The sequence below is a fragment of the Dipodomys merriami genome, unplaced genomic scaffold, assembly GCF_024711535.1.
Source record: "Dipodomys merriami isolate MVZ:Mamm:240054 unplaced genomic scaffold, mDipMer1.0.p SCAF_3, whole genome shotgun sequence".
Taxonomy (NCBI): domain Eukaryota; kingdom Metazoa; phylum Chordata; class Mammalia; order Rodentia; family Heteromyidae; genus Dipodomys; species Dipodomys merriami.
The window spans coordinates 104,487,819-104,631,997 of record NW_027204492.1 but is presented as its reverse complement, the minus strand read 5'-3'; the positions used below and the strand labels follow the sequence as shown (position 1 = coordinate 104,631,997).

Sequence of the window (144,179 nt, the reverse complement as noted above, 5' to 3'; positions counted from 1 at the left end):
GGCATTATGACTCTATTTTACTTATCTGTAATAAATATCATTAAAACTATGCTCATATCTCTTCTCCGATGGTATTCAAGCTCATCTTTAATTTCAAAAAAAAGCCAAAACCCATTTTGAACTGAGTTATTAGGAGAAATGTTTTATTACATCAACTCTAGAAGAAACGGGATTGTTGCTGCACTTAAGTCTGTTCTCTAAGACAAAAATTTTTACTGAATAGGGACACAATTCCTGTACATGATAAACACCAGATAACTGGATACCTGTATAGGGTACCAAAAATTAACAATACTATTTTGATTTCTTCCTATTCTGTTGTTTGAAAATTTTCACTCAGCTTAAAGGTTGTGTGTGTTGGAACGCATGCTCTATAATTCAGTGTTCTAATTGTATGAAATCATTGTCTTAGAATTACACTAAATTTCTCACAGATCTAAAATGATTTATTTTTATTAACATATGATGTAGGCAATTAAACATGTTTATTAAACATAATTGTAAGTATCACCATAATAATTATTTACATAATAAATTATGGGAGAAAATATATGTCCTTGACCTGAGAGTTCATCTGTCTTTAAGAATGTATTCTGAAAAATGATATGATGGGCTTCATTAATGATGATTTTTGAACTCTAGGTCATTCTTCACATTAGCTGCTCAAAAAAAGGGGAAAAAATTTGGTGAATGAGGCATGGCCTCTGATTTGGTTTATATAAAATTATTTAGATAATTTTAAATATATGTGAAATAAGACATGTATAAAAATGAATATAAAAATTTGGAAAAATTAGTTTATATATTTAGTGAGGATAAATTTATGTCATTAATGTTTAAAATGAGATTCAAGGAAGTAATTATTCAGGACTTTTTTTTGAACCCAAGAATTTAGTGTGCAGGATTATTTTTATTTATAAAAGTGCTTTGAAAATGAAATACATTCTTTATCCTTAGGAAGACAATGTTAAGTGAAGGTTGATAAAGGAGTAACTGATGGCCATGTGCCATAGCTCACACCTGGAATTCTAGCTGCTCAGGAGGTTGAGATTTGAGGATCCCAATTTATCTCCAATAAACCAACTAAAACCTATAGTGGACCTGTGGCTCAAGTGGTAGAGTGCTAGCCTTCAGTGAAGAGCTAAGGGACAGTGACTAGGCCCTGAATTCTAGCCCCAGGAATGGCTTATGTGTGTGCATGCACACATGCACATGCACACACACGAGTGTATGCACACACACACGCACACACACACACAACTTGATCTTTGTGAATAAAATTAAACAACAAACTACAAAAATTAATATGTAGTCTGTGGTATTCACCAGAGCATAAGCTGATAAATAATTTAATATTATGACCAATAATAATTCATGGAGTAAATGTATAAATCATCTATACAAAATTAATATTATCTAAATATGATATACATTTACATGTCAAATTAAATCTTGCCTGCTTATCTAGTTCCCACATTATACTTACAATTATCATCGCAGTAAACCCTCAGACATGTTAATTATCTACATAACAACATGAAAAATAAAACACGGACTCAAATCTGTTGTTCTGTTTAGTAACAGGATTAATTTTGTTAATCCTAATGTTAAGGGGTATCCCAGTCTTTTTCTTCACTATTCCCATGTGTTACTCTCAAAACTGTACCCTTAGACAAAGAGGAAAGGACACATGCTGTTGGCTAAGGCACTGTGATTAGTCTTATTTTCCTACAAATACTTTCAAATAGTTTGTAATTGAAATGGATGACAGAAGGTCATAAATTAAGTGATTTATTTTCCAGGCTAACAGAATCATTCAAACAAAGGCTTTGTGCCAGGCACTGGTGACTTATGCCTATAATCCTAGCTACTCAGGAGGCTGAGAAAACTAAAATATACTACTAAATCAGCATACACTCAAACTCCCAAGGTCTTCTATAGAAGCCATAAAAAAGTGAACTGCTTCTGTTGATGACCTGCCTATAAGTACAAAGGAAAATTATCCCAATTGGCACCAGAGACTGACTTAAGAAGTATAAAAACAAAAATCCAGATAATGGTTTGAAGCCAGAGTAAGCAGGAAAGTCCACGAGACTCTTACCTCTAGTTAACCACCAAGAAAAGCCAGAAGTAGAGCTGTGGCTCAAGCGGTAGAGTACTAGCAAGCCTTGCATGAAAAAGCTAAGGACAGAACCCAAGCCCTGAATTCAAGCCCTGTATTAGCAATAAATAAATAAATAAATAAATACACACACACACACACACACACACACACACACACACACACACACACACACACACACACACAAATTTCTAGTACAGAAACACCCCAACCCAGGACCTAAATTCAAGCCCTGGGACTAACACTAAGTAAATGAATGAATGAATGAATGAATGAATGAAGACACTATTTCTAATACAGAAGAGCCTTAGTACTAGCACAAACACCACAAAAATAAATAAATAAATAAAAATACTTGGCAATATGTTACACAGAAAATACAACTCTGATTTCAGAAACAAGGTTTTCTATATCCCAACAGATATTTTAAATAAAAATAATAAAAATATGTGAAAGAGAAAAATAATTACTGGACCTTTAGGATCACAAATATTTTTACACCTTTTATTTGTGCCAGTCCTGGGCCTTGAGCTCAGGGCCTGGGAGTTATTCTGAGCTTTTGCACTCAAGGGTAGCACTCTACCACTTGAGTCACAGACTCACTTCTAGATGTTTTGGTGGTAAATTGGAGATAGGTGTCACATAGATTGTCCTGCCCTGGATGGCTTTGAACTATGATCCTCAGATTTCAGCCTCCTGAGTAGCTAAGATTACAGGTATGAGTCAATAGTGTCTGGCTTTTTGTTTTGTTTTGTTTTACACTTCTTGAGTCAAACTCTGGTTGCCTGGTAGCCTGCACCAATTGGGATACTTTTCCTTTAAGCATGTAGGTGGATCATCAATGGAAACAATTCACTTGTTTATAACTTTTTCAGAAGACCTTAGGAGTCTGGGTACAGGCTGCTTTTGTGTTATGACAGTGTTGTTAACAAACTCATCTTATTTTTTAAATATTCATCATATTTTTAAATACATTATTTCTTGTAAAAATACTGTACAGAGGGGTTACAGTTACATGAGTAAGGTAATGAGTACATTTCCTATCGATCATTGTCATCTTTTTTGTCTGCATTTTTTTCCTTTATAAGATTTCTTTACCTCCTCCACCTCAGCAAAACTTTATGGTTTTTCTCCCCATGCCTGAAATCCCATTTACTGCTCAAGACACTGTAGTAATCAGTTTGAGCAGCCATGTTCAATATCTATAGCAATCTAGCTTTAATTTTTGTCTTTTTTGTTTTTGGTGGGTCGTGGGGCTAGAACTCTGGGCCTGAGGGCTGTCCCTAAGCTCCTCAGCTCAAGGTGAGTGCACTACCACTTGAGATACAGCACTACTTCCGGTTTTCTGGTGGTTAATTGGAGATCAGAATCTCATGGATGTTTCTGACTGGGCTGGCTTTGAACTGCGATCCTCAGATCTTAGCCTCCTGACTAGCTAGGATTACAGGCGTGAGCCAGCAGCGCCCAGCATAATCTAGCTTTTCTGAGACTCAGAAGCAGTGTTATATTTCTCCTTTATTTAATCTAAACTTGTAATAAGTTTTCTATACTATTGCAATTGCAAATAATTTTCTTAATATCGATATTACTATGATGAAAAAAGTCTTGGCTATAAGCAGAATATTAGCTCTGCCTACTTCTCCATCATTATAAAGAGATTCCCCTGAATGTAATTTGAACACTAGTTCTGGGTATATAAACAAAAGTATAGGCCTAATATTTAAGATCTGAGAGTATAATTTAAATACTCATCATTAATTCCTTTATAAACCAATTTTTCTATAAACTAGAGAAAGTTGTACTAATTTTTCTTTGAAGAATTAACAACTGTTTAATTGCTTTCCAGTATTACCCTGCCCGCTCTTTCTCAAAGAAGGAGAGAAGTATGTGTGTGTGTGCATATGTGTGTATTAGTGAGACAGAGAGTGAAGCATAACAAAAATATTCTGTAATTCTGCTTTCTATTGTGTTAGTCACAAGCTGCATAGGTTCACTAAACTCCTGATACGAACTACTGCAATTGAGGAGCTTGTGTTTAAATTTAATTCATTTAATTAACACACACACACACACACACACACACACACACACACACACACATATAGTCACATGTGGTTATCAGACTGAACAACACAGATGTTAGGATTGAAGATAGTTTACCGGGTTCTTTATTCTGTTACTTTGTTCCTTCATCTAAGACAAAAATTGAAAATATGAAAAACTACATGCATTAAAGATACTTGCTAATATTTGGTTGATGATGTTAGGTAGAGTTTCTATAAAACAACTGAATGTTATCACTGTTTGCCATACATAATAGAGCTGATTACTAGTTATAAAAGTTTTCTACTGTTGCTGTAACAAATTACTAAGATTTTAGTCTCCTAAACAGATTAATTCTCCTATAGTTTTGGAGGTCAGAAATCTGAAATCAGATTCACTTCTTTTGGAGGCCCTAGGGGGAAATCCATTTGTTTTCTTTTCTAGCTACAAAGGACCACAACAACTGTGAAATCATCACCCTTTCCTCATCTTCAAAATGAGCAATCATGTCTCTTCTCAGGTCTTCTGTTTCTACCTTCATATTTCATCCGTCTAATTCTGATTTTCCCCTGCTTTGCTCTTTTTTTTTAAATTTTATTTTATTTTATTTGTGAACATACTGTACAGAGGAGTTACAATTACATGGGCAGGATAATGCATTTTTTAAATTTTATTTTATTTTATTTGTGAACATACAGTACAGAGGGGTTACAGTTACATGAGTAAGGTAATGAGTACATTTCCTATTGAGCAGTTACCCCCTCCTTTGTTTTTCCCCTACTATCACTTTCTTCCCCACCTCCCCAAAGTTTGCTTTCAACATATTGTCTTGTACATCTCATTATATTAAGTAAAGTAAGTCAGAAAACCAAAGAAAATAGGTCCCATGGTTTCCCTTATTTGCAATAACTAGTATATGTCTAGGATAATCTTACCAGACGAGCAGAAAAGGTCAAAAGCTATGTACATATGACCATATAAGATGATGCAAAGTGAAATGAACTCCAAGATAGGGACAGAAGAAGGTTTTTTCCTTTGTCACTGTTGTTTTAATATACTATGTGGTTTTTTTTGGTTCTTTTGTATGTTCTTCCCCCATGGTGTAACCCTGGTTGTCACTGTATTTGATTCTAGTGCCCTGCTTCACTCTTTTAAGGATGCTTTTGGTTCAACTCAGACCAGAATGATTCAGGATCATTTCTTTATCTCCAGATCCTTCTTCAGACTTTTTAAAAAAATTATGCAATGTAACATATTCATGGGTTCTTGGTATTAAGGACCATGTTTTAGGAAACCTTTGGGACCATTATTCAGTCTACCATATGGTATAATAAATGTTACTTGGAACTGACCGATAATGCATTTTGAAAGATGTTTTGTTCCAGTGTTGCTCATGGCTTAAATTTATTGCATAGGGATAAATATCCTATTTCTCTCTTTATATGTGTAAGACTGTTCTTTGGGTTTCTGCGCTGGCACTAGGACTTCTTGTAGAGCAGGAAAACTCAGACTTGAGTATATTATCTGGGTACAAACTTCATTGACAAGAACCTATTTCTACCAATGTGGAGTAATATCTCCATGAATAAATGATAAATGTTCTCATATTTTATTGCAGGAATAGACTAGTAGATGTCTCTTCCATGACACCTTGACATGTGCTTAAAGGTTTCTGAGTTTTTGCCATATGTGTGTGTGTGTGTGTGTGTGTGTGTGTGTGTGTGTGTGTGTGTGTGTGTGTGTGTGTGTGTGTGTATCACTATCAGTATGTGACAAACATTTTGCTTCCATCTATAATGTGGTCTAGTGTACATAATGTCAGTGGAGAAAGTTAAAACAGAAGGAGAGAGGAATGGATAGCTATGCTAGATATTATTAAGTTCTATATGTTAAGTGCTATTTAAAAGATGAACCACTTAGTTGCACAATGTAGTTCAAATATGTACAGGATCTGGGGGAATACAGACAGCAACATCTGAACTCTTCACTTCTAAACTTTGACATCTCTTCCTTCACTGATCATGTCACAAGACTGAGTTAGAGGCAGAATGTATTTCCAGTGACCCTATATTTATACAATCTTAATGTAGTTTACCCCATTTAACAGCATAACAGACTGTTTAGCTATACATTTTTGTGTGCTGGTCCTGGTGCTTGAACTCAGGGCCTAAGCTTTTTTTACTCAAGCCTAGTGATCTACCACTTGAACAAAAGCTCCATTTCTGACTTTTTTTGTCAGTCATGGGTCTTGAACTCTAGGCCTGGGCGCTGTCCCTCAGCTCTTCAGCCCAAGGCTAGCACTCTATCAGTTGAGCCACAGTACCACTAGTTTTCTGGTGGTTAATTGGAGATAAGAGTCTCAGGATTTCCTTCCCAGGCTGGCTTTGAACCACGATCTTCAGATCTTAGCCTCCTACGTAGCTAGGATTACAGGCGTGAGCCATTGGCGCCTGGCCACTTCTGGCTTTTATTGGTGGTTCATTGGAGAGAATAGTCTTGTAGACTTTACTGTCCCAGCTGGCTTCAAACCATGATCCTCTGATCTCAGCCTCCTGAATAGCTACTGTAGTGAGCCAGTGGCAACTGGCAAGCTATACTTTCTAAGTAGACCTAATGTACTGCCTCTCTTTCCCTTCATCATCATTTTCTATGCATCATTAAATAGAATTTTTCTCACTACCATTTCCCTAGTAAAGTTAAACATTCTTGCACTTAGAAGCTTCTAATTCCTGCAATTAGAAGTTTCTAACCAGTAGTAGGGTTTGAACTGAGGCCTTCACACTTGCTGGATAGGTGCTCTATTGCTTGAACTGCAACTCTAACTCTTTTTGCTATAGTTTTTTTGAGGCAGGGATTCACATTTTTCTTGGGATAGACTGGGCCATGGTCTTCTTTTTTTGCATTTATTGCTGTTGGCACATGCCACCAAGCTCAGCTTTTTCTGTTGGGATGGGGTCTCATGAACATTTTATTCAGGATGCCCTAGAATCACAATCCTGCTGATCTCAGGCTCCTGAGTTGCAAGGATTTACATGTGTGAGTGACCATACTCAGTTTCTCTAATAGTTTACTAGGCCTTGTTTATTAGAGATTTGCTTTGTTTCACTCTGTCAGAAGAAACAATAGCATAATGACTTAAGCATTTAAGGATCAAGAATTCGGTACAAGTCTGTATGACTTAATAAGGTACATTTATTCTATGATTCAGTTATACGATTTGTCAAATTAAGATGAAATCAAATGGCTTGTGATAATGTAAATAAAGATTATAAAATCTTTATCAGGTAGATATGGATAGTACTGATTTCAACATAACAAAGTCTATACATAACAAGTCTAAGGTTAACATCACTATGGATGGTGAAAAATTGAGAGTGTTTTCTCTAAAACCGCAAATAATACAAGGAGGGCAAATTTTTTTTTTTACCACTTCTATTCAACAATATTATAGGACATCATAAAATGAGCAATCAGACAAGAAAAACCAGTGAGTCATCCAAGTTATGAAAGAAGAAGAAAATCTGCTTGTCTCCAGATGCCAAAATATTTTTAACAGAAATCTCTAAAGTCTTCAACAAACCTTTAAAATCAATTAGATAATTATTAGCATGTCAATAGCTATGTGGAGAAAGATGTTTACTCCATTAAAAGAGAAAAGGTTAATATAAATACCAAAAATTATAAAAAGTTATTCTTGTTTACTAGCCAAAGAAGCACATTCTTATATCACACCTTTGATTTGAATTATCGCATAGAATATGTATATTTGGTGCATGTGGGGTGTGTGTGCATGTGTGCATACATTTGTGTGTGTTTGTGTGTGTATGTGTGTGTGTGTGTGTGTGTGTGTGTGTGTATGTATGTGTGTGCGTATGTATCTTGTATTTGAGAAGAAATGGCTGGATTCAATTTGGCAATATGATTCCAAATACTGAAACAGGAAGGTCATTGAAAAACATTCAAGAGTATTATGTTTCGAAAATCTTCACTGAAGCGTTTAACATCTAATGTAAAAGATGTTTATCCTATTATCCATTCATTTAACAAATATCTCTTAAAGATGATCAATATAAAAATGATTTTCCTGGGCCCTACTTCAAAATATCTCATGGAACATTTTTTGTGAGACAGATGTCTATAATTTCCAACTTGGCCTTGAATTACTGGGCTCAACCAGTTTTCTCATCTTAGAATTAGGACTACAGTTGCCTACCACCACATTTGGAATGGAAATTATTATTATTTTTTTAATGCCAGTTTTAGAGCTTGAACTCAGGGTCTGTGTGCTGTCCCTGAGCTTTTGTGCACAAAGGTAGCATTCTACCATTTGAGTCACATAGACTCACTTTCAGATGTTTTGGTGGTTAATTGGAGATAAGAGTCTCATGGACTTTCCTACCTGGATTGTCTTCAAATCATGATCTTGATTTCTCAGTCTCCTAAGTAGCTAGGATTACAAGCATGAGCCACCAGCACCTGGCTGGAAATTATCTTTCAAAACAGAAGACAAATAACGAAAATGATAATTATGAAAAGTCTATGAAAATAAAAAAGAGGATAAGGTAGTAAGCAGAAAGAAGAAGCAGAGTTCACTAAAATGACAATCCAGAGCCCCAATATAATGGGCACATTATGGAGAGAATGAAGAGAGAATCATTTTCTAGGAGAGCAGTTAGCAAGGGCAAATGGGAAATGAAACTGGAATGTTTGGATAACAGAAGAAAAGGTATAAAAACTAGTCTGAGCATAGTGAGAAGAAGAGGAGATGGAGAAAATAGATATGCAGGGAGATTTCTAAACTTTTCAAAGTAATTTGTATTTTATACTAAGCCCAATGAGAATCACTGAAGAATCTTAAGCAGGGAAATCATAATATCTATTAGAAAAATCACATGTGAGTAATGAGAGTATAAAGAAACTAGCTAGGAGGCCAATTAGATGAGATATGTTGATTTTCACAGTAGTTATTTTTCTATTGATTTAATCATGAAGTTTATTGTACTACAGATTCTAATTTCATAGAGTCGAGTCAGGGCTTGAGATTTTCCATTTTTAATAAGCACTCAGGTGATAAGGATAATACTGTCCATAAATGCTACCCTTTGAGGACCAAGGTTCAAGTCTAGATGATACCTTTAACATCAGGAAGAATAACATTTGTATTCACATTTGGAGGTATGGTCAGTAGATAACATTGAGCAATTAAACATAGGGTGTAAGAGAAAGAAATGAATCAGTTAGGACAAGTGGAGTTGTTTATAATGCACTCAAGAATCCAATGTATATCCCATAAAATTAAGAAGAGCAAGGGAAGTAGTAGATAGGGGAGGAATGAGTGAGAGGGTTGAAAGTTGTCACTGATAAATATATATTGTATTCATAAATTGTTTTGTTAAATGGCAACTCATTTCAAGTACTTAAATATATATTTAATTACATATATATGTAATTATATGTATATATATTATTATATGTATATATATATATATATATATATATATATATATATATATATATATATATATATAAACAGCTGGGTGTTGGTGGCTCACACCTATAATTCTAGCTACACAGGAGTCTGAGATCTGAGCACTGAGGTCCAAAGTCAGGCCAGACATGGACCCTTATCTCCATGGACTCTTATCTCCAATTAATCACCGGGATGCCAAAGTGAATCTGTAGTTCAAGCTGTAGAGTGCTAGCCTTGAACAAAATTATCTGAGACAACACCCAGGTCCTGGGTTCAAGCCTAAGGACCAGCACAAAATAAAAAAATATACAAGTTGTAAAGTCCATTTTCAACATAGTATCTTGTGCATCTCACTGTTACAATGGGTCAACCGGTATCCCTATTTGAACATTTTGTTTTTTTCCTTTCCCTCCAGGGAGGGAGGAGTTGGGGAGGTAGGGAAGGAAGGGATGGTAGGGGAAAACCAAAGGAGGAGGTAACAATGCTCTATAGGAAATGTACTCATTACCTTACTCATGTAACTGTAACCCCTCTGTACACTATTTTTACAATAAAAATATTTTTAAAAAAGAAAAAAAGTATAGAAGAGGAAAAAAAAGAAGAGGAAAGAGGAGGGGCAGGGAGAGGGAAACTGAGGGAGGAGGTGAGAAGAAAACTGAATTGTTCTCATATTGAAGACAACATTACCAAATGCTTCAGTCAATTGTTTTTTCCATATTTACTCCAAAAACAGATGGTTAAGGGACATCACAATATCTATGAGCTGGTGATTCAATAAATTTCATCATATTGAAAAGATTAAAAAAATGAAAAATACAAACAACCTAATTATTCAATGATAGGCTGGTAATAGTTGACAGAATCTGAAAAAAAATCTGAAAATCTGAATCTAAAATAATATTTGTACCTTAGAAGAGATATTCATATGATCTTAACTTTAAAAACAAATATAAAAAATGATACACATATATGTTACACTTATTTTAAAGTTGGTATATATATTGAAAGCTGATATATGTATATATTAGTATGTGTATATATGTATATGAACTTTTTTCCAAATAAGAATTTTTCCAAATTTTATAAAAATCAACATCAATTATTTATATAAACAAAAATACTCATTCTTCCTATTCTTTAAATATTTGAAGCATATAACATCATGGCATCACCTGCATCAAATGTTCAATGTGCAGTGATGGGACATATGTGTCCCTTATATTCGCTTCTGGTTATTGATTGATTTTCTCTCTTATGATTTTAAACAATGTAGAATTAAAGAAAAAAATCATTTCTTACTTTAAAAATATCATTCATATTGGCTATCTAAATTAGCTTTTCAACAGGTTTTCATGTATTATACCTTAAAGGTTTGATTTCATGGTGTATTTGTTAACTAAGGTTTAATATTTGCTTCACAGGAAATTTACTCTTTGGTTCAGGCCTCATCTTATAACAGTGTTATTGTTTTTGTTTTTTTCCACATAAACTCTTCATTTTATTTTTTTCTGATTTATTTATTTTTAATTATTTATTTTTAAATACTATTTTTATTGTAAAAATACTGTACAGAGGGATTACAGTTACATGAACAAGGTAATGAGTACATTTCCTATCAAGCATTGTTACCTCCTCCTTTGTTTTTCCCCTACCATCCCTTCCCTCCCACCTCCACAACTACACTTCCCCCATCCTCTCCCCCCCTAAATTGTAAAGTTCCTTTTTCAACATAGTGTCTTGTATATCTCATTGTTAACAATGGGTCAACCTGTATCCCTATTTAAGCATTTTGTTTTTTCCCTTCCCCTCCCCAAGCTAGAGAAGTGTATATACAAGATGCAGGGCACCAACATCAAACACAGTGAAAACAGGAGTTATACTGTGGGGGAGGAACATACAAAGAAACAAAAAAAAATCACATGGTACATTATAAATAAGTTAGGAACAATAGCAAGAAAGAAAAAAACCACTTGTTCTATCATTATATCCCAGAATCCTGTTAGATGCACCAATAGTCCAAGTTCAGGTGTTTGGGAGGTGCTGTTTGGCTGAGCAAGAGAAGTTCTTGGGGGCATGTGGAATGTCGGGTGTGACTCTGGCAGGTGGCTTGCAGTAGGGGTGAGAATGTGTGGGAGTGTTTGGCATGGCAGTATGGGGGGACATCTTTGTGCCCCTGCAGAGCCAGCAGGAGTAAGGAAACATGATTATGCTAATAAGAGGAAGCTTGATCCCACTGCTGTCAGGATGTGATAAGGAAATAATGGATTTAGGTCTAAACCTTTGCTTTTCAAACAACCTTTCAATCTGCACACATTAGAAGACAATAGCAGACCTATTTCTTGCATTGGATAGGTTTAAAAACCTACACAAAATTTAAGATCTATTCATAAGTACTAATTTGATAACTAAAGGAAAAATAATAAAAATTAGGATAAACAACTCATTAACTTCTGGGATCTAGACTTATCACTGATTTTGCTTATAATCAAATCTTATAAATGTATAAGATAGGTGTCCACTCTTCCCCTTCTCTATAAAATGCTGTTCTACACATAATATTAGATAATAGCAAAAACAAACTTGGTACTTCCTATGCATTATTTTCAATTATATATTTAATTGGTTTCATCTTTGAGCAGAGTAATAAAATATGAAAGCCCTCAGCAGACCATATACAACATGAACAAAGGGAAGAATCCTATTCCAAAGCCAAAATAATTGACTTGAACTGGTCAAATGTGAGTTTTAATTCCCATCACATAAGATTCTCAGATACCAGAATATCATCTTTATAAATGTGAGTAAAAATAATTACTCATTTATGTATATCTATATTATGAATATGTGCATATATTATATATGCATGCATCTGTATTAATGTATTTTCCATTATATCACATATGCATTCCTGTGATAAGTATGAGAGAATGAGAACCAAAAGTATTCATGTTCTATGAAATAATAAAATGTTTTTGAATATGGAAACCATAATTAAAAGTTATGGGGACTGGTAAAACAGCCATTTTATATAGTTACTCCATCTGAATTTATATTTAAGGATTTTTTTCCTATATTCTCAGCTTTCATTGATTTCCTGAACAGTATGTAATAAGAGGAAAATTAGGTTGAAGTAATAGTATGTCAGAAGTAGAAGGGGGAGTAGGGACTACTGGAAAAAAAAACAAAAAACAAAACTCTGATCTCCCTAAGAAGAAAATATGAACTTCCATGTATAGTCAACTACTGGTTTCTTGAATAATTATCTTAGGGACTTAAGTATAGTAGGTTTAAACATTGAAAGAAAGAAGAGAGAGAAGGTAGAGGGGGACATATAATGTTTTTGCACGATAACATGACACTGACATATCCACAGGCCCCAAACACTCTTGTAATATCTTTGGCACATGCTCTATAAACGGTCTACTCTACAGAACAAGCAACTTAATTAAAATGTTACAGCAATTCTCTTTTGTTTGGTTATAAAAGTCAGTGGAATTGGAGTTTTGTGGGTTCTTTCAAGCAAGGTTAGCTTCTAAAGAATTAAATAAAACTTGTACTACTATGAGAGTTTCCCAAAGAAGGCAAGCTTTCATTCTTGAATATGGAATTGCAATGTAATAAAAACTGTATATACAATGCTGATAATTTCATATAGATGGGGATACTGGTTGTTGTTCATGTTTTTATTAATAAATGTAAGATTTCTACAAAATTCCCTGGATCATCAAAGTCTACTTTCGGTATTTACTTACTAGACTTATTACTTGGCCTAGTCAGTAAATGATTAACTGCAGTTTATTTTTTTTAGCTATAGCATCAGATAGACTGTGTTACTCACTTTGTCTTCTCAGCAGTTGTGTGGATTATGGAGATGAGCTGTAGCTCCAGCAGAAAATGCATCATTTATATATGTCAGTTGGATGGCATCATGTGCCTGCTCCTGACTGTTTTTTCAGATGCTGTGAGATTTATGACCATCATAAAACCTTTTCCCCCATATAGATCATGTTGGTAGAATACATTCACCGTTTCTGGACTTCACCCTTTAAGAAACCAGCCAGAATCAAAACAGGTTTTCTTTTGGCAATTTTTCTCCCATTCACCTAAAAATTTGTCCTAATATCAAAGTCACTAATTATTCAGACTAAATAGAAAAATCTATTGGACTATTTTTCTAGTTCTAACATGTTTTCTTTGTGGAAAAACATATGCATTTTTATATAAATCGATTGAAGTGTCTAAGATATTAATTTGGTTAGCCTGGTAGATCTAAAGCACAATGCATGCCCACACAGAATTAGTTTTATTAATGTACTTCTTATTATCTGGTATGTATTTGTATGTAGAGATAGTGTCTTCTTTCTCAGCAATGTAAATTATGAGTATCACGTAATTAAATATTTTAGTGAATGGAGGCCACCCCTAAGAAATAAGTAAGATTAGCAAGTTAAAACTATTTATGAAGTAGACAATTTTTTTAAAAAAAGAGAAACTTATTTCTCAATTTATTGTGTCTATGTCCTTCCTTCTTTGGCAAAGTCTCCTCATTTTATAAATAGTACTATCAACAAGAAAATCCTAAACAAACATATGTACTACATCCTATTTATTATGTGTAATTAAAGGACAGCATGATCAACCTGAGTGAGAATGGGTATCAGTTTTATAAAAGAGGTAATGCTTAAGTTGGGGTTTTCTGAATATCTTTCTCCTTTCCATCTGGAATATTTTCTATCAGTAAAAAACTGGGAGAGAATGAGGCAGGGGGTGACACTGTTCAAAAGGAAATGTACTCATTACCTGAATCATGTAACTATAACTCCTCAGTATATCACCTTTAAAATAAAATTTTAAAAATCAGCAAAATCAAAATACTAAAAACATTAGTAGTAGAGCCTGTAGAATAAAAAAAACACACAAGTATGTGTGAATCACTCTGACAGGTTAACAGAGGTACTTCCTCTATATTGTTTATTTGTCTAGATACACAAGCATACAGCAAGTACATGAACAGAAAAATGCCAGGCAATAAAATTTGCTTGTGAAGGTGAATATTCTATGAATAAATACTGGTGTTTCATTCATTTTTATTTTTTCTTTCTTACAACATTCTTGTAGTTTAAAAACTCTGTCTCTGCTACTTTGTTCTTTTTAATAAAATCCTAATTGACAACTCTTCATACTAAATCTTAAAATTAGTATACAAAACAGGATTGACTTACACTTATATAGTCATCTCATAAACAAGTACTAAAGGCTTAGGGAATGATATAAGAGTATACAAAAGATTTAGATGGAATATGATTCAACTCTAAGAAAAACAAAATTTAATAATGAAGAAAATGTCCTGACATGAACTGCTTTCTTAGTCATTTACCTCTCTTGCCTAAATATTTAATTAATCAAAAATTTGAATCATGATCTACTTGGGGAATGCCAATGTTTGCTTCATTGTTCCTGCATTGTATTTGACCAAGCTTATGCAATCAACTAAATTACATAATAGGGAGGCTTTTTACCCTGATAGAACATGAAAAAGTATCTGTTCACAACTTCAAGAAACTTCTGAGATTAAAAAATTATAGATATGTTCAAACACAATCATATAAAAGGAGAAATGAGATATATAGAAAAATGAGATTATAGTCCTACCTCACTTTGGACTTGTTATATTGGATTAGTAATATGTACCTGGGTAATTTTAATGAAAAATTTCTTAGCTAATTGACTAATATTTTTAAAAAGTATATCTTTATGTAACAAAGATTTTTAACACCTCATTTCTATGAATGTTTACTTTGGTGTTGCTTGTCTTTTAGTTATTTAAAAATTGTTTAGGTTTACTTCTAATAGAAAATTTTAAATGTTCTATAATGAAATTATTTAAAATGTTTTTGAGGTATATGGAAAGGATTCTGCATATTCTTTTATATCCTAAATTAAATGAGAAGTTCCCATTCTGAGTTTTCAATGTATAGTGTAATGGAACTGACTAAACCTTAGGAAAATTAACCTTCCATTTAAATGCCTGTCTTCATTACATAGGACAGGAAGCTAGATATGTGTGTGCTTTCATACTTGTGATACTCTCTCATCAGAAAGTGTCAAAATAACTGCAAAGAAAACTGTTTTGTCAAAATCAATTTTGAACAACGCTTTATTTAATGAACAGTTTTTATGGAACATAGAAATTTCTGGCACTTCCTTTTTTTGTTGCCAATGAGTTTTATTAATCATGGAGCAGCTAGGTTTCAGGACCAACTACCTGTCCATTAGAATTGACTTCTGGAATTTCACCAGATTTTACTTGTAAAATTTTCTGCAATACAGAATATATTTCGCTTAGAATGTAATATATTGAACTTGAAATCTCCAGGGTGAAATAGTCATTTTAATTAATACAGGTTGCTGATGGAATATATTTTGTATCATCTAATACTAATTAGAACAAAGTGTCACCTTCCCATCATTCTAGTACAAAGTTTCTAATTCCTTATTACATATTCAGTAGATGGACATCAGGAATGATGTGACCTTAAATCACAAGATTGAGCAGATCTACAAAAGCTACTCAAATTCAGAACAAATAATAGTCTTAAAGGCACTATTACAGTCTTCCCAGTCCACATGGTTGATTTTCAATTTTGTTGAGGAAGGCTATTTTGTGGTAATTCTGGTTCTTGCAGTGCTGCTATTTCTTTTCTTTTTTGTTGTTGTTGTTGTTGGTCATGGGGCCTGAACTCTGAGTCTGGGAGCTGTCCCTCAGCACTTCAGCTCAAGGCTAGAGCTCTACCACTTGAGCCACAGTGCCACTTCTAGCTTTTTTCTTCTGTTTGGATGTGGTGCTGAGGAATCGAACCCAGGGCCTCATGCATGCGAGGCAGGCACTCTACCACTGAGCCAACTTCGCAGCGCCCCCAATGCTACTATTTCTTACATTATTAACTTCTACTTTCTGTGTTGTAACTTTCATTAATATGCATTTAACTTTTCTGACTCACCCTGGAATGAGAAAGATGATTTGCAGATAAACTCTTGAACAGAAGATTCTATTTCCTGAAGAATTAAAAACTGCATTACCTTACTTATGCCTGAACCAACATTTATAAACTAAAATTGTCTTAAATAATTTTAATCTTGTAATTATTTAAATAATTCTAATCTCATAGTTGTAATTATTTTAAATAATTTTAGTTTGTAAATGTTAGTACTTCAAAGTAGAAAAAAAGAGAATTAGAGATCTATTGAAGAGATTATGACAAATTTTAAATCTGTCAATCCCATTCTTAAAACACAGCATTAAGAAAAAAATATTTAGAGGAATTTCCATTTCTAGTGGTATAATAGACTAGATACCATGAACAACTGAGAACAACAAGAGTATCTAAAGAAAATACATGATCATTGAATACATTCTTGAACTAGCAAGATTAAAAAAAGAGTCCAACTTCTAAACAAAGTGAAAGTGGTAAAATTGGAAGATGAGCTTTATTTCTGTTGAATTATTAGGTTTAGGAGACAAGAGAAAAAGCCATGTCCAAGAAAGAATATCTAATGAGAAAGCTACATACATCTTCAGTACAATGTTAAATAAGCAATAAGTTTGTAGCACACAAGAGGATAAAGAGCTTGACTTTGATGCTTAAAATTTATGATAAACAATAACATATATACAAAGAACAGAACCTGGAATTTAGTAAAAGGAAATAAGCAATCACTTGGAAAATTCCTGAATCAATACAAACAGGGTCACAATGGGTCCACCTGTATCCCTATTTAAACGATTTGTTTTTGCCCTTCCCCTCCACAAATTATACCAACATCAGATACAATGAGATGTACAAGTCGTTATGTCGAAAAACGAACTTTACAACTTTGGCGTGGGGAGGGGGGAGATGGAAGGGATGGTAAGGGGAAACAAAGGAGGAGGCTACAATGCTTGATAAGAAATGTACTCATTACCTTGCCCATGTAATTGTAACCCCTCTGTACTATATTTTCACAATAAAAAAAATACAAACAGGGTAGAAAGAAAAAGATTTTTTTCTTTTTTTTGTCGGTCTTGGGGCATGAGCCTGGGCACCTGGGTCTGGGCGCTGTCCTTCGGCTCTTCAGCTCAAGGCTAGTGAGCCACAGTGCCACTTCCGGCTTTTTTCTGCTTCTGTGGTGCTGAGGAATTGAACCCAGGGCCTCATGCATGCAAAGCAATCACTCTACCACTGAGCCAACTTCTCAGCCCAGGAAAAGGTTTTTTTTTTTAAAGCAGGGGAGTAAAACCACATCGCAGTATTATTTGCCATAGCTAAGATTTGGAACCAACCCAGATGCCCCTCAGTAGATGATTGAATCAAGAAAATGTGGGCTATATATTTATTATATATAATATATACTATATAATTTGTGTTATTATATATTATATATTATATAAATATACCTAATATAATATAGCATAGTAATATAATATTTAATATATTAATATAATATATATATGAATTCTATGCTTCCATCAGAAAAGATGATACCACCCCATTTGTAAGGAAATGGGAAGACTTGGAAAAAATCATATTAAGTGAAGTAAGGCAGACCCAAAGAAACATAGGTCCCATGGTTTTCCTCATTTGTAATAATTAGTATCTGTCTAGGATAATCCTACCAGATGAGCAGAGTAGCTCAGTAGCTATATACATATGACCATATAAGATGATGCTAAGTGAAATGAAATCCAAGACATGGACACATGTTTGTTGTTGTTTTTAATGTACTATGTGATTTCTTGTTTCTTTTGTGTTTTCCCCCCTATGGTTTATCCCCTGTTGTCATTGTATCCGATTTGGGTACCCTGGGTACTGTCTATACCTTTATCTGAATTAGGGAAGGGAAGGGGAACAACAAAATGGTGAGACAAAGGACAAAGGGGGAACCAGTAAAATAAACAAGATAATATGTTGGAAATGATCTGTACAACAGGGAAGGGGTAACAAGTTCGACAAGAAATGTATTTACTACCTTATGTATGTAACTGTAACGTCTCTGTAAATCACCTTGACAATAAAAAATTTTTTTTAAATCTAAATACAAAAAAGAGTAGAAATAAATTTAAAATGAGTCAATAAGTATAACAAATATATGGTCAATTTTTTTTAATTAGGAGTAAAAGATCTTCAGTACTGAATTGACCATATCTAGTTATATGTTGTGTATGTGTGTATGAATGGGTCCTTGAAACAATAAGATAGAGAAGCTTGAAAATTAAAGGGTAGAATCACACATTATAGTCAATTGCGAACCAAAAGTAACCTCAGTAACTAATAACAAAATAGAATCAGTGACAAAAAAGTTATAATGATAGAGGTTTCAGTTTACCAAGAACACTACAAATTCTGGACATTTGTGTATATAACACATGGTTTCAAGACAACTCTAACAGAAATTTACAGACATTACAGAGGACACTGACAATTACACTTTTCTCAGTATATGATAGGTTTTGATCATAAAAATAAGAATATAGGTGTATTACAATCTCAGTCTACGAATTGGACATAGGGCAATATAATAAAAATGTATTCTAAGTTGTTTTCAAGAATACATTGAATATTTAAGGAAACTAATTATGCGCTAGGTGATGAAACCATGTTTCAATAGATTTTAAGAAATTGCATAATGCAAATTGTATTACTTAGCCTCAATCCATTATTATGAATACATATATCAAATATTGATGAAAATTCTATTTTAAATTTACAAGTATAAATGAAATAATGTTAATAAAATAAAATATATAAATATTGAAAAATTAAATTATACTTGGAAACAATCTATGGATCAAATAAAAATAATAAAATTATGAGGAAATAGCTACCCTTGGAACTTGAACTCAAGGACTGGGCACTGTCCTTGAGGTTTTTTTGTTTGTTTGTTTTTTCCTGAAGGACCATGTTCTACCACTTGAGCCACAGCTCTATTTCTGGATTTTGGGTGGTTAATTGGAATAAGAGTCTCAAGGGTGAACCAATTGAGCAGTGATACTCACTAGACAATATGTTGGAAATTAACTGTACAACTTGCGGGGGGAGAAAATGAGGGAGGGGGTGACACTGTTTATAAAGAAATATAATCATTACCTGACTTGTGCAACCCCTCTGTATATCACCTTTACGATAATTTTTTTTTTAAGAGTCTGAAGGGCTTTCCTGCCTAGGCTGGCTAGCTTCAAACTGGGATCCTCAGATTTTAGCTTCCTGTGTAGTTAAGTTTACAGGCATGAACCACCAGTGCCCACCCAGAAATGAAATTTAATAATACAGATCAGAATTTTATGATTATAAAATAGTTTTTAGATGCAACCTTAAATGACTATGTTAGCAAAAAGACAAACTAAATATTAATGTCCTGCCCGTCCAACAGAAATTAAGAAACAATAGCATACTTATCTTTCAAATACTAGAACTAAGTGATTAATAAAGAGTACTGTCTACTCAGGGGGTGGCAATCCAGAGAATTATGGTTTGAGGCCAATCTGGATAAAATCAGTGAGACACCCTATCTCAATCAACAAGGACCCATAATCCTAGCTACATGGAGGACACAAGTCTGACTATGGTCCTGGACAAAAGCATGAATCCCTACCTGAAAAATAGCTAATGTAAAAAAGAGCTGAAAATGTAATTCAAGTGGGAGAGTGTTTGTTTAGCAAGCACCAAGGCATGAGTTCGAATTCTGGGAGATCAGAGGGGAGGGGAAGGTTGGTGAAGAGGAGAGAGAAGGGAAGGGGAATGAAGGGGAGGGCTGGGAAGGGGAGGGGTTCTCAGAGGGGAGGGGAGGGGAGGAGAGAAAAGGACAGAAAAGAACAAAAAGAATGAATAAAATAGAAAAATAAAAAATAATAGAAATATAAATTACATGTATCTTAAAGATTATGAGAAAATATATTTGTGAGTTCTATATTAAATATTTGAAACATTGCTTGTTAATGATAAATTTTAGAAATTTGTTGAATTTAAGGAAGCAAATTCATTATTAGTGGAGAACTTGATAATGAATTTGAAGTGAGATAAAAACTTGTTTCCACAAATTAAACACTAGACCTCCATTGCTCCTGAGGTTGACTTTTCCAAGTATTTAATTATCACTTTCTTTAACATTTATTCTAAATAATCAAAATTAATTATAAATTTTGATATTGGTAACAGTTTTTTAAACATGCAGGGAGAAATTGAGGGAAAAATACAGGTTGTAAAAAAGGGCAAAATATTAAGTCAATTGGCTAATAAATTTCAAGGGATTTTATGCATATAAGTTGTAAGAGTTAACTGATTACTTTTTACTTACTTTGTGAATTTATTTTTCTATAGAAGAGAAATTACAGTTTCACTTGTTTAAAGGTCATGAATAGATTGAGTAACTTACCTTCTCTTAAACATGTAATTGAGCATTAAGAACTATACTTAAGATCTAGTCTTTTAACCTTAAGTTTTGTACACTACACCATATTTCTTTTTTTTCTTTTTTTCTTTTTCTTTTTTGTCAGTCGTGGGGCTTGAACTCTGGGCCTGGGTGCTGTCCCTGCCCTCTTCAGCTCAAGGTGAGCACTCTACTGCTTGAGGCACAGCACCACTTCCTACACCATATTTCTTATGCTAACTAGGGTGTAAATCTGTGGCATAAAAGTGCATCAAGCTCAATGCTTTAATATTTTAAGTTATTTTGTAATATTGGAGGTTTTTTCCCTCATGAAATACATTAGAAAGCAATTTAAACCAATACATACCATAAAAATTGTCCCCACACTGACACAGCAGTTTACGAAACAGAGTAATTCTTTTTTCTTATCTACTCAGCATTCAGCATGCTAAACTTTGAGAAGCTTGAAAAGAAATTCACTGCCTTTGGATGAGAACCAGCAGAGGTTCCCAAACACACTGCCCTCTGCTCTGTGCATCCTTTCTCTTGTACCAGCCTCTGATTAGGTATGCACAGCATTCAGACCCCCTCAGTGAGTTGATCCATTAAAAGACATCTTGTTGTTAAATATTTCATTGTTACGAGCTCACACTTAAATCTAAAGAGCAATTTGTGAAAAAATGAAGTATTTAATGCTTTTATAGCTCATAAAACAAGGAAATTACTTTTAAGAGAACCACAACATCACAGAGTCACTCACTACCTTTTTGTACTTCCCCATTTCCTGTATATTTCCCTCCTCTGTTTTGGTTCATGCAACTACAATACATCATTCTGAACAATGGGAAATTATACATTCAAAACCACAAGCCAACTAAAGGTACTGGATGATTAAAGACCCAAGATCTTGCTGCTTATTTCTTTCATTCCTTTACAAAATGGCTTATTTCTAAGTTTGCAATAGGTGTCCTAACTCTTAACACTAACATTGAAAATTGGAAAATGGATTCTGCTTCCAGTCACAGCAATTGGCAAGCATTCTCACTGGCATTGCAGAACCATTTTCTCACACAATGTACCTGCACTTAAAAAATAAAGGAGGCAAGATCATCCTTCATGAGAAAGCAAGAAATGGAGTGCCATAATAAGACAGTAGCAGAGCCAAGGGATGCTGAGAGGGGAGACATGCCAGTTTTGCCATCTTTGCTTTGCTACTGGCTTAGATGCCTGCCCTAAAGCAACTTTTCTCCTCTATAAACAACACCCTTACCCTAGGCTCCTCAAACTGTGCAGCTGTGCTGGCAACTAACTGGCTTTTTATCACATTGACTCCAGGCTGAACATATTAAGTTAACTCATTAGCTTTCTACACAGATAGTTGCTTGGCTGAACATATTAAGTTAAATCATTGGTTCTTTCTACACAGATAGTTGAGCTTCATGTGTATTGAGATAATAGGCACTAAGGAAATGTAGTTGAGTAACCCTTAATCTAATACTGAGCAATAAATATTTTTACCATTTATTACAACAAATGACAAAAGAGGGGTTGGGAGGGTGGCTCAGTGGTACAGTGCTTGCCTTGCATGCATGAGGCCCTGGGTTCGATTCCTCAGCACCACATAAGCAGAAAAAGCCAAAAGTGGCGCTGTGGCTCAAGTGGTAGAGCACTAGCCTTGAGCTGAAGAGCTAAGGGACAGTACCCAGGCCCAGAGTTCAGGCCCCATGACCAACAAAAAAAAAAAGATAAAAAATTTTAATTTCCATACTCTAATTTTTAAAACATTTATTTTTGTGATGAAGATTTTCAAGTTCTAAGGTAGCCTTATCCTGTGTTATATGGGGGTTTTTTGGAGTGTGTGTGTGTGTGTGTGTGTGTGTGTGTGTGTGTGTGTGTGTGTGTGTGTGTGTGTGTGTGTATGTGTGTGCCAAACCTGCTGCTTACATTTAGGGATATTTTCCTTTAGCATTTTTTGCTCACTCTAGAACTTAAACCACAGCTCTATTTCTGCCTTTTTGGTGGTTAATTGGAAATAAGAATTTCATGGACATTCCTACCTAGTTTGGCTTCAAACTCAACCTCTTGAGTAGCCAGGGTTACAGGCGTGAGCCATCAGAGACTGGAATGTTGTTGTTGTTGTTAATTTGTAGTTTTAATTGACATTACACTCAAATGATTGCAAACTGAAAGCTAAAAGGTGAGTCATGCTCAGTACCTGAAGCCACATTTCAATTCATCTTTAGACATTTTTATGCTGCAAGATCCAGTAGTGGCAATATATTTTCTGAAAATTTGAAGTGTTCTTGAAGTATAATTGTATCTAAATATGCTCAGATTCATCCTTCTTTGCTCTTCCCAAATCTAAAACATTGTGTCCTATTACTCCAAGATTTCCACATCCATATCATTAACTCTGTGGCTGAGAATTACAACTAGAGATACAATTCACATAATTCTCAATACTTCTTTGTAATAATTGCAACTTATTATTGCAGACTGACATTTATCCAAAACTAAGACCTTTTTATTATTGTTATCATGAGGTTGGAAAAGGAAACAATTCTTTTTCTGGGTCTATATTTTAGTGTGCAAACCAGAGTAGTTTATTCACAATTATTTCCAAATTGCTATTTAGGTTGAAGTAGTTTTGAAATAGTGGTGTTTTAAATAATCTTAAAAAATTTATTAATTATAAATAAATCAAATTTTAGGCTGAATTTCTTCATAAACAATATTTTATATAATTCACTTGGCAATTACCAAGGTACAAAGAACCTTTGTTAAGTAGCTGATGTAAATGTTGCCTATTTTAATTAGTATGATTAAGTTAAATTTTAATGTTAAAATATTGTTCATATCTCCATTATGCTTATATTCTTCAGCTTTATAAAATAATAATAATTAATATACTAAAGAAAGGAAGTTTAATAGTCAAAACATCTTGAGAAAGAAGAATAAAGCTATGTCACACTCCTTGACTCTCTCTCTCTCTCTCTCTCTCTCTCTCTCTCTCTCTCTCTCTCTCTCTCTCTATATATATATATATATATATATATATATATATATATATTACAAAGCTATAGTAATTAAATTATTAAGGTTCTGGTATAGAGACCAATACACCAGAAGGGAAAGTCTAGAAACAAAACCATGCATCAAACTATATATCAACCTAACTTTCAACAAGGCAAGAAAGAACCCACAATTGGAAAGCAATAGTCTTTTTTAGCAGCATAATATTTGGCTATATAAAGCATAAGATCCTATCATTTGCAACAACATAGGTGAATCTGGTGAATATAATGTTAAGTGAGACAAATCAGGCCCAGAAAGGCAAATACTGCACAATCTTACTCAGAAGTAGACTCTATCAACATTTATGTCATAGCAGTTAAAGTAGAATAGTAGTTACCAGAGAAAGGAGAGGACAGGAGAAAAGTCAAGCAACAGAATTAAGTTCTAGTGTTTTTTTATCAGAAATAAAAATGAATATAATTAACAGCCCATTATGTTTCTCAATATAGTTAGAAGTAAAAAATATCAGTGAACTTGCCATGAAGAAATGAAAAAAGTTTATAGAGCCAGATATAGTAATTATCCTGCTGCTGATCTCTACTCAACCAAACTACCACCCTGAACCTCATAAATATGTACAAATATTACGTGTCAGAAAAGGATTCAACTCACAAAAATTAAAACTAGGACCACCATATGAAACAATTTAGATGAACCTAGAGAATATTATACTGAGTGAAATAATCCAATAATACATTTTTGGACATATAGCCTAATATCCAAAAGCAAAGTATATAATACTGACAGCCACTAGTGTCTGGGGAGGGGAGGAAATGAGAGATTGATATTCAATATGTATACAGTTTTAATTATCCAAGATGAAAAAGTTCTAGAGATCTAGGCATAGTATCAGTTTTATAGTAGACAATACTGTACACATAAAAATTATTAAGAAAACAAATCTCACTCAGTCCCAGTAACTCATGCCTGTAATCCTGAGATCTAAGGCTTGTGGTACAAAGACAAAATGGGCAGGAAAGTCTCTGAGACTCTTATCTACAATTAACTACCTAAAAGCTGAAAATGGAGTAGTGGTTCAAAGCGGTAGAGCATTACCTCAAGAATAAGAGGTCAGGGACAGTGCCCAGGCCCTGAGTTCTAACCCCAGGACTAACTATGTACATATGATCATATAAAATGATGCTTACCAAAGTGAACTCCAAGAATAGAAACAAGGTGGGTTTTTTTATTATACTGTTTGCTGTTATTTTTATTTCCTTCAGTTTATTCCCTTTTGTCACTGGTTTTGATTTCTGTACCCGTAGTCTTGTATATAAGTTTATCTGATGTGGGGAGGAGAAGGGGATAAAGGGTAAACCAATTCAGTAGTGATACTCACAAGACACTATGCTGGCAATGAACTACACAACATGGTTGGGTGGGGGGAAACTGGGAGAAAATGAAGGAGGAGGTGAAACTCTTCAAAAAGAAATGTACATTTTTACAATAAAAAATGTATTTTTAAAAAAGAAATTTACTCATTACTGACTTATATAACTGTAACACCTCTGTACATCATCTTTACAATAAAATTTAAATTTAAAAAAAGCAAAACTCATGTTGTATCTTCTTAGTATATTATGAAACGATCTTTTATGGAATTCAGGATCAGAATATCAAAATTTTGTCTGGAATACTAAAATAAGAATTAATTAATTGTATGCAGTGAAAAAATTATTTCAAGTACTGTTTGCTTAAAAACTAGCAATGGTCATCAAAATACCACTTCATAGATTATAAGAATACCTCATAAGATGTGCTTTGATTTTGAAAAGGTAGTATTCTAAATAATCCATTTATAATTATTTATTTATACTACTACTAATTTTACTGTCATTGTATTTAAAATGTATGAAGATAAGAGGATATCTGGTTGCTTGCATAGACAATTTTGAGATTCAAAAGGGAGCTTATAAATTCATAAGCTAATGCAAACACATGTACAGAATGTTAAACATTATGTCTCCTATTCACATTGAATTCTCATTTTGAAATTAAAATATCTCTTGAGAACTGAGCTCAGTGGGACAAATAATTCTCAACTATCATTCTGAAATGCCAGAAAAAGCTGAGTTGGAATAATACATAGATTGAGATTGTACTGAAGCACTTTAATATACCCGCAAAAAGGTAAGACAGTTATGTATCTCATAAAACTTCAAGATGACTAAATCTCATCACCATGGGTATTTTCCTCTATAGTAAAAACACACACACACACAGTTGTTGGCAAGGTGCATGAAAATTTAAAAATGCATAGATTTACTCTTATGGCAAAAATAGAGTTTGTAATTTAAACAATATCTGCATCTAGGGCTGTACTTTATTTCTCTCTCTTCTGTACTTATCACTAAATATATACAAACAGACAAAAAAAAAGTCCTTCTACTTCATTTAGCATGGTAATAAAGAAGGAAAGAGATTTCCTAACAAGAAAATGTATTAAAGCTATAAAACCTTTTTGCAAAAAAAGAGGAAGACCATGGGATTAATTGTGCATGGTATAATTTATAATCCATTATACTTGGTTACAATTTAAAACGCATTAGAACAGACTGTGCTGAGAGGAAGCTGAATGGATGTAGTTTCTGATATACAAAATTATAAAAAATCATAACATGATATGAATATCTTATACAAGAAAAGAAAGAAAATATGCTATGGTGATTATACATATACATATCTCAGAAAAAAATATATCCTCTGAGCTTATGAGACTTTCAAAGATTGAAATAACACTCTAGTTATTTGCATATTGGGGAAAATAAGGTTTGTCTATTGAGGCTAACCAGAAAAGTTTGATAGCTTGAATCATTTAAAGCAATTATCAAAAGATGAATTATTTATTCAAGAACAGTCAGAGGTCAAATGTGTCATAATTTCAAAGAGGGAAGGGAAAGCTGGTTAGGGAGAGATTATAAGGAATCCTTTTGTGTTGAACAGAAATCCAATACATAGTCCATGATTTCATAAGAGTAATTAATGAAAAAAATTGCTGCAGATCATGTTTTATAAAAATATAATCTCAGGGGCTGGGAAGGTGGCTTAGTGATAGAATGCTTGCCTTGCATGCATGAGGCCCTGGGTTCAATTCCTCACCACCACATAGGCAGAAAAAGCTGGAAGTGGCGCTGTGGCTCAAGTGGTAGAGCACTAGCCTTGAGCTGAAGAGCTGAAGGACAGTGCCCAGGCCCAGAGTTCAGGCCCCAGGACTGAAAAAAAAATCTCAACAGAGTGTTTTGTGAGTATCATTGTTGCAATGGGTCATCCTGTGTCCTTGTTTCAGCATTTTGTTACCTTTTCCCTTCCCCAAATTAGATAAATATATATACAAGTTGCAGGGTACCAAAATCAAATACAGTAACAACAGGGGATATACCATAGGGGGAAGAACATACAAAGAAACAAACAAAATCACGTAGTACATTAAAAACAACTCTCTCTCTCTCTCTCTCTCTCTCTCTCTCTCTCTCTCTCTCTCTCTCTCTCTCTCTCTCTCTCTCTCTCTCTCTCTCTCTCTCTCTCTCTCTCTCTCTCTCTCTCTCTCTCTCTCTCTCTCTCTCTCTCTCTCTCTCTCTCTCTCTCTCTCTCTCTCTCTCTCTCTCTCTCTCTCTCTCTCTCTCTCTCTGGGCTGGGAAGGTGGCTCAGTGATAGAGTGCTTGCCTTGCATGCATGAGGCCCTGGGCTCGATTCCTCAGCACCACATAAGCAAACAGAGAAAAGCCTGAAGTGGCACTGTGGCTCAAGAGGTAGAGCACTGGCCTTGAGGCGAAGAGCTGAGGGACAGACCAGGCCCAGAGTTCAGGCCCCATGACCAGACCCCCCCCAAAAAAAGAAAAACCTCTTATGTCCATATCTTGGGGTTCATTTCACTTCGCATCATCTTATATGGTCAAATGTACATAGCTTTTGAGGTTTTCTGCTCATCTGATAAGATTATCCAAGACATATACTAATTATTGTAAATAATGGAAACCATGGGATCTATATTTCTTTGGGTCTGGCTTACTTCACTTATAAGACACTATGTTGGAAATGAACTTTACAACTTGTATTTTTTTTCTTTTTTTAAATTTTAATTTTATTGTCAAGGTGATGTACAGAGGGGTTACAGTTAAATAAGTACGATAGCGAGTACATTTCTTGTCAAACTTGTTACGCTCTCCCTCATTTTTCTCCTTCTTTCCCTCCCTTCTTCTCCCCCCAGTTGTACAGATCTTTCCCAACATAGTGTCTTGGTGGTGTCGCTGTTGCTTTGGTCCCCCCTTTGTCCTTTGTCTCACCATTCTGTTGTTCCCTTCCCTTCCCTAATTCAGATAAACATACATATACTACCAAAATCAAATACAGTGATAGTGATAAGAGGGGATAAAGCATAGGGGGAGAACACAAAAGAAAGAAGAAATCACTTGGTACATTAAAAACAACAATGAACTTTACAACTTGTATGGGGAGAAGAGTGGGGGAGGTGGGGGAGGGAAGTGATAGTAGGAGAAAAACAAAGGAGGAGGCAACAATGCTCAATAGGAAATGTACTCATTACCTTACTCATGTAACTGTAACCCCTCTGTATAGCATCTTTACATTAAAATAAAATTTAAAAAATAATTTGAAAAAATTTTGAAAAGAAAATATAAACAGAAAACTGAGTTTTCTTACTGAATTTTCTTCCCAGAGAAGTTACAGATTTAACTTTGCATGCTATTCAGAGATTTGCTTTTGTCTTCATAATAAAATTTGCAATAAAAATATATATAATCTCAGCTATTCAGGAGGCAGGGATCAGGAAGATCATGGTTTAAGGCCCACCTGGGCAAAAAGCTAATGTGACCATGTCCCAACCAACAAATTGAGTGGTATGAATCTTATTTTAGCTATTCAAGTAAGAGGACTGTGGTTTGAAGCTATCTATGGGCAAAAAACAGGAGACTCTAACTAGAGAATTTCTTTCTGAAGCAATTTCCCCAGGCTAAAATATATGAACCCCTTTCTTTCTTTCTTTTTTTTCTTTCTTTCTTTCTTTCCTTCCTTCCTTCCTTCCTTCCTTCCTTCCTTTCCTTCTTTCTTTCTTTCTTTTGTTGGCCGTGGAGCTTGAACTCTGGGCCTGGGTACTGTCCATGAGCTCTTCAGCTCAAGGCAAGCACTCTACCACTTGAGCCACAGCACCACTTCCCATTTTATGGTGGTTCATTGGAGATAAGAGTCTCATGGGCTTTCCTGCCCAGGCTGGCTTTGAATCACGATCCTCAGATCTCATTTCTGAAACATAGCTAAAACAATAAAGGACGGAAGGGATGAGTCAAATGGGATATGCCTCGCCAAGTAGAAGACCCTAAATTCAAATTGCAGTAGTGTTCTCTCCCATTCACAAATGATACGAACTTTAGGTGAGATATGAAACACACACACATATAGAGAGAGAGAGAGTTTACTGGCTATCACAGATTGTGACAATCTCTATCCTTTCTAGTTCTGTTCTACCAAAATCTTAGACTCTACTATTCTATGCAAGGTTTGTAGAACTCCAATCTAGAGTTCGTGCTTTGTCACTCACTCCTGAGCTAATCATGCCTAAATGTGCAAGAACCCTACATTCAGAAATAAATTAAACCTGGGATTAATTTTATTATTAAAACTAGTATCTGGAATGCTAGCTTGATTTTAAGACAAATCACCCTCACCAATCTCTTGTTCAAATGGTGAGCTTACCTTTTGGTTCATTTAGTAAGACTTTGTCATAATTTTGTATCAGGGGCAGTTTGCTCACTTGCCTGTGATTTTGGGACAGATGTTAAAAAAAATCCTAGACAGGAAATTGGTTCCTGCTTTCTGATATTCACTGCCTGGAGTACAGCTTAATTTGGTAAGGATCCTCGGAGATACAATGCTATCCATTATGCACTTCAGTAAAAGCGCAGCTCAGCAGGAAAGTGCCTTGGAAAGTGGCACTGAGTCTATTACCTAATGCTTCAATCCTTTGATCTTCTGATCAGCCCTGAATCTAGACTACTATTACTATATTCTCATTCAATGGAGATATATATTACACTAGGCAGTGTGTTAGGAACTAGCAACTCAACCTAAAAATGTGCTCTTATTCTAAAGGAATTTCTCAGACTAGTCATATTAATTCCAATCAATCAAGTTTACTTTTCCTTTCCCCGTGATTTAGCAATTCAGAAGACATTTAAATGAAACCTAAGTCAATATGATTAATTCCCCACTTGTATCTTTGGTTGGGAATTTTTTTTTGGAATTCTTATGTCTTGGATCACACAATATTAAATTACTCTTACTTTTAGTATGGATTGTGGCATTGGTCCTTGGAAGTACATTTTCTATCTGGTTTCCAGTAATGGGATTCACAGTGCTTTCCACAGTTGCCTAACCTTTGGGGCTCTCTTAGTATCCCTAAGAACAAGCAATTATATCCTCCCATCAGCCCAGTGTCAGCACTTTCCTCTTAAAGCAAAATGGCTTCCTTGTCTCAGTTATCTTGAAGATATGTCCAGGAGTGGAAATTTTAAGATTTTGTTTACATCATGACTTTCCAGAATTTTATTATGATGCATGGGGGGGGAGAGGTATGTCTGATTTTTGTGATGCATTGGGGTTACTGGATCCATCAGCTTACGTTTCTACAATCTGTGAATGTTTTCGTATTATCTCCTTAAGGTTTTTCTTTTTTCATCATGAACTCCTCTTTTGCCTGGGAGTCCAACTGCATCAATAGGAAAAAGATTGACTTTTCACATTTGGAATGTCTTTCAAGAAACAAACACATAAATAAGTCTTTGGAAACTTCAGTGAAGAATTTAAAATTAAAGAGCTGATGTTGGGCTGGGAAGGTGGCTCAGTGGTAGAGCGCTTGCCTTACATGCATGAGGCCCTGGGTTCGATTCCTCAGCCCCGCATAAGCAAAAAAGAAAAAAGCTGGAAGTGGTGCTGTGGCTCAAGTGGTAGAGCGCTAGCCTTGAGCTGAAGAGCTGAGGGACAGTGCCCAGGCCAGAGTTCAGGCCCCACGACTAGACCCCCACCCTGCAAAAAAAGAGCTGATGTCAAAATAGATAAGGTCAGCAAGGGATCAATTCTTGGCTGAGAACAAAGCCATTGGTTACAATTACATTTAGTGTTCAAGAAATATTACGAAATATACTTAATCAAGTTTTATGAATGGGAGATTGTATATTCATAGAAATTCTGTATCAAAATTTATTCTTATATAAAATTTTTCTAGAAATGTATAATTTTACATTCCCTTAAAAATTCATCTAATAAGAAGCAATGGGTAAATCATAATAATCTTAAGAAAGACAAAAAAAGCTTAAGTGAAAAGAGCATATATATTTAGTTTTCTATGTGTTAAATTGAGTGATTTGAAGTTAGGACTATTTTCAGACACAGTTTATTCTTTACTCCCAGTGGGAAAGGAAACACTTTTTAATCAAAAAGGAGTATACACAAGATGTTTCTACCACATATTAAATATCCTATTGTTTAATTGTTGACTTAGATCTAAAGAAAAACCTATTTGGCAAGTTGATAAAAGTGTAATAATATCCTTTTTTATGCTAGTCCTAAGGCTTGAACTTAGTGCCTAGGCACTGTCCCCAAACTTTCATGGTCAAGCTTAGTGCTCTACCACTTTGAGCCATAGCTCTACTTCTGTTTTTTTGGTGATTAATTGCAGACAAAAGTTTCACAGACTTTCTTTCTCAGGCTGGCTTTGAACTGCAATCCTCAAATCTCTGAGTAGCCAGTATTACAGGCATGAGTCACCAGCGCCCAGCTTGAGATTTGGCATTTTTACAAGTGACAATTGAGCCACCAGTGCCCAGTTATCCATATATATATATATATATATATATATTTATTTATATATATGTACATATACATATGGATATATATATACATATATAGGATACATATATAGCTTATATATATGTTATATTATATATATATATATAACTTGCCTATCTTTTATTTCTCTACTAAAGTAGATTCTTAATACAATATAATATAGTTTTATTATTTTCTTTAGGTAATCGTACAAAGGGATTTCAATCCAATGAATCACTTTGTAAATACAATTCATCTTGGTCAATGTTACCCTTTCCATCATTCTCCCCATTGTAGTATATTTGGGGGTTGGAGAGGACTTGCAAAACTTATCTCTGGTGTTTGCTTATGAAAAAGAAAGATAACTCTTCTACCCCCTGGCAAATAAAGAAAAAAAATTCAAGGACCTTAATTTTTAATCTTGCCTAGGAATTATCTAAATCTTGGGAGGTTCCATGAGAAAAGGCTTTGTGTACTGCTAAAGTGGGAGTCTTGAAACCATTTGTGAGAATAAGAAGTGCTTTTCTATTGGAAAAAAAAAAACAGTGGAAAGGACCTTGAGTCATGCTGAAGTAAGTCAAAATTCCTATGGTAAAGTTCAAAATAGAGAAGTTATACTGGTGTGAACTAAGTTGACATGTTACATTACTAATATTAATACACATATACAGATAGCATATACATATATATGTAAAAATGAACATAACATGGTTATATTATTAATACTAGGGTAATATAGCCCAAGGAAATATAGGTTTCATGATTTCCCTCATTTGTAATGACTAGAAAATATCTATGATATTCTTAGCAGGGGATCACAATACACAATAGCCCAATCACTAAGTGCATAGGACCATATATAATGAAGCATATCAAAATGAACTCCAAGAGTTGGAAACAAGAGGTTATTATTATGCCCTGTATGCAGTTATGTCCTTTTGTTCTTTCTGTTTTAATGCTGTACCCTTTGTCTTGTACATAAGCTTGTCTGATCCAAGGAAGGGAAAGGGAATCACAGAAACAGCTGAACAAAGGATGAATTAATGCAACAATGAAACTCATTACCTTACTTATGTAACTGTAACCTCCCGTTTATCACCTTTACAATAAAAAATTAAAAAAAAGAATTAGCGAATACAGTTAGCACAAAGCCAAAAAGCCGCAAATTCTCTGGCTGAAAGAACTCATGTTTATATTTTACAAGTGTTCTGCTTATATTATTTAAAAGTATTTTTAAAGGATACTTTTAGCTTCCCTTGGTGTTTGAGAGATTTGTGTGCTAAAGAAAACTAGAAATGAATTAACAAAAACAAGAGAGGAATTATTGACTATCTCTCGATTCCTGGGGAAAAGTTCCAATAAATGAAACCAAGGCTAAAGGGGAAAAGTTGTTAGGAACTCCAGACTTAGGAAACAGTTATCTGTCCTTTCATTCTATAATTATTCTTTTACTTCTAGTTTTCATTTTGATAAGCAATTAAAGAATAAAATTATAATGATGAATGCAGTGTTTTAATGTCCAAGAAATGTAAATAAAATGAATGAAAAACAAAATAAATTTTGTAATGAAATTGGCTATGATGAGAACAGGAAACAACACTGAATACATTTATCTCCTTGCATGTTTCAATGCTGTCTTTGCGATAAAATTACTCACATTTAAATATTCTCTGCTGTCTTATATTTTTAAAAGATTACTTTCAAAGTGACTCCTAGAGAGTTGGATCTATGTATACAATTTATCATTTATAGATCTTCCTCTTTCACTTGAATTAGAATAAGAACTCCTAGTGAGTTTTTCCTCATGAAGCCAGGATCTTAAAGACAAATCAAAATGCTACATTAGGTTCAACAGGTTCATGAAAACTGGTATTATAGAGAACAAGTATTTTTACAAGTCTTGAAATGGCATTATCTTACCAAAAGATGGAGCAGCAATTGAAGTGAAAGTCTTTTTTTTTAAGGAGGAAACAAATAAAGTAATTATTAAATAAGTTGTATGCTAAAATGATGTAGAATTTCATAAAAAATGAAATAATAAATGTGCTAAAATAGCTCGGATTCTGGGATAGCACTAATCACAAAGGAGAATTCTTTCATGTTATCACTGCAGCAGAATGATACTTTTAAAATAATTTTGTTTCCATGATTTTTCAAAGCTACGAGGAAACAAAGACCTCTTTCTCTCCAGAAAGTTTAAAACCACAAGAAAGCGGGAGAGAAGTGAGAACGGCGTCTTCTCCTTCCAAGGAAAGGTGAGTAAATTCTTACAATCAATCGGCTTATAATTTTTTGCCAATTTTTAAAAAATTACAAAGACTTTAATATTGATGGACAAATCCACTAATATCTGTATGATTTGTATAATTGTTTAAATGAAAATAAATGCTAAAAACATAAAGAATTTAATATAGATTAACAAATATTTTTGAGGTACTCATGCACATGCAGCGTGAGCCATTCATCAGCACTTTGGTTCATATTGATGTGATGAATTTCAAAGGTTTAGAAGTTATAGCAATGGGAAATGTTTTTAGTATTTAATTTCAATGCTCTTAAATTCACCTTCTCTGTCATCCAATCAGTATATTTGTAATAGCTGGAAATTAAATGATTGTGTGAACTTTTATTTAAAACAAAATCTCAATCTTCATGTTCAGATCCAAATTTGAATAATAAAAATGACTAAGAAAGCTCTTATTCAACTTAAAATACTGAACTTAAGGAACTCAATATCTAGTAATGCTATAGTATATGACATCAATACTTAGTTAATGCCAGGCTTATTTTCTAAGATGTTTATCTACCTAGATTTTAGCTACAGTGAAAAGATTTTTAAAGCTTCTCAGCATTTGAAATCAATATCTTACTATAAAGAAAATCTTCTCAGGCCATCACTCACATCTTTCACAACCAATTTCATTAAAATTTTTATTATTTGTTTTTTCTATTGCTTAACTTAGGAAGTTTAATTCACCATGAAGCTACATCTTAAAGATGGTACATTGATTATTATCAGAAACACTTACTGCTAAATGTAATGAGAAATATAGCAGAAAATTCTAGTATGAGAATTCAGAAAACAATTCTAAAATTTTGAGAAGAAAAACTACAAGATAAGCCAGGTGGTGGTTCATGCCTGTAACCCTAACTACTCAAGAGGCTGAGATCTGAGGCTTGAAGTTCAAAGCCGGCTGGGGAAAGAAAGTCCCTGAGACTCTTATCTCCAATGAAATACACACACACACACACACACACACACAGAGAGAGAGAGAGAGAGAGAGAGAGAGAGAGAGAGAGAGAGAGAGAGAGAGAGAGAGAGAGAGAGAGAGAGAGAGAGAGAGAGAGAGAGAGAGAGAGAGAGAGAGAGAGAGAGAGAGAGAGCCAGAAGTAGAGCTCTAGCTCAACTACTAAAATACTAGCTACTAGCTTTGAGTGAAAAAAAAAAAAACTCAAGGAGAAGCTCCAATGCTATAAGTTCAAGACCCAGGATCACTAGAGAGAGAGAAAGAGAGAGGGGGGAGGGAGAAAAGGAAGGAAGGAAGGAAGGAAGGAAGGAAGGAGGGAGGGAGGGAGGGAAAGAAGGAAGGAGGGTAGGAAGAAAGGAAGGAAGGAAGAAAGGAAGGAAAGAAGGAAGGAAGGAAGGAAGGAAGGAAGGAAGGAAGGAAGGAAGGAAGGTGAGAGAAAGAAAAGGAAAGAAAGAAAAAAGAAAGACAGAAAGACAGAAAGAAAGAGAAAGAAGGAAGGAAAGAAGGAAGGAAGGAAAGAAAGGGAGAAAGAAGGAAGGAAAGAGGGAAAGAAAGAAGGAAAGAAGGAAGGAAGGAAGGAAGGAAAGAAAGAAGGAAGGAAGGAAGCAAGGAAGGAAGGAAAGAAAGAAAGAAGGAAAGAGAGAGAAAGAAAGAGGGAAGGAAGATAGAAAGAAAGAGAAAGAGAAAGAGGGAAGGAAAGAAAAAAGAAGGAAGGAAGGAAGGTAGGAAGGAAAGAAGGAAGGAAGGAAGGAAAGAAAGAAGGAAGGAAGGAAAGAAAGAAACAAAAGAAAGAAAGAAGGAAGGAGGGAGGGAGGGAGGCAAGGAAGGAAGGTAGGAAGGAAGGAAGGAAGGAAAGAAAGAAAGAAAGAAAGAAAGAAAGAAAGAAAGAAAGAAAGAAGGAGTGAGGGAGGGAGGCAAGGAAGGAAGGTAGGAAGGAAGGAAGGAAGGAAAGAAGGAAAGGTAGGAAAGAAAGAATGAAGGAAGGAAAGAAAGAAGGAAAGAAGGAAGGAAAGAAGGAAGGAAGGAAGGAAAGAAACAAAAAAAGAAAGAAGGAAGGAAGGAGGGAGGGAGGCAAAGAAGGAAGGTAGGAAGAAAGGAAGGAAGGAAGGAAAGAAAGAAAGAAAGAAAGAAGGAAGGAAGGAAGGAAGGGAGGGAGGGAGGGAGGAGGGAGGGAGGGAGACAAGGAAGGAAGGTAGGAAGGAAGAAAAGAAAGAAGGAAGGAAAGAAGGAAGGAAGGAAGGAAGAAAAGACAGAAGAAAGGAAAGAAAGAAAGAAGAAAGGAAGGAAGGAAGAAAGAAGGGAGGAAGGAAAGAAGGAAGGAAAAAAAGAAGGAAGGAGGATGGAAAGAAAGAAAGAGAATGAAGGAAAGAAAAAAGGAAGGAAGGAAAGAAAGAAGGAAGGAGGGAGGGAGGCAAGGAAGGAAGGTAGGAAGGAAGGAAGGAAGGTAGGAAGGAAGGAAGAAAGGAAGGAAGGAAAGAAAGAAAGAAAGAAAAAGAAAGAAGGAAGGAAAGAAAGAAAGAGAAAGGAGGGGGGAGGGAGGGAAGCAAGGAAGGAAGGAAAGAAGGAAGGAAGGAAAGAACGAAGGAATGAAAGAACGAAAGGAAGAAAGAGAAAGAAAGAGGGAGGGAGGGACGCAAGGAAGGAAGGAAAGAAGGAAGGAAGGAAAGAAAGAAGGAAGGAAGGAAAGAAAGAAGGAAGGAAAGAGAGAAAGAAAGAAGGAAGGAAGATAGAAAGAAAGAGAAGAAAGGAAGGAAAGAAGGAAGGAAGGAAAGAAAGAAGAAGGAAGGAGGGAAAGAAACAAAAAAGAAAGAAGGAAGGAAGAAGGGAGGGAGGGAGGGAGGCAAGGAAGGAAGGAAAGAAGGAAGGAAGGTAGGAAGGAAGGAAAGAAGGAAGGTAGGAAGGAAGGAAAGAATGAATGAAAGAATGAAAGAAAGAGAAATAAGGAGGGAAGAAGGAAGGAAGGAAGAAAAGAAAGAAAGAAGGGAGGAAGGAAAGAAAGAAGGAAGGAAGGAAAGAGACAGAAAGAAAGATGAAAGGAAGGAAGATAGAAAGAAAGAAAGAGTAATTGTACTTGCTAAGCTGGCAATATACCACCTGAACCATACATCCCTCCATGTTTTTGCTTTTGTTTTTCTACCAGGGGGCTTGAAGTTAGGGCCTGGACACTGCCCTTGAGCTTTTTTCCTCCACCACTTTGAGCCACAGCACTACTTCTGGTTTTTTGGTGGTTTATTGGAGATAAGAGACTCTCAGACTTTCTTGCCTAAGCTGGCAAACTTTTGACAAACTTTTCTTGTGAGTTGGCCTTGAACTATGATCCTCAAGGTTGCAGCTTCCTGGTGACTATCAGTATAAGCCACCACAGCAGCCGACCTAATTTCATATTTATTAGGACAAATCAATGAGATATACAAGTCGTTATGTGGAAAAACGAACCTTACAACTTTGGTGGGGAGGGGTGGGGGGGAGGATCGGGTGGAGGGAGGGGGGAGTATGGGAAGGGATGGGAAGGGGAAACAAAGGAGGAGGCAACAATGCTTGATAAGAAATGTACTCATTATCTTGCCCATGTAATTGTAACTCCTCTGTACGGTATTCTCACAATAAAAAAAAAAAAGAAGAAAAAGGTATTTTATGTGACTAAAGTCTTTATCTTTCTCCAATCAGTGGAAACTTTGTTCATTCAAGATTAGAAAACATGGCAGTTATTAAAACAGGCAAAACCTATTCTAGTGGAGATCATCACAAAGAAACAACTAAACAAATTATGCATACTATGTGGTAAAAAGTAATATGAACAAGAGCAAAGGTTAGTTTGAGTAATCCAAAGTTACGTTTTCATAGTTCTTGATTGTCAGGATGTATTAATTACAGTGTTTGATATTCATTAACTACCACCCAGATCTATCAATTATATTAGCCTTACCTTAGTCATAGGCCATAATTTGGTGAGAGAAAGGAAGTCAAATGTCATCTGTTTTCCTTAAGATGGCAGTGCCTTGCTTTCTCTGAATTGAAGAAAATTACCTCTTCTTTGAGCCAACACTATCAACTCATGCTGCTAACTATGAAACTATGATTATATCCTGCATCAATATCTCTATACAATTCTCTTTAAATTGCCAGAACTGGGGCTGGGAAGGTGGCTCAGTGGTAGAGTGCTTGTATTGCATGTATGAGGCCCTGGGTTCGATTCCTCAGCACCACATAAGCAAAAAGAAAAAAGTGGCGCTGTGGCTCAAGTGGTAGAGTGCTAGCCTTGAGCTGAAGAGCTGAGGGACAACGCCCAGGCCCAGAGTTCAGGCCCCACGACCGGACTCCCCCCCCAAAAAAAGAAAGAACTAGGATGGCTCACCTACCCTCTTAGCTTCTTCATTATACTATTTATCAGTGGGGGAGAGGAAGATACATTGCAACCTGTAAATCATCTGTACATAAAAATCATGCCCATGTCAGAGACTGACAGTTGGAGAAATGACTCTGTCCTGTATTTTGAAAGGAATGTGGGCTATACATGCATATACATTTAACAAAATTTAATAATTTTATACTTAAAATTTGTACCCTTCATTATTTATCATGTTTTGCCTCAAAAGGAAAACTATTTCCGTATCAACAAAGATACCTATAAAATATTTAGAGGTGAATTGTACAAAACCCTGAAATTTATTTTGCAATGTATCAGTAACTAAAATGTAAATCAAAACTTATATAAGTGAATCATTAATGTATTAAATTATTAATAGTATAAATCTTGCTTTGTGTGTGTATGTGTATGTATATATGTGTCAGTACTAGGGCTCAAACTCAGGGTTTGGGCACTGTTCCTGAGCTTTTTTTTTTTTTTTTTATTGTGAAAATACTGTATAGAGAGGTTACAATTACATGGGCAAGATAATGAGTACATTTCTTTTTTTTTGGTCCAGTCGTGGGCTACTTCCGGCTTTTTTTTTCTTCCCTTTTTGCTTATGTGGTGCTGAGGGATCGAACCCAGGGCCTCATGCATGCAAGGCAAGCGCTCTACCACTGAGCCACCTTCCCAGCCCCAATGAGTATATTTCTTTTTTTGGGGGGGGGGTCTGGTCATGGGGCCTGAACTCTGGGCCTGGGTGCTGTCCCTCAGCTCTTCAGCTCAAGGCTAGCGATCTACCACTTGAGCCACAGCGCCACTTCCGGCTTTTTTCTTTTTGCTTATGTGGTGCTGAGGAATTGAACCCAGAGCCTTAGGCATGCAAGGCAAGCGCTCTACCACTGAGCCACCTTCCCAGCCTCATGAGTATATTTCTTATCAAGCATTGTTGCCTCCTCCTTTGTTTCCCCTTCTCATCCCTTCCCAACCCCTTCCCACCCCCCTACGCAAACCTCCCCCGCCCCCAAAGTTGTAAAGTTTGTTTTTCGACATAACGACTTGTATATCTCATTGTTGCAATGGGTCAACTGAGCTTTTTTTTTTTTTTTTTTTTTTTACTCAAGGCTAGCACTGTACCACTGAGCCACAGCTCCACTTCCAGCATTTTGGTGGTTAATTGGAGAAAAGAATCTCACAGACTTTCCAGCCTGGGCTGGGTTTGAACTGTGATCCTCAGATCTCAGCCTCCTAAGTAGCTAGGATTACAGGTGGGAGTCACCAGTTCCTGGCTCTCTCTCAGTGAACTTTTAACATGGGATAGTCATATCTTATAGAATCCATGCCATAGGATTAAAAATAACCTCCATCTTAGTTTTTACAATATCTAAATGCTACTTTCAATGATTATAGCTCTAATAATACCTATGAGTTTTTCATCAATTGAAAGAAATTTTAACTTATAGTACAGTTAATTCCATACCTCAAATTACTGAGCATATCTACCATTGTTTTGAAGTGACGTAAGTTTTCAAATGGAAATAAGCCAGGACAGAAAGACAAATGACACGTGGCCACATCATCATACGATCTCTAGAAAAGTTCATATCATAAAAGGTTAGAGTAGAATGGTAGTTCCCAGGGGATGGGGTAGCAGTGCTCGGGGAAGATAAGGAGCTAAGTTATAATCACAGAGAAATAAGAAGTTCTGATGCACTTTTTGGATAGTAAGAGGACCACAGGGAAAAAATAAAAATGATACATTTCAAATAGCTAGACGTGTTTTCACCATAAAGAAATGATGCGTGATTGAGGATATACATGTTTAACCTACTGAAAGCATTTTATAAAATATGTATGTATTGAAATATAACACGATACCCTATAAACCTGTATAATTTTTATATATTAGTTATAATAAATTTTTACTAATTTAAATTCGGTTTTTGCAATAGTTAAAAACAGCTTTTTAAATTAGTTTTAATTAAAATAATTTTATAAGATTATGGTTAGTTTAAAATTATTTTCAAAATACTGTTAACTATAATTTCTCCAGTAATCACATATATTACATTTTACATATTTAAAAACACATTTTGATGAAAAAACCATAGCTGCCAAACTATCTCTGAGACACAAAAAATGCTTAAACATTCCTTCATAGATTTTTGTCATGCTTTCCTATCCTTCTGTACATACCATAGCAAATGTACACAGGATGTATGGGATTATTATTTTTTTAATTTTATTTTATTGTAAAGATGCTATACAGAGGGGTTACAGTTACATGAGTAAGATAATGAGCACATTTCTTGTCAAGCATTGTTACCCCCTCCTTTGTTTTTCTCCTACTATTCCTTCCTTCGCCCACCTCCCCCACTCCCCACCCCAAGTTGTAAAGTTCATTTCCAACATAGTGTCTTGTGAGTGTCATTGTTGCAATGGGTCATCTTGTGTCCTTATTTCAGCATATTGTTATTATCCTTCCCCTCCCCAAATTAGCTAAATGTATATACAAGATGCAGGGTACCAAATCAAATGCAGTGACAACAGAGGATAAACCATAGGGGAAAGAACATACAATAGAAACAAAAAAATCACGTCGTTCATTAAAAAGCAAGAAGAAAGACCTCTTGTGTCCATGTCTTGGGGTTCATTTAGCTTAGCATCATTGTACATGGTCACATGTACATAGCTTTTGAGCTTTTCTGCTGATCTGATAAGATTATTATTTCTTTTCCAATACATGGGATTGAATTTAGGGCCTCACACAGGTCAGGTAATGCCACTTGAGCCACACCTTGAGCCCAAGATGTGGGATTTTTATTGAACATTTGCAGCACTTTCAGTGTGGGCTTGGAGACCATCTCAAATGCTTCAGAGCCTAACACCATATTGTTCAAATTCAGTGGAGGTATATATATATATAGTTCTTTTTATTTTGTAATTTTCTTTCTTTTCCATGACATACTTGGGGAAGGGTACAAGCATTAAATCAAACTACTGTTTATCTGAAATTGAAATTTTAACTAGGCATTCTGTGCTTTATCTTACCATCTTCGTCACAGAATAGTTCCCATGGATATCTAAGCAAAAATATATAAACTTCATCAAGTGATATGTAAGTATGAAAGTAAGAGAAACTCGGTCAGCTAAGTGTACAAGCTTATGCTGGTGAGCATTCCGTTAACTTCACAATTACTCCATCATGTGGCTTAGGTGTGGATTGAATTTCTGAGATCTTGTTTATTACATAATGATAAAATTTTCATGTTATTCAATTCATTACTTTTCTTTCTTGAACATCATAAAATCTCAAAAGTGAGCATATTTTCTGCAGTACAGAAGAAAAGCCTTAGGGATTTAGAGTTAAAAACCTGCCTTAATTCACAGAACTCTTAGTTATCAGAAACAGGAATCTAACCTAAATATATCTGGCTTTTGCTATATACAAAAATGCTTCACACGTCAAGTTAGAAAATGTCAGAGTAGAGAACATTATGTTAGATGTGTTAGAGAATTTTGTGTTTAAAAGGAAGGAAATAACAGGGCAGGGTATTTAATTGTGTAATTTCACTAAAACTAAAAGCAATAAAAATAAAATTGGCTCTTTTGTTTCAACATCAAATCAGAATGTATTGACAAAGCAATGTGGTTTTTTTGCCCCTAGCATTTGAAAATGCTATGAGAGATGTGACAGAAACCAACAAGATAAAAAATGTGTACAAGTTTGATTTTAAATTAAATGTGATTAAAATATCAAAAGCCTCAACATAATGGAGAATGAAAAACTTGATTATTTGGCAGGGAAAATAATGACAGAGTAGAAAGCCGGTGTTTATAGTAAGAGAAAAGCAAATAATATACAAAAATAACTAACTTCATAACATGGCATTTAACTAAAGAAAATCACAGTTGAGGGGCTATAGACAATGCCTCCATTGTGCATGGAAAGATAAACTCTGTTACTTATGTCACTGTGGGGGAAAAAAACAAAACTATAAGTGACTTTAAAAGAGCTGAGAATAATCATCCTTGCAACTAGAACGTCAGAGCCTTTGCATTTTATATTACAATAAATACTAGTTTTGCTTAAAAGAAAAACACTTTCAATGATACTAGAGAGATTTTATTTTCCTGGTTTTGAGGCCTGAGCACCGTCTCTGAGCTCTTTTGAGCCACAGCTCCACAGCTTTTTGGTGTTTAATTGGAGATAAGAGTATCATGGACTTTCCTGCCTGAGCTGGCTTCAAATGGTGATCATCAGATCTCAGTTCCTGAGTAGCTAGGATTACAGGCATGAGCCACCGGTGTGCAGCCAGAGGAATATCTCAAACAGATAGTTTGTAAATTTCAATCAATTATTAAAGTATTATCCTTACTATGAAAACATAAATGCCTTTTATATCTTGAATATGAATTGGCATGTATGTGTGGAGGAGTATAGGTGTTGAATTAAATATTTTAAATAAATTAGTAGATGTGTTTTTAATAACGACCCACATCTAGTCCGAAACATATCATTACTTTAGAATATTGAAGAATACTGAATGAATTTTTAGATTTTTAAGAACTGCCTTTTTTTATAACATTTGTAGCATAATTTTTCTTTATGCGAATTCCTATTTGTAGCATGTGTTTTAACTTAACACATATTCATCATTGTATCCCATATAAGTTGAATGAAACCATTAAGGTAGTTCATGAAATGGAGTAAACTATGACTATATATTACATCTGCATTAACAGGTAATTTAAAGATTACATATAATTGATTAAAAGATATGAGTAAACAGAATATAGCCTGTTTTCACGTACAATGCCCTTTTCCCTGAATTTAGAATGGTACCATTTTCATGATTGTTTCTATATTTGTTTTGGTATGTTGATTCTTGATGTATGAAAGTATTTTCTTAAGTGCTAGACTTAGACAGGGCCAAATAAAATATTTAAAATAAAAAACAGCTAATCCCCAACTTAATTGATTTTTGCCCAAGAAGTAAAATAATTTACTTCATCATGATAATATTCCATATGCTTACTACTTAGTGTGTTCTTTCTTAGCTATTGACACATTTAACTAGACTACTGGCACCTCTGACTGGAGCTCAATTTCCCTATATAGAGACATGACAACAACTGGTCTGTGTGGAACTTTAGAGATATATACTGAAAGTCAAAGACAGTTTAATTAAACCTGTGCAAGTTTGACTCCTTTAACAGTCACCAAAAATGTGTGACCCTTTATTTCTGTATTCTGTGACTCAGACTCTGAAATTTGAAATGAATGCAAAAACTCTGAAGACAATATATATTGGAAAGAAATGAAAGGCATTTTCCTGAATTGCTCCTTATTAGGCAAAAAGAAAAAATACTGGGATGTGGCTACAGAAAAAGCTTCAAAGTATATTGTGTGCTCATGATTGAAAAGTGATTCTAGACATGTTTTTGTCCCTTTACTCCTTCTTCTCCTGCCCCTTGACATTTGACCTTTAACTTTATAAACATAGGTCTATGTCAAATATCCCTATATTCAGATAGGTAAAAAACTACCTTTTTGTACTTTAGTAGAATTATTTGGTTAATTTAAATTGGTATAATTTTCTAATTTCTCTCTATGGGTCATGTCTGATTTGTTATTTTTCCAGTGTTTGTTTTTTCAGGGAATTTTGTTACAGCTGAAAATATAATAATCTCCAGATTGTAGTAAAATAAAAAATAGGTAAACATATAAAATCATGTGGTTTATTTTGAGAATTTAATATTTCATTACTAAGAAATATAAATATGTTAAGGTCTCATAAAAATACCGTATACAATTATTTTATTAATTTTTATGGCCAGTGAGCATGATATTATTGATGTTATCCTTCCAACGTGTGAGGAATTTTAGGGATAGTTTTAGGTAAAAGTTTTGAGTCAGAATACTTGGAGCTGGAAAAAAAATTTACTATGTTATTCAGGTGTGACTCTAACACCTTTAAATCCCAAGGCCTGACTCACATTATTGAATCACTATTCCAATAGCATAAAGACATTCAATATTTAAAACATTAATATTTTATTTTTCCCTCCCAGCTAACATATTTCCTGGACCACTGAGCATCATAAAGTCATGCTGAGGGTGGGGAAGTGTAGGTATATTTTTTGGTCACTTATTACTAGTTAATTCTTTTTATGGCTCAAATAGCAAGTGATAGATCCCCATTAAAATGCCTGAAATTTTATAAAACACAACTTGCTATCTGCCAGCCAATTCTGCATATTATTTACTTCATAATATTTTGTCTCTAGAAGAACATATTTTTATTTTCACCAGAGAGATACATAATAATACCTCAACAATTTAGGACATGCCAATAAAATCATTGATAAAATAAGGAGCTTACCATGTAACTTCCTTGCAGTTTTCCATTAATTTAATAAAATATACTCAAAAGCATTTTACTTATAAGTTCCTAATAAAGTACATAAAACATGCTTTTTTGGTAAAAGTTATTATCGTTACTAACATTTTTGTGTTGTTACTGGGGCTTAAACTCATGGACTCACACTCTGGCCAATCTTTTTTCACTCACAACTTGCCCACTACCACTTGGACCACATCTCACTTCTTGCTTTTTGTGTTTAATTGGAGAAAAGTATCTCAGTTTCAAGATTTGTCTGCCTGGCTGGCTCCAAGCCTTGATCCTCAGATCTTAGCCTCCTGAGCAGCTAGGTTAAGAGGTGTGTGGAATCCATGACTGATCAACATTGGTAATTATTACAGCAAAACTAAGAGCTGAACTTAGGACGATACAGTTGTTAAGTAAGCGCTCTACCCCTTGAGCCATGCGTGATTCTAGTACTTTTGTTTTTAATTTGTTTTTCATATAAAGTCTCAAACTTTTGCCCAGTTCAGCCTTGGACCATGATCTTCCTATCCCTGTTTCCTGAGTATCTAAGGTTACAGATATGCACCAGCCAAAATACAGATTGTAAATACTATAGTTTGAGGTTGCTACTATCTTTGGTGTATTTGCTTTTAAAAAATCCATACTTTTTGATGGAAGCATAGAATTCAATTGTATATGAATATCACACTTTATTGATCCATTCATCTACTGAGAGGCATTTGGGTTGGTGCCATATCTTAGCTATGGTAAATAATGCTGCCAACATTATAGTTGTGCTGGTAGCTTTCATGTGGCCTTGTTTGTATTTGTTTGGGTAAATACCCAGGAGTGGGATTGCTGGATCATAGAGTAGTTCTATGTTTCATCTTTTGAAGAACCTCCCTATTGCTTTCCAGAGTGGTTGAACTGGTTTACATTCCCATCAGCAGTGTAGTATCCTTCCCTTTTGGCAACATTCACACCACATCTACTAATATTTGTTTTTTTTTGATTATAGCCATTTTAACTGGGGTGAGGTGGAATCTCAATGTTGTTTTGATTTGCATTTCTATTATTGCCAGAGATATTGAACATTTTCTTCATGTGTCTATTGGCTATTCTTATTTCATCTTCAAAGAAGTCTCTTTTAATTCTTTAGCCCACTTATTAATGAAATGGTTGTTTCTTGGAGGATTTTTATTGGGGGGTTTAATTTCTTGAGCTCTAGGTATATTTTTGATGTGAGGCCCTTGTTTGTTGCATAGCTAGTGATCTTCTCACAATCTGTGGGCTTTCTATTTATGACCTTTGCCACGCAGAAGCTCTGCAGTTTCCTGCAATTCCATTTATCCAGCCTTTCTTTGATTTGTTAGATTTCTGGATCTTTATTTAGGAAGTTTCAACCTGTGCCAAGGATCCCTAGTATATTCCTATCTGTTCCTGAAATATTTTCAGGGTATCTACTCTTACCTTTAGAGGTCTTTGATCCATTTGGAGTTGTTTCTAGTACAGGGTGATGAGAAACTTGGGAAAAAAAATCATATTAAGTGAAGTAAGCCAGACCCAAAGAAACATAGGCTCCATGATTTCCCTCATTTATAATGATTACTATATGTCTAGGATAGTCCTAGCAAAGGATCATAACAGCTCAATAGCCAAGTACATATAACCATATAAAATGACGCCAATTGAAATGAACTCCAAGATATGGAAACAAGAGTTTTTTTGTTTTGTTTTTAATGTACTGTGTGAAGTTATTTCTTTTCTCTTTATTTGTTTTACTTTTGTTTATCCCCTGTTGTCACTGTCTTTTATTTTAGTCCACCATGTCTTGTATCTGTGTTTATCTGATTTGGGGAAGGGAAGAAGAATCACAAAACTGTGAGACAAAGAATAAAGGAGGAACCAATGCAACAGTGATACTCACAAGATTCTATGTTGGAAATGAACTTTACATTGGGGTGGGGGAAAGCGAGGGGGAGGGAAAATAGGAGAAAAACGAAGGAGAGGGTAACAATGTTCAACAAGAAATGTACTCATTACCTTACTTATATAACTGTAACCGATCTGTACTTCAATTTTACAATAAAATTAAACAAAAGAAAAAAATTCCATAATAATTTCCCTAAAAGTAGCATTAAAACTTTATCATAGCATGTATAAATGCTTGAAGGATTAGAATTACATGCTTGGAGAAAGAATACCAATTTATGAGAATTTTGAAGGATAAGAGTTCGTAAGAAGTGTGATGGCATGGAGAATAAGAGCTTCTTTCCAAAGATGTCCAAGTTAAAATCCCCAGAATCTGTCAATATGCTATTACATGGCACGAGGGAACTGAAGTTTCAGATGGCATTAAGGATCTTAACCAGATGATCCTTAGATAAAGAGACTATTGTGTATAATTCATGTAGCTGCAATGTAATGCAAGAGTCATTAGAAAGGAAGAGGGTAGCAGAAGAGGAGAGTCGGAGAAGGAAATGTGCCTATATGAAAAGGTATTAAAGTAACTCAGCACTAATGCTTTTGAATATAGAGAAACAGACCATGGGCTAAGAAATGCAAGTTGCATCTAAAAGGTGGAAAAGGCTGGAAGCAGGTTCTCCCCTAGAGCCTCTAAAGAAACACAGCCCTCCTGACACCCTGACTTTAAGCCAATGAAACCTGTGTTAATCTAATTACCCATACAACCATAACATACTAAATTTGTTATTTTTAAACCACAGAATTCTTTAAAAACATACCATAATTTTGCTTTCTGTTAGTCACTGAACTGTAAATATTTTTTAAACCCTCACTTTTAAAGTTATGGGCAAAGAACATACCTTAGTACTTGAACAAATTTGATACTTCTATAAGTGATAGCTGGGCAAAAGCAATAGAAATTCCATGGATTAGGAGAAGATCTTCACTGGCCACACAACAGACAAGGGCCTCATTTCTAAAATGTACTTAGAATTCAAAAAATTAAACCCCCAGTAAAAGATCCCCAAAGAACCAACATTGAGATTCCACCTCACTCCAGTTAGAATGGCTATAATCAAGAACTCTAATAACAACAGATGCTGGAGGGGATGTGGCAAAAAGGGAACCCTACTGCATTGTTGGTGGGAGTGTAAACTTGCTCAATCACTCTGGAAAGCAGTATGGAGGTTCCTCAAAAGACCAAACGTAGAGCTCCCCTATGACCCAGTAATCCCACTTCTGGACATTTACCCAAATGATCACAAACAAGGCCATACTAAAGCTACCAGCACAATGATGTTTATCACAGCATTATTCAACATAGATAAGATATGGAACCAACCCAGATGCCCCTCAGTAGATGAATGAATCAAGAAAATGTGGCATATATATATATATATATATATATATATATATATATATATATATATGAATTCTATGTCTCCCCCTTTGTTAGGAAATGGAAAGACTTGGGAAAAATTATATTAAATGAAGTAAGCCAGACCCAAAGAAACATAGGCCCTATGGTTTCCCTTATTTGCAATAACTAGTATATGTCTAGGATAATCTTACCAGACAAGCAGAAAAGGTCAAAAGCTATGTACTTATGAACATATAAGATGATGCGAAGCAAAATGAACCCCAAGATAGGGACACAAGAAGTTTTTTTCTTTGTCACTGTTATTTTTAATGTACTATGTGATTTTTCTGTTCTTTTGTGTGTTCTTTCCCCATGGTATAACCCCCGTTTTCACTGTATTTGATTCCAGTGCCCTGCATCTTGTATATACATTTCTAATTTGGGGAGGAGAAGGGAAATAACAAAATGCTGAAACAAGAATAGAGGTTGAACAATTGTAACAATGATATGTACAAGACACTATGTTGAAAACAAACTTTACAACTTGAGGGGGGAGTTGGGGAGGAATGGGAGGGTAGGGGAGAAACAAAGAAGGGGGTAACAATGCTCAATAGGAAATGTACTCATTACCTTACTCATGTAACTGTAACTCCTTTGTACAGTATCTTTATAATAAAAATATTAAAAATAAGTGATAGCTGCTAGAATAGGCCATTAATGTTTGAAATGAGAGTATATTATATTCTACAGGTATTTAAAAGCATCACTCTGGGCATCAGCAGTTCACATCTGAAATCCTAGCTACTCAGCAGGCAGAGATTTGAGGATTTCATTTTAAAGCCAGCCTGGGCATGAAAGCCTATAAGACCTTTATTTTAAGGTAATCATCAAAATGCCACAAGTGGAGATGTAGTTTAAGTGGTAGAGTGCTAGCTTTGAGCAAAAAAGCTCAGGGACAGTGCTCAGGCCCTGAGTTCAAGGCCTAGAAGCAGAATGCAGTGCTCCCAGAGCAGAGCATTTGCACACGTGCGGGTGCATGCACACACATATACGTGCACACACAGCCTCAATCGTTTCTATTTTAACAAAAAGAGTAAGTTGAATAAATTATGCATGCACAATTCATAAGTTAGCCTTTGGAGAACAAAGAATGAAAATGAATCCAAATAGATGAAATTTCATAAAGCTATTCTTAGAAGAAGGTATGTATGCATTCACCCTTATTGAGTATATATCTACCATGAATTTATATCTACCATGAATTAAATTTAAGGAGAAATCAGCCAGGTTTTTAACAAAGTTTTAATAACATGACTGGGATAATACGATGGACCTATCAAACCATTCGTATAAACTCACTGAATGCACAGAAGCAAAACATTAGCATCTGGGAGCCAAAAAGGCATAGGAGATAATCTCTGAAATCTGTAGGCAATAAAGCAATTTATTTATGAAGACCCATTTAATACCTGCCTTTTACTCCTTGCTATATAGTTCTAATGAGAGCGAAGACTGGATGTAGTGAGCACATCACTGCATCACTGCAACCAAGCACAGATGACCTGCCAACTTAATGGAAAGACTCTCATCTCAGTGTAAATTGTTAACAGATTGTAAAATACATGTGTCCCTATGTGAATTAAAAACAATTCATTGTAACTTTGAGGATGTCATTGGCAAACATCATATTATTATTTAAAGTTTTACAAGTACAAAGACTTTGAAAACTAAAGTATCATTTCTGGCTTCTTCTTGGCCCTAAGTACTAGAACAATTTTACCTTTAAATGGGGTTAATCTTTTGGATATAAAAATCAGGTGGAAAGGAAGTTTCTACCATTATATTTTCTTTTAGATATTTTAAAAGTAACAAAATTTAGAAGTAATTTTAAAACATCTGATTATAATGGAAAGTTAACATCTCAGTATGCTGCATCTCAATTGGACTTTATGATTTATTATTGAAAGCAGGAGTATTTTCGAAGATGCAAAGCTTTATTTCAACAATTCCTAATAGGCCTACTTAAAACATGCCCCAGGTAGCAGCAAGATTTATCCCCCATTTTAAAAGCCCTTGAAACCTATTTTTCAAACTGTTTACAAAGATTTAAATTTCTATCACTAGGACATAAAAATATCCAAGACTAAAACTGTAATTTTATAGAAAATTTGTCTTTGCATTCATACATTTATAATTGAAAGACAGCTATAAAATATGTTCAAGCCTGGCCTCCACAGGCAGGAAATCATTACAAAGAAATGCTGTTCAATAAGGTTTCCCAGTGTTCCTTAATTCAATTTCTGTTTTAACCTTTTAAAAATAAAGAACCAACCTTGTTAACCAGGTGTTGTAGTAGGGTTTTAATAGCTTTTAGTTTATTTTCTGTGGGATAAAAATGAAAACTTTGTAATGGTAAAAGGAAGCATGGTGTTCATGCCTTGAGCAGGGGTGGGTAAAAGTTTTCTGTTAAAAAATAAAAATCCTGTAACAAATAGTTTCCTTTTTAACACCACACATACCTGTCACCATTACTCAACTCTGTTTTTGTTTCTGAAATTAGCCAAACACAGTCATGACTGTGTTTTATAAACACTATTTCCAAAAACCAGGAAGCGTGCTGAGCCCTGATTTAAACCACTTTCTTTCTCAAAATATCTCACTACCTTGTAGTCACCTCTTTTTGTGATGACGTGGGATGATACAATACTTTAAGGATGGGTAATGAGAACACAAGCACTGCTATAGCATAACAACTGATGTGATAACCTGGACAAACTACAAAACAACAAATGGCAGACAATGTATAGTGTGTATACTCTGGAAAAAAGATGACTCATGTTTTTTGATGGACAGAGCACAACAGCATGGAAATGGACTGCAGTACTCAAATCAGTATGCAATTTAAAATGTAGAAAATATTTATTTCTAAAATGTTCAATTTAGGAAATCGAGGTATGGCTCAAGTGTAGAAGGCACCAGCCATTAGTGAAAAAGCTAAGCAAGAACAAGGCCCTGAGTTTAGGTCCCATTAGGGGCACAGAAACAAATAGAAAAAAAGAAATTTTAATTTAATATTTGAAGATCACAGTTAACTGAGAATAACTTAAATTGTACAAAAGAAAGGAAAACTGTGGAAACAAGGTACAGCTCTATTCTGTCTGTTAAAAACTTCTATCACAATTTTGAGTACCACCTGAACGCTAGGATAGTTTTATATAGAAGACTGCTCTAGTAGCAATTGCTTTGAGTCCTTTTTGCAAGAAGATAACTTTTTAGTGCATTGACATGTTAACATACGATGAATTTTTACCTATTTATAACAAGTAAAAAGTCAGATGTTTTCCTCCCCAAATTTAGCCTTTCTTATTCAGCATCAAGGAAAAAGTATTTGCAATTATTTTATTGTTTGTCATATCGCAATTGAATATTTATATTATATTCCTTTTTCAACCTTGAAATTGCATGATTTTATTGCTATTGTTTTGCTCAAGATCATACAGATTGCTCTCTTAAATCCTTTACTGTTTCTACTAGTTGTTATTACCTTTGTTTTAGAAGTAATAATCGCCAATTTTTAGGTCCATTCTCTCTTGTTCCTATATGTTACACTGGTTTCTTACATTGCTTAACTCTCCTAAATTTGAAGAATTTCTCATATTTGCATTATATATTTTTTATTTCTCCTTTACATTATATATTTCGCAGCTGTGCAGTTTACAGATGCAGGATTCATTCTGGGAGTTCTTTACTCTTGAAGACACTTGTAGAATTTTTAACAACTTTCATCAATTTTGTTCCCTCTTGTTCTTGACTTCAGCTTTACCTTATTTATATATTTTTTCCTTTTTACACATGTCTAATACAAAATGTCCTCTGCATTTTCAGTCTTTACCATTGTTTCAGCTTATGAGTGTCTTTATAATAAAATATAACTGAGTTTGCTTGTTTTAAATCTATATTTTAAATACACAAATTAGCTTATATATCTTCAAGGTAATAACTTACCTGTTTAAATATATTTTGTCATTCTATTTTTTTCTACTTTACATGATTTCTTTTAATTTGTTTTAGCTTCTTTATTATCATTCATTGTTTTATTCAAATTCTATTTTTATTCCATTTATTTCACTTTATTTTTTTTCTATGTGTCAGTTGTGGGGCTTGACCTCAGGACCTGGGCACAGTCCCTGAACATTTTTGTTCAAGACTAGCTCAATTTCTGCTTAATTGAAGAGTCTTACACACTTCACTGCCCAGGTGAGCTTTGAACCACAATCCTCAGATCTCAGCCTCCTGATTAGCTAGGCATGATCCACCAGCACCCAGCATCACTTTATGTTTTATATGATTTTTAGCTACATTTTAGTGATTATTAAACTTTATATAGTTAAACAGTTTATGAAAGAAAGCAAGTATAAAAAAGCCATTTTAACAAGGGGCTGAAATCTGAGATTATGGTTTAAAGACAGCCAAAGCAGAAAAGACCATGAGACTCTTACTTCCAATAAATTACCAAAAAAGCCTGAAGAGGCACTGTGGTTCAGGTGGTAGAGCATTACCTTTCAGTTAAACAAGCTCAGACAAAGTGCCCAGGCACCTAGTTCAATACCTAGGACTGGCAAAATAAAAATAAAAAATGAAAATACCCAGGATACAACTAGATCACAAATGGAACATTTCAGACATACTTAGGGATTGTTATATCATTTTCCTCTTGGTTTTGTCAGAGATAATGTCTTTACTAACACTGATAATTATCAACTAATTATTTTCTTTACATGTGAACAGATTATATACTACTCAGCTTTTCAGTGTTGCAAAAATACCTGAAAGAAATACTTTAAAAGGAGCAAGACTTTAATTGGGCTCACATTTTAGAGATTGCAAGTACGATTGGGGGGGGGGGGCTGAATGGACAGAGTAAAGGAGGGAAAATGTGGTCAAAATACTTTATATACATGTGTGAAAGTGGAACAATGAGGCTCATTGAGATTGGTTTGGGAAGGAGGAAAGAAGAAGGACAGTGATGTAAGGGGTGTGTCTGATCAAAGTATATTGTATGCTTATATGACATGTCAAAAATAATTAAAATTGATCAATTAAAACTAATAATTAGTATCTATAGATTCTAATTTTTTTTGTCGGTTGTGGGACTTGAACTCTGGGCCTGGGTGCTGTCCCTCAGCTCTTCAGCTCAAGGCTAGCGCTCTACCACTTGAGCCACAGCCCTACTTCCAGCCTTATCTGCTTATGTGGTGCTCAGGAATTGAACCCAGGGCCTCATGCATGACAGGCAAGCACTCTACCACTGAGCCACCTTCCCAGCCCTAGATTCTAACTTTTGGCAAAAGAAATTTTTTCACTAAAATATGTGTAGACACTATGCAGTTTAGTTTATTCATGCAGCTGCATTTCAATCCTCAGCGGGTTGATGCTCACTTACCCAACATTACCTCTGGTTCACTCTTGTAAGGTACTATTTCATGCTGCCATTTTCAAAAGTATCCTGATTTGGCAAATAACTTATATATGGTTATTCTATTAATATTTCATAAGTGTCATTTGTAAGTTCTTTTTTAAGTCTAAAAGACACAGTTCAGAGGAACTGAATATACAATAGTAAGACTGTAACTAAGCAATGCTTCAGAGTCACAAAGAAGAGGATTTTTATCTCCAATTGTTGTCACTTATTAGCTCTATAAATTTGTTCTACTTAAACTTAATTTCTCTGAACCTGTAACATCTGTAAAAGAAGCACAATAAAACATACAATGAAGGGTTGTTTTAAAGGATTAGAGAATAGGTAGTGAATTTAATATAGTATTGCTGAATAATATTGTAAATTTTTGAAATTATTATTGAATTATTGAGTCATTGAAATTATTGAAATTATTAGAAAACAAATATTTATATTTGAATTCTTACAGCAGTACTTCATATAGAGGAAGCACTGAAATATGTTTAATGAACTTATTTCATGATTGTTTTCAAATATAAATTATAAAACAAAATTTGACTTACAGTAATCTTCAGTTTTTATTCATTTTATTTTCTTTTACAATATAATTTTCCTCAAATTTATATGAGCTACTAAGAGATAAAAATAATTGTTATCTGTAATTTCAATTTTCTTTATAAATCCATTCAAAGCCTGTGAGTTTGCCTAATGTTGATGTGGGCAATCAGGGCCGTACCTGCATTCTGTCTAGACCAGTAGTTGTTGTTCTATGCAATGAGTAAGATCATTAGATGGAAATTTCAGGATACTTGCTTTCAGACCATTGACTAAGCTTAAATTCATTGGAGGCTTTCTTCTTACTCTTAGACCAGTAATTATTGATGCGAGTTCAAAAAATTTTGTACTAACCTACAAATGGCCTAGAATAACAAGATTAAAGTATTTGCTGGTTCATTACTCTTACTTTTTACATTTTTAGAGATTCTTTACATTCCTTTATCTCTTTGTTATGGCCAGTGTAGTGCCCTGATGCTTTTTTGATCAAGGCTAGCACTCTACCACTTCAGCTACAGTTCTACTTGCAGCCTTTAGGTAGTTAATTGGAGATAAGTCTCAGGTCCTTTCCTGCCTGTGCTGGCTTTCAAGCATAATCCTTAGATCATGGCCTCCTAAGTAGCTAGTATTACAGGCAAGAGCCACTGGTGCCTGGTGGATGTAAGGTTTTACATGAAGCCACCTTAAGAAACACAAATGAAACATGTCAATAGAAAGTATATAACTATTATGTCTAGCACATAATAGATATGTAAAATACATTTTTGCATAGTGATTAGTAACCATTCAATATGAATTTTCTTTCTTACTATGGATGAGATACTGTAATAAATACTGTAAGAGATATAGTATTTGTCAAATAGGATAATGTTCTAACCTAAGACACATATAACCTAGAAGGGGAGACAAAGTCAACATTTTTAATTCTGTTTAGCATTCATAGATAGGTCCTTTTTCCATATGTAAAATGATATAACACTGTCCAAAATCCTTTGTTGGAGTAGGATGTATCAGTATGCATGTGTTAGTAAATGATAGTGACATTTAAAATATTTATAAGTCATTGTAGAATGACAATGATAAATTTATTACATTTACAAAGATAATATTACAAAATTCTACTTCCTAAAGAAGATAGTGAAAGGAGTTGTGTTGCTCAGCATTTTGCAAATCTCCTTAATATTTGGCTTAATAATTGACAACTAGATTCTCATATTTCCTCTGCATTCAGTCTACTGTTCTATTACAGGCTGAACAACCTCTGGAAAACCCCAATAAACATTTCAAAGAGTGAGTAAAAAGGTGAATAATGTTTTAGTACTAGTATGAAATAGATTTGACCTTGCCACTCACCCACCCTCTCCCAAAAGTGTCTTGGCCATTTTTTCATGGTCCATGAATCACCCTGTGAGAAGTGTTAGATGAAAAGTTATCTTGATATATTTTAGTAGCTAGGCTAGACTACAAAACAAAGCATGAAAACACTGCTACTGATATAAATGAGCATGGTATTCAAGATTACCATGATTGAATACCATGGTTGCTGATTGCTTTGATTTTTTTATTGTGAAAATACCATACAGAGGGGTTACAATTACATGGGCAAAATAATGAGTATGTTTCTTATCAAGCATTGTTGCCTCCTCCTTTGTTTCCCCTTCCTATCCCTTCCCATCTTCCCCCACCTTCCACCTCCCCCAGCCAAAGTTGTAAAGTTTGTTTTTCGACATAACGATTTGTACATCTCATTGTTGCAATGGGTCCACCTGTGTCCCAATTTAAACCATTTGTTTTTTTCCTTCCCCTCCACAAATTATACCAACATCAAATACAGTGAAAGCAGGGGTTATACAGTGGGGGAGGGACATACAAAGCAAAAAAGAAATCATCTTATAAATATGTTAGAAACAATTGCATGAAAACAAAAACATTTGAATACTTATCTTGGGGTTCATTTCACCTAACATCAACTATCTAACCTTTTCTGCTTGTCTCAGACATATACTAGTTATTGCAAATAAGGGAAACCATGGGACCTATGTTTCTTTGGGCCTAGCTTATTTCACTTAATATAATTTTTCCCAAGTCTTTCCAGTTCCTAACAAATGGGGCAGTGTCATTCTTTCTGATGGAGGCTTAGAATTCCATTGTGTATATATACCACATTTTCTTGATCCATTCATGTACTGAGGGGCATCTGGGTTAGTTCCATATCTTAGCTATGGTAAATAATGCTACAATAAACATAGTTGTGCTAGTAGCTTTAGTATGGTCTTATTTGTGATAATTTGGGTAAATGTCCAAATGTGGGATTGCTGGGTTATAGGAGAGCTCTATGTGGAGTCTTTTGAGGATTTTTTTCTATTTAATTTTTTCTTCTTTTTTTTCAGTGGCAGGGCTTGAACTCAGGGCCTAGGCAGGGTCCCTGAGCTTTTCTGCTCAAGACTAGCACTCCACCACTTTGAGCCACAGCTCCATTTTTGGTTTTCTGGTAGTTAGTTGGAGATAAGAGTCTCACAAACTTTCCTTCCTGGCTGGCTTCCAACTGTGATCCTTAGACCTCAGCCTCTTAAGTAGCTAGGATTAGAGGCCTGAGCCAACAGCACCCAGCTTCTATTCAATTTTTTAAAATCAGAATAAAATAAATGAAACTATTCGCTGGTCAGAGACAGGCTAGTAAAATCCAGGTGCAGTGGCTCCTGCTTACAATCACAGCTACTTAGAAAGTAGAGGCAGGAAGATAACAGTTTGATATCAGGCCAAGCAAAAAGTTAGGGAGACTATCTTGCTAACAAGCTAGGTGTGGTGGTACATGCCTATGATTCTAGCTACACAAGAGGTGTACATAAGAGGATCATAGTCTAAGGCTGCTCCGGGGGCAAAAATGACATTGTTTACTTAAAAATAAAGCAAAAAATGTTTGAAGGTATGGCTCAGATGGTAGAGCCCTTCCTTTGCAAGTTCGAAGTTCTGACTTCAAAATTCAGCAACATATCCTCAAAAATAAATGGTTAAAATGAAGAGAGGCCAGTTATTATTAAGTGACAGAATGGTGAGGAACAATTACAAAGGGAAAAAAAACTGGGGCAATGATACCAGCACTGTTTCTTGATAAGAGTGCTAATTCCAAGTCTGCATTCACTTAGTAAAAATTAAACAAGTTATTACATTTATGTCTGTCCCCCTTTACTGTGGCTATGCTATACTTTAGTAGTAAAAAGTTAAAATAAATAAAAGGAAAATATGCATGCATGCTAGTCTCATGGTCCCTACTAATACCTAAAAGAAGTTTCATCTTCTACCAATGAAATAAGATTGATGCATAGTTTAAATGACAGATAAGAAATGTAGAAACACATCTACTGATGTGTTTAAAACTTTATATTTTTAGTATAGCACAAAAAACCTAACTTTCTAAATTGTGACTTAACTATTTGAGTTATGTGTACACTTTCATTTATTTACAAGTTGAGTGTTTCTTATTTTATAACAGTCACTGCTGCATGCTTATGAGGTAAACTGAATTTGTTTACCAGCTCTGTTAAAATGGAATTGTACCCATCTTTTAGTTTCCAGTAATTTCTTTAATTCAATCAATATTTCTACGCTACAAGATTTTTTTCTAAAGGTAGGTTCTTGATTGGCTTAATGATTCATTACACTTCCCTGTTATGAAAGATATTAATTAATAACTCTTATCTGTTTGCATCTATTAGTTCAAATTTTAGTATGACTATAATGTTTCCACATGCTCAGAATGTGCCAAAAATATTTTTAATGTGACAGAAAAATTCCCAGAGGAATGGTTTCCTTTCTTCTTTCTGATTCTCACTTTGTTTGGACAATTTGAAGAAAAGTCTTGACACATCTTCAGGGCACATATAAAGCTGTTAACTCTGAGACAGTCACATTAATATGCTCCCCTGTTGAATATAGAAAATGTGTCATAACTAATAGGGGATTCTTGTGGGTTAGTGAGACTGAATAAGCTTAATATTTTCTCAAATGTACAAAAATTGATCACTTATTTTAGGTGTCAAGACTATCAACACCTACACACAAGGAAGAATGAGTATTTCATGGTCTGAACGAAAGTAAATATTGTTGAAAGTAAAAGCAAATAATTTAATGCAGTAAGAGCAAAATGAACTATGAGTTATATGGCTGGAAAGGAATTTCAGAAAAGAGCAATTTTCTTTTGTTTAAGGCTAGAAAATGCTTTAAATAACAGCAGAAAAGTTATTTGAATAGTTGAGTATTCTTGCCTAGCTGTTCCTTCAATTCATTGTTTATTCTTTGAATAACACTAGAGTCTATCTTAAAATAACAAAAACTATTGTAACTACTTTGATTTTAAAAGTATCTCATTTCACCATATGATCATTATGGGCAAACACTCATACCTTTACACACACACACACACACACACACACACACACACACACACACACACACACACACACACATTTTTACTTTGACATTTAAAACTGTTCCTTCTTGAACTGGAAAGTACACAAAAACCATTGGAAAACACTTTCTTTAAATAACAGATATGCTATAGTCTGAAGCAACAATTAATCACACACTCAAACATAGTTTTTAACCAAAGTATACACATCACTTCATATATACAAACAGTTAAACAGGGGACATCTGGGAACTGAGTTGGGGTAGGGGAGAGAAGATCTAGAGTTCAATTTCACAGAAGCTTTTAAATTACTGAAGTAATTCCAGTAAGTCAATGATCTTCTTCATATTATAGGCAGCTAATTAAAATTACTGTACAACCTGATGTCCTAGTAGTATGAAATTTCACAGGTTAGGATAGCTAAAGTAATGGAGCAAAATTCTTTAATTAAGCCAATTGGTACCAAAGGATTTGCTGTCAAAAGACATGAAACAAGTTAATGACCTAATCTGAAAAGCACACATAGGACATGTTTAGAAACTTCTTGAATTTCTGGATTATACAAGTTGGAAGAAAGCCAAGAGGCTCTACGGTTACAAATACCCCTTTCCATGTTTTTAAGGTGCACTGAACAATTTACTTCTGTAAGTAGCCATTCTTAATGTGTCAATGCTCTGGAATTGTGGTCTTGAATATTTTCTTATCAATCAGAATCCACTGGAGACCTTATTAAATCACAGATGGCTAGAGCCCACCAGATGAGTTTCTAAGCAGTGAGCATATTAATTAGTCTGTTGGCAAATCAGACCACAAATCAGGTGAGTTCTAAAGAAAAAAGGAATCTTTTGGCTCACTATTCTACAAGTTCAAGAATGAGGGCTCATGTTCGGAGATGGATTTTTTGCTACTAGAGCCCAAAAGTGACATAGGAAATTAACTGGTATGAAACAGAGTGTGAAAGTATATGTGTCCTTTCTGGTCTCTCTTCTTATGAAATTCAAACTTTCAACACTAACCAAATTTGATCACAGTGTGGATTTAATCATAGTGGCTCCACTGTAATGACTTTATCTAATTCTAATCACCTGCCAAAGGCTCCACCTTAAATGCCATAATTAATTAAGAGTCCTTCTTCTTAATACTTCACAACGGGGTTCAAATTCTGACTTAAGAAGCCTTAAGGAAAATACTCTAACCATATCCAAACCATAGCAGTGGTTTTCAGGGCAGAGACAGAATTACATCTTTAATAAGTGCCTAGTAAGTGATCCTAATGTTGATTCTGCTCATTTAGAGATCCCCAAAACAAAATTTCCTCCAATGTTTTGCAAAGTTCAATGTGCTTTTGAATCTTCACGTTATCTTATTAAAATGTAAACAAAACAATGGGGAATCTATGACAACGCAAGTTCTTCCCAAGTAAGGTGCTCTGTGACAATTGCTTCCTGGAATACACATTGGTAATAAAGGATCTATATTATCTTATATATATGGATTTGTTTATCATTACCACTCTTTTTCTTTTTCTTTTTCTTTTTCTTTTTTGGTCTGGTTGTGGGGCCTGAACTCTGGGCCTGGGTGCTGTCCCTCAGCTCTTAAGCTCAAGACTAGCGCTCTACCACTTGAGCCACAGTGCCACTTCCGGCTTTTTTCTTTTTGCTTATGCGGTGCTGAGGAATTGAACCCAGAGCCTCATACATGCAAGGCAAGCACTCTATCACTAGAGCCACCTTCCCAGCCCCCATTCTTTTCTTACTAAGAGAAAATACAAAACTTTATCACACTGGCTAAGGAGAAAGGGATGTTATTGCAGTTGTAGTTAACTTCAGAAAAAGTATCATGACAAAATAAGCTATGCTAACTTCATACTTTGTCCTTAGAGACTTTGAAGAATATCAGTATATAAAATAAACATTTTATGGTTTTATGTTTCGTTTATCTGATGTGGAAAATTAAAGGCTTACAGCCTCCTAGATTTGGAATAGAACAGTATTGAGCTTTTTATATTTTCTGGTAGATTTCTTTATTTTATTTTTGAGTTAATATATACTCATAATACCAGGAGATTTCACTCTGGTATTTCCATATATGTACACAAGGCACTCTGAACAGAGTCACTCTCTCCACCATATTCCCATTCCATCCCCTTCTTTTTAACTTTACAGCCATCCATTTTCTAGCCATAATAACCTTGAAATAGTCTAATGACTATAGATGAGACAATGTCTACGGCAGAATATAATTCATTATTGAAGGCTATACTTCCTCAGAAAATGACACACAATTATACTTGGTAAAATAGAAAGAAAGAAATTAAGAACTCTTATTCTGAGCTTCAAATTATTAACTACATTCGATGTTGCCATGTGTTCCCAATCTGAACTGTATACTTCATGTATACATTAATTTGATTCAAATATTTAATACAGTATATTATGTTTGTCTTTCAAAAATATGCAAAATTCTAGGCTTAATTTTTTATTTTTTTATTTTTTATTGTGAAAATACCATACAGAGGGGTTACAATTACATGAGCAAGGTTTAATATTTTATTTCTATTTTTATTTCAATGGAGGTGGGTGATTATTTCAGTTGCTGGGAATAATGATGTCTTAACATCTGTAGAAACTGACTATAGAATCCTTGTAATATTCTTACCTTATGTTAGGATGGTTACTGTGCTTGGAAATAGAGTTTAGTGACTCCAGGAAATAAAAGATAGTGACTTCAGGAGAGCGATACAATTTAAGAGTGAGATGTGAGAAACCAACCGATCCAACATTCCTAAGTTTCTTCCAGAAAAGATGCATACAATTCTGTTGCAAACTATGATTGTTTACATAAGTCGATACTTCCTGTGGATTTTTCACTAATATAAATTATCTTAATTCCATTAATATACTGTATTTTATGCCACAATATTACCTGACAAAACAATGCTATAATGTGCCCGAGTTAATAGGATATCCTTCTGTAGACACTTCTATGTATATAGTTTCTTTCTAATAGACATAATGATGTATAGATTTTGATTCTCTGATTTGAAAATGTGAAGAAAGCTAGTGTTCACATGACTTTTTTCATGGAAAATGTTGAATGCAATGAAGTTTCTATTCAATAAACCCCAGAAGTCCTATCTAATGCAGTACAATAAGAGAGGAAAATAAAAGCTATAAAGATTGGGAAGGAAGAAATCAAATTGTCTTTGTTCACAGAAGAGATGATTATTTATGTAGAAAATCCCAAAGAATCAATAAACTTCCTGGAATTAAGAAGTGATTATATTGCACAGTTGCAAGATATAGGATCAATATATAAAAGTCAATTGTTTCTTAAATATCAATATAGATAACTGGAATTTGAAATTAAAAACACAACAGTATTTTTACTACCCCTTAGATAAATGCCAGCTTCCTAATGGACAATTAACACCCATGGTATAGTTACCTTAATGCAATTTTATATAAGAGGGCCATAGGACAGGGTGAGATTCCAGCAATAAAAAGTCAATAGGCAAGTATTTAGAAATATTAGAAAATAAGCCAAAAAGCATGTAGTTCATAAAAGGGATGTATTTAGGACATACCCATGGATAAAATGCTCATAGAAATCTCAAGCCCAGCAGAAGATCAATTATTCATATTACTTTCCAAAACAGAGTTCATGCCAGTCTTCTTATGTCAATGAAGTATTACAGAACCCAAGTTAAATAGGCCCTTTACACCCTTCCTCTGATTCTTCCTCACTCTATCCATGACAATACCCCTAAATAGAAGTAGATAAGATTAGGGAGGAGTGTAAACAGAGATCATATATCTCTCCTAATGTGGCCTTGTCAAAGTTTGAAATGGAAGTACAAAAGGATATTAACTTCAAGGTAAAATTAAGGTTCTCAGTGATGCTGCATATTCAACAACAGAAAGTGATTAATAAATATCAAAGAACATTATTGTTGTTTCATATGTACAGAAAGTCTAAAGGAACTGCCTAAAATGCCCTCTAGGTAGGGAAGGATCATGGTTGATAATGACGAACAAAACAATAAAGGAGATGACACTAACTTTCCTTTTAATTCATGACTTACTCTGAATTATGCTGAACTTGCCAACACTCCACATTAATAGGCCACTAGTTCTATTCATATTTTAATCATTAAAAATAATCTTGCATATTATACATAAAACATTGATTTATGTTATTCAATTTTGGTATTGTACAGAGGCTTGAACTTAGGGCCTTACACTGTCACTTGGACTTTTCTACTCATTACTGGCACTCTACCACTTGAGCCATGCCTCCACTTTTGGTCTTCTGCAGGTTAAATGGAGATAAATCTCCTGGATTTATCTTCTCAGGTTGGCATCTAATAGAGAACCTCAAATATGACCCTCCTAAGTAGCAAGGTTACAGGTATAAGCCACTTGTGCCTGGCTTATTTAAGTTATTCTGAGAATGGATATAAATACATACGCACATGTGTGTAAAGGGGGAAAGAGGATGAAGGAGAGAAAGGGAGAGAATGTAAGTGTAAGCACACATAATTAAATACCAGAATTTTTATAGAAAGTAATCATGAGTCCTTGGTCAAAATTTTGTTGTGATTATTTTGTTTTCAGAATGTGACTGAACTCTCCCCTCTCTTTTTCATAATATTGATCCTTAGGTATTAATAATACTAATACAAATTTAAAATGTAGCTGTCTTTGAAACATTCAAATACTGTAGTAAATTTACGAGAATTTTAAAATGTATCAATGTAATGAATGAAATCGAGTTTACAATACCATAATGAAGCCACCTTCCTTTATATAAAATAACTTTCAGATAATCTAATATTATTAACTATATTTAAAATTTCTATAATGTTTTAAAATAGATACATTATTGGAGTAAAAAAGATTATCTCAACAAATATATTAGATCCAGAACTATAAGTACAATTTTTATATTAATGAATTTAATTACATCAATATTATCATGGACTTCCTTAAAAGCACAATGAAGTTAATATTTAATTTTCAGACCTAAAGAAAACATTTACAAAGCAAATAACATATGTGAATTTTCATAATGTAGAAAGGAACTATATATTGTATGTAGATACTAACAGAAAGTTAGGCAATGACAGAGAAGGAGAAATAGAGATAATCAATAAACATTGAGAAGAATGTGTGTAACAGAACTATGAAGCTTGTTGAGATTGCCTTGGGAAGTGGTAGGGATAAGGGAGTGAGTGATCAAGTGGATGAATCTGATCAAGGTACATTGTATGCATATATGGAGAAACCACAAAGAAACTCCCTTTCACAACTAATTGTTGCTAAAAAAAAAGTGGAAAAATAAAAGAAAGAATGCATGATTTCACACAATGAAACCCATATGATGGAAAGCCAGCATGTATTTATTTAGCAAAGCAGGACAAGTCAGAGAGAAATAAGAAATTAAAAACAAACAAACAACAACAACAACAACAAAAAGAAGATCCCTTTACAAGCAGTGTGGTATCTGAAAGGCTTAAAAGGTAGTCTTATGCACTAGAGTATTTATACCCTCTTGGGCTGAGGGATATGGATCACATTGCAACCTTTAAAGATTTTGCAAAGTTCCTATTTTGATGTTGTAATACAAAAGTGGAGACCATTAGTCTAAGAGTGAGTTTATAATCCTGAATAGTTAAATCATCCTTGATGCTCTAGCGAGTTATAATCTTGATTCCAGGCACTGTCTTAATTCCAGACTCTGGCTTCTTTCTAATATTATTTTTCCATTATTTTAGTGTCACCTATCACCCTATCTACTTGTCTCAATAGCTCCAACAACACACACATACAAAATATCATTCCTGCAGTTATGTTATATGATGTAAACTTAATATGTAAAGATTATCCAGTTGGGACTGGGAATCACTTTTGAGAACTTTCTCTAGACAATGGCAGAAGGAGTTAAGGAGATTTGAAACAAGGGGAGGACTTCACAAATAGTACTTCATCATTGTTGACTTAATGAGACAGACTCATGAGATAGACTTGAGCTGCTGTAAGAAGCTGGTACCCAGCAAGTAGAGATCTTAGTATTAGAAAATGTAAGGAACTAAATTCTGCCAGTGAAAAGAAATGAACTTGAAAGAACACCATGGATTCAGGTGAGAATATACTTGGGCAACATTGAGGAAAGGGGTAGGTAGGGGAGGGATGAGTGAGAATGTAGAAAGGGGTGACATTATCAAGTTGCATTGTATTCATAAACTGTTTTGTTAAATTGGAAAATAAACTTGTGAAGGTCTACTTATAGCATCAATCCATTTTGTGTCAGATTGCTGATCTATAGAAATATGAGTTTAATAAACATGTTTTCAGTCACTAAGTTTGTGGTAGGATTTCATGGCAAGAAATAAATTATAGGGCCACCCAATGTATAGTACACAAAAAAACTATCATGAGAGGAATTTTTATTAACATATAAATATATATTATACAAAGGTGTTCCATTATGATTTCTCATACATGCATATGTCATTTAATAAAATTGGCCTCCTCTATTACTCCTTCTTATCTCTCTACTATCTTTTTGTTTTAATGGATTTCATCATTCTATTGCATATATACATATAAAAGAATAGTTTTTCACAAACAAAACTGATCGCGTGGTTACTTTGATATAGAGAAAAACTGAAATGAAGTCTTTCTAGACTTCTATACTTAATTTTTTGATAGTGAGAATTATTAATTCAGCATTTAACAAAGTAATTTTGAGTGCAAAACACATTTTAAAAATGTCATTCATTTAGGATTCTCCATTTATTTTATATAAATATATATTAAAACAGTTATGATTATTGTAAATGATTGTTAGGCCCTGAGTACAGAGTAGTAAAAGAAATATGATCTCTGACCTACTAAAGGTCAGAGTTTCCCAGGGGGACATGAAGTAAAGACAAGTTTGTTTAAGTGCTGTTTGCTAAAGGGCTAAGTGCAATGTCAAGCAGACAGAAAGGCACTTCTAGTACAAGGCAAGAAAAGTTTAACAGAGCAGGGTACAAGAAGTGCAATGTAAGGAGTACATAAATATGAACTTTATTATGACACAATGGGAAGCTTTTGAAACACTAAAATTGGCAAGAGCATAATCTTACAATTTAGAAATACTTCTCTGCCTGCCACGTGGCAAAGATGTTGGAGAGAATTGGAGACCTGTGCTTTATAATAAGGCATTCGATTGTAAATGCATCTATGTGTCTTCATCTGTATATTTTTATGCTTCACATTTTTAAAAATACAATGGAATGTTCTAAAATAAGAGAGCAGAAGTACGGACGAGGCGACCCATGTCAGAGCTATTTAGTATGCAGTATTAACAATCTTTATTGATCCTGATGTGGGAATGCGAAAGCAGGAGTGAGGCAGCAAGGATAACACTTCATTGTTATCCTCTCCCATTCACTAATAGAAGGTGGAAGAGCAGCTTTGCCGAGAAAGTGAAGGGAAACTCCTGGGATTAAGGCTTTTCTGATACATACAAATGCAGATATGAGGTAGACAGTTCAGTTTGGGGACTGAGGGAAGCAAAACACATTTTCTGTCTCCTGAAACTTTAACATTATATAATAGAAAATGTAACTAAAATCAAACAAGGGTTTCCTTTTCCTATAGAAAAACAATTCTAGAGACAAGTAGCTTCAGGCATTGCTTTACTCACTCATATACAGAAGCTTAAAAAAAATAGAATAGTAATTACTAAAGATTGAGAAGAGACTATAATCGAGGATGAAGAAGAGGAAGGTAGATCAGTACATGCCATTATACATGTGTGGAAAATCACAATGAACACATTAATGTGTATAATTAATATGTTAATCAAAAAGGATAATTTAGTGACATCTCCACCTCATTTTGGGTTTCTGTTCTCTTCTGCTTAGGTATGGGGGCTTGAAGTCAGGAACTAAACTCATACTCCTGCTTGGCTTAGTTTCTCACAGCTGATACTTTACCACTTGAGGTACATCTCCAGTTAGCATTCTGCTGATGTACTGGACATGGTTTCATGGAATTTTATGGCTGGACCTCTGGCTCTCACTCAGACTGCTCATTAGCTAGGACTTACAGGTGTGAGCCACAGACTTTCAGCTGAGAGAGTTTTTATGTATGCATGTATGTATGTATGTATGTATTATCTCCTCTTAGTAATAATGTGGTTGCCAGAGGTCCAGGCATCATGCCTACATTCAAAAAATAAGAAGAGAAGAAATGGTCCTCATAAATTTCACTCTACTTTTGTTGAAAGCCTTCTCTTAGATTTTAGAGTATATTTTTAGTGTTGGGCTTTGGACTCAGGACCTTATGCTTGTTCAGCTTGCATGCTCAGTTGGCACTCTAAACTTCAGCCATGCTTCCCATCGAGATGTTTGCCGATGGAGTTCTTGAACTTTTCTTCCCAGGTTAACTTTGAACTATGTTCCTTAACGTCTTGGCCTCTTGCCTAGCTGATATTATAGGCATGAGCCAAAACACTTGGTCTCCTTTCTGTTTTTATTACATTTAAAATGAGAGATGGCAAGGAATGAAATAAAGATGAGTATCTTGTTAATTAAGCAATAAAATAAGCCCCAAATTAAATGACTTTCAATCTATTGCACTAGGTTCAGGGGAATCATGTAGATTTCATGTGGTAAGAGCTCTAATAAGGACCAACTATTTAAAAATTAAACATCAATATTGTTGCTTTTGTTTTGTTTTGTTTATTTATTTTGAGTCAACCTCATTATGTAGTAGTATACACTGGCCTGGTAGTCTAGGTCTAAAATCTTAATGTTTTAATTCTATCTCCTAAGTGCTGGATTATAGACACTCACTATCATACCTGGAAAACATCAGGTTTAGCTGAGAAAATAGAGTGTACATAAACTAGTAAGGAATGGTCAGAAAATTAAGGAGAATATGGATGTCAAGGGGGCCAACAAAAGAAAGGAGTGTCCAGTAATACAAATGATATCTAACATCCAAGCAGAAAAACTGGAGTTTCTATTGTACTATAACACTGGTGACATCTATGATATTAGAAAAGCCCCTTCAGTTATTTCATAGTGTTAAAAACTAGGTCACTATGGTCTAAGAAGTATATGGAAAAAGGAGGAATGGTTTAGGGGTTAAAATAAAAACTTTCTTGAAATTTGCTTCAGGGAAATAAGAATTGGATAGTGTTGAGCTGACAAGAGAAGTAGGAGAAGGAGATTAGTTTTTAAGATGGAGTAGCACTGAGATCTTTTTAAGCTTACTTGGGAAAGAAGCCATAAAGGGTAGATAAATGTTCATGATTCCGATGGCACTGAATGACTGATAGAGTGAGATTGCTGAGGATAACAGATAAAGGCTGTGTAGTAGCATGTGATCCTGAGTTTAAGCCTCAATATTTGAACACACATGTGTGCATTACACACACACACACACACACACACATACACACATGCACATACCACAGAATAAATATAAGGGGAACATTAGTGGCATATACCTGTAATAGCTACTCAGGAAGCTGAGATTGGAGAATTAAGTTCAAAGTCAGCCCAGGCAGACAAATCCGAGAGATTCTTATCTCTGATTAACCAGAAAAAAAAAAAAAAAACAGAAGTGAAGGTGTGGCATAAGTGGCAGACAACAACAACAAAAAGATAAAACAAAAACAAAAACAAAAAAACTAAGTTTTAGTGTAAGGAACTGAGTTCAAACCCTAGTAATGGCACAAAAAAGAAAAAGGAAAAGGAAAAATAAACTGCATAAGAAAGAGAGGGAGAGGTTTGTTTATGTATGGGATGGGACAAAAGGACAAACCATACATCTCTTATGTATGAGACAAAATGTTCACCTATAGCTAGTATAAGAAAATATCTGAGAGTTCCTTTGGGACGAGCTTGTCAAAAAGAGGTGACAACTGCTTAGAAGACAGTGGCTGAAAATATTACAGACACTTGGAAGGAAGATTTGAAGTAACTTTTGTTGTAAAGGAGGGAGTGAGAAAGAGAAAAAGCTGATTAAAGAAACATGATTTGGAGTAGCTTTAAGGTAGCCATAAGTTTATAGCTGTATCATTCCATGGAGGTATAGAATGTTTTCCATTATCTCTAGCAGCTTGTATGAGTATTGACTTTCTAATTTATGCTTGCATAAAATGCTACTTCAAGCTCATTTAACCCTTAGGAGAGTATCTAAACTTTTTCACACAAATTAAAATTATAAAGCCAAATGTTAATATGGAATGGAGCAAAACTGTGCATAAACTTTAACAATTTAATATTCTTCTTCTGTCCTTTTCCTTTTGAAAGAATACAGTCATAATACTCAATGTATATATGTGAAAATGGAACTAAGAACTTTGAGGGATGGGTGGTTTGGATGGATGAGAGTGAGAAAAGGGGTAACACTGATCAAAAATTGATTTTATAAGTGAATTAGAGGCAATTTTATTTCTAATTCTAAGTATTTAACCATTACAAATTAGCATAGGTGTTTTGTAACTGCAAATTTACATGTATTATCTTAGGACCTAGAAAAGAGAAATGAAAACCTGGCTAGTAAAATGAAATGTTAATGATAATTTACTGGGCAAAAACTAGAATAAGTAATAGAGCATTAATTTTTCTATTCATTAAGATCAGGCATCAATTATCACATCTGTTCCAGGAACTTCATTAATCACTGAATAGTCAGCCTACATTATAAAATGACATGACAGGATCCCAAACATATGTCTTTGTCTCCCACTGCTGTGCCCGTAACAAGCATCACCAATTGATCATAGACCACTTTCCCACTCAAGCCAAACATTACCTCAGAATCATTACCAATGCAACCCAGCCGGCCATGACTAGCCATTGATCAGAATTTGGCATATACAATATAATTTATTTCTCATTCCTTATCTAGTGATGGTGTATATTCTAGAACTTAACCTTAATGTAAATATGAAGAAAATTATTAATTTTATTAAAACAACTGATAACTCTTTATTTAACTCCAGAAACATACATGTGCCAATTAAAGCACAAAAATCACATGAACTACTATATTGTAATAGTCTTTTATCTCTTGGCTTACAGGTGACATGCTAAATGTGTCCATATTTTACTTGTTTTATATCTCATATATTTATAAAAGTGCAGAATACAAAGTTATCAACATGATTAATGCATAGCTTTAAAATTTCCCAGAATATACTCTGCCTCATATATATTCAAACAGATAAACAAAAAATCTAGGAATATATTAGCCTTTGAAAATTACTGGAAAATATTTCTCAGATGTGGCTGTCTTTATTGTATTTGAAATATACTGACTGCTGGAACATTTGGTTCTGCATCTAGTAACTGACTGTAAGAAGATATTTTTCTGCAGTAGGTGGAGGATTTAACTCTCTTCTTTTAAAACCGGCAAGCTAAAAATAAGCTAAATCAAGCTACAAAAATCATTTGCCATGGAATAGTTCTGCAAATTAGGAAATATAATGCATATTTTAAAAGACTGCAAGGAAGAGCTGCACACCAGTGGCTTACACCTGTGATCTTAACGACTCAGGAAGCTCAGATCTAAGTACTGAAGTTCAAAGACAGCCTAGGAAGGAAGTGTGTGTAACTCTTATCTCCAATTAACTACCAAAAAGCCAGAAGCCAGAAGTGGAGCTGTAGCTCAAGTGGTAGAATACTAGCCTAGAGCAAGAAAGCTCAGGTTTAGCTCCTAGGCCCTGTTTTCAAGCACCAAGACTGAATACACACACACACACACACACACACACACACACACACACACACACACACACACACACACACACACACACACACACACACACACACACACTAAGTCCATGTTAGTTTACAGAAAAAGGTTCTTACTAAAAAAGTCCTTGGTTGTGTAAAATTCGTGTATTATCCACTGAAAACATTAAAACATTTCATTCAGATCTGCAAGGGTCTCATCTCTTTGCCTTCATATTCTTAGCCTACAGGTTAGCAAACTATTACATGTTGACTCGGCCTTCTATGTTTGTATGGCTCATGAAATAATAACTTTTTAATATTTTTAAATGGTTAAAAAAACAGGAATAATGCTGGGCTCCATTGACTCACACCTATAATCCTAACTACTCAGGAGGCTGAGATCTGAGGATGATGGTTCAAAGCCTGGACAGGAAACTCCATGAGAATCTTTTCACCAACCTGCCAACAAAAAGCCAGTAGAGCTGTGGTTCAATTGCTAGAACACACGTCTTGAGGGAAAAAGCTAAAGGACAGCACCTGTGCCTAGTGTGTTCAAGCCTCAGTACCAGCACACACACACATACACATATACACACCACACACACACACACACACACACACACACACACACACACACACACACACACACACACACACACACACATGACTGCAAGGAAACAACATAACCACTTTTTTTGTGTTAGTCATTTGCCTTGAACTCTGGGCCTGGGCACTGTCCCTTGGCTCTTCAACTCAAGAAGAGCACTCTACCACTTGAGCCACAGTGCCACTTCCAGCTTTCTGGTGGTTAATTGGAGATGAGTCTCAAGGACTTTTCTGCCAGGGCTGGCTTTGAACTGTGATCTCAGCCTCTTGAGTAGCTAGGATTACAGGTATGAGCCACTGGTGCACAGCTATGGCCACCTATTAAATAACAGCAACCACTTAAAAGGGCAGAAATTATGATAAAAATATTTGTCACCACATGATAAACAATTTAATGACAAGCTACTTCTATTTGTCATGATTCGATATTTCATGATCACAACTGCCGCACAGAAACACTAAAATGTGTTTTACTTGATGAAAACCAACAAGTTTAAAGTCAAAGTTAACACATGTAGAAAATTGTGGAGCTAGAAATTAAATTCAATTATGCCCTCTATAAAAATATCCCGGGTTAAGCCAAGCACCAGTGGTTCACGTCTATAATCCTAGCTACTTACAAGTCTGATATCTGAGGATCATGGTTCAACGTCAGCCCAGGCTGGAGTTACCTGTGAGGCTCTTATCTTCAAAAGCAGAACTGAAGCGGTAGCTCAAGTGGCAGAGAGCTAGTCCGGAGTGCAAAACTCGGGGATAATGCTTAGACCATGAATTCAAACCCCAGGACCAGCACTCCACCCCCCCGCCCCCAAAAAAGCTAGGTTTGCAAAGTCCTTGTTGCTCACACCTGTAATCCTAGCTACTTAAGAGGCTGAGATCTGATAACTAAGGTTTGAAGCCAGCTCTGACAGAAAAGTCCATGAGTCTCTTATTACCAGTTAACAAAAAAAGTTGCAAGTAGAGGTGTGGTTCAAGTGGTAAAGTGTGAGTCTTGAGCAAAACAGCCAAGTGAGACTAATAGTCCTTCAGTTCAAATGACTAAGGGAAAAAATACCCGACTAGGATGGAATACACTATTCAGTAATTTAAATGTTGTATAAAATGTCTTTTGTTATTTTCTGTCTAGTACTTCCAAGGTTTAAGTTGAGTATCATGTTCTTCAGGTATAGCCAATGCTGTGCTGCCTAGACTCCCTGGTGGCTAGGCTGGATTAAAAGACTGACATGAAACTACTCTTGCCATCTCCCTAGAAGCAAAGTTGTTTTATCTTAGTTTTCTTTCCCTTGGGATAGAGTTCATTAGAACTCAAGGGTGTTTGTACCCACTAGGTTTGCGGAGCTAGGCTTCAAGCCTGACTTGCTTGGGGCTTGAGCTCAGGGTCTCATAATCTTGCTCAGTTGCTTTGCTTATGACTAATACCCTTCTATTTGAGCCATTCCTCCAGTTGATGATAGAGTCTCATGGACTTTCTACACCAGCTAGCTTTAAACTGTAACCTTACAGATCTCAGTCTCCTAAATAGCTAGGTTCAGAGGTGTGACCCAGCTGCACTTGACTTAGGTTGTCTTTCTTCCGTTCTATAAACTAGAATTAGAACCTTGGCAGTAACCAAGGTCTACTATGCAAAAGAAGAACAATGGAACTAAATTGAATGGACCTCATCATTGAATTTGGTGTTGGTGGAAAAACAAATCTGTCTTATCATCTCAGGCAACATACTTCTAGACTGTTTGTCTTAGAACAAATGCTTGACTTTTTTTTTTTTGGTCGGTTGTGGGGCCTGAACTCTGGGCCTGGCCACTGTCCCTCAGCTCTTTAGCTCAAGGCAAGTGCTCTACCACTTGAGCCATAGCACCACTTCTGGCTTTTTCAGCTTATGTGATGCTGAGGAATTGAGCCCAGGGCCTCATGCATGCAAAGCAAGCATTCTACCACTGAGCCACCTTCCCAGACCCAAATGCTTGACATATGCTCATTCAATCTATCACACTCGGTTAAAAAGCTGAACCCTAGCTAACATGAATGACATATTTGCTTTATTTCCCTGATGCAAACCTCCATTCATTGCTCAATCCTAAACTCACCTCTACTCAATTTTTTTTTGCTACAAGTCTCATAAAATGTAAGAAACACTAAAAATACCCATCAAATTTACATATGGAATGGGAAACAATAATCACATTATAATATTATGGAACAACTGGACATAGGTGTGTATTCCACAAATTAAAATAGTTCTTGCTCTTTTATGCTTTTTAACACAGGTTTTTCTTTAATTCAGAGCCTCCTGTTTGCTAGGCACATATTGTAATATATGAGCCACACCTCCAGACCCTTTTGTATCGTCCATTTTCAAGATAGGCTTTCACTTTATGCCCAAGTAGGCCAGGGCTGCCATCCTCCTTGTGCTTGTCTGTGTCATTGAGGATGGCAGGTACATGAGATTAGGTTTAGCAATTGAATGGGGGGTGAAGTCACAAAGTTTTGTACCTGTTCTGACCTCAAACTGCATTCTCCTGATTTCTGCTTCACAAGTAGCTAGGAATATAAGCTTCAGCCACCACATCTGTCTTCATTAGTATATTTTTATTTAAAATTTTTTATTATAATAGTGATGTACAGAGGGGTTACAGTTTTCATTAGGTTGGGTTTTTGTTTTTGTTTTTGTTTTTTGCTAGTCTTGGGGACTGAACTCAGCATCTGGGCACTGTCCTTGAGCTCTTCATCTCAAGCCTAGCACTCTATCACTTGAGCCACAGCGCCACTTTTGGTTTTCCGGTGGTTTATTGGAGATTAGAGTCTCATAGACTTTCCTGCCCAGGCTGGCTTTGAACCACAGTCCTCAGATCTCAGCTTCCTGAGTAGCTAAGATTGCAGGCATGAGCGACTAGCACCCAGCAAGTTATCATTAGTTTTTAAGTTAAAATTTTACTAGTAATTAAGCTTTCCAGGGATGTCATATCATAGGAAGATAGTATCAAGATTGCGATTTTCTCTGCTTCTCAATACAGTGCAAAGTCAGATAATTATGCAAATTAATGCCACTGTAGTGCATTCAAAATTAGAAAAAAGAACAAGGTTCTATGGGAGGATATAGAGGGAAAATCCATATATTTATGCGAGGGATTACAGATTTTTCCAAGATGATGTAAAATATGAACTGAAAACTAATTGTTTAATATCTTATAGTTTTAGAATCTAGTTACTTTTTGGATCATGAATGATGCTAGAAAAATATGGTGCCTTCTACAGATCTTGTGGTGTTATATATTTTTTGCTTGAGGTTATAATAAAACAAAAATCCCTTCTTCACATATAAAGCTTTATAAACAACTACAGCAAAAATGCCATCATTCAATAGAAGAGCTTTATATTGGCTTTTTAAATCTTTTTTTAATCTTTTATATACTGAAATAATCATAGGACTTTCAATAAACAACTTAATGGTAGAACTGAAGGACTTAGAAAACATGAATAAATCAAATACAAAATTCATAGGAGAAAAATAACAAAAACCAAATAGAAACAAAGAAAAATCAAAACTAAAAAATAAAAATGATTAATTAATCAAAAAGTTGGTGTTTTGAAAGGGTAGAATATGGACAAATCTTTAGCCAATTGAACCAAGGAAAAAGAGAAGATCCAAGTAAATAAAATCTGAGCTTAAAAATTGAGCTGGTTGAACGAGTTTATATTCCCACCAACAGTGTAGTAGCATCCTTACTGGCCACATCCCCAGCATCTATTGTTTTCTTTCTTTTTTGTTTTGAAGAAAAGCATACAACTTTATTTCATCCCATTTATATCCCATGAGAATATTTTGTTATTTGTTTTCTTGATATGGCCATTCTAACTGGGGTGAGGTGGAATCTCAATGTTGTTTTGATTTGCATTTCGATTATTGTCAGAGATGTTGAACATTTTCTTCATGTGTCTATTGGCTATTCTTATTTCCTCTCCAGAGAAGTCTCTTTTTATTTCTGTAGCCCACTTATTAATGGGTTGCCTGATTCTTTGAGTATTTGTTATTGGGAAGTTTAATATTTTGAGCTTTAGGTATATTTTAGATATGAGGCCCATGTCTGTTGTATGGCTAGTGAAGATCTTCTCCCAATGTGTGGGCTCTCTATTCATCTTGCTAGCTATATCCTTTGCCATGCAGAAGTTCCTCAAAAGACTAAACACAGAGCTCCACTATGATCCAGCAATCCCACTCCTGGGCATTTACCCAAATGATCACAACAAGGCCACATGAAAGGTACCGGCACAACTGGTTCATTGTAGTATTATTTACCATGGCTAAGATATGTAACTAACACAGAATCTGCCCCTCAGTAGATGAATGGATCAAGAAAATGTCCACAATGGCATTCTATGCTTCCATCAGAAAGAATGACATGCCCCTTTCATATAAAAATGGAAAGACTTGGGGAAAAAATCATATTAAGCAAAATAAGCCAGACCCAAAGAAACATAGGTTCCAGGATTTCCCTCATTTGTAATAATTAGTATATATCTAGGATAGTCCCAGCAGAGGATCACAATAGTTCAATAGCTATGTACATATGGCTATATAAAAGGATGCTAATTGAAATGAACTCTAAGATATGGAAACAAGAGTTTTTTATGTACTGTGTGAATTGGTTTCTGTTTTCTTTTATTGCCCCCCCCACCCCCCTTCTTGGTCTAGCCCCTGCTGTCACTGTTTTTCATTTTGGTACCCTGTGTCTTATATGTATGTTTTTCTGATTTGAGAGAGGTAAGGGGAATAACAAAATGGTAAGACAAAGAACAAAGGAGGAACCAATGCAACAGAGATACTACGGTACACTATGTTGGAAATGAACTTTACAACTTTGGGTGGAGGGGAGCTAGAAGGGAGGGAAAGTGGGAAAAAATGAGTTTGTTTGACAAGAAATATACTCATTACCTTACTTATGTAACTGTAACCCCTCTGTACATCACCTTTACAATAAAATAAAATAATATTAAAAATTGAGCTGGATATAGTAGCTCAACTTTAAACTTAGCTGAGAAGAAGCGATCAGTAGATCACAGTTTGAGGCCTAGCCCAAGCAAAATATAAGTTTGTGAGACTCCATTTCAACCAATGGTGGCTGAGTGTGTGGTGGTTATCACCTGTCATCCCAGCTCTGGGGGAAGCACAATGGTTGGGTGTAATAGCACACAATTACCATCTCAGAAATACAAGAAAGCAAAAACGGGATTGCAGTGTGGGCTGGCCCAGGTATAAAGTAAGATCATATGTCAAAAATAACCAAAAAGGACTGCCAAAGTGGTTCAAATATTGTGTGCCTACCTAATAAGTATAAGACCCTGAGTTCAAACTCCAGTACTGCAAATAAATAAATAAACACTGGAACTCCTACAAATCCAGCAACTCTATATTGTGTGTATGTGTGTGTGTGTATATATATATTCAAAGAAGATGAAATTATTATGCAAAAAAGATACTTGTACTCCTATGTTTACTGTAGCACTAGCTATAATATGGACTCAACCTAGATGTTTACCTGCAAATGGATGGATAAAGAAAATGTATAAACCTACAATGAATTCATCAATAAAAATAAAATCATGTCATTTGTATCAATACGGACAGAACAGGAGTTATTGTGTTACATGAAACAAGCCATATTCAGAAAAAACAAATACTATGTATTTTCACCTCTTTATGAAATCTAATATGTTGATCTTGTTAGAAGAACACAATAGGATAGTGGTCTGGATGGGGGAAGGGGAGGGTAGAGGAAATGAGCCTCAGTAACACGTATCAAAATACAGTAGAAAGTAACTATTACTTCCGATTTGTCTGTAGCACAGAAGGCTAACTAACCATTTAAAACAATCTATGATGTCTTTTAGAATGACCAGAAAGGTACAGAATTCCCAAAACATAAAAACTTTGATGTATAAAGAGATAGAAGTGCTTTTTCCCCCTGATTTGATTATTAGATGATATGTAAATGTGTATGTATTTCCCATAAAGGTTTACCATTTTGTATCACAAAATATGGAATTTTTAATCATAGAAACAAAGAAATATAAAAATAGTACAGAGAAGTCCCTCTACCCTTCATCCAGCTTCCTTTAATAATGACAATGTATATAATTATAATAAAATGTCAAAATCAGAACTATTTAGCAATTCTGGTATCATGTGAGGTTTACATGCATGAATATATGTGCACATGTGTGTAATCCTGTCCAATTGTAGTTCTTTCTTTTTGGTGCCAGTCCCAGAGCTTGAACTCGAGGCCTGAGCACTGTCCCTGAGCTTCTTTACTCAAAGCTAGTACTCTATCACTTTAGCCACAGCTCCACTTTTGGCTTTTTGGTGGCTGGTTGGAGAGAAGGAAAACACAGGCTTTCCTGCCCGCTGGGGCTGGCTTTGAACAATGATCTTCAGATCTCAATCTCCTGAGTAACTAGGATTACAGAATGAGTGTAGTACAATGCCTGGCAGTTCTGTCCTTTATTACCACATGCACATATCTATGTAACCACAACCATGTTGTAGATATCAAACTGTTTCAGAATCAAAAAGGAACTTCCTCATGTTATACTTTTAAGTAGTATACTCCCTTTTTCCTATCTACTGGCAGCCACATTATGCTAACTTTATAATTTCATAATTTCTAGAACTTACACCAACAGAAACAGTATATAATCTTTTTCCAACAAGTATGCAGCACAATACAATGTCAAGTGAGTAATACCTTTCATGTCTTGGCTTTCTCCAGATGTTCCCTTCTAATATCTATCCTTGAAATCTCTAGGTCTTACTCTGTGTATTTGGGAGTAAAAGGCCAAATCAAAAGTAGACATAAGGCCTCATTTCTTACCAGAGATACTCTCAAAGTGCTTAACATAGCTCAGTTTTGTAGTGCATATGTAAAGTGATACCTTTCCCATACAGCATTAGAAGGATGGCACATCTTGTCCACTAGAAAATGTTCATAGCTATTAATTTTCCACTGGCGGGTAATAGACATACAGTGATTGTCCATTGCTGATGATGCATTAGAGTGTATGTGGGGGGAAAAAAGAGAACTGGAAACAAAAACATGATTCTTCCTTACATGGAATATTACATTGTCACAGGAGGTCAGACTACATCAAGGAGACCAAGTGAGTAATTATTCTACCAGGTCACATAATGATTTGGCAAGGGCTATATTTGTCTTACCTTTGGCTCCAATGATGGGCTAATTTCTTTGCTAATGATGCTCTACAGGTTGATCAAGCCCAAGGGGTTTATGTGTTCTTGTTGTGAAAAGCAAAATGACAAAGATGAATTTGTCTTGATTTACTCAAAATCCTCCTCACATCTGAAAACAAATAATAGATGAAACATAAGTACTATTCAACGTTAAATCTTGCAATTACTAGGATAAAGCATGAATACATATTCACATAATTTAATGTTGTAAAACCCTTTTCAAAGCATTACATCAAAATGTATTTGTAGAAAGCTTATCCCAAATAACAAATGGAAATATTTTTGGAAAAACATATAATAATTCAAACTACGAGTGACAAATGAAAAATATTATATATTTTGGTATAATATACATGTACTTATATTTGTGTATATAAGATTAATATCTATTCATATATAACAAAGTGGTAATGCATTTTGTATATGAACATATGGCAAATGATATGTTTATATGATATTAACATATTCCATGCTGAAGTCTCTTTAGAATTAACTTAAAATTTCAAAATTTAAAATTCTCAATAAAAAATACAAAAAGTAAGTGTTAGCATTTTGTAACACACACATAAGTATGTACTTAGCACTACTTGCATAGTGGTATCGAGAATAATGAAGAATATTTGAAGCTCACAACAAGTTGGAAGCCTTCAGAAAGTTTATAACACAGTGGAAAAATATTAATGGTCAACAAATGTCAAAATAAAGCTTTACATATGTCTAAAGAAATGCAAATAGAAACAACCATAAAATAAAATTTTCAACTGATCACATTTCATGATAAAATAGCAAATGTGAGGACAGGGAAGTTGGCTCAGTAGTAGAGTGCTTGCTTGCTTCGCATGTATGAGGCCCTGGTTTCAATTCCTCAGCACCATATAAGCAGAAAAAAGCTGAAATGGTATTTTGGCTGAAGTGGTAGGGTGCTAGCCTTGAGCTGAAGAGCTGAGGGACAGTGCCCAGGCCCAGAGTTCAAGCCCCACAGCAGACAAAAAGGAAAAAAAAGCAAATGTGAACTGAATGCTTGGAAAGAGTATTTTGTAATCTACTGGGAACTCTGAATATAATTAGTTAAAATATATCAAATTCATTTAGTAATATGTTTATATTTGTACATGCACATTCATAGATAGAGATATAGATACACAGCAGTGCTTAAAATTTTGAAAAACTGAAACAATGTAAGTACCAAACAAAAGGCGATTGGAGAAATTATTCTGTGCTCCTATAACAGGGTACTGTGTAATAGCACAATCCTTGATGTAAAATTATTTTACCTATACATGAGATTTTTTGCCATATTTAGATTACATATGTGTTATATACACATGTACATGTATATATGAGTGTACATACATATACTTACTTTGTAGTTCATATATAAAGTGACACCTTTCCCATACAGCATTCAGAAGGATGATACAACTTGTTCATTAGAAAATGTTCATAGCTATTAATTTTCCATTACAGGGTAACAAACATATAGTGTTGTCAATTATTGACGATGCTTTAGAGTGTATGTGAGAATAAGAGAACTGGAAACATAAATATATGTATATATATACATACAAACATATATACATGTATATAAACATATACTTGTTTTTGTATATATAATATTTTTTGTTTGAAAATCAGATACACAAATGTAATAAAACAATTGTGTTTTCCCTGGGTGTTAAATTTTAGGTCATGGGGCTTGAACTCAGGGCCTGGGTACTATCCCTCAGGTCATTTGCTTAAGGCTAGTGCCCTACTACTTAGAGCCACAGCTCCACTTCTGGTGGTTAATTGGAGATAAGATTCTCACAGACTTTCCTGCCTAGGCTGGCTTTAAACCACAATCCTCAGATCTTGGCCTTCTAAGTATCTAGGATTAAAGGTGTGAGCCATCAGCATCCAGTACATGATCATTTTTAATGAAAAGAAATTCTTTTTATTCCATCGTAGTATCTTCTTTTTATTTTTATTTTTCAAAGATTTAGCAAAGGTTTATTTAATGAAGCAGGATAAGCAGGAAGAAATAAGGGTAGAAGCTGCCTTTTCCCGCTTTTCTAACTTTGTAAATTAACTTTTAACCAGATCTTATTTCTAAGTGTTGGATGTTAAACCTAAGACCTTACATATGCTAAGCAAAGACTGTAGTACTGTGATACATCCTTTACCTCTAACATTTAATCAATCACAGTCTAACCATAAAGAGTAAGGTAGGATCAAATCCAGTGACATCATGCTAAGAGAAATGTCTCTATCTCGTCATAGTTAACACTACCATCTATACTCAAACGTGTCCAAGTAAGTGTCTGTTGTTTTTACTAAGTGTGCCTTTGTGTACGTATATCCATATTTGTATTGGAGCTTGAACTCGGGGCCTTGAGCAAACCCCGTTCTCTTAGGTTTTCAGCCCCAAATTGGCACTATCACTTGAGCCACATCTCAACTTCCAGCTTTTTTTTTCTGGCTAATTGGAGATTTGAGGCTCATATTTTTCTACCCAGATTGGCTTGGAACCCTGATCTTCAAATCTTAGACTCCTGAGTTGTTTCTACTTTTGACAAGCTTCATGTTGCTCTACCAAGAGAAAGAGACAAAAGAATTTAACACTCAATTTGGTAAAGAACAGAGTAGTGCATTACATAAACTTTACATTGCAAAATTCTTTTTTCTATGCATGACAAATTTTCTGAGCCATGTTGGCACTTTCAGAAATTCTTTTCAGTGCAAGCACCAAAACAATATTGCTGTCCCCAAGTTCTTGATAAGCTACTTAATATAGTGCAGAGTTTTTTGAAGTGAAACTTCATTTCTGAATTCCCATTTTCCTTGTGTTTTCCACTGTAAAGCTCTGAATGGATCTATAACACTTTACTGGTACTGTAGTGCTCTTCCGAGGAGCCAGGGACCTTCTGAAACTCCCAGGCTTCATCATAAAGAGGATTAAAATAGATTTATTGTACATAGGAAGTGAATTATGAAGTGCTTTCTGTTAGGCATCATTTTAACAGAGAATCTTTCTTGAAAATTTGGTGTTGGTAAAAAAGAACATTCTCGCCTGAATGAACAAATTATTTTTTGAGCCCAGATTTTCCCATAAACTCAGTCTTCCTTGAAGAGTTATCGATTTACTTCCTGGCTTATGAATCACTAGTAAGCCTAAAAGAATCAAAGGGAAAATTAAAAACATATACTTCAAAGTGAGCAAAGACTCAAATCTTTTTTAATCCTCTTGGATATAAATGTAGTTAGAGAAAGTCCAAAAATAACTATGCAGCCTTATTTAAATAATGTACTTCTTAGAGTAGTCAGAATCCTCCCACAGAGAACAAGCATTATCAATGATAAAGTAAAATATGGGCAATATTTGTACATATCCATGTCCATCATATTTCTGAGAACTTAAGTTTATGTACTAAAATGTTACTCATAAACAGAGAATAAAGTTATTTAATCCCAAGGCTATATTAAGTGCACAGCACAGAAGAATTTTCAGAAACCTTAGGAAATGAAGAAAAAAATAAGCACCTATATGCTTTACTTGAAAAACTTCTATACTTGAATTTTCTTAAATTTTAAAACACAATGGAAAACATGCATCCTTTGTCTTTCTGGGCCTGACTTACTTATAATACTTATAATACATTGGGTGGTATGCAGTTGTGTACAAATATATTAGTTGACAGGAGGTAGATTCAATAGAGAACTCAAATAGTGTAAGAAAGACAAAGTAAAACAAAACAGCAAAATAAAACATCAGGAAACAGGTACTGGAAAGGGGTAGAGTGAGGTTGAGGGGAAAAAGGTGGACAAATGAAGAGGAGAAGTGGGGGCAAATTCAGTTAAGAATCCAATGAATTTCCTACAAAATTAAGAAGAGTGAGGGAAGGGGTGGATAGGAGAAGGATGGATAAAAATATTAAAAGGGGTGACATTGATTTAATTATAGGATATTTATAAACTGCTTTGTTAATTGGCAATTCCTTTGCACAACTACTTAAAATATAATTTTAAAAAATAAAGAACTATAAGTTAATTCTTCTGCTTCATGAATACCTTCTGAAAGCCCTCTCTGATTCAGTGCTTCCATTATCCTCCCAATTATTATTATCATATCATTATTATTATTCTTATATAATTTTATTCTTATATAACTTTCCCTCATAGTACTTAGAATTTTTGTATATATTCTACTTAGTCACTTGATTAATTTCTGTGACTCCCTTTGGGATACAAGGCTCATGAAGCTACTGTTCTCCAAGTATAGTTTAGTTTATGGTAAAACTAATAAAGTTTAAGCTTCAGATATGTATATTTGCCCTATAATTATGTTCAAATTACTTTTATTTTGAGGACTTTCAAATTAATAAGTATTTGGGACCCTGAAATCCGCATTTGCCTTCCTCATAGGCAGATTCACCCTGAGACTACTCTTACCAAATGAATTCCTTATAGAAACCTTTCTCTTAAAGTGATATAAACAAATACAGGCAAGGTAGAAATTTATACTTGGACAAATATCTTTGTGTGGGTTGTCAGTCCTAAAGCTTGAACTCAGAGCCTGGGCCTGATCTTTTTTGCTCAAGGCTAGTGTTTTACCACTTGAGCTCCACTTTTCTTTGGGGGGGGGGTAATTAATTGGAGATAAGAATCTTACAGACTTTTCTGCTTGGGCTTGCTTCAAGTCGTGATCCTCAGATCTCAGACTCCTGAGTAGCTAGGATTATAGGCATGATCCATCACATTGGGCTTTGAGCATATCTTGAGTTGAATCATGGTCCTAATTCTGCTAAGTATAATAGGACAGTATAATTAAACTACATATCAGTTACCAAATTTATGAAACTGTGATAATAGTACCTTAGGATAATAGTACCTTAGGTAGAACTATATATAAAGTATATATGAAGTGTTTATATATATATATATAGCCATTGTTAGTATTATTATTTGACAACATTATATAAATAATAGAGAATATCTTTCTAGAATATAAAATTTCCTTTTCACTAGAAACAGTCAAAAGGGGAATTGAATGACTAGATGAAAACTCTGATGCTTTCCTGAAAGATTTCAAATGACTGTGAACATTCTAGTCTTTTTATGTCAGGGATCTCTTAAATTAAAGGAAACCTCAGAGAATTTCATCCTGAAGGAGATGCTAGTCATCACCTTCTTTCAACCTGAGAATGGATCAAGGTTTTAAGAGTAAAGATGTAGGACAGTATACCATAGAAATCTTACCAAATGCTTTGATCATATAATGGAAATATATTTATATATACTAGTAATATATTTCATGATAGTAATAAATTACATAAAATTAACTATTCATGTGCAAATATATAATAAATAAGTATAACATATTCCTGATATATATGTATATGTGTACATATATATGTATACATGTATATATGCATATTTTACACACACACACACACACACACACACACATATATATATATATATATATATATATATATACCCACATTTATCTTTTTTTAACTTTTTTTAATAATTTATTCAGTAGACCTGCTGGGACCAGGCCAGGTTGGCCCTCCACATGGCTGTTAAAGACCTGGGAAAGAGCTGGGAAAGAGAGCTGTGAAATAGAGAGAGCTGGGAAAGAGAGGTGGGAAAGAAAGCGGTGGAAAAGAGAGAGGTGGGAGAGAGAGCTAGAAAAGAGAGAGCTGGGAAAGAGAGGTGGGAAAGAGAAGAGAGAACTGGGAAAGAGAAGAGAGAGCTGGGAAAGAGATAGCTGGGAAAGAGAGATGGGAAAGACTACACCCACATTTATATATACATTTGTTCAAAAAGATGCATTTTGAAGCTGGGCTCCAGTGGCTCATGACTGTAATCCTAGCTACTCAGCAGGCTCAGATGTGGAAAGTTGCAGTTCAAAGCCAGCCTAAGGCAGAAAAACTATGAAACTCTCATCTCCAAAATAATCAGGAAAATGCCAGGTACCAGCTGTGAGCAAGAAAACTGAGCATGAGCGGCAAGGGTTGAGTTCAAGCCCAGTACTAGCAAACAAACAAGCAAATGGGTTTTGTTAACATTCGGAGACACAATGATTGTTATTATATGAAATAAAAACATGCATAGATTGGGACCAAATTAATGGATAGACTAGCGGTGCTAAAATTTACAAGGCTTCATGCTTCCTTTAAAGCCCTGCTGTCACCAAATTGAAATCCTTAATGGTGCGTGAGCAAGAACTCTACATTTTCATTTTTTTTTACTGGGCCTAGAAAATTATATAGTTAGCGCTAATTTAAACATATATTTAAGTATGAAATGATAAAGAATTTTATTATAATCTGATAATATTTGTACTTTCATTGTGTATATGAATACAAATACATGGACAATTAATGGATAGCATGCTACTCAATCCTTTAACAAGTAAATATTAAGGCAGAATTAGATACTTACTAAGAATGTAATGCATTATTATCTTATTAATTACCATATAAATATATATTATTTTATCAGAAAGAAAGAAAAATCAAAATGCTGTGCCTCCTGAGACAGATATACTAGAGAATTTTGTTTTATTTTAGTTGTGAAGATCAAACTCAGGACCTTAGAAATATTAGGCAAGTATTTTACCACTAGCTATATATATCCCCAGCCTTAAAGTATATCTCTTCTTTGAAAATTCAGAGAGACTCCATGATGTATAGAACTTTCTTTGCAAATGTTAATCCTGAGGCCTCTTATCTTCATTAAGCAGTCACCTCAGCTCTCTAGGTGTTCATTTAGCTAACATACCTTCCATCCATTGTCAGAAAAGCCACTTTCATTATGCATAGTGAAGTGATTTGCCTGTCAAAAGCAATACCAAAGAAACAACTTTTTTTTGTTTCTTTGTACAAATAAAAATTAAGACAAATGGTAGTAAGGTGAGCACTGAGAATGAATTTGTATGTTTTTAGATTTACTTCGGCTAACAAATTAGTTCTTTTTCTTTTTTTTTTTGGGTCTGGTCATGGGGCCTGAACTCTGGGCCTGGGCGATGTCCCTCAGCTCTTCAGCTCAAGGCTAGCGCTCTACCACTTGAGCCACAGCACCACTTCCAGCTGTTTTCTTTTTTGCTTATGTGGTGCTGAGGAATCGAACCCGGGGCCTCAGGCATGCAAGGCAAGCGCTCTACCACTGAGCCACCTTCCCAGCCCCCACAAATTAGTTCTTTACATAGAAACACTTTGATATAAAAAGTGAGCACCAAGAACTTTCATACTTGAAAACTTTAAAAGATAAAATCTAAGCATATGATTACAGTAAGCATTAGAGGCTATGATAGTAAGTGAGGTTTCTTGGTTCTCAATGGGTTTCAAAATATATAGTAAATCAACATTCATTGTGTTCTCAAAGAAAGCATCATGATAGTTCAGTCACTCGCACAGAACTGGGATCATCAAATGTTTGTTTCTGTGTAATGATGGCCCTGGTAAGATAATTGCCAATCTTCATCTTATTCAGAAAGCCCAAGTCTTTATTAAGTTCAATCAACAAATGTAGAGTTTGGGTTCTATATTTGCATCTCTCTGACAAATCTCTAATTAAAAATACAATAATTTAAATATCATATGAAGGCAGTGGATAACAGTTTATGCCTTCTTGTGTCAAAATATTAATATGAAATTAAAGCATCTAGAGTCAGGCCTACCTTTCACAAATATTGATAAAGAACTACCAGCAAAACTGTGAGCAAAATGTTTCTACATTTGTACAGAACCTTGTTGACATCTGATCATTGTGTACACACACACTCAGACCTCTGCATTATTTATGAATTTGAATTCCTAATATTTTGCTGACATTAAAGTACTTTTAATTACTATCCTCTTACTGTAACAAAAAACAGGGAATAAGATGAGTTCTGGGAATCTACAATTAAAACTCAAAGGCAGATTGCATTTTGCATAAGGTATGGAAGCCTCTTGAGATTATTGTTGAACAGATACTTCGTGTATCTCTCACCCCTACCTATGTAAAAAGAGTGTTTATCCACACAATCCTTGTGTTAAGTTCAATTTGCTTTAGTAAATTGTTAGTGTGTATGACAGGAAATGTGAAATGTACATTTATGATGGTAGCTTGAGCTTGATCCCACTTGTATCTTACTATTGCCATAAGAAATAGTTGTCACAGGTAGCAAAGTACATCAGAGACATATGTAGAAGGTTTGGACTAACTGCATTTGGGACCCATTTGCAGCCAAGCGCAAACAAACTCAATGAAGATCACAAAATACTACCCAACAACAGCAAATTGTATGAAAAAAAATCATAAATCTACACAACTATTTTGAAAGTCTTAAAAATCAATGTTAGTTCAATATCTGTTCAGTGTACATGAGGCTCATTGCTAGAATTAAACTGAGACTTATAATAATATAAAACTACTTGAAAATAAAAGTCTATACAACTTTGATTTATGTAAAATTATTAGCATCGATATTAAAATATATCTAAATTTGTCCTATAATGGATCATTCCATGTGTCAACTTGCCTAGGTAAAGGAATAATCAGATAGGTGGTAAAACATTATTTCTAGGTATACAGATAATTCGAGAAGTGACTAGAATTTGCATTAGCATATTGAGTAAAAATAATTTCCCTGATCAATGTGGGTAGGTAATATCTAATCTACCAAAGGCTCAAATATAAAAGACAGAGGAAGGGAAAGTTTGTTTTCTTCTTCTACTTGCTGTAAGATATCCATTTTCTCTTTATCTCATACATCAGAACTCCTAGATCCTTAGTCTCCAGAGTAAGGTCTAAATTAAACTTGTACCATCAACAATCTATACGTTGCCCATCCTTAGGCTTTCAGTACTAGCCTACATTACACCACTGCTTTCCTGCTTCTTCTTTCTGCAGTCATGAAGTCACAGGACAACAAGATCACTTTCTTTCTTTCTTTCTTTCTTTCTTTCTTTCTTTCTTTCTTTCTTTCTTTCTTTCTTTCTTTCTTTCTTTCTTTCTGTCTGTCTGTCTGTCTGTCTTTCTGTCTGTCTGTCTTACTTTCTTTCTTTCTGTCTTTCTTTTTCTTTCTTCCTTTCTTCCTTTCTTTTCTTTCTCCCTCCCTCCCTTCCCTTCCTTTCCTTCCTTCCTCCCTCCCTCCCTTCCTTTCTTCCTTCCTTCCTTCCTTCCTTCCTTCCTTCCTTCCTTCCTTCCTTCCTTCTTTCCTTCCTCCTCCTTCCTTCCTTCCTTCCTTCCTTTCCTTCCTTCCTTCCTTCCTTCCTTCCTTCCTTCCTCTTCCTTCCTTCCTTCCTTCCTTCCTTCCTTCCTTCCTTCCTTCCTTCCTTCCTTCCTTCCTTCCTCTTCCTTCCTTCCTTCCTTCCTTCCTTCCTTCCTTCCTTCCTTCCTTCCTTCCTTCCTTCCTCTTCCTTCCTTCCTTCCTTCTTTCCTCTCTCTCTCTCCCTCTCTCTCCCTTGCCCCTTTCTCACTTTCATTTTTATTTTTGTTTTGCTCATGCTAGAGCTCGAACTCTGAGGCTGAATACTGTTCCTGAGTTTTTGTGCTCAAGGCTACCACTCTATCACTACCACTTGAACCACAGCTCCACTTCCAACTTTCAGTGGTTAATTGGAGGTAATATTCTCATGGATTTTCCTGCTTTGGCTGGCTTTAAAGCAAAATTCTCAGATCTCAGTTTCCTGAGTAGCTAGGATTACAAGAGTGAGCCACCTGGGCCTGGCTTATCATGTCTTCCATATTCTCTCCTCCTCCTCCTCTCTTATTGATTATGTTTGTATGGAGAATGCTCATAATATTATTAACTACGTGTTTAATCTCAATATCCAACAGATATTTACCAATGCTTATTTGCTAACTGTTCAATAGCCCAACAGGCACATAAAGGAAAATTCTTCTGGGAGCTTGGTAACACATTTTCCACCTCTATTTTACAAACTATATATCATATTCTTCCTCCGTTTTTGAGCTAATTCTAGGGATTATACTCATGGCCTCTTGCTTTCTCTCTCTTTTATTTTTTTATTTTAATTTTAAAATTATCTTTCGTACTTTTTTCTTGTAAGAATTCTGTATGGAGGAGTTACAGTTACATGAGCAAGGTAATGGGTACATTTCCTATTGAGCATTGTTGCCTCCTCCTTTGTTTTTCCCTTACCATCCCTTCCCTCCCACCTCCACAACTACCCCCCCACCGAAGTTATAAAGTTCGTTTTCAACATAGTGTTTTGTACATCTCATTGTTACAGTGGGTGAACCTGTATCCTTATTTAAGCATTTTGTTTTTTCCCTTCCCTTCCCTGAATTAGAGAAGTGTATATACAAGATGTAGGGCACCAACATCAAATACAGTGAAAACAGGGGTTCTATCATGGGGGAGGAACATACAAAGCAACAACAAAAAATCACATGGTACATGATAAATACATTAGAAACAATAGCAAGCAAGGAAAAACACTTGTGTCCCTATCTTGGGGTTCATTTTGCTTAACATCATCTTATATGATCCTATGTACATAGCTTTTGGCCTTTTCTGCTTTTCTCAGACATACTAGTTATTGCAATAAGGGAAAACATGGGACCTATGTTTCTTTGTGCCTGGCTTACTTCACTTAATATAATTTTTTCCAAATCTTTTCACTTCCTAACAAATGGGGCAATGCCATTTTTCTGATGGAGCCACAGAATTCCATTGTGTGTGTGTGTGTGTGTGTGTGTGTGTGTGTGTGTGTGTGTGTGTGTGTGTGTGTGTGTGTGTGTGTGTGTATGCCACATTTTCTTGATCCATTCATCTATTGAGGGGCATCTGGGTTGGTTCCATATATTAGCTATGGTAAATAATGCTGTGATAAACATAGTTGTGCTGGTAGCTTTAGTATGGCCTTGTTTGTGATCATTTAGGTAAATGCCCAAAAGTGGGATTGCTGGGTCATAGGGGAGCTCTATGTGGAGTCTTTTGAGGAACCTCCATACTACTTTCCAAAGTGGTTGAACAAATTTACACTCCCACCAACAATGCAGTAGGGTTCCCTTCTGTCCACATCCCCTCCAGCATCTGTTGTTATTAGAGAGTTCTTGATTATAGCCATTCTAACTGGGGTGAGGTGGGATCTCAATGTTGTTTTGATTTTCATTTCTTTTATGGCTAGGGAGGTTGAGCATTTATTTCTTCATATGTCTATTGGCCATCCTTCTTTCCTCTTCAGAGAAGTTTCTCTGTAAATCTTTAGCTCACTTATTTATTGGGCAGTTGTTTCTTTGAGGATTTGTTGTTGGGGGATTTAATTTTTGGAGTTCCAAGTATATTTTAGATATGAGATGATTTCGGCTGAATCCCTCTTTGATGTTCTTAGCCCAGTAATTCATAGTGGTTTGATGTTGAATTAGATTGTAACTCATATCTTGCTGTCTCTTGACTTTTTAAAATTCATATCTGGTACTCTACCTGTTCAGTAATGCCTCCATTTCTGGCCCTTTACTGGTTAATTGGAGGGAAGATCCTGACGGTTTTGTCTGCCTGGGCTGGCTCCAAACTGTATTCCTCAGATCTCCGCCTCCTGAGTAGCTAGGATTTCAGTTGTGAGGCACCTGCACTAGGATTCATTATGTTATCATCATCTCCTTGCCCAGGGCATAGCCAAATTACATGACAAAAAATCAACATGAATCATTTTATTTTCTATTCAGGGAAATGTTAAAAGGTGAGCAAAATATATGGAGCTAAACTGTTTTTCAAAGTACACAGATTAAGATTGTGTTCACTATATATAGGAATAAATCTGACCTTGAGAGTTTCATCCAACTTAAATAAAATGGTCAATTTTCTACCACAAAGAAACAATAGAAATTGGGCTGGGAAAGTGGCTCAGTAGTAGAGCGCTTGCCTTGCATGCATGAGGCCCTGGGTTCAATTCCTCAGCACCACATAAGCAAAAAGAAAAAAAGCTGAAAAGTGGCGCTGTGGCTCAAGTGGTAGAGCGCAAGCCTTGAGCTGAAGAGCTGAAGGACAGTGCCCAGGCCGAGGTCAAGCCCCATGACTGGACCCCCCCCCCCAAAATAGAATTTCTCAGAAGTATATCTATGAAGATAAGACTATATATATATAGGGCTTTTCCAACTGAATGCTTATGATGATCATGAAAAACATCCTTACAAAACATATCACATTATTTTCATTAGAATGGCTATAATGCTTAATTTATAATTGGTCTTGATTTTAACCATTATTTTATAATTAAAATGAATGATCATGAAAAATTCTTAAACAGAAAGCACTAAAGACAGTTGAGTAAAATATATGAAATTAAAAGTTGAACAGATATCACTAAGGACTCTACTTTTGACATCCTACTTCTCTAACTCATGTTCAGTAAGTTTTAAACTACATGGATAAATAAAAACTTCTTATCTTTATTAGACTAAATTTTTTGTTGCTATAATCCAGTTAATGAGACCCACACCACAGACTAAGTAGGGAAATACATATAACACACTTCCATGCATATTACATTTTCTACTTCTTTTTTATTATTTTGGGTCCGGTCGTGGGGCCTGAACTCTGGGCCTGGGCGCTGTCCCTCAGCTCTTCAGCTCAAGGCTAGCGCTCCACCACTTGAGCCACAGCACCACTTCCGGCTTTTTTCTTTTTGCTTATGTGGTGCTGAGGAATTGAACCCAGGGCCTCAGGCATGCAAGGCAAGCGCTCCACCACTGAGCCAACTTCCCAGCCCACATTTTCTACTTCTTTTCCTTCATATTCAGTTATCCCAATGACAGGCAGATATTTTCAGAATAAAATGAGTATAGCTGTGGGCACTCTTCCATAATTGAGTCACACTGTAGTTCTATAAAGTAGTCTGCAACACTAGGCCAATTGAAATATTCTTTCTTAGGACTCATTTTGTCTTATGGCAGTTACTAACATGTCTCCCCATTTTCTCTTACTTGCCTCATGAGTGTGTAAATATAGAACCAGGAAGTACTAAACCACTGTAAGTATAAATATAAAATAAACAAATAGCAAATTAAAACATTTTATATGATTTGATTTTAAAAGCCCTGAATATCATAGTATTGATTCAGTTTCAAATAATACTTTGAGTTAATTGAAATTTACCTTGCTTGGTAGAAGTCACTTATATTTTAAAAATTTGTTTGAAGTTTTCTATTTATACTTCATAATTCATATTACAAATATAGGTGCAACTTAATTTAATGTCTCTCTTTGGTCAATTGCCATTATCTACTTCCCCTTAAATTTCTGTATTTTTTTTCCTTTTTCATCTCATGAAAATTCTAGCAACTATCTACTCACAACTATTATTATTATTATTATTATTATTATTATTATTATTATTATTATTTACAGGTACTATTATATTTGTTTGGAAAATTATTCCTTTCCAAGCAAATCAATGCCTCTCACTTGAAAGTTTCTTTCATATTACAGATGTTTCTTCCAGGATATAATGATTTTGTTTGTAGTAAATACTAGTGCTATAGTTTGAATATTAAGTGTTCCCCCTGCCCCCAAACTGGTGTTTTGAAGGCTTCCATCTTTGATACAATAGTATTCAAAGGTAAGGAAAATGGAGAGGTGACTAGTTCATGACAGTACAATATGCTATAACATATAAAGTTATAGCACATGTAACATAACAGTGAGTTAAATTAACAAATAAGGAAATGGGTTGTATCCAAGAAATGTAAAATTCATTTCACATTAGAAAACTTATGAATTAGGAAGTGGCGCTGTAGCTCAAGTGGTAGAGCGCTCGCCTTGAGCTGAAGAGCTGAGGGACAACGCCCAGGCCCAGAGTTCAAGCCCCACGACCGACAAAAAAAAAAAAAGTTTTAAAAAAAAAAAAAGAAAACTTATGAATTAGAGTTTGCTATGTTACTGGAGAAGACAAAACATTTAATCACTTACATGTAAGGGGACCACATGATTTTTTTTGTTGCTTTGTATGTCCCTCCCCCACGGTATAACCCATATTCACTGTATCTGATGTTGGTATAATTTGTGGAGGGGAAGGGAAAAAACAAATTGTTTAAACAGGGATACAGGTTGACCCATTGCAAGCTATGTTGGAAAACAAATTAAAAATTCCAAAAAGATTGTAACACAAATAATTCAAATATATAATGAACTTCAAAATCAGTTGTAGAGAATTAGTATAATAAAATTAGAAATCTAGCCATACAAAATAAATAAATACAATACATCATGGAAAATATATATCATTCTCAATAGTAGCAATTAATGGCATTCTTTTTATTAGTAAAAAAATTTATAATTTGTATTGAACACCTAAAATTCTCAATAGCTCAATCCATATTGAGCAAAAAGAACAAAAAGGAGACATCACCTTGCCTATTAAAAACTACAAAGACATAGTAAACATAGATATAATATAGCTATAGCACAATGTATCAGAACAGAAAACCTAGAAGAACATTTATACATCTACAGCCAATTAATTAAGGTGGTAAGAACATACTTTGGAGGAAGGAAAGTCTTTTCAGTAAATGCTGCTGGGAAATCTGGATATTCTCATGCAGAAGAATGAATCTAGACTGCCATCTCCTCCATAAAAGTCACCTCAAAATGGATCCATGACTTAAATGCAAGATCTAAATCTATGAAACCTCTGGAAAACACAAAGAGAATGCTTTAGAACATCAGAATGAATAAAGAATTTGTGGGAAGATAGTATCTCAAAAGTACAGAAAACAAAGTAAAAATAGACAAATGGATTACATCAAACTGAAACACTTCTGCTCAGCAAAGGAACTAATCAAAAGACTGAAGATATAAACTTTGCATATTGTTCTTTGGAGTATAAAATTGTATTACAGACAACAGTACAAAGGTTGCTTGAGAATTTAAAACTAGAACACTTAAATGAACTAGGATCCACTTCCAAGTACATATTGGAAAGAAAGAAAATCAGGATCTCAAAGAGACATCTTCAGTAAAACTCACAATAGCTAAAGAATGCAAACAACTTAAGCATGGTAATAAGTAGATAAAGCAAATGTGGTACATATACACAAGAGAATTATTTTTAGCTACACAAACAATTAAATCCAATCATTTGCAAAAAGAAATCCATACATGGAACTAGAGATCATTGTGGTAAATAAAATAAGCTAGGCAAAGGAAAACAATTATTACATGATCCCATCCACATGTGGAATATTTATTTTAAAATAATGATATCATGGAAATTGAGAATAGAACAGCAGTTACTGGAGGATGGGAAGAGCAAGAGGGAGGGATGGAAGGGAAATGATTTGTATTGTCATATTTAGGTAGGAATAAGAAATTCTATATAGTATATACTTCAAAGAGCTAAGTTTTGAATGCTTCATCATGAAGAAACAATTAGTATATGGGGAAATAAATATGTGTATACTGATTTAACTAAAACAATGCATACATCAAATCATCACATAGTACCGAAGGTATATATATATATGGGGGGGGGGTCGGTCGTGGGGCTTAAACTCTGGGCCTAGGTGCTGTCCCTCAGCTCTTCAGCTCAAGGAGAGCGCTCTACCACTTGAGCTACAGCGCCACTTCCGGTTTTCTGGTGGTTTATTGGAGATAGGAGTCTCACGGTCTCTCCTGCATGGGCTGGCTTTGAACCGCGATCCTCAGATCTCAGCCTCCTGAGTAGCAAGGATTACAGGCATGAGCCACCAGCGCCCGGCTGGTATATTTTCATTTTTTATGTACCAGTCAAAAATAGCTTAAACAAGAGCGACATTCAAAATACCTCTATGAAGAGAATTAAATACATAATATTTATCAAAGCAAATATAAAAATACACTAATAGACTTAGTAAAGATTTTCTTAAATAAAAATATTTATTCATGATGAATAAAATATTGTATATATATATATATATCAACTTATCTTGAATTATTTATAGAGTTAATACCCTTTTGATGTGGTTAGCCTTCAGTCATAAAGCTCTGCCCATGCTGTCAGTTTCAAGAAGTTCTGGGCATAACTGCTATGCTTAGGCTCTACCTTTTTATAACTCAGGATTTTCGGGCAACGAAACTGGTTTGAGAATTCCACTGACTAACCTCAAAAGAAAAAGCCTTGGCCCTCAAGCTAAGTGAATGAAAGAATACATGAGAATTTTCTGTGAAACCCCTTCCTCCAAATGAGCAAATGATTGGAAGCCCCGCCCCCAGGGAGGATTGGTAGCCCCTCCCCTATGATTATGTTCCAATGGACCAGTTGCCGGAGCAACTATAAGACCCTCCCCATCCCCAACTTCCTCTTCAACGACTTCCTGCTTCTGGTTGGCCAGTTTCCCAGTTTCCTGGTTTTCCGGTTTTCCATTTTCCCCATTAAGCCTACACTTGAAAGGTGTGCTGCTGCTGAGGAAAACTCATAGGAACCAGAATGTACCAAGGTATCTGGAGTATTCTCCCTTCCTCATCAGAGGCAGCCTCATGAGACCCACTCTATTCTTCCCAACCGTTAGGCCTAACACTGCAAACTTCTTTTTTTGGAAATCGGGGCTGGAAAAGAATAGTATGAAAGAAGTGACCTTTTGCTAACAGAAGGAAGAGTCATAGGACTGATCAGAAATAACTTGAGTTAAACCTGAGATGACAAGGTCCAATAAAATATACATGCCTGTCTTTTCCTAAAACAGTATTGTCAAGGTAACCAAGAGTGCAAGGTAACTATTTGGGGTTGGAGGCTGGCTTAGTTGGTAGAGTGCTAATCAATAAGTGAAATCAGCAGGTACCAAGTTCGAGTCCTGGCCTGGGGGAAAAAAAGAAAGAGCCTGGCGGCAGTGGCTCACGCTGTAATCCTAGCTACTCAGGAGGCTGAAATCTGATGTTCAAAGCCAGCCTGGGCAAGAAGGTCCATGAGACTCTTATCTCCAATTAACAAATAGAAAACCAGAAGTGGCACTGTGGCTCAAGTGGTAGAGTGCTCGCCTTGAGCTGAAGAGCTCAAGGACAGCGCCCAGGCCCAGAGTTCAAGCCCCACAACCAAAAAAAAAAAAAAAAGGAAAAAAAAGAGAATCGGCCATTACTCTTGTTGTTAAGGAAAACACTCTATACTGAGGCTGCTCACAAAGCTCATCTTCTCTGTCTCTTCTAGGTTGACCACTTCTCCAGCCCAACTCCTACTGTTCCTCCTACGGTCATCATGCCTAGAGGTCAAAGGAGTAAGCAGCGTTCCCGTGGGAAACGCCGCAATATCCCGGTTGAAAATGGCAGTCCGATGGATAATGAGACTACTACAATAGAGACAGAAGAGGATCCTTTTGCTGCATCTTCCCCTGTTGAGAATCAACCTGAGAGTGTTTCTACTGATGACATACCAAGCTCTTCTGAGGTGCCAGAGGCAGCTGCAGCTGTTACTGATACTGCTGAAGACATTTCAAATAACGATGCCGAAGAAGGGGCCCAAAGCCAAGAAGATATGACTCCAGATCTCTCAAGAATCACTGATAGCTGGCGCAGAGATCCTTTAAACAGAATGGTGGTTTTACTGGTGCAGTTTCTGATCGACAAGTATCAAAACAAGGAAACGATCATGAAGTCCGAGATGCTCAAGCTTGTTATCAAAAAGCACAAGCCTCAGTTCAATGAAATCCTCAAGAGAGCCTCAGAGCACATGGAGCTGGCTTTTGGTGTCGATTTGAAGGAAGTGGATCCCGTGAGGCACTGCTACACGCTTGTCAACAAGTTAGATCATTCCATTGATGGGCCAATGAGTGAAGAAGACAACATACCCAAGACGGGCCTCCTAATGATTGTGCTTGGTCTGATCTTCATGAATGAGAATTATGCCCCAGAAGAAGAGGTCTGGGAAGTGCTGAATCTGATGGGTGTATATGCTAACAGAAGACACTTCATCTATGGGAACCCCAAAAAAGTTCTCACTCAAGATTTGGTGGAGCTGCAATACCTGAAGTACCAGCAAGTACCCAATAGTGATCCTCCACGGTATGAATTCACTTGGGGTCCGAGATCCCTAGCTGAAGTCAGCAAAATGAAAATCCTGGAGTTTTTGGCTAAGATCCACGATTCTAGTCCCAGCGCCTTCCCATACTGGTATGAAGAAGCTTTGAAAGATGAGGAAGAACGAGCTCAAGCTAGAATTGCAGCCAGGGCTCGCAACACTGCTGTGATGACAAGAGCAGATTCCAAAGCCTCTTCTAGCAGTTTCTCCCAGACTAAATAAAATCTGAGGAAGATTCTTCATGTTTTCATTGCTAAGGTCTGTCAGTTCTTCATAGGGGAGGGTCACTGTGGGGCCTGAAGGGAAAAATGCATATTATCTTTGTATTTCTATTATATATTGCTAACTTGTAGTTACCTTTTTCCCTTTTTTTTCCAGGTTATCTTTCAAAGATTGAAGTCTCAAGATCATTTTCTTCGTGGGCAAAATGTGCAAGTGGTTATTCTAAATGGAATGGATCTGGGGAGAAAGTGTTAACTTTAGGTTTCTAATATACATTCATAATTTTGATTAATATTTTCCTGTTTTGTATTATCTTTGAAATAGTTTGCTCAATACATTTCAATAAGTCTAAAATTAGTAAGAAATATATTTGCACACATATTACTGCTTAATAGTTTTAAGAGTAAGAACTTTATTAACATGTTTGTTATCTTTATTATTTTGTAGGACAGTAGTAAGCCATTTATATTTAGTGAATATTGATGAGGAAACATGGATATGATATAAGCATTCCTTGAAAGTGGGAAAAATTTGGCAGCAACTTTGGAGATCAAGAGAGGGGGAAGTATACAATTTCGTTTCTTGGTTTACTGTATTCATTTTTTTCTTTAAGAGTAAAAGATACTAACTAGATTCATTAGCTTACTAAGTAAAATATACAACAATAAAGCATTTATAAACAAAATTTTGTGTTCAATGGCTTATTCGTTTTCCAAATTAGCATCTGGTCTTTAAAAGTCATCATTTGAAAAGAAGAAAGTAAGATACAAGACAGTCACCTCCTGCTTAGAATTTTAGAATAAATAATAAACATATAATAAAGATAGTTAAAGACCTTCAAAGACCTATAGGACAAGTAATAAAAAGGAAGTAGGAAGGGATTTGGGAAAAGTAAAGGCAAGTGTGCCCAGCTAAAAACAGATGAAAATTCAGTGAAGACATCCTTTGCAGTTTTTCAGAAATTACAAGTCTCCAAGTTAACTTTTTTAAATTTTTATTATTTTTTATTGTGAAAATACTACAGAGGGGCTACAATTACATGGGCAAGATAATGAGTACATTTCTTATCAAGCATTGTAGCCTCCTCCTTTGTTTCCCCTTCCCATCCCTTCCCATCCTCCCCTCAGACCCCCCCCCCACCCAATCCTCCCCGTCCCCCCCACCAAAGTTGTAAAGTTCGTTTTCCACATAACGACTTGTACTTCTCATTGTTGCAATGGGTCCACCTGTATCTCTAAATGACTTGTTTTACCCCTTCCCCTCCACAAATTATACAGACATCAAATACAGTAAAAGCACGGGTTATACTGTGGGGGAGGGACATGCAAAGCAACAAAGAAATTATCATATAAATGCGTTAGAAACAACCGCATGAAAGAAAAAAAAAACATTTGAATACATATCTTAGGGGTCATTTCCCTAACATCACCTTATCTGACCTTTTCTGCTTGACTCAGACATATACTAGATATTGCAAATAAGGGAAACCATAGAACCTATGTTTCTTTGGGCCTGGCTTACTTCACTTAATATAATTTTTTCCAAGCCTTTCCATTTCCTAACAAATGGGGCAATGTCATTCTTTCTGATGGAGGCATAGAATTCCATTGTGTATATATACCACATTTTCTTGATCTATTCATCTACTGAGGGGCATCTGGGTTGGTTCCATATCTTAGCTATAGTAAATAATGCTGCAATAAACATAGTTTTGATTTACATATTGTTTTCCTCTTCTTATTCCATAAACAATGCAGCATAATCAAACTGTTGACATATCACTCACAATTAGGCTTAAGTAATTTGGAGATGAAGTATTTCATGAGATGGTGCACAGATTACATGCAAATACCATACTATTTTGTTTAAGGGACATGAGTGAGTTTTGCTATCCTAAGTAGGTGTTGGCACCAATCATCAAGAATACTGAAGGATGACTACCTTTAAGCTAGGAAGTGATCTAAATGAAGTCATAAGATACTCAAGGATTGTCTTCAAATGACAGGTATGAAAGGGCAAAATCTTGCCTTAAAGAATTACTTTGGTAGCTGGGCACTGGTGGCTTATATCTGAACTACTAAGACTAAGGACCAAGGTTCTAGGCCAGACTTGGGAAAGTCTGTATGACTTTTACCCCCATATAGTCAGCACAAAGTCAAAAGTAGAAATGTGGCTCAAATGGTAAAGTACCAGCCTTGAGCAAAAAAGTCAAGCAAGAGTATGAGGCAGACTTATTTTGATGACCTCAATAAACTAGAGGAAAGCCTTCTCCTAGAGCAGAAATGCATAATGTCCTAAGCTCTTTTCCATATCCAGTTGAACACATTAACCAACTAGGGGTTTTATGCATAATATCTTCCAGGAATTTCTGAGAAATAAGGGTAAAATTCACTTGAAGTTAGTATGTGCAGAAACTGTTGTCCTGGCTCTCTGACAGAGCTAGATCACAATGCTTTAAAGGTGCATTTAAACTAAGTTAATATGAGTGTAAAGCACTCTATTTAACAATGATTAAATGAATGAAAATAGAGGTAGAAAAGTATCTGGGAGGGACACTGGTCCTTGATATAGATTCTAGAAATCTAAGTTGCATTGAGCTGAGGAAGATTTTGTCAAATTTCAAATTCATTTGGCCTCAAGTGAAGGAGGTTTTTTTTTTTTTTAATTGTATTTTATTTTATTTGAGAACATACTGTACAGAGGGGCTACAATTACATGGGCAGGATAATGCATACATTTCTTACCAAGCATTGCAGCCTCCTCCTTTGTTTACCCAATTGGGTGAAGGAGGTTTTATATGTATTTACTAAGTATTATTATAGGAAAATTTGATATTGTCTTAGAAAGCTATCTATAGCCAAGTGCCAGGGACTTACTCTGTAATCCTAGCTTCTCAGGAGGCTGATAACTGAGGATCACAGTTCGAAGCCAGCCAGGGCAGGAAAGTCTGTGAGACTTATTTCCAATTAACCAGAAGTGAAGCTGTAGCTCAAATGGCAAAACACTGGCCTTGAGCACAAAAGCTCGGGGATAGTGCCCAGGCCTTAAATTTAAGCCCTGAGACTGGTACCATAAAAATAAAAGGAGAGAGTATGAGAGAGAGAGAGAGAGAGAGAGAGAGAGAGAGAGAGAGAGAGAGAGAGAGAGAGAGAGAGAGAGAGAGAGAGAGAGAGAGAGAGAGAGAGAGAGAGAGAGAGAGAGAGAGAGAGAGAGAGAGAAGCAAGCAAGCAAGCAAGCAAGCAAACAAGCTACCTGTTCTGAGGGGTAAGGGGGAAAGTAAATGCTTCCATAAGGGAAGGAGGTATTATCTATATATGATTCATTCATTAAAGATAAAGTTTTCCACTCTGTCAAGTGCTTCATATTCACTGTCTATATTCTAGTAGTCCTAAAAAATCGGGTTTATCAGACATAATTTTCAGAACTTTCTTAAATTTACATGACTAATAAGTGACAGAGTTTGGGGAAAGACCTCTTGACATTTTCTGGAGCTCACACCTCTACATGCTTCCTAACTAGAAGATCTTTTGTCTCTTAATTCACTATTTTTCTCACTAATCCAAAATGTACTACAGACAATTGAAAAGACTATCCAGCAAAAGTACTAAAATTAAGGGAAGGTGAGTTTGAGAATAAAGTCCATAATAAGGAATTCCTATGAGCATCATTTTCCAAGGATCCTTCTGTTATTAGTCTCAGGTTATCTTGTGAGTAGATTTTGCCCAAATGCTGCAGGTATATGAATCAAATACCAACTGTTTCTCATAATATAGATCCTTTTTCCTGGACATTTTTCAATGTGCCTTCAAGTCCAAACTGAATCCTCATCTGCTAATCAGCAGCACTTCATGGCTTCCTCTAAAGACTGTACCCTTACTTTCTATAATACCAATGTTTCCAGATAAACCTGCCTACCCATAGACATAGAATGTTCCACCGTTTACCAGGGTCTTTTTGTGGGACCACTGACATTGAATTTAGGTATCCAGTTACCTGAAACCCTTTACCATCCTATATCTCTACAACAGGTTCAAAATGAATTCTAAGTAAATTGATGATTTAAGTCTGATTTGGTTCTTAACATATATTGGTTCTTAACATATAACTGAAGTTCAAGACAGAATTTGTAAACAACTCATATGTCAGGAAGATTTCAAAGGTGTATGTTATATAAGTAATATACCTGAACAAATAGACAGATAGATGAACTTAGAGTATCAAAAATCAAGCCTCAAGCATTGTTGCCTCCCCCCTGTATGGTATTTTCACACACACAAAAAAAAAGCTTGAAGGAGAGCTGGGGCTCAAGGAGTAGTCAGCTTTGAGCAACAAAGCTAAGGGAGAGCATGAAGCCCTGAGTTGGAGCCCTAGTACCAGGAGGGGAGGGGAGGGGAGAAGAGAGGAGGGGAGAAGAAAACTTCCACTGCTCTCTAGGGATGTTGTATTTAATAAACACATGCATGGAGCAAAAATAAATTCAAGCCTCTATCATAACCTGGAGATGAAAAAAGGCATGAAAATCACTGGAAAGAAACATTTCCTGAGGATGAATTCTTCAAACAAGTTCATAATATGATTTTTTTCTTTTGCTATTAGTGTTTGAACTTAGGGATTTGCCATTGCTAAGCAGGCACTCTACTACTTGAGCCATGCTTTTGCTCTGTTTCGTGCTTTTCCCCCACTATCAGGGTAAGAACTCAGGTGGTCTCACTTGCTTTGCTTTCTTGCTCAGCTGATGTTCTACCTATTGAGGCATATCTCTAGTCTTGCCTTTTGCTGGTTACAGATGTGACTCTCATGACTTTTATGTCTTGTGCTGGCTTTAGACCTCAACTCTCCAGGAAGGACTAAAAGCATGAGTTACCAGTTCCTAGCTTGCTCTGGTTAGTATTGAGATAAGGTCTCAATTTTTTTCTGGACTAGCATAAATGGCAATTATATGTTCATGTTCAATGAAGCACTGCTCACAATAAATACTCAAGCTATGGGAATAGACCAGATACCCTAGAACTAATGCATGTATCAAGAAAATGTGGTAATAAACATAATGGAATATTATCCAGCCACAGAGAAGAATGAAATTGTTATTTGTAAGGAAATGGGAATTGGATGGAACTGGAGACTATCATGTTACAAGAGTAATTCAGATTCACACACTTTCTCTCACATGTGGACGCTAGACCTACAAGATAAACATACACAGAAGCACACACAGGATTGAATATATGTACACACATACATACATAGATGTAAATAGAACATTTTTGTAATTGTGGGACAATCTGAGAGGATTGAGGGAAAGAGAATTTTACAAAGGTAACAATATTGAAATATATGCCATCTATGAATGAAGATAGAAAAATGGAACCTGCTACTGGGTATAGACAGTAGTATGCATGAGTAAAGTGAGAGTAAATGAGGGAACCAATCTGATTAATCTGTATTTGTAAAAGACCATAATAAAACTCTTTTGGGCAATTAGCATACAATAAAAAACAAACAGGAATATAAGATAGGTCCTATCTGGGATAGGATACTCCTGGGAGAGGAAAGGAAAATGGGAAAGGTGAAGAAGAGTGAATATGGCCCAAATATTTTCTGTACAAGTATGAAAATGAAATAATTAAGCTTGCTGAAATTTTAAGATTGGAAGGGATAAGGAAGCATGATGGAGCAGATAAATGATCAGGAATATTTTGTGCCTATATGGAAATGTGAATTTCCCTTATACATCCAATTGATACTAATAAAACCTAGAAAAACAAACCCTAACCATACAACACAAAAAGACCAGTGATATCATTCCTAGTTCCTTCTAAACTCTGTATGAAGAGTGAGACTAGTATTTTTGCCAAGGACAGTACATATTCTAGGGATATACCGAACTGCTTCTACCTATAATAACTCAGATAATTTCTTCACTTTGTGGTTGAAGGTAATTGTCAACATTCTAAGTAATGGAAGATTGGTATGAAACTGGAAGTAGAAATTCTTGCTTTATGTAGTAACTTGAACATTTTCCTTCTTTACATCCTTTCTTTCTTGCTTCCTGCCTTCCTGATTTCCTGTCTTCATGCCTTCTCTCCCTCCCTCCTCCCACACATTCTTCCTTCCATTCATCATTTTGTTCAATGTTTAATAATTTCTCATTTCTGCAGTGTCCTTTTTGATAGAATATCTTTAGAATATATGAATCACTACTTTGATTATACAACCTGTCACCACATATCAGGTTTAAAAATAGGAGTTATGTTAATTTATAAAGCCAAGTTTGGAAATTTTCCATCTTATGTTATTATGTGGAGCAGGATGACAGAGCATGGGTAAGTTTTAGGTGGAAATACAAAAGAATTCAGTAGTCAAGATTGACTTCAAGCACAAAAATAGATAGAAATGAGTAAAATGTCTGTAGATGTTATCCTATTCCTATCCTACCATTGTACACTAGACATATTAGGACAGATGATTTGTCCTTTTTGTTTTACAGCCCATCATGCATTTGTTATGCCCAGGTGGTATGCCTAATGAAATACCTTCTACTCTAAGGTTATCATCATTATAGATAAATGAAATTTAGATCAAAAGCTTTGATTATAAGCTGATGTTACATTTGAATCAGACTTCTGGAAACCTTGGAGGAAGGTGAATTCATTTGGCATAAGATAGAGACACACAATATTGGGGCTGACAAAAGACACTGTGGCTGACAGTATCCCATGGAGTTTTCCTGGGCACCATCCAGTTATGTCCACATCTCTATGTGTGCTCCTATTTCTGAGTGTGGTTAGGCCTGTAATTTGGTTTATATCATCATATTATGGTCAAAGTAATGAGATATCACCCCCATGGTTATATTATATTTGTTGAAGACATAATTAAAAATAAAAATATCCTTCTGAGTATAAAAACTGCATCATTACACTGGGCATTGGTGGTTCACACCTGTAATCCTAGCTACTTAGGAGACTGAAATCTGAGGACAGCTGTTCACAGACAGCCTGGGCAGGTAAATGTGAGACTCACTCTTATCTCTAATTTCCCACTCAAAAACTGGATGTGGAGCTGTGGCTCAATGTGGTGGGGAACTATCTTTGAAGAAAGGAAAACATCAGGGACAGTACCCAGGCCCTGAGTTCAAGCCCCATGATGAAAAAAATTATATCATCACAAAAAAATGTAAAAAATAAATTCAAGCTCAGTAAAGAGAATTTTTCTTTGAAAAATTATTGCTAGAGTTAAGGATTTGAGCTTCTTTTTAAAGGGTAGAAGGTGACTATTATAATAGAACACAGTGGTATAAAATCAGGAAGTATTCCAAAAATTAGGCAAAAGTTGTTTGTCTTTCTGAAGCTTTCTTATTCTGTTTTGAATTGACATAGTGATTGTATGTACAATTTACGTGATACCATATGACATTTCAATATATGTATACAGGTTGTTTTAATTATCACTTCAGATACATGTCATTTCTTCATGTGAGGACAGTCAAAGTGCTCTTCATTACTTTCTTTAATATATTTAGCTAATTATCAGTTCTAGCTATTCTACTGTGTCATAGAACATTGGAAGGTATTTTACAGAGATATACAAGCAAAGCAAAACTAAAACTAAGGATTGAAGAAGTGAGAATAGGTAGTGTCATTTAAAGTAGATCAAAGAATGTTATATTCTGAGGTCATTCTATTATGAACAGGGATTTTATGTTGGTTCAAATGAGGTTGGAACAAAGTTAAGAAGCCTAGAGGGAAAGATTTGCCAAAGTTTAGTCAACAAGCATTTTGTTTTCATTTATCAATGAGGACAAGAAGTTCAGCTGACTATTTACAAGGCTAAGAAATAAAACATTGAGCTTGTCCTAGATCACCAAGGGAGTTACCCATGACTTATTTAATTCATATGAGCAAGGGTGGTTTGCTTCAGTGTAATGTTTTCTGAAATAATGTGGGGACACAGGATATTCTTAATTTTTACCCTATTCCAGTATTGTAAGACTTAATTAAAAAAATCAACATTATCACATAAAAGATACATTGCTGCATAATCATTACATTGGAATATGATGTACATTATGGGCAATCTGCCAAGGAGACAGAAACAACATGACTGCCTTGCATTTATATAGCCAAGCAGACAATTTATTAAATGTACTTTCTAAGATAAAAGATAAGTAGTCTTTAAGTAAAGGAAATTGATGACACCATTTGTCACCCGTGGTTATTCCTCAATTCAATTAGTAATTGAGGAAACCTGTTAGATAGATAATTGCTTCACTCAAAGGACTGTAAAAGTGGGAAGACTTACTCAGCATTTTAAAAGAAAAGAATGTTGCCTTTACAAGTTTTCTAAAGCAAATGCTTTCAGGGAAAAAAGAAGAGTGGAGAAAAGTCTCTCTCTCTCCCCCCCCCCCGACCAGAGGAGAGTAATTTTATTTTATTTTTTCATTATTTATTGTCAAGCTGAAGTATAGAGGGGTTACAGTTAAGTAAATAAGGTAATAAGTACATTTATTGTCAAACTTGTTACTCCTTCCCTCATTTTTCTCCTATTTTCCACCCCCCAACCTTCCCCTAACTTGTACAGCTCATTTCCAACATATTGTCTTGTGTATGTCCCTGTTGCATTGGTTCCCCCCTTGTCCTTTGTCTCACCATTCTGTTGATCCCCTTCCCTTCCCTAATTCAGATAATTGTATATACAATACCAGAGTGCCTAAATCAAATACAGTGACAACAGGGGATATAAACTTGCTTCATTTTGGGGTGATCCTGGAGATTTAACTTAGACCTTCATGCAAATTAAAATGATGAGAGATCAGCAAGCAACTATCAGAATGGCTAAATTTCAAAACACTGACAAGATCAAATGATAGGATATGAACATCAGGTACCTGATTTAGTGCTGGCAGGGATTCAAATGGTACAGCTTCCTTGGAAGACACATTGCCAGTTTCCATAAAAACACACATACTCTAACTGTATGATTCTGAAATTTTCCTAACTGCATCAAAAAAATGTCCACACAAAAACCTACACAAAATGTTCATAGTGTGCTGGGCGCCAATGGCTCATGCCTGTAATCCTAGCTACTCAGGAGGCTGAGATCTGAGGATAGCGGTTCAAAGCCAGCTCGGATAGGAAAGGCCATAAGACTCTTACTCCAATAATCACTCAGAAAACTGGAAGTGGTGCTGTGGCTCAAGTGGTAGAGCACTAGCCTTGAGCTGAAGAGCTGAGGGACAGCGCCCAGGCCCAGAGATCAAGCCCCACAACCAAAAAAAAAAGTTCATAGTACTGTTAAGCACAGTTGTCAAATAGAAAAAAGACCAATCAAGATGTTGCCAAAATGAAGAATGGAATTTTTAAAAAGTTATAAATCCAAACAATGGAATAATGCTAGCTAATAAAGAAAAATGTGCTATTAGGCCATGGAAAGACACAGAGGGACCCTTCTAATTGAAGTAAACCTATCTGAAGATGATGATATGGGCTTTGTATTTCCAGCTATCTGACACTGTACACAAAGTAAAAGCATTAAAGCCATTAAAAAAGATTAGATTCTGCATAAATCACTTCGGCAAAATAGCAGGATACAAAATAAACCCACAAAAATCAGTTGCCTTCCTATACACTGATAATGTACAGGAAGAGAGGGAAATAAAGGGAGCAACCCCATTCACAATAACCTCCCCAAAAATAAAATATTTAGGCATTAACCTAACCAAAGATGTAAAAGAACTATTTAATGAGAACTATAAAAAGTTAAAGAAAGAAATTGCAGAAGACACTAGGAAAAGGAAAGACCTCCCATGCTCCTGGATAGGCCGACTTAATATAGTAAAGATGGTAATACTTCCAAAACTAATATACAAATTCAACGCAATTCCTATTAAAATCCCAATGACGTACATCACTGAAATACAGAAAACAGTCCAAAAATTCATATGGAACAACAAAAGACCTAGAATAGCCATAACAATTCTAGGGGATAAAGACAATATGGGAGGGCTATCCATGCCGAACTTCAAACTCTACTACAGAGCTATAATAACAAAGACAGCATGGTATTGGCACAAAAACAGACCCGAAGACCAATGGAACAGAATAGAAGATCCAGAAATAAATCCACAGGCCTACAGCCAGCTGATATTCGACAAAGGAGCCAAAGACATACAATGGAAGAAACACAGCCTCTTCAACCGCTGGTGCTAGGAAAACTGGGCAGCCACATGCAGAAAACTAAAAGTGGACCCCAGCCTATCACCATGCACCAACATCAACTCAAAATGGATTAAAGACCTTAACATTAAACCTGAATCTCTGAAACTACTGCAGGACAGAGTAGGAGAGACACTTGAACTAATAGGCACAGGAAGGAACTTCCTGAACAGAGTCCCAGGGTCACAACAAATTGGAGAGAGACTCGACAAATGGGACTACCTTAAAATAAAAAGCTTCTGCACAGATAAAGCTATCGCAACCAAGCTAGAAAGACAACCAACTAATTGGGAAAAAATATTTACCAGCAATATATCAGACAAGGGGTTAACATCCTGTATATACAGGGAACTCAAGAAACTAATCCCTCCCAAACCCAACAAACCAATTACTAAATGGGCAAGGGAACTAAAGAGGGACTTCTCAAATGAAGAAATAAAAATGGCAAAGAAACACATGAGGAAATGTTCATCATCCCTGGTGGTGAAGGAAATGCAAATAAAGACAACCCTGAGATACCACCTTACCCCAGTCAGAATGTCCCACATCCACAAATCAGCCAACGACAAATGCTGGAGGGGATGTGGAGAACGAGGAACGCTATTACACTGCTGGTGGGAATATACACTCATACAACCACTTTGGAAAGCAGTCTGGAGGGTCCTTAGAAAGCTAAAGATTGACCTCCCTTACGACCCAGTCATACCACTTCTAGGCATCTACCCTGAACAACAGGACACGTGTACCTCCATGTTTATTGCAGCACTGTTCGCAATAGCTAGGATATGGAAACAACCTAGATGCCCCACCACAGATGAATGGATCCAAAAACTGTGTGGTATCTATACACAATGGAATATTATGCAGCCATTAGAAATGACAAAATAATGGCATTTGCAGGGAAATGGATGGAGCTAGAAGGAATCATGTTGAGCGAGATAAGCCAAGAACGAAGAGACAAACAGTACATGGTCTCCCTGATAAGTGGATGATGAATCCAAAATGTTAGGTGATATGACAAAACTAACAGGACTTAACTCCCACTCATCTGGTTGAACCACTACTAAATATCCCCATGCTGCTGATCACATATAACATATGAGCACCGTTATATATTACAGACTGTGATAGACAATTTGCTCCAGGAAAGTTAGAATGAACTTGTGACTTTAAATGAGCATCATTATTCCACAATACTGTGAATTTCCGGAAATTAAGTAATCACTTAATCACAATCAAAAAAAAAAAAAAAAAGAACCTTGGGGAAGGGAGGGAGGGAGGGGATGGTAGGGGGAAAACAATGGAGGGGGTAACAATGTTCAAGAGGAAGTGTACTCATTACCTCACTCATGTAACTGTAACCCTCTGTATAGTATCTTTACAATAAAAAAATTTAAAAAAAAAGGCAAGATGAAGCAGAAGAGCTAAAATATGCTTAACTGATGTTACTTAGAGAAGATGGGTGAAATAGGAACATTGAAAGAGATGAGTTCAATGTTAGGAATGTAAATAAGGTTGATGCCTATGTTCCATAGGAAGAGTAAAGATTTAATTCCACACACACACACACACACACACACAAAAGATTAGATTCTGTTACTAGTGTGGTTCATGCCTATAACATTAGCTATTGACATCTGAGGATCATGGTTCAAAGCCAGCCCAGGCAGGAAAGTCTATGAGACTCTTACCTGCAATAAACCACCAAAGAGCCAGAAATGGATTTGTGGCTCAAGTAGTAGGGCACTAGCCTTGAGTAAAAAAGCTCAGGTAGAGTGCCCAGGTGCTGAGTTCAAGCGCCAGGAATGGCATAAAAAAAGATGAGAGGCTTAGGGAGACCAAAGGTAAAGAAGAATAAGTAGAATGAGAAAACTTTTAGTGTGGTTGAACTATTTTGTATAATACTGTACTTGTGGATACTTTACAAAAGATCATAGAAATATAAAGCAGAAAGAGTAAATGTTAATATTAACTATAGATTCAGTTAGAAATAACACATCAATATTGACTCACTTATTGCAATAAATATACCATAGTAGATTTCAGTATCAAGGAAAACTACATGGCAGAAATGATGTGACAGTTTATGGAGATTTTTCTGTCCTATTCACCCAAATTTACTATAAAACTGAAATTGCTCTAAAAGATAAAGCCAAAGGTGATGTCTCCCACTTGTAACCATAGATATTTGGGATGAAGAGATTAGGAGGATTATAGTTCACAGAGAGCCCCAGAAAAAGGTTTGTGAGAGCATAATCTTAGCCAATATAAAGAAGGCATAGTGGCATTTGCCAGTCATTCCAGCTACATGGGAAGTGTAACTAGGAGGCTTGTTTCCCATGCCTGCTTAGCCATAACTAGAAGACCTTATTTGAAAAAATAACAAAATCAAAAGTGTTTGCTATCTGTCTCACATGATATAAAGTCTACCTAGCAAATGTAAAAATCTGATATCAATCCCCTAAACCACCAAAAAATAGGACCTGGAGGGCTATGACCATGTTTTTCTTCACACTTTGAATCTGTACACATTCCAGTTCAAGCAGAAATCTGGACTTTCTCCAGAAATCCATCTTATTCCAATTTGCAACCAGGTCCACTGTCATTAAGAAAGTTGTGTGCTCTAATGTTATCTCTTTTAAAAGTAAACTTAAAAAATAGACTTTTAGTAAGAAATTACAAGCACTTGTATATAATGCTGGATAAGAAGAGGAGAAAAGAATTGGTCAATGTGTGTTTCTTAGATAGGATTAATAAACTCTGGTGTCCTATTGTATAGCAATTTGTTGATGTATTATGGAATAAACTGTTTATATCAAAGAAACTGGAGTATCTAATTGTCCATAGCTTTGGACTGTAATCCTAGCTAATCAGGAAGCTGAAATCTGAAACTACACTCCTGTGGCTTGAGGCTCGTCTAGGCAGAAAAAGTTCTTCAGATTCCATCTCTAAAAATATCCATCATAAAACAGGTCTGGAGGCATGGATCAGGTGGGCAGAACACCAGCTTAGTAAGTGCAAGGCTCTGAATTCAAAACTCAGGACCAAAAACATAAGCTGTGAAAAATATGATAAATGTTACCCAACAATATCCATATAATTCAAGAATATATATCATACTTAATAAAAAAAACAGAAGGTAAATAATTACAAAGAGATATGCAAAACTAATGAATCACAAAATAGTGGAGCCAACAAGGAAAAGCTGGTTCATAAATTATAGTAGGTATTGAGTAGTATGTATTAATGTATTAGCCAGGTACTGGTAGTTATGGATGTAACCCAAAGTACTCAGGAGGATGAAATCTGGAGGATTACAGTTTCAATTGTAAATGAAGAAAAAGATCCACTTAGAAAGAATAATGTCCAACTGCACAATTGAAACTTAAAGTGTAGTCTAAATGCAAGTACATCAAAATGTACTAGGACCACCCAAGTTTGGAGGCCAATTACATAAAATTTGATGATAAAACAAACTGCCAGCTCAACTCCAAAACAAATAAAAGGATGGAAATTAGCGACCATTTTTAACAGACAAGGCTGGAACTTCTACCTACAGATCAGAATACCCCAATTAAATAATACTTGAGGCAGCTTATTTACAGAGGCAAAATATCTCAAGTACATTTATATTTCTTTGTAAAACTAATATATGCCAATAAATTTAAAAAAGTGACAATAGGGGCCAAGGGGAAAGACTAAGAATGAAGAGGAAAAGAGGAGGAGAATGAAGTCAAGAATTCAATGTATTCCTATAAAATTAAGAAGATTAAGAAGAGTAAAGAAAGGAGAGGGTTGGGGGTGGGATGAATAAGAATGTTGAAAGGGGTGACATTGATCAAAATATATTCATAACTGCTTTTTTAAATAGCAACTCTTTTGTATAACTACTTAAAAGATTTTTTTTAAACAAGAATTTTCGGTAAGACAGAAGATGGTGGCCTACACTTATAAACTGAACTACTCTGGAGATCAAGGTAGTACTATCACTGTCATAGGTCAGACTGCACAAAAGCAGGCTCTATGTGAAAAATAAAGTAAGAGACACTTGGGGCATATCTTAAATGGTCAAGCAGTTGCCCTAAGCTCAAAATTCATTATCCTCCAAAGGAAAGACAAAAAGAAAAAAAAACCGGTGGTAGTAGTAGAAGTAGTAACAGTGGTAGTAGTAGTAGTAGTCCTCAAAGTAAAATAATAAATGTTTAGGGCCCTATCCACAAAAAGAGGATACCACAGAGCCCTATCAGTACTTTCTTAGAAGGTTCTAGAAATGCTTGGCTTGAGCCCCTTCTTACTTCCTATTTAAGTCTCTCAGAAAAATGATCTCTTTACTCTGAAAGTCTTTGACTCATTTTAGAAGAGGAAGATGTATCTGCAGTTGATGAAAGAGATTTTTTTTATAAATTCTTTGGAATAGTCCTCTCTGGAACAAAGGAACACTGACAGCAGCACCCCAAGGTTGTATTCCCCAGGACCACATTCCCAAGTGGAATTGGAAACAACTTTAGACTTTCTGGCTGCAGGAGGTATAACATCAATTGAGGAATGGCCTCAATTCAGGTGAGAAAGACTTCTTGGGTGCTATTAGAGGTCTTGATGGGTAAACTGAGTTAAAACTAAATTCTAGTGAATCAGTAAAAGTTGCTGCCTTGGCCACTCACACACACAAAAAGAATTGGTCACATTGAGCCCCGTTCCCACTAAGGCCTTTGGAATTCCCAGCTATAGCAGTTAGGCCCAAAGGCCATTACTCCTGGCCTTATGAAATGAAGACCTTCAAATTAGGAAGGTGGATTAGAGTCTGCAGAGGGTCAAATCAATGGACTATGCAGTTAACCAGGGAGTCTGATCATGAAAACTACAGGGACAATGCGTTGTGTGAGGGTAGACATAAGGAACCCCACTTCATACTGTCTCAGCCTAGTGCCTGGAAGCTAAAGGCTATACAATGCTCACTCACTTGATCCTCTGCAGAATAAGGGAGGAAGGAGATTTAGTCTAAGAAGATGGCAGCATGCTATCCAAGCAGGATTCCCAGGTCACAGGTGAGGGATGTGATCACTCTGGGTAGAAATAAGCTTCTCTAAATATCCCACCTCCTGTCAAAGAATGCTGAGTGTCTCAGAATGAAGTGGTGGGACAAAGTGGTTTCTTATTGCATCCTTCTTGATACTAGGGATGTTGTTACTGTTCCTTTCGAAGCAGCAGAGAGAGGTGTGTGCAGGGAAATCTAGACCTTACCAAAAAAGGATATGAGAGTCTGAACGTAAATTGACAGGACTCAAGGGCTTCACAATAGGCATACCACTGCCAGTCACTGTGGCTATTCCACTGTCCTACAGTGACCCAGAACTCTCCACCTTTCTACACAAGATTCTCAGGTCACAGACTAACCAGAAGAATCCAGTAGGTAACAAGCACCGCCTGCAAGAAAACCTTCAGAGGAGGCCTAGGATAAAGTTAAATTGTTCTCTCCCTCATGATGGGGATCACAAGTTTGCTGTGAGGGGCGGTGGGGGAGCAGTGCAGAAGAGCAAGCATCAAACATCAACAGGCACACAAGATCAGCAGGATGAGCAGCGTAATGCAGAGGCAGAGGTAGAATCCCCTTCCTCCTCTATTCCTGTTAGCAAGGGTGCTCACACCAAGACCACTGCTGTCTGAGTTCCCCAGCAGTCTCTGGTAGCCATGCATTGTGTACTTTGGCTTCCTTGCTGCAGGAGCCTCCTGCATGAGCTGTGTTGTGGGAGTTGATAGTCCCATAGTCCCGATACAGTTGTAGCACCCTCCAACTGACAGTATCTAGTCAGAGCACTTGTAGCGATCCAACTCTAGGAAGACCAGTATGCTGGTGCAGTACCCACTAGAGAATTTTAAAACGCAAGAACCCATTACACAGGTAGATAGGATGTTCATCCAATGCAAGTACAAGCAGCACTTCCCTAAGATCTTCAAAAAAGCATTCCAGCACATGGAGCTGATCTTTGGTAATGAGTTACGAGAAATAAAGCCCAATAGTTAATTCTATGGCTTTGCTCATAAATGGGGTCACTCTAGTGAGAACAGTCTGAGTGTTACTAGGAGTTTGCCCAAGACAGGCCTAGTGATAACATTCCTGGATGTGATTTTCATGAAGGGCAAAAGTGGCACTGAGGAAGAGATCTGGGAGTTCCTGAATGCACTGGAGATACATGCTGGGATGAGGCACTTAATCTTTGGGGAGCCTGGAAAGGTCATCAAAGATTTGGTGTCAGATAGGTACCGCTAGGCACCTGGATGGTGACCTGGTAGTTATCGTCACCATAAATCAGAACCCAAGCTAAAACCACCAAAATGAAAGCTCTAGTGGTCTTGGCCAAGATCAGTGCTACTGTTTGTAGGGCTTTCCTTATGCTGTATTTTGTGCCTTTGAAGAATAAAGAAGGGAGAGCAAGAGAGAGCAGCAGCTGGGGCCTGCACTGTTGCCCAGGCCAGGCTCTCTTCCCATGTTCCATTCCTCAGCTCTTCCCATATTTTGTTGGGACTGAGGTAGTTTTCATTGTGTACTTGAAGATCAGTGAATCTTCTAAGTAGTAAAGTATGGGCTGGAGGCAGCAAAGCTTAATTTCCATATTCTTATTATATAATATGGTTATAACATTGTTTTAAGATTGTAGCTCTGATTTTCTCAAGGCTTATCATTTAACTGAATATTTATTTTACTTCATATTTATCATCTGTCAATTATTGCATTCTCCATTATTTTTTTTTTTTTTGCCTGTCCTGGGGCTTGAGCTCTGGGGTTGGATGCTGTCTCTTGAGCTTCTTTTGCTCAAGGTGAGCACTCTACTGCTTGAGCCACAGTGACACGTGTGGCTTGAGTAGTTTATTGGAGTCTCACGGACTTTCCTGCCCAAGCTAGCTTCAAATCACAATCCTCATATCTCAGTCCCCTCTAGTTAGGATCACATGTGTGAGCCATCAGCACCCAACTTCACTTCATTGCTTTTTTTTTTTTAAAGGGGTTTAAAGATAAAGTTTTAGTGTTTCTTTTAAAAATTCCAAATGTGTATTAACAAATCCCAAGCTCTTTCCACATCTTGTTGAGTCTGACATCGAAGTTTTCACTCTGTGTTTGAAGAAAAGTCAGTCGTCTAAGTAGTAGTGAAGATATGGGATCAAGGGAAAAAAATAAGTGTTCCTTTCCAGTAACATTGTTGAAATATCCTTGTACTTGCTTTTGTTATTTTTCAAGGCTTCAGTTTTTTTTTAATTTAATTTAATTTAATTTTATTTGTGAACATACTGTACAGAGGGGTTACAATTACACGGGCAGGATACTGCATACATTTCTTACCAAGCATTGCAGCCTCCTCCTTTTGTTTACCCTTCACGTCCCTTCCCAGCCTTCCCCCTCCCCCCAATCCCAATCCTTCTCCTTCCCCCCCATTCCCCCCCACCCCACCGACGTTGTAAAGCTTGTTTTGGACATGACAACTTGTACTTCTCATTGTTGCAACAGGTCCACCTGTATCCTTAAACAACTGGTTTTTCCCCATCTCCTCCTCAAGTTATACTGACATCAAATACAGTGAAAGCAGGGGTTATACTGTGGGGGAGGGACATACAAAGCAACAAAGAGATAATCTTATAAATGCATTAGAAACACATGCATGAAAGAAAAAAAACATTAAAATACATATCTAAGGGTTCATTTTCCTGACATCACATTATCTGACCTTTTCCGCTTGACTCATGCATATACTAGATATTGCAAACAGGGGAAACCATGGGACCTATGTTTCTTTGGGCCTGGCTTACTTCACTTAATATAATTTTTTCCAAGTTTTTCCATTTCCTAACAAATGGGGCAATGTCATTCTTTCTGATGGAGGCATAGAATTCCATTGTGTATATATACCACATTTTCTTGATCCATTCATCTACTGAGGGGCATCTGGGTTGGTTCCATATCTTAGCTATGGGAAATAATGCTGCAATAAACATTGTTGTGCTGGTAGCTTTAGTGTGGTCTTGTTTGTAAACATTTGGGTAAATGCCCAAAAGTGGGATTGCTGGGTCATAGGGGAGTTCTATGTGAAGTCTTTTGAGGAACCTCCATACTGCTTTCCAAAGTGGTTGAACAAGTTTACATTCCCACCAACAATGAAGTAAGGTTCCTTTCTGTCCACATCCCCTCCAGCATCTATTGGTGTTAGAGTTCTTGATTTTTGCTGTTCTAACTGGGGTGAGGTGATATCTCAATGTTGTTTTGATTTGCATTTCTTTTATGGCTAGGAATGTTGAACATTTCTTCATGTGTCTATTGCAAGGCTTCAGTTTTAATTGAAGATTATTGTTATTTCAGAATGTGTTCTTGTCAGTTAGTTTGTTCTCACATTCACTGCTTTTTAAGTCAGTTTGAAAGGTAGTATTGGCATTTGTATATACAAATTCAAAATCTATATTTTCTTTATGATCTAAAACCAGATAACAAATAATAGTATAATGGTAATGGGAAACAGCCTCAAAGTTAATGCAGAAGAGAAAAAAAGCAAAAAAAATAAAGGTCACAAATGTTTAATTTTTATCTTGCCCCTTTCTTTGTTGTATATATTTTAGAATAAATAAAACACCCCTGCATTTATTTAGTTCATGTATGAAAGAAGTTTGTTTTCTCACATTTCTGTGGATATTCCCTACTATCTCCTGTGCTAAAAAATAACTTTAAATAAACAGCAAACAAAACTTCTGACTGGATTTTTTTTCTTGAAGGACTAGCTTCTCATGAACACAAGGAAGAAGTACATATTAGGTGAAGCATCCAAGTAAGGACCCTGAGGACTGAAGGAGCCATTCAAATCCTACTCATCAGAGAATCCTTACCCTCCTGTCAGCCAGGCCTGACATTAGACAGATGTGTCCAGATGAGGGAACTGTATCATCCCTGTAGGTGGTCTCAGGAATTAAAGCCTGTCATAGGAAGAAATAGATCTTTTGGCCATAGGCATATTCAGGATGAGGACCTAAATTAGGAATAAGGAGGGCATCTAGCCCAAAAGAAAGCAACACACCAAGTTCTGGCCCTATCAGCCCTGGGATGCTGCAAACATTCATTCACTCAATTTAACCCTGACAGATTCAAGTTACTAGAGGGAAAGTCTCAGTTTCTGAGTAAGACTAAATCAGTCACTTCTTTAGAACACTGCTGTTGATTCTCAGAAACTATAGCCAGAGTGTTTTACTCTGACATCTGCCTCTGGGGAGTGGGGTTAGTGAGGACTTTAGCTTTATGTAGGATGACTCAGCTCAGAAAAACATTAGCTCTTACCAGGAGTCAGAGAAAGGACCCCCGAGTACAAAACTGTTTGGACATTTAAAATCTGTTCAGATTAGAAGTCCCATGTATTAAAAAATTAAAAGTAAAAATGTTTCCACATGAATTCTCAGTTTCATAATTAAAGATACTTCGTAGGATTGATTAAAATACTTCCTCTCTTTTCTCCATCACAATTCAACTATAAAAGTTAAAAAAAATCCCATTTGTCCAACCTTTCTTTGATTTGTTGTGTTGCTGGGTCTCTATTGAGAACATTTTGGCCTGGGCCTAGGAGACTTAGGGTTTTTCCTGTTTCTTCCTGTAATGTTTTCAGGGTGTCTGCTTTGACTTCGAGGTCTTTGATCCATTTGGAGTTGATTCTGGTGCAGGGTGATATATAAGGATCTAGCTTTGGTTTTCTACAGGTGATTAACCAGTTTTGCCAGCACCATTTACTGAAGAGGCTTTCTTCCATTCTATTTTTAGCTCCCTTATCAAAGTTTAGGTGGCTATAGGCCTGTGGGTTCATTTCTGGGTTTTCAATTTTATTCCACTGGTCTTCAGGTCTGTTCTTGTGCCAGTACCAAGCTGTTTTGATTACTATGGCTTTGTGGTAGAGATTGAAATTTGGTATTGATATTCCTCTAGCACTATTCTTTTAATATTGTGGGAACTCATAAAGGAAGTAGGCAGGAAGCCTTAATTTTCTACATACAAAATTCAAACTCCTTTTCTGTCATGGCTCCAATGACTAGAAAGAGACCCAGAAGAAAGTTAGGAAGCTTTTCTTATTTTTACCACTGAAGCAAGTTTTCAATGACAGCTATATATGCATTTTCTCAGCTATTTCTTCCTTATGTTTACTTTTTCCTTTCCCATTTTACTAGAATTGGAGATGGTCTTCATTAAGGACATTTCTGTCACAGAAGAGCTTTGATATTTCCTGCGTAAATTTACGGTTTACTCTTGGGACTCAACCAGATAGAACAATAAAATGCCTGGAGTACTGTCAGGTAACCTCAAAAGATCATTCACACTATGAATGCTTGAAAGGTCGAAGAGACCTTGCTGAAACCAGAATGATAAAAGGCCAATGAATTTTGTAAAAAGGAAATGACAAGAACCCCAATGTATTTATAGACTACAATTAACAGATTTTAAGAAATAAGGAACAGAAGGACTAAGGACTAGAAGAGGCCAGGTTTTACAAGGCAGCTTAGCATATCTTCATGATTCACATCTAGTTTCCTTCATGTCAAGTAAAGGTGACAGAAAGTCTCCAATCATTCACTAAAAAATGCAGTAAATGTTTCAGAAGTACAACATGGAACTGGATGCAATTTGGTGTATGTATTTGAGTTTGTATTCTAGATGAGTAACCAAGGTTTTAAAATTTTTTAAATGTTATTCCATTGATGCATTTACTAGTTTTTTAACTCTCAGCTTGATTCAAAGCTCATATGTAATTTTCAAAGCCTGAATGAAATATGTTTATACATATAAAACTCTTCAACTGTGCTTCAAGCTTCCTTTGACTGTGTAAAAAACTATTTCTACATATAAAACAAAAAAATACTATTGGACACCCAGAAAAGTTCTGTGAAGTTCAGAAAATAGGTTTTCTAGAAGCATTTTCAGTTATAGGATTAGAGATTCTTTCCTTTATACTTACACTTTTCCATATGTCCCTAAGCAATCAAAGCCTTGTCTTTTCGAGATGCTAGATGACTCCTAGCATCTTCTCAACAGCAAGTATTTACTGAAAGAATGGAGCTCAAGATGGATCATATTTCAAGAGTATACCTGTTTCTTTCAAATAGCTTCCCCTATCCCATTTTTGCCCTTTAACTACTTGGAATAACAGGGGCATGATTTATTTTTTAACAAGTGAAAAAGGTACCTCTTGGATACAACCCTTTTTCTCATTTCTCCTTAAATTTCATACAGAAATATTAGTTCAAACAAAACCAGCACTAATCTTGATGAATGTATTAAGGGACAGGGTTGTATGGGTAGGACTGCAGGGATGGAATGGGACATTCTGAAACTTCTGAGAGAGTAGGTGATTTGAGTGCCCTTGGCCTTCCCTGGGAAGCTATCAAACCCGTACCTTTGAACCACCCTGTTAGCTATCATCCCGTACCTATGTGTTCCCTGTAAGGAACGTATTAAATTATGGATGGAATTTGACCACAGATCTTTGGATTTGGAGATTATAATTATGCCTAAAGCACCCCCCCCAAAAAAAACTAGAGTGTATCAAGAAGAAACATTAAAAATGAAAAAAAGGCAGCTATGGGTAGTGGGTACCAATACTTGAAGTGTCCTTTAGAGAAGTCACATTAATATTTTCCTAAATTGATTATTTAGCACTAAGTGCTTTAAGATAATCAGGTATATGCTCATTTTTATTCTCACTTCTTAGAAATACCCTCAAGTTAGCCTCATTTCTCTGGCTACACAAAAGAAACACATTTATTTGTCTCAGTCATTACCAAGGATTAAAGTAGAGTGATAAGTTAGGACTTAACAATTAAAATTCCAGTCTTAGAACTCAGAGGAGCACACAAAGCCCCACCCTTGCTAGCAGCCCTTGGATACCTCACTGTTGCTAAGATCTTGTGATGTAATAATTTCTAGGATGTCGGTTAGAGGTAGAGGCCTTGCTTGAAGCCTTAAGCAGAGAGTAGTTGGAAGACTTGCGGGATAATTGGGAGGACAGTGAATACTCTGAGCACTAAGGTAACTACCCCTCTAGCAGATGAGATTTTCTTTTCCAGCTGAGGGATTTCAGGGTTTGGGGGCCATTACCATGAAGGCAGAGAACTCATGACAAGAAAGTGTGGGTAGTTTAGGCTGGGCAGATACCAAAACAATAACCTGTCACTAGTTTATGCAGGAGGCAGGCTAGCAGGCTCACACTTACTCTATCTTCCTCCCCAGGTTTCCCAAAGTATCTGGCAGTCAAGACTACAGAAAGCTCTTACATTGCATCGAGATCCTTCTTGGAGGACCACATAGTTATGGTAGAAATTGACCAGTGAATGTGTACACGCCTGCCCCCACACATCATCTCTCTTCCACTGGGCCAGCCATCAGGCATTCTCTCCCTCCTGAAACCATCTTACCTTGGAAGAAGTAAATTAAGATGCTAAGGTGTGGGAAACATTTCAAAGCCGCCCAAATCTCCCTGGCAAGGCTTGCGCTTACATCACCTATGTATAATCCTCAAGTTGTTCTGTATAATGCTATAAAAACTCCTTCTACTCTTGAATTAATTGACATTCTCCAGGAGCCATGTACTACTCAATTACCTACCACTACTTACAATGATGCTGTTAATACAAGATTGAATGAGGGCAAAGGGAGCGAAGAAGAAGAAGAAAAGACAACTTCTGAGATTAAGCATTCAGCTGAGATATCCTGCATTGATTTTGTGGCTAAGAAGGCCATTACATTGGCAGGGTTCTTGCTTTACAGGTATGAAAAGAGGAAGCCTATGTACAAGAAAGATATGCTAACAATTATCTCTTGTTCAAATGAAGACAGTTTTACTGAGATTCTCATGAAAGCCAATGAAAACATTGAGAGTGCCTTTGCAGTTGTCATCAAAGAAACAGACACAACTAGTCACAAGTATGCACTAGTTAGTAAACTAAAGCTACCGAACAATGGGAGAATCCATTCCGGTATGGGCTTACCCAAAACTGGGTTAGTTATGACTATTCTAGGTGTTATTATCCTGAAGGGTAACAGCATTTCTGAAGAAAATCTATGGAAATTCCTAAAAACAAAGGCATTATATCCTGGTAAAAAACACTACATCTATGGAGAACCCAAGCATCTTATTACCAAAGATCTGGTGAGACTGAATTATTTGAAATATCAACAAGTGCCAAATAGTAATCCCCCTCAATATGAGTTTCTCTGGGGACGCAGAGCTTTGAAAGAAACCACGAAAAAGGAAGTGCTAGATTTTTTAGCAAATGATAATGTGATTGCTCCAAACAAATCCACAACTACATATGGAAAAGCCAGGAGGGATGAAGAGGATGCCAATAGTGAAATGGTAGCCATTCCTGGCACTAATGAAATGGCCATGCTCCTGCCTTTACCAGGAGCTGCAGCTTTTCCCTTTTATCCCTCCATCTAATATTACAATGGAGGTATACATAGAAATTCAAAATCATTCCACATGAAATAATTGGGATGGAGAATAAAATACAATTAAGCATTATCTGTATAGCTTTGCTCATTTCATTTCATTCATGTACAATTGTATGCTTAGATTGTCAAGAAAGTAGGAGAAATTAAAATTTTATAAAGAAAAGCTGGAAGATGATGGCTCACATCTGCTCTCCAAGCTACTCAGGGGGTGATACCTGGAAGATTTCAGATCTAGCACAGCCAAGGCATTATAACCTGGGAGATTCCATCTCCAAATAACTAGAAAAAATGCTGGGTTGGAGGTATGACTATATTGGTAGAAAACTAGTGTGAAAAAGAAAGGTCTGAGATGAATATACACATGTGTACATGCACACACACAAATTTTGAACTAAGGAAAACAAATTAGTTGATGCACAGTGAAAACAGTATTTGCAGTAAATTCATATCACTGGATGCCTCTATTAGAAGAGATGTGCAAGTCATTATGTCAAAAAACGAACTTTACAACTTTGGCGGAGGGGTGTGTGTGGGGCGTGGGGGCGATGGCAAGGGATGGGAAAGGGAAACAAAGGAAGAAGCAACAATGCTTGATAAGAAATGTACTCATTATCTTGCCCATGTAATTGTAACCCCTCAATACGGTATTTTCACAATAAAAAAGAAACAATTAATAATCTAAACTTCTTCCCACCTTATGGAAATATAAACAAATAGGAAATTAAATTTAGAGTATAAAGAGAAAAGGCAATATATGCTATACCAGAAATCAATAAAATTAAAACATTGATATGATAAATTTAAAATAATTATTTTTAATAGGATTACTAATCTTTAGTCACATTAAGAAGACAAAGGCAATTAAAGTAGGAGAAATTCTTCATAAGTTAGACTACTTATTCATTGTTCCTTTTGCTCAAACACCATTTGAGGACTTGCTCATTAGAAGGCTCTGTGCTAGTACTAGAGATACTCAGACCAAGATCTATCTACCTTAAAGAATTTTAGAATCTGGCCAATGTAGTCATTTCAAGAATTGATTAAAATACCTTATACTAATTGAAGGGAAGTAGAACTTTTGGATAGAGGGAAATTTACTTTCATCAAAGCATTATGAATTTTTGGAAGCTTCCTGCAAATCAATGTGATGTAATTTTATACTTGAAACTCCAGGTTGGCTATATGAGGCTGTGGGAATGGGAGGAAAGGCCAGGCACAAAGATATTATGTCACAACTATATGTTCCTCTCTAGACTCTACTTGAAGATCAGATTCCCTTCTCATTTACCCATATGGATCAGTAGGGTGAGACCTAGATCTTGTTTATTCCTAATTCTCAGGCTTTCCTTCTCTCTCTGTGTCTGCACTATTGAAGCAAGAATATCATATCTCCCAGGAATTAGAGGTCACTGCCTTTTGATAAACAAACCCTCTCTCCCAGAGAACCTGTTCATTTATTGCTCTGTTTATTGTCCTTTTTGCCCAGCTGTGAAAATAGATGTATATGTGAATAATTAACTGGTGTTGATCTAATCTGCACAGTGTCTTCTATTGTATATTTGGATAACTTGGAAATATACTATTGAAATTCCTTCCCCTCTACTGATGTAAACAGGACATGAAGTATTCTCTTACAAATTGTTTATATCACACATAATTCAGAAAAATCTGTATATAAAACACACTATTATTATTATTAATTTATCTGTGCAACCCTTAAAAAAAAGTATGACGCTGGATGCTGGTGGTTCACACCTATAATCCTAGCTACTTGGGAGGTTGAGATCTGAGAATTGCAGTTTGAGTTCAATCTGGGCAGGAAAGTCCATGAGACTCTTATCTCAAATAACTACTAAGAAGAAGCTAGAAGTGGCATTGTGGCTCAAGTGGTAGAGCAGTAACCTTGTACAATATAGCTCCAGGATAATGCCCAGGTCCTAAGTTCAAGCCCCAAGACCAGCACACACACACATACACACATATACACACACACAAACACACACACAATAATGTGTGAGTAGTTCAAAAGAAGAAATGTATTTCTGCATTTTCTCACAGTTCTGTAAACTACAAATACAAGATTAAAATCCTACCATGATTGTTTCACTGAGACCTCTCAGGGGTTTTCAAGAAGTCTCAATCTTGCTGCCTCCTTACAAGGAGCACTCTGTGTATGTGTACATCTTTGGAGTGTCCTTACATTTCATAGAAGGACAAATCAGTCAGACATTATGGCATACCCTAGCCCCTTCATTTATACAATCACCCTTTTCAATATCTGTATCCAAATACAATCAGATTGTGACTTTGTGAACATAAGAACATAAACATAAGAATTTGGGGGCAATGAGTATACAATTTAGCCCATAACAGGTAAAAAGAGATGGTGTCATAGCCTATATCTCAATGCTCTAGCACACAATTCAGCTGTGCTATGCACAGTGTGTCCTGAAGTTTCTGGATTCAAACAAAGACAATATTCCATCTGGGTGAGATGCACAGAAGTCACTGTTATGTTTCACCTCAAACAGGAACATAATCCTATTTCAAGTAAAAGGCATTCTAACTATGTTATATTAAGGGAAATTTGGGAAATTTTGAGAGCTAAATTTGTGGAGGGGGTGAATAAATAAAAATACATGCCATTTTGATTTAAAGGTAGATGGCATGTAGCAAACATGTTTGATACTGAAAAAATTCTAGGCCATTTGGGCTATATATAGGTGAAGAATAACCATTTGCATCCAAATTATAAACCTTCATAAACTATTGGAAATACAAACTAGGGTAGACTCTGTGGAAACGTATATAGAAGGTCCAAAAGGCTAAAGACCTTCCTTATGACCGAGCCATACCATACCACTCTCAGGCATATATTTAAAAGAAAGACATTTTCATATTTATGTTTATTGCAGCACTCACTATTCATAATAGAAAAACTTCGGAAACCAGGTACCAGTGGCATATACCTGTAATCCTAGCTACTCAGGAGGCTAAGATCTGAGACCCATAGTTCGAAGCCAGCCTGAGTAGACAAGTCCCTGCGAGATTCTTATTTCCAATTAACCACTCAAAGTCATAAGTGGCACAGTAGCTCAAGTGGTAGAGCACTAGCCTTGAGCACAAAGAGGCTCAGGGATAGTGCCCAAGCCCTGAGTTCAAGCCCCACAACTGCCAAAAAAGAAAAAAGAAAAACTATGGAAGCAACCTAGATGCTAATAATAAATGAAGAGATAAAAAATGTATAGTATGTTTATATATATATATATGTGTGTGTACATATATGTGTATATATGAATATTACATAGGCATAATGAAAATTGTGCCAGTTTCAGGAAAACAACTAGAGAACATCATACTGAGCAAGACTAGTTCAAAAAGCAGTCCTATGTTTTCACTCATATGTGGAACCTAGAACTAAAAGACATATATATTCATAAAATTTGGGAAGTTAAACCTACAATATGAATCAAATTAAGGGACTTCTTAGGGGAGGAGAAAGGGAAGAGACAAAGGAAACAAAGATAGTCAATAACTAATATATTACAAATATACATGAGGACAACAATAAATATGTATGGGTTGGGGAGAAAGAAATATCTTCTGATGTGTGGGTATGGTGAGTGAGTACTAGGAAGAGACATCTGGTGGGTAAGAGGATGAAAGAGTCTGAATGCTGATGAAATGATTGATTGGAACTATGAAAATGAAGTAATGAAACCTGTTGGGGATTTTATTTGGAGGAAGGAGGCAGGGAAAGTGATAGAGTTGGTATTATTGATTGGAATACAGTATGCACATGTGTGAAGTTGTAATAATGAAACCCTTCCCTATATAATTAATGTAACCCAGCAAAACATGGAATTTTAAAAAGTATATTAAAGAAAATTGTTAACTCTATGTACAAAAATTTGGCAACTAAATAAAGTGAATCAACTGTTTCAAAGGCACTTGGAAAAATTAGAGCTTGAGCCTCCTATAGATTTGCATGAATGAGAAAAATTAAAACCTTAACAGAAAAAAGCCTGAAATTAAAATTAAAATTAATTAAAATTTTTAAAAAAGCTTGTGGTAAATTGTAATATTTAGGGAAAAAAATCATACCAGTTCCCTATAAATAAGAACATGAATAGATTTTTAATACCACATATCATAAGAGAATTTCAAATTAAACAATGAGTTATCTGGACACAGTAATTAGAACAAAGTTCAAACCACTGATAAGATCATATGTTGGAGCTAGGAGGTGGTAATCTGTAGGATCATAGCTCAAAGCTAGCTTAGGCAGAAAAGACCATGAGATTCTATCTCCAAAATAATCAGTGTAAAGTAGGCCTGATACTGTACAGCATGAGTATCCTTGATTTATTGCTAGTAGGAATGTTCCAGTAATTTAGCACTATTTGATAAAGGGATACTCGGGCAGTATTTTATACAAGTGAACATGCTCTTACCATGTTATCCAGCAATTTCACATTCTGATTTTTACCCAAATATCTTGAAAATAATGTGTGCTTTAAAACCTGCACAAAAATATTCATATCATCTTTACGAGTAGTTATCAAAGAGATAAAAACCATAGAAGTTTTTCAATAGATTAATGGATATACAAATTGTGGTAAACTTATGCAGTAGAATAATATTTAATGATAAAGATCAATAAGCTATTAAGCTATGAAAACCAAAATGTTCATTTATTAGCAAAATTAGCTTAGACAAGAATATATTGTATGCTACGAACTATACAACATTCTGCAAAAAGGCAGATCAAGAATCAATAGAAAACAGAAGAGGTGCTCATGAGGAAGAGAGGAATGAATAAGTGGAAAACAGAATTCTTAGTATAGCTAAAATATTTTAGAATCCTTAGTATAGTGAAAATATTTTTATGATTCTATGCTGATTGATGATCTCTACTTGTCAATGTATGCGTTTTCAATAAAATTAATAGAATTTACAACAGAGTAAATAGCAATGTTAACTATAGACTTAAGCTATATTATAGGAATGCATCATTATTGACTTATTTATGGCAACAAACAGCATACTAATGCTAGATGTCAGTACCAATAGACACTGTGGAGGGAAGAAATGTAAAAGTTTACACAGACTTTCTGTCCTGCTATCTCAAATTTCTGTTAATCTGAAATTATTCACAATACTTATACTCATGAATAGTCTGCACTTGTATATTGAGAGTAGTTTCTGTTATCCTCAGTTATCAATAAATATTAGCAGCCAGTCAATTATTTATTTTTATCTATATTCTCATGGAAAACACAAGCATTGCTAAGAAACAAGGAACATTATTTAATCGGTAGCTTTTAAAATTTGTTAATGTAGATTCAATCATTAAGTAAATGTGACACATCAAAAACCATCATAGAACTTATTTTTAATACTATAATTTTACTAAAAAATTACAGCCTCTTTTCTACACTAATTATATAACTCAGAAGAAGATTAATTAAAAGGATTGAGCTTGTGCAGTGAAAGAAAGGAATGGAATATGGTGGGTTTTCTCTTATATTCATCTCCTATTACAAACCTCAGCCCTGTTCTTCATGTTTCATCAGTCTGGAGACTAAGAGCTGTTATTTCCACTACATGAAGTAATGGAACTTACTACTCAAGAGTTTGCAGGGGTGAATTAACAGTGACTCACATTTGTAATTATATGTACTGAAGAGCCTAAGATAATTCTCCTGTTTAAAATCCAAACCCAGGCAGAAAAATATATCAGAGTCTTTCAATAAAGTTACTATAAAAAAGTAGTACTGGAGGCTTGGCTCAAGTGGAAGAACACATGGTGAGCTAACTCTGGAGCTTAACCTCAATATTTCCAGGAAACAAAAGGAGTTTGGAGAGCTGATGAATTTAGAAGAGGGCTTTCATTAAAAATACAAGAACCACAGTGATGATTTAGAAAAACAAAAGGGTACAGTCAGAAATCTCATAGTCAGTTCTTAGTCATAATGTGATAATTTCCAGACTGATTTCTTTTTTCTTATTTTTTTCTATTCTGGTATTAGAGTTTGAGTTTAGGGCCATGGCTTGATAGGCAAGTGAAGCTCAACTTGAGCCATACCCCAGGTGTTCGGCTAATTTTTGGAAAGAGTAGCTCAGAATTGCAAAGACCTCACAGTAAAGGGTAGTAGCAGAGGGAGGAGCCTAAAGTGCCAGGACCAATCAAACTAAAATGTTCTGAAACTGATACAATTACGTATCCCAGAAAGGAAGGGATACTTGTTATTAACTTTTCTTTCCTGGTGCTAGGGGCTTCAAGGTTGTGAGGGGCTTTGTGTGTCTGCTGTTTATGTGATAGTAAGTTGAGCAGTTGCAAGTCGATTAGTTCAAACCATGGTCTACTAGAAAAGAAAAAAATAAAGAAGTTTTCAAGGAAGTAGGTGAATGTTAGATTGGTTTCCCATGTGATGGTATGGGAAGCAAAGGGCTTTTTCCTGAAGGATTACATGGGGAGAAAGGGAAAATGAGCAATGAACAAAGAGGTGGGGGCAGAAAAGTGAGGTGAGAAGGAAAGAGTACAGGGGAGGAAGAAGGGCACTTAGGGTGTGAGAGTGAGATGATGTTGGGAAGTTGTGAGCCCAATTTTACTATGTGATAGTATAGAAATCTGAAGGCCCTAGTTGAATGAATTGAGTGGGAGGAGAGGGAGATAGTACAGTGTTGGTTCCAGTCAGAGACAAGAATAACAAGGAAGTTGAGGCTTGGTCATGAAAATCTAAACCAAGATCTAAACCCAGTATTTTTGAAAACAAAACAAAATTTCACACAAAAAAGAATAATTTTATAGGCTGCTACTTTGCCAAAATTTCAGATCAGCTCGAGTAATTTGGGAGTGAAGTCCATGGGATTCTTTAAATACAAGACCCTGTCATCTGCAAAGAGTGAGAGTTGTACTTCCATCTTTCCCTATTTGGATCCCCTTTATATTTGCGTCTTTTCTTACTGCTGTAGCTAGGCATTCTAATACTAAATTGAAGAGAAGTGAAGAGTGGAGATCCTTATCTTATTCTTGAGTTTAGAGGAAATGGCTTTAGCTTTCCACCATTAAGTATAATGCTGTCTGTCGATCTGTCATACACAGCCTTTATTATATTGAGGAATGCCCCTGTTTTCACTGTATTTGATGTTGGTGCCCTGAATCTGGTATGTACATTTTTTTCCTAATTTGGGGAGGGGAAGGGAAACAATAAAATGCTGAAACAAGGATGACCCATTGTAAAAATGAGATATACAAGACACTATGTTGAAAATGAACTTTACAACTTGCAGGCGGGAGGGGGAGTTGGGGAGGTAGGGAGGGAAGGGATGGTAGGGGGAAAATCAAAGAAGGAGGTAACCATGCTCGATTGGAAATGTACTCATTACCTTACTCATGTAACTGTAACCCCTCTGTACACGATTTTTACAATAAAAAACATTTTAAAAATGAATATAAGGAGTACTGTGTTCACATGGATTCCAGAATGGGATAGCCTTGCTTGATTTCTGAGGAAATCACTAGCTCCAGAACAATGAGATTCTACCCAGCTAGACTGTGCCATTCCCCAAACAGAATAACTTCATCAAGAAGGAGCTCAGGGACATGCAGGTTTTGGGCAATGTTACATCCTCAAGTCAGTATAGGGAAGTTCCTCAGGAACAGCCAGAAATGCAGCTAAGGACCCAATGGAAGACTGAAGGAACCATCATTCTGTTTGTCAGTTCAAAGATAATATGATTAGTATTTTCCTCCTATGGCATGGGGTGTTGGTAATAGTTCTGAGGAATATAATCTAAAGAGAATAGTCTAAGGGCCAGAATAGAGGATTTATAGGTATTTTGTAGCAGTAAGATGAGGATAATCATGGAAGAATATATTAGGTAGGAGGTTAGCATTCAATGAACCCTATATTCTCAGCCGTAGGATATCAGTGGCTGGTAAAGTGGCCATCATTTCCTATGAAGGGTTCTCAGGAAAACCAGCAAGAAGAAAGACATTCTAGGTAAAGTGACGGTTCAGTGGTAAGGGGAACATTTTGAGAATGAAGCATCACTGAGCACATAACAAAGAACTAGAGGCCTACTCATTTTATACATTAAATCATAGAAAGCCAAGATCAGTACTATCAGCCTGAGGAATAGCAAATCTAAGAGGTATGAACTAAATCTCATGAGGGTCACTAGAATTGAAAGAAGTATACCAAGTACTTCATGGAATTCAAGTGATTTTCCTGATTGAGTCTTGCATGCTCAACAAGTACCTAACAGAGAGGGTTCCACATATACATAATTGGCTGTCTATGAAAGGAATGGCAGTCTAAGAAGCTCCCTTAATTCCACCTGTAGGATCTCACATACATCTTACATTTTTCTTTGCTGACTTAGGTTCAGAATAACTGCTTCCCACAGTTAAGGCAATGGTTCTTATAAAGACCCCAGAGGATAGCCATACCTCAAATCAGAAGAGTATCACTACCATGTTATATCCTATCCAGCCCACCAACACATGGAGAGTATAGCCTAAGAATATTCTAACTTGTTTCAAAGGAAACAAGCTGACCAGAATAGGAGCTTTGGGAGTTGCTAGAAAACGGATGTCATAGAAAATTGCAGAGGGACCCTTGGTCAATGCCATATGCTATCTCTTTACTGAAGGTAAATTTCTTTCTCCTTTCTCCAGGTTCCTGTATCAGAACTTCTCTGGCATACTCTTTTTCCTCTTGTCCCTATAAGACTCTTTATGCCTTAAGTTCAGAAAATTAAGCTCAATGCCTATGAGAAATGCCTCCAGACCTGTGGTGATACTCAGGGTTGTAGTGGTATTAAAAGAAAAATTATTGGCAGAAAAAGAGTCTATCCTCTAAGAGTGTGCTTGATATTGAGTCATGTAGGGAAGCACCATCAACCACAGCTCCTGCAGATGCTGTTTCAATACTATAATCTACTGATAATACTTATATAGGTGTTTCTGCTATACAATCTTCTACCTCTAATGATGTGTGTGCCTCTTCAATACCATGTATGGCTCCTACCAATGTAGATGTTTTTGAAGCATCATATACCTTGTCAACAGATAAGGATGTTTCTGTAGCACTGTCTACTGCTGCTATTACTATGGGTAAATCTAGTTCTCAACTCCACGAAGAGTTTTAAAAGAGCCCTTCTAAGAAATATTCCTGTACAGAGTTTTCATACCTAGATCTTGTATTCAGAGAGGTTCAGTTCCTGGAGAAGTTCATACTCTCCAAGTTTAATCTGAAAAAGCTCATTACCCAGGAAGATATGTTGAGTGCTATCAACCCAAACTACAGAAAGGATTTTGATGAGATCTTCAGGAAAACCTATGAGTTGTCTTTACAGGTGAAGTAAGTGAAGTGAGCCATGACATATACTTTCTTCTGACCAAACTGAAACTCCACCACACATGGGAGAATTCATCCTGGCGAGGCTACCCCAAGACCGGTTTCATGATGAATGTTTTGGGTATGGTATTCCTGAGGGGCAACTGTGCCTCTGAGTGAGACACCTGGAAAATCCTTAACTTGATGCAAGTATACCATGGGAAGAAGCACTATGTCTTTGGAGAGCCCAGGAAGCTTATCATGCAAGATTTGGTGAGGCTGAAGTACCTGGAGTCCCGGCAGTTGCCCAACAGTGAAACTCCATGCTTTGAATTCCTGTGGCTTCCTCAAGTTTATGCTGAAACCAGCGAGATGGAAGTCTTGAAGTTTTTGGCAAAGATTAATGAACGTGCCCCTTCTTTCTTTACTTCCCTTTATAAGGATGCTGTGAGAAATTAGAAAGGAGCCCTGAACCCAGAGACACAGAAGCCTAGCACTACTGCCAAAGCTTGTACAGTTTCTAATGTCCTTCATCAAGCATTCTCCAACTTGGTTGGATTTGAAGCTGTAAAATTGTCTAAATAAGAAAATAAAACAATAACCATAAGATAGAAAATGTTGTTGTGGTATAAATTTAAACATATCCATCCTTGTTTTTTTCTTCTTGTTTTTACTGTTGTCTCATTAAAATAAATATTTCCAGCTTTTTCTTGCCTTTTTCAAAAAAAGTTCAACTAAAGGGCTGGGAAGGTGGCTCAGTGGTAGAGCGCTTGCCTTGCATGCCTGAAGCCCTGAGGCCCTGGGTTCGATTCCTCAGCACCACATAAGAAAAAAACCGGAAGTGGCGCTGTGGCTCAAGTGGTAGAGCGCTAGCCTTGAGCTGAAGAGCTGAGGGACAGCGCCCAGGCCCAGAGTTCAGGCCCAACGACCGGACCAAAAAAAAAAAAATTCTTTAAAAAGTTCAACTAAAATGTTTATAAAATATGCTGTATTATTTCAATCTTATTTATCAAACATTTCTTGGGAGTATAGTCTTTAGAAGGGTTTGGAATACTAATGGGAAACTCAACTATTTGACTCAATGCTTGCATATAATTTTTAGCCCATTAGTTGCAGCTCTACATGGAAAATATTCAACTATGTTTTAATGACTTGGAGGTAAAATAAAAAGAATGAATGATCATGAAGGTGCTTCGTATGAGACCAATCAAATTGAAATGTGTAGTGCAAGGCCTTACAGAAATTGGGAAACTTCAAGTTCCCAGTTTTCTTGAATTTTCATATAATCGGTGTGGTGGGCCAACCCAAGTCATAGAAGCAGTAAATTCCATGTCCTCAAAGGTTGTCTCATTGTTGAGCCAGGGGCCAGTGGCTCGTGCCTATAATCTTAGCTACTCAGGAGGCTGAGATCTCAGGATCATGGTTCAAATCCAGCCCAGACAGGAAAGTCCATGAGACTCCTATCTCTAATAAACCACCAGAAAACTGGAAGTGGTGCTGCGGCTCAAGTGGTAGAGCATTAGCCTTGAGATGAAGAGCTGAGAGACAGTTCTCAGGCCCGGGGTTCAAGCCTTACACCTGACAAAAAAAGTTGTCTCATTGTTAAGAGACAAAATTCCTATCTATAAAAAAATCCTATATTTTGCTTATAAATGCCATGATAAAATACTGATGCCTGATGGTGGCCATTGCACTCTGGAATCTAATGGTCATTTAACTCTCACACTTCTAGATGTTGAGAAGCCCCAGATCCAGGTGCTAACAAATTTAGTTCATGATGAGGTGGCTATTCATGGCTTCCTTACTTATATTGGCCTTGCATGCAGTATTGGGAGGGAAAGGGCGGAGAGAAAAGGATAAGGAATAGTGGGCAAAATGACAAGGAAAAGAAAGAAGAACTCTAGTCTGTTTTCCTTTGTTTACAGAGATAGTAGTCAGGACATGGTGGCCTACTCTGATGAGGAAGAATCTAACCCTAATTACTTTTCCAAAGCCTTTCCTTCCAATATAATCATATGGGGGCCTAGGTTTCAGCCTATGTATCTGGTGTATGGGAATGGTAGGGGGTAAAAATAAAAGAATTAGATTCATAATGGAAAACTTCTGAAAAGTTATATTTGGACTGAGGGTAAACTAAAACACAAATGCAAATTTGTCAGAAATGAAGGAGTACTGGACTTTCCCATGTAGAGAAACACACTTTTACACTATATTATTTTTGTGTGGGGGGGCAGTTTTTTTATAAAGAGTTTCTGAGAATTATCTATTACAATCCCTATGGGTAAATTGTGCAGAAACCACTATATTGGCACTTTGGGCATTATACTGAAATAGCTATATGCATTGCATTAAAGTAGCACTGAAATCCAGCATTGTTTGCTCATGCCTGTAATCCTAGCTACTCAGCAAACTGAGACCTGAGGATCTAGTTTGAAGCCAGTCCAGGCAGGAAAGTCCACAAGACTCTTATCTCCAATTAACCACCAAAAAGCCAGAAGTGGTGCTGAACTCCAGTGGTAGAGTTAGTGCTAGCCTTGAGCAAAAATACTCAGGGACAGCACTTAGTCCGGCAGTTCAAGCCCCACGATCAGTACAAAAAGAAAATAAAATGGCATTTAAAATTAAGTTATCTAGCAAACTTCATGATCAGTAAAAATGTATTAAATGAATGTTACAAGCAACTTTCTGCTCATAAATTTGGTAACCTATATGAAATGGTTCAATTCCTTACAAGACATCTAGATAAATATATGCAGAGATAAAGCATCTATATAGTTCTATAACTTTGAAATCATTAAAAACAATAATCTTTCCTACCAAAAAACTAATTATCTGAAATTGGTTCAGTGGTGAACTTTGTTAAATATTTAGGTAGAAGTGGTATAATTTCTCTACAACAAAAGCACATGAAAAGATGTTTAACTATGTATATTAGGGAAATATAACTTAAAACAAGATACCAACACCATTTATGAAAATGTTTGACAAGATCCAATGAGGGAAAGAATACCTATCAGTAGGATTCCTGATTTAGTTCTGGAGGAAGAGAAATGTTACGACCTCACTGTAGGACAATGTAGAAGTATTTTATACAGTAAACAAACATGTTTTTACTATATTACCCTGCAGTTATATATACTTCTTGGTGTTTATACCCTAATTATGTCAACAAAAAACCTACACAAGCCGGGCGCCAGTAGCTCACATCTGTAATCCTAGCTATTCTGGAGGCTGAGATCTGAGCATCATGTTCAAAGCCAGCCCGGGTGGTAAAGTTCATAAGATACTTATTTACAATTTACCACCAGAAAACTGGAAGTGGCACTGTGGCTCAAAGTGGTAGAGTGATAGCCTTGAGTGAAAAAGCTCAGGGGCAGTGCCCAGGCCCTGAGTTCAAGCCCCATGACCGACAACAACAACAAAAATCCTACACAAAAAATATTCAAAGCAGTTTTGTGCACAGTTGTAAAGTACTGGAAAAAAAAACAAGTTGTTGTTCAGCATATAAAAATATAGTCTACGATTGAGTAAGTCATGTATTTTAAATGACATTTTTTCTATTTAAATATGACTACATATTGTATGATTCCAATTACTTAACATTTGGGAAATAAAAGAAAAATTATGGAAAGTATTTTAAAGAAGATTGTCAAAGCTATGCAGGAAGGGATGAATAAGGAAGCTCAGAGGAATCTTTTAGTGTACTGAAAATAGTTTGTTTTATATAATTCCCATATAACAAAGAGTAAATGATAATATGATCTATGGATTTTAGCTAAAATAGAGCATTAATATTAACTCATTTAATATAAGATTTTAACACAGTAATTCTAGGTGTTAGCACCAAAAGAAACATTATTGAGTAGGATTTGACAGTTTATGGAACTAAAATTTTCACCCAAATTTTTACTTTAAACCTGAAATAAATCTGAAAAATAAAGAATATGCACAAATATCATGTCTCACACTTGTAATCCTTAGCTACTAGGTAGTCAGAGATCAGGAAGATCACTGTATGAGGCCAGGAAGGGTAAAAAATTCGTCAGACCCCATCCCAATCAATAAAACTGGGCATGATGGTATACAACTGTCATTCCAACTATGTGAGAATCATTAATAGGAGATCACACTCCTTATATATCTTTCTAAATAAAAAATCTTTCTCAATCAATAAAGCAAAAGGCACTGAGGCATGCCTCAAAAGGTAGAACACCTGACTAACAAATAGAATGCCCTGGGTTTAATCCCAAGTAATGTCAAAAGTACAAATGTAAAGTTTATCAATTAAAAATATCTCCCTTGAGACGTATTTTTAGTTTGTGTTTTTTATTTTTTTAAAAAAAATTTATTGTCAAGATGATATACAGAGGTTCTAGAGTTACTTAAGGTAATAAGTACATTTCTTGTCAAACTTGTTACCCCTTCCCTCAATTTTCTCCTACTTTCCTCCCCCACCTCCCACACCCAAGTTATAGTTTGTGTTTCTATGTGTACCCACAGATGTTTACTTCTGGTATCTTTTCATCAATTTCATCATGTAAACTCCTTTTTCTTGAAAAAGAAAAGGCTTATCATTAGAATTTAAATTTATTCAAGTGAGTTCTATCACTAATAAGGTAAATATAAAACATCAAAGGTATCATTTTCCTCAAACCTCTTTTAAAATTTTTATTTCTGCCCAAAGTTACAGCTTTTATACTCAGACTAGAAGGCTCTATGATACATTCAACTTCTAAAGAATTGAGCTCTACATAAAATGTTTTGTCAGCATACTGTTAACAGTTATCCAAAGTAGTGCTAACAGTAATATTTATTTCATGATAAATATTTAGCCAGATATAATATCTCCCACCTGTTAATTCCTGTTACTCTGAAATTGGAAATGTGAGGATGAGGGTTCAAGGCTTGCTTTGGTGTAATGGTAGTGAGACCCACATCTCAACCAATATTATAAGTTCTATATGCCTGACATCCTACCTAGCCAGGAAAGTAGAAGGACCTTGAAATAGGCTGACCCTTGCAAAAATGCAAGACCAAATCTCAAAAATAACTAAAGCAAAATGGGGTTGAGGAATGGATCAATTGGTAGAGCACCTGAATATAAAATTCAAGGCCCTTAATACAGCTACTATTGTAATATCAGTGAATATATTTATTCATAAGAAAATAAATATGAAAAATTTCCAAACAATTCAAGAATCTGGAAAATAAATACCATATATAAAACGATACAGATACCAGAAGAAAAAAGGTACTAATGATAAAGACAAATGCAACACTGATGAATTAGGAAATTAAGAACCAACTATTAAAAGCCAGTTCATTGAAAAATGTATATGGACAACCATATATATTATTAATTACAAATGAAAGAGGTTGAAATTAATGATATTAGGCTAGACAAGTTTTATATCCACATATCTATATATCTACATATTACTAATAATTAATACTAATAAGGAAATGGTATAACTATCACTAACATGCCAATGAAAATTTCTCACAAAATAATTTCAGGTAATAAAGATGAAGAAAATTAAGAATAAGAGAACTAATATACTGTAAAAACCTAAGAAATTAATGGATATAGATGACAGCTGCCAACATCACAACAGAGGATGCAAAAGACATTATGTACCTTCTGAGGAAGTACACAGTTGGACCTATGCAATTTTACCACCAATAAACAAGCAGATAAACTTGAGGACAAAGATAATTCTTTGTAATTCAAATTATGAGGATTTTTGCACTAAGAGGTTTTTATTAGAAATATCATGCCTTTAAACATAAAATACAAAATAAATAGAACATCATTAGAAAAATTTAAATGAGAAATGATTCATAAAAACAATAACATTCCACTGATCTCAATATACCCCCAAAAAAGAAAAAGAAAAACCAATAATCTTCAAAAATACAATACTCACTTTCCTAATCACTACTCAAAAAATTATTTTAGATGACTTTTTAAATGGTGTGCTCACAATACAGGATTAGTACCTATAGCAAGAAAGAACACTATGAATACCAAAATAAATGAGAGTTTTGAAAATCAAAAAGGAGAAAATTGTATTTGGTGGGAACAATAATGTCTACATCCGTATTATCAGTTAACTTTTAAAGATGGGATGTCACACAGTCAAGCAGTTTAGATTGTTTATTCTACTAATTGCATTATTCAGAACAAATAAGGATTGAGTATGTGTCAACAGAAAGAATAGACCACCAAGATTCTCCTTACAGCTATTTCCTAGTACAAGCCTCAACTTTTTTCCTCAGCTTGCCTATGCTACATCACTATGCAGACTAAGAACTGTTGTTTCCACTACATGAAATAAGGACACTACTCAAGTTTGTAAGGGTCAGGTGACAGTGATCCTAACTACTCAGGAGGTTGAGATAGGAGGATCTTGGTTCAAAGCTAACTCAGGCAGGCAGAAAAGTTTGGAAGATTCCTCCTCCAATAGAGTCAGCAAAAAGCTAGGTGCTAGACTCCAGTGGTAGAGCACAGTCAAGCAAGAGAAAAGCCCTGAATTCAAATCTCCATACTTCTGGAGGAGAAACCAGCATGGAGGGATGAAGCATTTGGCTGGAAGCATTTCATTAAGGAGACAGGAACCATGATGCGGACGGAGGTAAACGCTCAGAGCATGTAATTTAAAAAATGGGGTACAGTCACAGCCATACCTTAACGAGCTTTTATACATAATGAAATAGTTGCTATATAGATTTCTTGCTTTTTTTCCTTTGGTGTGTATGAGGGTATGAGGTGGTAACTTTGTGCTTGCCAAAAAGGGACATCTGGAGGCACACCCTCAGCTGTAAGCATGACTTCCCGAAGGAGGAGCTTCAAAATGTAAGGATGTCACTTTAAGGGGGCGTGGCAGAGGGCGGATCCTAACAGTAAGGACCAATCAAATCTAGAATGCACCATGACTGGTCTAGCCAACAATCTCCATGTAGTGGGGGAGACCACAGATACTGCTCACTATGTGTTGGCCCCTCCTAAGGGTGGTGGTGGCCAAATCCCCTTCCGGTTTAGGGGGTGGAGTTCAGGAAGGTTCTAGACTGCGGTTTCCAGTTAAGCAGAGAGCAGAAAGCAAGAAGAGAAAATTCCAATTTCTGTGAGAAGTAAAGGTGAGGAACTTAAGAGTGACTAATATAAATTCTACGTTAGAAAAGTGCCCCTTCCATTCCTTACAAAACCGTTATTCGTGTTCCCAGTTAGGAGAAGAAACCATTGGGAGGAAATAGAAGCTTCTGTGCTTGCGCATTTCTGCCTCAAGGGTCTCAGGAAAGTGATAGGGCCCATTTCCAAACAGGAAATGTTGAAAGTAGCATAGCAATGGCGAGGAACCTTAGGGCATAAGTACGGATACTACTGTGTTTGCAGCTTGCAGTAGACCAAGACATAGAAGTCAATGAATGTGAGCCTGTTTTTCCTACATAATGGTACAGAAAGCCAAGGAAGGACTTTTGCCTGAAGCCAAGTAGTGGAGGAATGGGTGGAGTGGGAGCTCAAGTCAGAAAAAGGAGTAACCAGGACTGGAGGCTAGCTCAAGTGGTGGATGTACCTAGAAAGAATATGATTCTGAGTTGAAATCCTGGTACTAAGAAGGGGAGGGGGAGAGGGAACCCAGGTGCTGGTGGCTCACGCCTGTAATCCTAGGTACTCAGGAGACTGAGATCTGTGGATTGTGGTTCAAAGCCGGACGAGAGAGAGTCTATGAAACTTATCTCCAATGGCACTCACATTGACCACAAAAGCTCAAGGACATCACCCAGGCCCTGCGTTCAAGTTCCAGGATCAGCACAAATAAAATAATGATGAAAAAACCCCCCACACAAACGCGTATTCTATCATAGGGATTCAAAGGCAGAACACTAGAGGGGATCACTGGTTCCAGAAGAGTGAGATAGCACACAACCGGCCACTGCCTTCCATTATGGGAGACCCCAAATAAGGCTATAAAGCTAACTTTTGCAAAAGGGGTTCTAGGAGAGGAGGCCCTCAACCATGGGGAGAGGTTCTCAAGTCAGCTTAGGTGAGTATCCCAGGTATGACCAACCACCAGGGATATAACTAAGGACCCCGTGGGAGGAATGAGAGAAATACCACCCTGTTGGAAGTGACTGATACTCATTTCCTTCCACAGTATTGGGGATGGGAAGGGGGAAGGGGGACATGTAGAAACTGTGGGGAGGACTTTAATGTAAATGAGATGGCCTAAAGTACACATTAGGAAGATTTATAGGTTTTTTTCTCTGCACTAAGTATATAGCCACAAGAGGTTAGCACCCACTCATCCTGTCTTTTTCGCCTTGTGAGGTCATGGATTACAGAGGTGGTTATTATATACTGTGAGGAGATATCTGGAGATATCAGCAGAAAAATGTCTTAAGGAAGCATTCAGAGAACAATGAAAAATTTAAGAGGGCCATTCACCATTGAATAGATAATAAATAGGATGCCCATTGATGCATTCACCCCTGGAAGTCCCAGGTTTCCTATTACTTCTTTATATCAAATCTAAGATACATGAGAACTGGTGTAAGGAGATAGTGACCAGTCAGTAGAAGGGAGCTAAAAGAATCAGGTAGTATCTGGAATTGAGGGGAGTTCCCTAAATGAGTTCTGCACAGTCATGTTGCCCATGACAGAGGGTTCCACATAACTCCAAAAAGTTCTTCATGACAGGGATGGCAGGCAGAGAAGCTCCTTAACTTTTTACCTAGGGTCCCAGTGGCATATTTGATTTTTGTTTAATGAGTCTACAGCAACAGAAAATTGTTGCTATAAAGTAGACCCCTATAACATTGGAGGATCCCTACATCTTGAAACAAGGTGGACTTGGTATCAGCTCCTGACAAAATCCCATCCAGCCCACACAGTCATGGATAGGTATAGCCTCAGAACCTCTCTGCCTTCCTTCACAGGGACAGGATGATTAGAACAGCAGCCTTGTGAGTTTCTAGAGTAGTACTCTCATGGAGAATTGAAGGTGCTAAAACAATTTCACTGTCGCTTGTCTAGGTGGCTGTAAATAAAAGCTTTCCTGTCCACACTACTTCCTATTGGTTCTACCAAGAATCATCATGCCTCGAGGTCAGAAAAGTAAGCTCCATGCCCGTAAAAAACGCAACCAGGCCCGAAGTAATGCCCAAGGTGGTGAGAATGCTAAGGAAACAGCAGCAATGGTAAAAGAGTCTACTCCAACCTCTAAGACTATGCCCAGGGCTAAGTCACGTAGCACTCCAAAAGAGTCCCAGAAAAAAACATCAGCTTCTGTTGTACCAGCTCATACAGTATTGTCTACTACCTCTATTGATACTAGTGTTTCTGTGGCACAAATTACAGCTCCTAATGATGATACCATGTCTACAACACCATCTATTGGCTCTACTGATGTAGATCCAACTCTGTCTCCAGCTTCTACTACTGAGGCTGCTTTGGCAGCATCATCTACTGGCAATTCTGATCCAGATATTTCTGCTTCACAAGCTACTAGCACTTGTATGGGTGCTTTCAAAGTGCCGTCTGCTGTCTCTACTGATGAGGCTGTTTCTTCAGCACCATCTACCTTGCCCGATGATGATGTTTCTGCAGCACTGTCTACTGCTGCTATTGCTGTGGGTATGTCTAGCACCAGGCCATTTAAAGGTGCCAAATTCCAACGAAAGTTAAAGAAGGGTGCTATTCAGAAAGATGTCACCAGTGAGTTTTCACACCTTGATCTTATGTCCAGAGAGGTTCGGTTTCTAGAGCAGTTCATACTCTACAGGTTTAATCTGAAGCGGCTTACTACCAAGGAAGACATGATCAGGATCACCAGCCAGAAGTATAAAAAGGACTTTGAGGAGATCTTCAGGAAAGCCTGTGAGCATCTCTCTGCCGTCTTTGCAGTTGAAGTAAGAGAAGTGAGTCCTGAAACATACAATCTTGTGACCAAACTGAAACTCCCCAACAATGGGAGAGTTCGTTCTGGTAGGGGCTACCCCAAGGCTGGTTTTGTGATGAATGTCCTGGCTATGATATTCTTGAAGGGCAACTGTGCCACTGAGGAAGACATCTGGAAATTCCTGAAGTTGATGCGTGTCTATCCTGGGAAGAAGCACTACATATTTGGAGAGCCCAAGAAGCTCATCACTCAAGATTTGGTGAGGCTGAAGTACCTGGAGTACCGGCAGGTGTCCAACAGTGATCCTACACGCTATGAGTTCCTGTGGGGTCCTCAAGCCTTCGCTGAAACCAGCAAAATGGAAGTCCTGCAATTTTTGGCTAATGTCAATGAAACTTCACCTAGTTTCTTTGCTTCCCTTTATGAAGAAGCTTTGGAAGAGGAAAAGGAGCGAGCCCTGAAACTACAGGGAGTCAAACCTGGCGCCACTGGCATAGCTCATATATTTCCTAAGGCTGCTCAGGGTGTTCATCCAGTTGAATCTAAATCTTTAAAGTTATCCAGGGGAAAAAGTAAAACATCAAAGTAGTCATGTCTTGAAAAATGTGAAAGTTAGAAATGTAAGGAAAATGGTTTACATAATCCTTGTTTTCTTCTGTTGTTTTTACTTTGTTTGATAAAATTAAATGTTCAGTTTTTCTTAGCATTTTCAAAAACTGTTGAAATTAAATCTTTATAGTTTCAACTGTGTTTCTTTTCTTTTATTCATCCAGCATACACTGAGAATATAGTTTTTGGAAGGGCTAAGGATATTCCCGTGATGTTATGGTAGATACCTAGCCCCTGATGAATTTTTGAGTCAATGAGAAATAATTATAAAAGTAAAATGTTCAACTGCCTTCCGTGACTTAGAGCTAAAGTTTAAAAAGTGAGTGTGCATGAGGTTGTTTCTTATAATAATCAAGTAGAAATTTGCAGTGCAATGCCTTTCAAACTTTAAAACTGCAAGTCCCCACTTTGTTTGAACTTACATGTAATCTTGGTGGTGGACTACTCGAAGTTGTGGCAGTGAATAAATTCCATGCCCTTAGAAGGTGCCTCAGAGTCAAGAGATGAAATTCTGTAAGTCTTGCTTGGGGAACTATAACTAAATTCTTTTGATCAATGATGGGGTGCATAGCACAGAGATACACCTAAATGTAACCAATATTTAATTCTCAGCAGTCTGGAGGCTGAGAAGTCCCAGATCAGGGATCACTAGATTATATTCCTGATTAAGTTAGCCTGCTGGCTGGTTTGCTTACTCTGGTAGAACATATAGCAGAGGTGGGCAGGAAAGGGGAAGGGAAAGGGAAAGGAGAAGAAGAAATAGTAAACAAATGGGACTGGAAGAAGAAAGAAAAATTTTAGTGTTTCTTCATTTGTTGTAGGGGACACAAATCAAACAAACATAGGGGCTAGGATTAGAGGTGTGAGACACCAATGCCCAGCAATAATGCAAATTTTCTATAAGAAGTTTCTGAGAAATATGCATAACCCTTAGAATGAGATGTGTGAAAGCCACTACACTGGCACATTTGGCCTTGAACTGGGAGAGTTATGTTAAAATGGAATTTAACATTAGGTTATCTTGACTGTCATTTGGCAAACTTTAAGTGAAAACTAGATATTGTCAAGGCTATAATGATAATAAATAGAAACACTGGGTAGAATGATATGTGGGAGAGTTGGGAGAGCTTATGATGACATCAATTCTAGCAGCTTGAGTTTCAACCAGTGGGGGAAAATAACCCTAAACTTAGGGAGAAGCAAGCAGAGCTACCTCTGGGGTAGCAGTTACTTGGGCTAGCATTCCCTTTCCAAGTCCAGAAATCAGCTTTCAAGTTATACCAGTATTTTTATGAGCAGGCTAAGGGAATCTGTGATTGTTTCCATTTAAGGTGCACATACTGGATATTTATCTAGGTCTTCCTCATGAAAAACTTCCTACCAGATGCCATGTTGTTGTACACTTTTTTTTTCTTTTCTGGTAGTTTCTGGGTTTGAACTCAGGGATTTGTTCTTGTTCTGCTGGCACTCTGTCACTTATAGAGCTGCTTCACCAAACTCCCATACACAGTGTTCACAGGTATGTAAATTAGTCTAGCACATAAAAATCTGTATGGTGGCTCCTCATAAAACAAAAAATACAACTTTCATAAGATCCACTCCTGGGTATATACCCAAAATAAGTCAGCTGAAAATAGAAAAGCATACCTAATACACATTCTTTTCATGGTACCATTCACAATAATTAATGGAATTAGGCTAAGTACTCAACAAGAGATGAGAGGATAATATACATATATGTATATATTAATCAAAGTTTTACTCAGCCACACAAAATATGAAATTATAAATATTTACTCTGCATTTATGTTTTATCATCTATCTTTAACACAATTTCTTGAAAAGCAAAGTGTTTTTGTTTTGAAAGGAACAAGTTTTCTTTCCTTTTTTTACTTTTCTCCCTCACTACCCTCCTCTTTCTTCTGTAATATTGATTTTTAACCCTGAGCCTTGTGCTTTTTGAAAGGCACTACACCTCCTTTCCCTTTTTCCTTCCATTTATTTTTTAGGTTAGGTTCTATACATTTTTCCAGAACTGATCTTGCGCTTCAATCTTTCTACCTCTGCCTCCCAATATCTTAGAGACATGCATCACCATACTGGCAGGTAATTATCTATCTATCTACCTACCTATCTAGCTAGCTAGCTATCTTTATTTATTTATTTATTTATTTATTTATTTATTTATTTATTTATTGTGGTAGTACTGCACCTCATGACTGCTGGGTCGGTTCTCTTCTGCAGGAACTATGGCCCAGGCTTCAGATTTTTCTTTTTTCTTTTCCTTCTTTATTCTTTCTTTTACCTTTCCCTTTTTCCTTCCATTTATTTTTTAGGTTAGGTTCTATACATTTTTCCAGAACTGATCTTGCGCTTCAATCTTTCTACCTCTGCCTCCCAATATCTTAGAGACATGCATCACCATACTGGCAGGTAATTATCTATCTATCTACCTACCTATCTAGCTAGCTAGCTATCTTTATTTATTTATTTATTTATTTATTTATTTATTTATTTATTTATTGTGGTAGTACTGCACCTCATGACTGCTGGGTCGGTTCTCTTCTGCAGGAACTATGGCCCAGGCTTCAGATTTTTCTTTTTTCTTTTCCTTCTTTATTCTTTCTTTTTTATTTTTTTGTGCTGGTGCAGGGGCTTGAACTCTGGGTCTGGGTGCTGTCCCTGAGCTTCTCTGCTCAAAGCTAGCACTCTACCACTTGAGCCAAAGCTCTACTTCTGGCTTTTTGTAGTTAATTAGAAATAAGTTTCACGGACTTTCCTGCTGACTTTAAACTGCCATCCTCAGAGTTTGGCCTCCTGAGTAGCCTGAGTCACTGTTGCCTGGCTCCTAGTTGCTTTTTGAGATAGAGTTTTGGTCATTTTTTACAAGGTTCAGCCTAAGCTTTGCTATTCTATTTATGGCTCCCATGTTGGCACTTTATTTAGAGCTCTAAAGTTAGGCCAAAAAGGAAACTAATCTGTTCTCATATCATAACTATTTTACAATACGTATGTATCTGTCAACTCACACTTATAAACTGTTGGTTAGAATGTAATCTAGTTCACCTATATGAAAACAACTATATAGGTTTCTCAAATTACTAAACATGCAACTCCTATAAGATCTGTGCAAATATGGAAAAGAATTGAAAAAATAGTATACAGAGGGAAAGAAGATATATGAGGGAAAAATATACTCAAAACTTTAGAGATGTATTGAAATACAATAATGAAGCCTACTAAAACTTATTCCTTTAAAAGGGATGTTGGGTGAGAAAGAACATGAAACAGTGAATTTGACATACATACAAAAATAGCAAAATGGCATCTTATTTTACATTTCATATTTGCTGATAAAACTTTAAATGAAAAAATAAATTCAGAGTCATATAATAGAGATATCTACATACATACCCAGCATCTAGCATAGCACATTCATAAGAATCAATTTATGCAATCAGTCTAGGGTCCCACTAACAGATGACTGAATAAACAGATTTTATTCAGCCATAAAATGATGAAATTATGCCGTCTGCAAGAAAATTGATGGAACTGGAGATCATCATATTAGATCAAATAAGTTAGAATCAGTAACACTGCATTTTTTTCTCATATAGAATTAAGAAAAAAGTGAACTTGAAAGTAAAAGTAGGACAATTAGTTATATGAAAGGGTAAAGGGGGAGGGTATATTATACACACATATGCACATATATATAAATGTAAACTTGGCCAGTTACTGGTTACTCACATCTGTAATCCTAGTTCATTAGGAATCTGAGATCTGAGGATCGCAGTTTGAAGCCACTCCAGGCAGGAAAGTTCATGAGATTCTTATCTCCAATTAGCTACAAAAATCAAGAAGTGGAGCTGTGGCTCAAGTGGAAGAGTTCTAGCCTTGAGCACAAATTCTCAGGGACAGAATCCAGGCCAGCACCAGAAAAAAATATAAACTTGAAACCTATTACTCTGTACAAATTTGTATATAGTAGAAATAATCTTAATGAAAATGTGCATGTTTACAAAAAAGTAATAGGTATAAAAATATTTCAGTAAGAAACTTCAGAGAACTGATATAAAAAGACTATAGCAAATCAGGAGCCTAGTCAGGGAAAAATCAGTAACTAACTGGCACAAGAATAAAAATCAAAGAGAAATGCATAAATTCTTTATAGAGATAACTAT

At 35.9% G+C, this 144,179-nt stretch overlaps 3 protein-coding genes across 3 annotated transcripts; all 3 read left to right on the top strand.

The window, feature by feature from the left end:
• Positions 1 to 34,181: 34,181 nt before the first annotated feature.
• LOC138839699 (melanoma-associated antigen B18-like) lies at positions 34,182 to 97,109 on the top strand. Its single transcript, XM_070039275.1, has 3 exons — positions 34,182 to 34,207; positions 95,373 to 96,497; positions 96,618 to 97,109. Exon 2 carries the CDS (start codon positions 95,421 to 95,423, stop codon positions 96,459 to 96,461), a length of 1,041 nt encoding a protein of 346 aa, XP_069895376.1. The 5' UTR covers positions 34,182 to 34,207; positions 95,373 to 95,420; the 3' UTR covers positions 96,462 to 96,497; positions 96,618 to 97,109.
• Positions 97,110 to 118,622: 21,513 nt separating this feature from the next.
• On the top strand, positions 118,623 to 120,158 carry LOC138839698 (melanoma-associated antigen B5-like). The gene is made up of 2 exons (XM_070039274.1): positions 118,623 to 118,715; positions 118,917 to 120,158. The coding sequence occupies exon 2, from the start codon at positions 119,122 to 119,124 to the stop codon at positions 120,124 to 120,126; it is 1,005 nt and encodes a 334-aa protein (XP_069895375.1). The 5' UTR covers positions 118,623 to 118,715; positions 118,917 to 119,121; the 3' UTR covers positions 120,127 to 120,158.
• An 18,425-nt stretch (positions 120,159 to 138,583) lies between these two features.
• On the top strand, positions 138,584 to 139,975 carry LOC138839931 (melanoma-associated antigen B5-like). The gene is made up of 2 exons (XM_070039400.1): positions 138,584 to 138,844; positions 139,175 to 139,975. The coding sequence occupies exons 1-2, from the start codon at positions 138,584 to 138,586 to the stop codon at positions 139,973 to 139,975; spliced, it is 1,062 nt and encodes a 353-aa protein (XP_069895501.1).
• The last annotated feature ends 4,204 nt before the right edge of the window (positions 139,976 to 144,179 follow it).

Excerpts from the sequence above, each read along its gene's own strand:
- LOC138839699 (XM_070039275.1), top strand. The coding sequence starts at position 95,421 with ATGCCTAGAGGTCAAAGGAGTAAGCAGCGTTCCCGTGGGAAACGCCGC.
- LOC138839698 (XM_070039274.1), top strand. The coding sequence starts at position 119,122 with ATGCTAAGGTGTGGGAAACATTTCAAAGCCGCCCAAATCTCCCTGGCA.
- LOC138839931 (XM_070039400.1), top strand. The coding sequence starts at position 138,584 with ATGCCTCGAGGTCAGAAAAGTAAGCTCCATGCCCGTAAAAAACGCAAC. Across the intron at positions 138,845-139,174 it reads TTTCTGTGGCACAAATTACA|AAGGGTGCTATTCAGAAAGA; the intron begins GCTCCTAATGAT and ends CGAAAGTTAAAG.